The sequence below is a fragment of the Lucilia sericata genome, unplaced genomic scaffold, assembly GCF_015586225.1.
Source record: "Lucilia sericata isolate MDLA Ls3-8-SP2 unplaced genomic scaffold, ASM1558622v1 Contig000771F_arrow, whole genome shotgun sequence".
Lineage (NCBI taxonomy): Eukaryota > Metazoa > Arthropoda > Insecta > Diptera > Calliphoridae > Lucilia > Lucilia sericata.
This window is the reverse complement of record NW_023994767.1, coordinates 1-144,179: the sequence shown is the minus strand read 5'-3', so window position 1 is coordinate 144,179 and position 144,179 is coordinate 1. Positions and strand designations below refer to the sequence as shown.

Below are 144,179 nucleotides of genomic sequence, written 5' to 3'. Positions count from 1 at the left end.
TTGACCTGAGTTTTCTGCTTAAGGCTTATTAACTGTTTTATTAGCAAAGTTTTAAAACACTTACACCAACAACCACTTAGTTCAAGTAAAAGTTTTCTTGTACGTATATCTGTTTCTGTGCTGTCTATCTAAATGTCTGCGGAGATTTTTTTTATCTAAATGTAATAAGTATGCAAATGTGTAATTGTTTTTTAAACCATAAAAAATGCATTATTGTTTTATGCCTCTTTAGAGAGGTTAACTAGCCAGAAAAATTTTCTTATTTAAATATATATATAAGTTTTGCTTTTGTTTGTGTGTGTGGTACCATCAGTATCTATACACACACGTATATACTTGTGTTTATTTATTTGTTTGTTTAAAACTTTTATTGTTTATACAACATTGATTTTGAACTTTGGTTTAAACAGTTTTAGTTTTTTTCTTTTTTTCAAAACAATTATTTGTTTGTATACCTATTTATGTTAAGTTTTTTTGCATTATGTCGTTATATTATAATGTTATTAATGTTTGTTTTACATACTAGAGGATGGAAAAGTTTTCGTACAAAAATATTTCAAATTTATAATAAAAGGTACATTCTCTTATGAATAATTTAGTAAATTAGCAGTAAACCGCCTAAATTTTTTGTTCACATTATTACTTTTGACTCTGTTTAATTATGTTTACTTTTTTTTCCTCACCACTTTACTGCTGTTAACACCTGTATAACACATAATATTGAAGATCGTTTTTTTTTTTTTTTCCTTTCAAAAAACTTAAGACAAATATGTACTCGTCGATCATTTCACATATTTTCTTTTAGTATTTTATTAACATAAGTGTTAATTTACATAAGTCAACATATTACTGTCAATATTTACCGTTATTAAATATCAACATAATTTATTGACTTCGTTTTAATTGAGCGTAAGAAAAAATATTTGTGTAATATAGCCAGCGGACTTCCGAAAATATTTAAAAAGTAATTTATAAAAAAGAGGCCTTAAAATGGATTTACTTTTAAAAATTTATTGCAAAATAAACAAAACCGAGTTTGTTAAGAAATGTGTTTTGAATTTTTGTTGCAAAATAAAATAGGTTTTATTGAATATCAACGCAATACTAATGGTTATCAGTCAATTATGCACGTTTAAGGTATTTTCTGAAGAGGGGATTGCATGGGGACTATGAAAAATTGGCAGTGTTATTTATGGTTAAATAAATCTTAGTTATACCGCGAGATACTGCTAGTAGTAGTTATGAGCTAAAATGCCCAAATAGGATTTTAACTATTTTCAATAGGCTTCGTTCTTGGACCGAAAAGTTGTATTGTCCAATTTCATCGAAATATCGTCAAAATTGCGCCCTGAGCATAAGATTACATGGACAGCCGGACAGACTGATTAATGGACGGACTGGGTGAGCTTTTTTAACGACTCACGAGCGCCCCATTGTGCTTCTACACGTAGGTGGCAATTTACTTATGTGGAATTTCCGGTCCAGTATACGTGCACTTTGCTCAAGTACTTGAGCTATCTTGTCTCTTTCTATAGTAGTCCCATTGGGGAATAACAGGTGTCATAAGTCAAGCTCAATCTAACCCCGACAAGGAAAAGACAATCGCCAGTTTAGAGTCAATAGACAACACAACATCAAACCCGATTGATGTTGTGACAATTACTCATATCCCTAGAGTATTCTCATCATCTATGACTCACCCCAGTGCACTCCTGGAAAGAGATACAAGCCGATGCGAAATGATCGGCGGCGGCGGCGCAACCATTTTGGGTCGGCGGCGGCGGCTTATTACAGAAAATATCGGCGGCGGCTAAATTGTCGGCTCAATTTAACTTTTTCTTTAGAAATTAACCTTATAAGGTTTATTATATTGAAAAAACTTTGTATAATAGTCTGTTACATAGAAACCTGTCTCTATATAAGTTTTTTTCTGCAGAAAATGGACACTTATAGTAGTTTTCACTATTTTAATATTAGCACAATATTGTGTGGCAACTCTTTTCAATTTGCCATAAGAATTTAAAATAGTGGCAACTCCGTTCAAATTGGTGAAATTATGTTCTGAAATACATGTGCGATTCTAATCTTTATCAGCGGCTACGTTTAAGCCGGCTTAGCTTTTGAGCCGAAAGATGTCGGCGGCGGCGCGGCTTGCAAAAATTACCGGCGGCCAGCCGCCGCCGATTTGAGCCGTCTCGGCTTGTATCTCTGCTCCTGGACCTCTTAAAGTCGCCCAACCACACAACTGAGATGGCTTCTGTTGATTCGGCAACAGCACCTTGGGGATGAAATTTGTAGTAAATTGGATCCAATTTAATTGACAAGACTTATTTCAGTGTGCACAAAGACCAACTGTGATAAGTGGAGCAAGTTTTAGAGTAAATTCCAACAGACTCAACCATGAAGTAAAATCACTGATAAATTTAAGATTAAGCTATTAACAACTCCGACACCATCACACTACATTTCGTTTCAAATCTTAGTTCCGCCACTCCAAACATCACTCCATCCGACTAGTCTCGGATACAACTCAGAATTTCTCCAATCCATTAGATACAAGTATCTGATGGTACAGCGAACACCAACGCATACCCAATCTTTGCATTATCAGCGCAAATCCAACATTTTATTAATCCACAGCCTTGTTCTGTGCTTTGTACCGCTTCTAGAAAGTAAGAGCCGCTACAGAAACTTATCCCGAAAATTACATTTCACCGTGTATCAATCTTTTAACCAAGCACCCCCTTCCCGCGAATTTGGGTTTAAACCACAGTCACTACGATTTGGATCCCGAAGGAACCTCAACCAAGTGACCAACCAGGTGTAACTTCCAGGCGGATGTAAGACCAATATTTTTATAAAAAAATAACTTACCTTATCGTCTCCGCTACCCATAAGGATCCAGAATATATACATATATATTCTTTGTAATGCCAGAAACATTCTCATAAGCATCTTCTTAATCATTTTGTGAAAGTGCTCGATAACCTAACTTTTAGTGTGGATAAAAAAGCCAACAATGGATACATCTAATTTTTGGAATTTTAAAAAAAGTTATTTCTGGATCCTTATGATTCTTCTGAAAGTGTTACGATTATGCGAACAGATATGCCATAAATCGGAAAATTTAATTTTTAATTTTTTTTTTTACGGAAGGATTTTTACAAAATTTTAAACTTTTTTCTTACAAACAAATTGCAGACACTGAGTACGTATCTGGGTCTCTGGGTCTTTTAAAAGAAAGTCATTATTTATGTACTTACAAATAATAGGTATGTAGTAGTTAATGAAAAGTGTTATGTATGTACAGGTCATTATCAAGATTTTTCTGGGAAATTCTATAAATAACGGTGACGATGTTATAGATGCCCTAATATGGAGAAAAGCGCTATTTACCCTAAGTTATGGATAAATTCTAAGATCAGATTCATACCCAGCGTATCTAAATTATTCAGACATCTATACTCTGGTCTCTGGGTTTAAGATTTCTTTGTCTGTGTTGATGTTCGAAGCTCACATTCGAGTCTTTTATAACTCCATGATTCAAATGAAATAGTCTTTTATACTTTTGTCAATAGAAAATTCTACTCTACACACGACATTTTCAAAAACTCCTTTTTTAATCAATTTTGACTTATTCTCCTGAAGAATTTATAAGGAGTTGTAATTGTTTCTAAGTAAAATACTTCATCATTTGTATGTAAATCATTCAATCACTCTTTTTTTAAGCGCTTAACTGATAAACCAGTTTTAAGACATCTAAAGTATTCTGAAAATTCTCAATTTTGTGATCAGTCTTAATACAATCTTCCAAATAATATTTGCATTACTTCAAATTGAATCAATACTAACAGCAAATGTATGCACCTGCTATAAAAATAAAGATAACACATACATTGACACACTTTAATTGGAGCTCGCTTCATTAAAATTATGATTTCTATAATGGAGGGAATAAGCTCTAAAACAAACGTAGAGTAAACATTTCGCTTACTCTCTCAATAATACATATGTTGACATTCCACTTATACAAATTTGTAAGACCTCCATTGAGGGTTTCTTGCTTAAGTCTTTTGATTTTTCACACGAAAAATCCATTTCTAGCAAAAACATATATTTATTTTTTTAAAACAAAATTTAAATATTATTAAATTTAAACTGTAATGAGTTTTTCTTTACTAAAATTTCACTTTAAACTATTTAAAAAATAATTTGCATTTTAGCCACTATCTACACATACATATAAGAAAATTCAATACAAAGCTTAAACAAGCAGCTTCTTGTAATCTTTTTCATACATAGCATGTATAGTATGTTTGGCAAAAAAAAATTTACATTTTCTGTCTCTAGAGGCGCTTGTTACGTAGAATTTCAACAATATTACACTATTTGTAAGATCATATATGTACATATATAGAGAAATACACATTGAAAACTAAAAATCCTTGTGGCTCTTGACAGGCATGAATGAAATAAAATCAGAGCAGAGTTGTTTTAAATGCCGCTTTAGAGGAGAGTAAAGTTATGGCCAGTATTTTTATATTCATGATAACTTGCTCCAAAATAATGCCATAAAACGAAAAAAAAAGAGTGTAAGTGCAAGAAGTGAATGTCCGCTGTAAATAAAATCACTGGAATAAAAAAACGGAGCGAGAAAAAAAGAAGTGGGCCATGGGATTACATAATCAGTCTTTTTTTATTTTCTACATACATTCGTATACATTCGAATGTTAATAGATTTTGAACAATTTAAGCTTAGGCTACTAAGAAATGAAAAGAAAGACAGTCTTTACTGCTATTAACTATTGATTTAGTTCTTTTTTTTTTTTGTAAGACTTTTCTTTTTTAAATAAAATCCACCACTTTAAAATGTTTTTTAACTGATCTCAAGCCATAAACAACACTACAACCACCACCGGTAGCTTTAGTCTTAGCAGCAGTTTTAAAAAGGCTCAAAACTGCCAAGAAAAAACCCCGCCCAACTTGCTGACAGTGTTAGCAATATTATATTGTTGTTATAGTTAGAGTATTTTTCAAATAAAAATCCATTACTTTCATTTGTTATACAAGGACAGACAAAAAAGTCAGTTTTTTTTAAATCAATGAAAACTGCTTAATAATAAATACTTTACATTCAAAAGTTTCAAAGAAAAACTTGCAATTGAGGTTAAGAATTAATGAAATACTAAAACATGTTTGACAAACTAGAAAATAAAAGCAAAATTGCACAAATAACTTAAAAAAGACCAAACCTTATTTTAAGATTAGGAGGTACAGGAGAAAAAATATAAAAGTTTTTCATTTTAATTTTGGTAATTGTTCCATAATTAAATTTTTTTTTTTTTTTTGAAATGCCCTCAACTGTTTTATAACTATTTAAAAAACACCTTTTAGCCATCACGAAGTGTTAGGTTTAATGATTTTTTTTTTTTTTTTTTGAAATATTTAATAAGCCTTTTACACACATTTTAACGATTACTGTGTTTAAATCGGTTTAATAAATAATTTTGAAATTTTAAATTAGGAAAATTTGTGTCAAATGTTTAGTGAGACAGTAAATTAAAAGCTTGTATTAAAAATGGGCCAATTTTTATTTTGCTTATAATGAGTTTTTACCGTTAAATGGGTTATTAATGTATTCCTCTACATCTAATGTAAAATTAAATATATAAAAGTAGTTTTTTAGATTTTTGGAGCATTTTTTTAATATTTTTGTTTTTGGAAAAATTTAAATAAATTTTACATTAGGTTCAATTTGATATCCAGAATAAGAGTCTGCAAAATGCCTGTCTGTCTTTATCTGTGTCTGAATCTGTGTATGTATCTGTGTCTGTATCTTTGTCTGTGTCTGTCTGTCTGCCTGTCTGTCTGTCTGTATCTGTGTCTGTATCTATATCTGTGTCTGTCTGTCTGTCTGTATGTCTGTCTGTCTGTCTGTCTGTCTGTCTGTCTGTCTGTCTGTCTGTCTGTCTGTCTGTCTGTCTGTCTGTCTGTCTGTCTGTCTGTCTGTCTGTCTGTCTGTCTGTCTGTCTGTCTGTCTGTCTGTCTGTCTGTCTGCCTGTCTGTCTGTCTGTCTGTCTGTCTGTCTGTCTGTCTGTATGTCTGTCTGTCTGTCTGTCTGTCTGTCTGTCTATCTGTCTATCTGCCTGTCTGCCTGTTTGTCTGTCTATCTGCCATATGTCTATCTGTCTCGCTGTATATACATATGTCTATAAGTTTGTTTGTATGTTTATTGAAATCAATTTTCTAAATTCTATAAGATCAATAAATAAAGGAAATTCCGATGTTAGCCATGAAAATTTTGCAAAATACAGTGGAAACAATTACATCAAAAAATATTTTTTTAATTAAAAAAATTATAAAAATAAAATTTTTTGAAATGCCCTAAGTAAAGGGTATATGGGCATTTCCACAGAAAAGTCTACTTATGTCACATCACGTCACGCACCATTAACTGCCTATATCTAGGATAAATATTTAAATATATTTAAATTATTTATATCAAAAGGAATGGTCCTAAAATATTGTCAATTAAACTGCGTGACGTGATGTGACAAAAAATATACTTTTCGGTGGATATGCCCATATACTATTGTTAAAATTCGTGACATATTTATTTTATATTAAATTGTTTCATTTCATACACTACAACATTCTAACACCTTTTTCTTTACGAAATAACACACAATTAACGATTATTTTTTTAAAAACACCATACTTGTCAATTACAAGAAAATTAGTTTTAACTATTTTTGTTAAAATCAAGGTGTTTATTAGCACAAAAATACGGGCATACGATACAAACGATTTTTTCAACCAAAAGCTTTTTATGTGCCTGTCGCCAAAAATGTTGTAGATAACAGTCAGTTTTAAAGTTGAGTGAAACTCTATTTAAGTGAAGGAAAAATAGAAAAAAAGTCCTGGTGTATAAACAAATTTGAAGTAAGAAAATATTTGAAATATTTTTAAAGAAATTTAGCACAGGTTAACAAGTATAATTGTGATAAAAACACGTATCTTAGAAATACTTCCAATATTAAACAATTTCAGTTCTTCACTCTAAAATCAACATTATTATTCGAAAGCTAAAATGTTACAATTTTTGTTTCTTTTAAAAGATTTTTATTTAATCAGCTGTTTTATTCCCCCAAAATTATACTAATTGATTGTCTTTTTCTTCTAATTTCAGGTAATAAAATGTTCACTTAATTTTGGAAACACATTTCTTAACTTTTGATATGTAAGTGAAAAAATTTCAGTATTGTTTGGCTATCGATAAAATTGAAAGAAGAAAAATCACTCACTTCTTTCCTATTTATTCTGATCCCTGCATATTCGACATTCTTCCAGTATCAAGGGTGTTCTTTTCAATATAATCAATATCCTTTGACATGAAGTCCAATACATTTGGATATTCTACAAATAGTAATAAAGGATCATCTGAGGATTCGATTTTTCCGTTGCCCATTTTTCAATCGTGTAATGGTAAGGCTTCTTATATGCATACTTACTGGCAACAGTTATTGCAGAAAATGTTCAGACAAAGCAGTGACTTTAATGTTACTCTCCTGCTCTACAAGTGTGCAGGATATGTGACTAATGTATCTCATTAAATTTATTATAAGTTGCTTTTCATGTAAACCCTCCTTCAGAAAATTACTTTAATTTGATAATTATCTTAATTATATTACTATCACGATGAAATCGAAAATAAAAAATCATTCAGAATATCAGTTTCTGAACTATTTGACATTAAGAAAAAGATCAATTACATCGTCAATTGCTAATGGATCCATGTCTATTCATGAATAAAACGCAGGAGTTTATTTTGTCTCACTGTAGGAAATTAAGAATTATTGGTTCAATTGCTGTTCGATATTTAATTGCAAAGAGGAATCACTTCATGTTCCTTTATTTCATTTTAGCGAAACTTTGTCCTAGTACCCATGCTAAATCAACAAAATTTGGATTCTGACCTGAATGTCTTTCCTTCTGTATGTCAAAGATGTCAGAGAATAGTATGTAATGAAATTTTTCCAAAATATTGTCCTCCTACGACTGCAAATGTTTTGCAGAAAAAATTGGTGAAATATGTGTATTTATAAAAAAGTATGAACTCATCGAAATGTCCATCAAACAAAAGTAATATTGCTATGAAGTGAATACAGAGTATGTTAAAGTGAATGTAAAGTATTTGAATGTGGTATTAGATCGAGACTATGACAGTGAGATAACTCAATAGGACTCAGCTAATTCATTAAGATGAGATATAATGTGTTTTGCCCAGGTATCTATTCTTCTTAACAGCTAGGACAGGATATTCACAGAGAAGATAAAAAAATCGTTCCCTGGGGATCCCAAGCCGACATGCATGTTTTTCAGTTATTACAACAACATCTCATTTCTCATTTAAAAAGATCACATTGACTTGACCCTTCTACATGTGTCCAGTTTTCCAACCTTTTTAAAAAAAGAACTTGAAAGTACTACTTTGAATAAATGCCAACAGAGATATCGAAAAGAGATCCAGTTCTGGCTAGCTCTTATGCCTGTTAATATCCTTAGTGACCAAGCCTTTACATATCATTCTTGCATTTTCTAACCAGTAGGAAAGTGCTTATATTGCCACAAATATTGAGGTAATATAGTGCCATACAGATCGAAATGCAAATATTTCAGTTTTAAAAACACTACAATAGTTCACGAAACTTTGAGAGATTGTTATACCACAAAACAATAGTAATAGTATATGTAAAAATCCTGGTGTTATATTTATTCAGTGAAAGGAACTTTAACTCTAACTATCCGTGAGACTTTGATAGAGAATAATAGTTTCTAATTCTCCACTTTAAGCTTCTTAGGTCTAAAAACCTTCTCTTTACCCTGTGGAAAGCAAACATTTACCAAGTTTAATTTTTTCTTACAGCTTCTTATCTAAACCTTCTTTTAAATCACTTCTTTCAATCACTTTTAAGCACTTTTATTTCTAAACAAAAGACTTAAGCAACAAACTTTTTTTTGCAATTTTTTTGAATTAAAAGTAAGAAATCAGTTTTTATTTTAAAACTCTCACTAACTGCTATCACAACATAAGATTTTACTTTTTAATGGTTTTAACAGATTTTTAAACGAAATTTAACATAAATTAGTTTTTTTTTTCTCTACTAACAGAAACTGTAGAAAATAAAAGAATAAGGTGTAAATAATTTATAATATTATAGTAAGATTATATCAAAAGTTATTTTCCCGATATATGTAATATCGATACATTGCATGTGTAATCAACGATTTTTATACCCTACACCACTATAGTGGATGAAAAACTTCATCTTGGTGTATTTCAATCCCGGGGTATAGAGGTGCTACCAATACCTCTAGTCTGACGGGTCTATAAACTGGTGATGATCGTTCTTTATGGTCTGAGAATGGAACTGATGTAATTGGTGAACGATCGGGAAATACTCCTCTGCCCGACAGGAGATTAGTACTGATTTAGTAGACCTTTTACTTCAGGGAAGTTCTCGGTGCTGTTGCCATATCAACAGGATTCATATTGTTTCATGAGGTCCGTTCCCTCGACTCGTCTGGGCAATTATTGGTTTCGAATTGACTTTGGAAATTTCTATATCCTTTGTCACATTATCTGACATACAGAGGGATCCTGATTTATTGGCTAGATATTTCGGGCTACCAAATACATACGTCTCTAGGTGCTGTTGCCGAATCAACAGAGCCATCTCAGTAGTGTGGTTGCGCGGGCTTCAAGAGGTTAAGGAATGCACTGGAATGGGTCATTAGTTGATGGGGATTGCATTTTAAATAATGCAATCGTTCATGACATCATAAGGGTGGTCATCTTCCGGTATACTGGAAGATATCGGAAATAATTCTGCAACGTAGCTACTATGGCAAGATATTAGGTAGCTCGAGGTCTTCAGCAAAGTGCTTGTACATGGACCGGCTCAGCCATGTACAAAAATTACTACCTGTGTTCTTCACAGAAGGATTCAGGGCGCGTGGTAGACAGTCTCTAGTCTACCCAGTGGATGAAAAAGACCACCGTGAAATAAGGCCGTCAAAGCACGTGTTCACCTTAAGCACTCGACATTCGTGTCCGTCCGTCTGAGTGTCCATGTAAACCTTGTGCACACTCTACAGGTCGCAATTTTCAAGATAATTTCATGAAATTTCTTTTGACCCAAGGAAGAAGCCTATTGAAAATGGTTAAAATCGGTCCATTATTTCGTATAGCCCCCATACAACCGTACCCCCCGAATAGAGCTTTTGAACTCATAAATATATTAAATGTTCTTGTATGACTTCAGAAGTCGGCAAAAATTAGTTTTATATAAGTCTTTATAATACTGCTGATTTTCATAATGATCGGGCCTCATTTGACCCTATCCCCCATACAAAGTCTCCTTCGGAAAATGGCTTGATGATCAAAATTCACTTATAAACACTAATATCATGATGATATTCTGCATAAATAACTGATCTGACCTAAATCCCTCTACCAAAATGTATAAGGATAGGACTATATTAACCCCCTGTCCCCATATAACCCCTTATTTAGAAAATCCCTTTGTTGTCAACAAAAATATTTCTGAATTAAGATAAAAATTAAATTAAAAACTTTACTATGAAAATAAAATTATCAACATTTTTAACATAATCACTGGTGTAGGGTATCATATGGTCGGGCATGTATGACTATTCTTAGTTGTTTTGCATCCCTTTAAATTTAAACTAAAACTAACACTTTTTATTACAAACCCCTATTTTTTTTGCTATTAATGTTTAAAGTATTTGCCACAAATAAATAAATAATATAAGACAACAAATAACACACAACATTAAACTAATTTCAACATAATTTCTTTGACATAATAAAATAAATAACACGAATAAAAATATTATAATAATTTCAAAGAAACTGTTAGGCAAAAAAAAACACAAAACAACTAACGTCAAAAAACATTAAATATGCAAATGTTATAAAGTCTACAATAACAAATAATAACTAATATTTAAAATAGCACAATAAACTAAAAAAACAAGAAAATAAAATCAACATATAAACCACAAAACAGGAAAACTTTGAAACTTTGTTGGAAAATAGCTAAAAAACGTAAGTGTAAGTAGAGTTAACAAAGTATAACAGATTTTTTTGTTAATACAAACTAACAAAAAACGTATTGATTTATATTTTTTTACTTTTTGTTTTTATTAGAGAAAAAAGTAATGTGATTTTTAGTTTAGCATTCAAACAACTGCAAGTTATAAAAATTGCATAATAAAAGCTTAAAGGCCTTAGCTTAGTCTTTCTTCATAACTTTTGTTCGTGTTGTTGTAAGTTTGGCTTTCCAGGCTTTTTAAAGAATTTGCTCCAATTTCAATTGCTAAGTATTGTTTGCACCAGACAGGATCGTGTGTGAGTTTTGTCTTGCATGTGATCTAAATTGTTGTTTATAGTCCAAAAAAAGCTGGTTAGCAAACAGCCTTCCTTGGCTAGTTAGTGAAGTAAAACTCATAGACGTTGCATTATCTGACATCTTAAATATAGTGAGTTTTACTTTCTTCTTCTTTTTAGGTTTTACTTAGACTGCTGCTGTTGCTGCTGCGGCTGTTAGCTGTTGCAAATAGTTAAGAAGCCACCACATGTTTTCAAGTCGTTTAGTTTTTCTTTTAACCTAAATGGTTTATAGGTTTTTGTTACAATTTTGCTTTTGCTATAAAACACTTTTCATTTCATTAAACGTTTAGGTTTTTTTTTTTTTGCAACATATTTTGCTCTTTTTGCAAAAAGTACTAACTGGTCAGTGGTTGATTGGTTTAAACCATAAATTGCTTTATGTTTTCTTTCTTTAAAAGATCTTTAGTACTGTTAGCTATTGTGTTTTTTATTAAAGTTTAGTATAATATTTTAAATATTTTCATTTCTGCTCAAACAAGTTTAGTTAATTAAAGTACTTTAATGTTTATGGTTATTTATAGATGATAATGTAAAGAGAAAAGTTTGTGTCACAAGTCTTTTGTTTAAAAAGAAAAAAAATATCTCAAATTAAATAAAACATTTAGTTAATGTTATTACATCCGTGTGGTTAAACAAATAAAGCGTGATATTGAATTAGAAACGTTAAATTAAAGTGTTATAGACTTAAATAGCAGAGAAATCGGTGAAATCACTTTTAAACTTAAACATACATGTTAAAAGTATTTAAACTATTTAAAGTTAATAAGAACTAATTAAAATTAAAAAAAAAACTGATATCTTTGCTTCAATATTCGTTCCTTTTTCAAAACACTTTTATTTTCATACAAAAGACTTAAGCAACAAACTTATTTTCTAAGATCACTTTCGAAGCTAACAAAAATAGCTTAGAACTAATTAAAATTTCTTTTAAAACTCTCTTTTAACTTCTTTAATTTGTTAATCTTTTAAAACACTTTTATTTTTCATACAAAAGATTTAAGCAACAAACTTTTTTTTTCGCAAACACTTAACTTAAAATCAATTTTTTTATGTTAAAACTCTTACTAACTGCTCTAATTTCATAAGATTTAAATTTTTAACTAGTTTTACTTGATTTTTAAACTAAAATTTAACATAAATTTGTTTTCTTTAGCTCGCTACTAAACAGCAGCTGTTTGCCTGTAATTCTTCTTAAAAACAACACAAATTTATTACTATTAACCTAAATATTCATTTGATTTAGAAAACCAGAAATTATATTGCAATAAAATTTAAGCACAAAATTTGTAAACAAAAAAAAATATAAAAAAAATTAATTGACCCACTAAAAGGCTAAGGAAACATATGGTTAGTGCTTAGAGTTACACAAAATCCTTGGTTTAATATGAAATGCATTTTAGAGCAAATTTTAAAATTAATCTTACACTTGTTAGTTAGTTCAATGAAAATTTTAAAATAATATTTCTATATGGGTGCAGCCGTTTAAAAATTAATAAAAACTACAGTTTTATTGTTAAATAAAATGTCAGCTTAAACAAACTAATGTCAACAAATATATTTTTTGTTAATTTTAAACAACTATAGAAATCAAAATGTTGAAGGTGATTTTCTAGTCATATTCAAATTATATAATTTAAATGATTAGAAGACACATTCATCTTTATTAGGTGTGAAATTTTTTTGCATACTTGCATAAATCTTAATAATTTTATAATTAAAATGTTTTAGTTCCAATTGATAGTAAATGTAAAACAAGTCGTTAGTTTAGTGATTTAATTTCCAAATTAAATGAAATATGAAACTATTAAAATAATTTAAGCTATGCCCTTATACAACAACCTCAAAGTATTTGTTGTATGTCGACAATGTCTGCGCTATAATATTTAGAACACAACAAGGACTAATTACTTCTATTCTGTGTCTATTTTTTTACATTTTGATGATGGGTATACAAGATTCGTCTTAACTTTACTCTTAAAACTTTTTTTTTTTTGTTAATTTAGTAGCCGTAATTTTGGCAGAAGCTCCAAAATTTATTAACACTATATACGTATTTATATTATATAGGCACATTAAATTGCTATAAAAAATGTATATGAGTGCAGACGTGAGAACAGGTTGTTTTATCGATTGTACAAAGATAAGAAACTACATTAAAATTTTATAGCTTAGTGCTGTTTTTTTTTATAATGACCAATGAATTTAAAAACAAATAATTTTATGACATAAAACCATAAATTATAAATAATATAAACAAAATAAAGAGTTCAAAAGATTTGGAAAAATACTGAACTGCGTTTAATTAAAAAGAAGCTGTATCTGTTCTTTGAATATTTTTGAAATAAAAACAATTTTTGTTTCAATTTTCTGTTAAAATTTTTTCATTTGTACACCATGTACAGATAAAGGTAGTATATGAGACTAGAACAGAACTAGAACAGAACTAAAACAGAACTAGAACAGAACTAGAACAGAACTAGAACAGAACTAGAACAAAACTAGAACAGAACTAGAACAGAACTAGAACAGAACTAGAACAGAACTAGAACAGAACTAGAACAGACAGAACTAGAACAGAACAGAACTAGAACAGAACAGAACTAGAACACTAGAACAGAACTAGAACAGAACTAGAACAGAACTAGAACAGAACTAGAACAGAACTAGAACAGAACTAGAACAGAACTAGAACAGAACTAGAACAGAACTAGAACAGAACTAGAACAGAACTAGAACAGAACTAGAACAGAACTAGAACAGAACTAGAACAGAACTAGAACAGAACTAGAACAGAACTAGAACAGAACTAGAACAGAACTAGAACAGAACTAGAACAGAACTAGAACAGAACTAGAACAGAACTAGAACAGAACTAGAACAGAACTAGAACAGAACTAGAACAGAACTAGAACAGAACTAGAACAGAACTAGAACAGAACTAGAACAGAACTAGAACAGAACTAGAACAGAACTAGAACAGAACTAGAACAGAACTAGAACAGAACTAGAACAGAACTAGAACAGAACTAGAACAGAACTAGAACAGAACTAGAACAGAACTAGAACAGAACTAGAACAGAACTAGAACAGAACTAGAACAGAACTAGAACAGAACTAGAACAGAACTAGAACAGAACTAGAACAGAACTAGAACAGAACTAGAACAGAACTAGAACAGAACTAGAACAGAACTAGAACAGAACTAGAACAGAACTAGAACAGAACTAGAACAGAACTAGAACAGAACTAGAACAGAACTAGAACAGAACTAGAACAGAACTAGAACAGAACTAGAACAGAACTAGAACTAGAACAGAACTAGAACAGAACTAGAACAGAACTAGAACAGAACTAGAACAGAACTAGAACAGAACTAGAACAGAACTAGAACAGAACTAGAACAGAACTAGAACAGAACTAGAACAGAACTAGAACAGAACTAGAACAGAACTAGAACAGAACTAGAACAGAACTAGAACAGAACTAGAACAGAACTAGAACAGAACTAGAACAGAACTAGAATAGAACTAGAACAGAACTAGAATAGAACTAGAACAGAACTAGAACAGAACTAGAACAGAACTAGAACAGAACTAGAACAGAACTAGAACAGAACTAGAACAGAACTAGAACAGAACTAGAACAGAACTAGAACAGAACTAGAACAAAACTAGAACAGAACTAGAACAGAACTAGAACAGAACTAGAACAGAACTAGAACAGAACTAAAACAGAACTAAACAGAACTAAAACACAACTAGAACAGAACGAGAACAGAACCAGAACAGAACCAGAACAGAACTAGAACAGAACTAGAACAGAACTAGAACAGAACTAGAACAGAACTAGAACAGAACTAGAACAGAACTAGAAACAAAATTCTTGCAAACAACATCTAATCTCTTGAAAGTCCTTTATAAGTATAAAGGTCAAATTTATTTTTAATAATTTCATATCCCAACTTTCTTTCTCTCCTTCCCTAACAACTTTTAAGCCTGCCTACTGTTTTACACTTATCATAAATTGGAAATAAAACAAAAATAAAATTTTTAAAATTTCAATTCATGTACAACTAACATAAATAGTTGCCAAAAAAAACTAAATATTTCTTAACACAAAAATTGCTACTGTCTCGAGGGGTTTTAAACTATGTAACTAAAACTAAGTCACCCAGTAACAAAACAAAATATGTATAGACAAAACAATAACGGTTAAAAAAGAGTGTCACTTTCAGACCATAAATAACTTCGACACAAAAAATAACTTTATTACATGTTGTCGAAGATATAGTTGAACACAAGAAAAAAATAACCCAATCGCATGTAGTAAATGATATTATTACGAAAAGGTAAAAGCCAGAGCGCTTAAATCCCTTAAGACTTTTTTTAGTTGGTGGGTAAACAAACGTTAAGGAGCACGAAATCTTTTTAACATGACTAAGTCAATACTATGAAAAGGAGACAACAGTATGAAATAATACATAATAAACTTATAACTATATGAATATATATTTTTCTTTATGCCAGATTAATATCTTGTTATAATGACGTTTGTTAAATGAAAAATATTTAAAGGAAAAATATTACCCAAAAATAAATTTGTGTCGGCTGATTGATGTTTAATGATAACCTCAATGTGTCTTTAAGTTTTAACTTAATTATATTTTATTTTACAAATGTTTTTTTTAGGAAATAAAATTAAAACAAATTTTTGTTTACGAAAAAAACCCTTGTTAATATAATTTAATTATTTCAATCAATTATAAAACATACTCACAAATATTTCTTTCTCTTTCAAAAAAACCCACCATACCGCCAAAGAGTATCAACATAAAATATTTGCAATATTGTTAAAAATAATATTGTTGCTTAAAAGATGATTGTGTAAACACGAATTTTTTATATGAATTTATTTTCTGTTCAATTTTTATGTTGCGACCAATTGTTACTAATTAAATTTTGCTTAAAATATTGCGTGACTTTGTTGCTACAAAAAAATATGAAAAGCGTTCATAAATGCAATAAATTTTTAAATATTTTGTAAACTAAAGAAAAAACAAAATTAAATTAATATCTTGATTAGTTTTATGTTTAATAATGTAATATTTTGTTATGTACAATATGAAAACAATTGAGAAAAGTGTAGACAGTCGACAGCACTAAATGAAATTGTTTATTTATGTGGAAAATTTGAAAGACTGATAATATCGAAAGGTATGTCAGGTTTGTTGTTTAAGTCTTTTGTTTGGTAGGTATGAACAGTATGTTGCTAAGATATTATATAAGGGTTTTTTCAAAGGTGCAGTAACAAAAATTTAAAAATATGTATAGAATTATATTAGCACCTTTTCATCTTCAAATTAAGGCAAAAATATATTGGCTTTTAATCGTAATTAAGGTACAACACTACTTAGAAACTTATGTAAACCAAAGGATTCCAAAAATGTAGTTTTTTAGAAGAAATAAACAATATTTGTTATTTGCATTATAATGGAGAAATCGGTTAAGAAAAAAGTTAGAAACACAATGTGCATCGAACTAGAACTGAACTAGAACTGAACTAGAACTGAACTAGAACTGAACTAGAACTGAACTAGAACTGAACTAGAACTGAACTAGAACTGAACTAGAAGTGAACTAGAACTGAACTAGAACTGAACTAGAACTGAACTAGAACTGAACTAGAACTGAACTAGAACTGAACTAGAACTGAACTAGAACTGAACTAGAACTGAACTAGAACTGAACTAGAACTGAACTAGAACTGAACTAGAACTGAACTAGAACTAGAACTGAACTAGAACTGAACTAGAACTGAACTAGAACTGAACTAGAACTGAACTAGAACTGAACTAGAACTGAACTAGAACTGAACTAGAACTGAACTAGAACTGAAACTAGAACTGAACTAGAACTGAACTAGAACTGAACTAGAACTGAACTAGAAACTGAAACTAGAACTGAACTAGAACTGAACTAGAACTGAACTAGAACTGAACTAGAACTGAACTAGAACTGAAACTAGAACTGAACTAGAACTGAACTAGAACTGAACTAGAACTGAACTAGAACTGAACTAGAACTGAACTAGAACTGAACTAGAACTGAACTAGAACTGAACTAGAACTGAAACTAGAACTGAACTAGAACTGAACTAGAACTGAACTAGAACTGAACTAGAACTGAACTAGAACTGAACTAGAACTGAACTAGAACTGAACTAGAACTGAACTAGAACTGAACTAGAACTGAACTAGAACTGAACTAGAACTGAACTAGAACTGAACTAGAACTGAACTTAGAACTGAACTAGAACTGAACTAGAACTGAACTAGAACTGAACTAGAACTGAACTAAAACTGAATTAGAACTGAACTAGAACTGAATTAGAACAGAACTAGAACTGAACTAGAAGAAATGGAACTTATACATATATTTAATTCATATTGAAAACTATCTGCCAATAAGCGATCACTTTTAATATAATATATTCGTATAAATATCAGTTTTTTGACACAACCAAATCCTAACTATATTGACTAGCAATTTTTACCGCAAAAAGTTTATAAGTTGAAATTAAATCTTCCAAAAAATATACACAAAGTTCAGCATTATCTAAATCTCTTATAACTTTTAGGCCACCGCTATTAATAATTGATAAAGCACGACTCAAAGTATAATATTTTGTAATTTATACCTAAATAATATTAGTTTAAACAACAGATAGTAGTGACCGTAGCTTAAACACCATTAAAACATTTTAAGAGTGAGAGGAACTTTTAATAAACCTACAACAAAAAGTTATTATGAAATCATTAAACAACATACATACTTACATATGAGTAATAAAATATTACTGAAAAAAAAACAACTGAAACAGAAACAATAGCCACACAACAAATCGCTTTAATTTAGTAGGAAAAGTTTAACTAATTTTCCTTTCTAAAAGTCATAAAAAGGTAGCAAATTTCAAACTATTATACAAGTAACAAAAAGTGAAATTCCAATTAGTTGCTAAATTTAAAATAAACTCACCATACATCATTTAAAAAGGGAAATAAAGACAAAATTTTCACCATCATAAAAAAATTATTAATAGTTTTATTATCTGTTTAAATATATTCTAATGTTAATTTTTGTTTATTTATTTCTTTGCAGGTATGTTGTGTGTTGTTTTGGCTTTTTATTGCAATTAATGTCAAAGTACTTTAATTTAATTATTTACTGCGTTTTAAAGTAAACAGAAGGTAAACTAAATTTCCTTATGTGGCTGCTGTTATTTAAGCTTCTTGTTTTCTAAAAACTATTTATAGTAAGTTTTTTAGCAAAATACTATGTATGTATGTAAAATATTTAACAATAAAACATATTTGTTAAAGTAACTATCCACCAAAAGAGGAAGTAATTAATGTGTTTTTTTGTTTTTAAAGTTTAATACTAAATTTAATACATTTATAACATTTTGTTGCTTTTTGCTAATCTGTATCTTTTTTACCAAAATATACATGAATTAATGCTGTTGGTTTTCTAAAGCAACATCTACACTAACAACAACAAAAAATTGCCCCAAAATACAAAAAAAAAACATCATAATAACAAACAAACTTTTTGTATGTTGCACAACAAATGTTTATGGAAAAAATTGCATTAAATGCACTTTTCAACTACAACCACCAAGTTTGCTACAGCAACAAAATCTGTTTTTGGCCAAAAAAAAAAGTAATGAAAAAAAGTGTAACAAATATAAAAAACCGTAATAAAACTAGCAGGTGCCTTTATGGTTGTAACATTGATAAAGTGGTGTAAATCGTCTCATAAAGGAAATATTGCCAATATACCAGATGATCATGACGCTGCTGCTCTATACTGCTGCTAATGATGATTGAAAGCCAAAATAATTAGAAACGTTATAAAACATAACTGTAAAAACTGCATTTTTAACGAATAAAGTTTAGTGTTGTATTTATTTTGGTCTTTAACGTATAAGGTATAGAGGTTGTTTGGTGGATATATATTGATTTTATTAACCCCCCGGTTTTTTTATTTTGAACGTCTTGCTTGACACATTGCAATTGGTCAACATGATGTGAGGCTTTTGTTTTAGGAAACACAATGTAATTAAGTTTGGGCAAATTATTTTAATTAAATGATAGTCAAAAATTGTGGTTTTAATATTCAAAATATGTACAGTTAGAAGAAATTAATATGCATACGAATTAATATTAATATGTGCAAGTGACTAGATACCTTATAGTCTTATATATAGTTTAGTCTGTAGTGTATTCTATATTATAAAGTCTATAGTCTAGTCTATAGTCTAGTCTATAGTCTAGTCTATAATCTAGTCTATAGTCTAGTCTATAGTCTAGTCTATAGTCTAGTCTATAGTCTAGTCTATAGTCTAGTCTATAGTCTAGTCTATAGTCTAGTCTATAGTCTAGTCTATAGTCTAGTCTATAGTCTAGTCTATAGTCTAGTCTATAGTCTAGTCTATAGTCTAGTCTATAGTCTAGTCTATAGTCTAGTCTATAGTCTAGTCTATAGTCTAGTCTATAGTCTAGTCTATAGTCTAGTCTATAGTCTAGTCTATAGTCTAGTCCATAGTCTAGTCTATAGTCTAGTCTATAGTCTAGTCTATAGTCTAGTCTATAGTCTAGTCTATAGTCTAGTCTATAGTCTAGTCTATAGTCTAGTCTATAGTCTAGTCTATAGTCTAGTCTATAGTCTAGTCTATAGTCTAGTCTATAGTCTAGTCTATAGTCTAGTCTATAGTCTAGTCTATAGTCTAGTCTATAGTCTAGTCTATAGTCCATAGTCTAGTCTATAGTCTAGTCTATAGTCTAGTCTCTAGTCTAGTCTATAGTCTAGTCTATAGTCTAGTCTATAGTCTAGTCTATAGTCTAGTCTATAGTCTAGTCTATAGTCTAGTCTATAGTCTAGTCTATAGTCTAGTCTATAGTCTAGTCTATAGTCTAGTCTATAGTCTAGTCTATAGTCTAGTCTATAGTCTAGTCTATAGTCTAGTCTATAGTCTAGTCTATAGTCTAGTCTATAGTCTAGTCTATAGTCTAGTCTATAGTCTAGTCTATAGTCTAGTCTATAGTCTAGTCTATAGTCTAGTCTATAGTCTAGTCTATGGTGTAAACTATAGTCAAGTCTATATTCTGGTTTATAGTCTGGTTTTAAAGTCTGGTTTATAGTTAAGTTTATTGTCTACGTATAGTCCAGTGTATAGTCTAGTATATAGTCCAGTCTATTGTCTAGTCTATGTTATATTTTAGACTATAGTCTATTGTACATTCTACAATCTAGCATATAACAAAAGACTTAAGAAACAAACTTGCCTTAAAAGTAAAACCAAAATATGCTCTTAATTTTTTTATCGCAAATTCTTACAAAATAGACACTTACATTACAATTCATATAATCTTAATTACTGCAAGTAAATTTTATAAATTAAATATTTAATTGTCTGCATATTTATTAGCACATTTAGTCATTGATTTATCTCTAATAATTTAAACACTTAAAAAACAACCATGTTAACATGTAAGTATAACACTCTGTTAACTATTTCATATTACCAATAACAATTTCTAACAACAAATTCAACAGAAAACCTGGATGTGTTGTATATTTCCTTGTTACTGGGGTTTAAATTGAAAACAATTAATTATAGCCCCCAGTATTCATATCAGTATTTCACAATTTTTTTTTTTTTTTGTAAATTTCTACACAGAGAGAAAAAATTGTTTTAATTATGGCTACCAAATTTGATGGTAATTGAATTGATGAATTGAATGTATATTGCTGCAGCCAAGAAGTTTTATTAAAGCAAGGCATAAATTCAAATTCAGTTGTTACAACTAAAACTTTTCTCTCGTTGTGTATGGCCATGCTATGTGGTGATAAACAAACTAACAAGGAATAGAAAAGTATAAAACATTATTTATATACTAGCAATTTGTATGTCATTGTTTTATTTCTGAAAACTTAAAACTCTTTGGCCAGTATATTTTTACTAAAAATTCATACACATTGTCGGCATTTAATGTAAAATTAAAAGTTACTAGTTTTACAATCACCTTTAAGCTTTAATGATAGAAATATCTTTCAAAACATATTTAAACTAATTTTAAAATTATGTTTAATGAGAGTGAATGAATAAACTTATAGGAAAAAATTGGTTGGTGTTAATCATACATATATAATAATAATATAATTCTTTTTGTATTAAACGGAAAAATTAGAAACAACTTTCATTTTCTTTTTGCAGACTTTAGTATATTTTTAAAGATTTATTGTATTTTAAGAGTTATATATATTCAGTAATACTTTTTAGGAAGTACTTTTACACAAATTATCTCTTTAGTGGTGTAAACTTTTATATGAATTTTTTATAATAATACTAAATGAGTGAGTGTTTTATTAGTGTTAAAATGTTAGGATTAAGAGATTATAAGTTAATCTTTTAATAAAAGCATTTTACAAAAATTTTAGATACACAAAATTAGCGGCTAAAATTGAATAGTATGATAAAATCTTAAAAAACATATTTTTCACTTACATTATTTTTACAAATAGTACAAATAATAATATAATTATTGTGAATTAAAAGAAAAAATTTTCATATTTCCAAACTTCGATTTATATGTATGTTTATGTATGATTGCTTTAAATATAATAATTAAGCATAAAATATTTAAATTTTTAATTCATTTCAAAACATATGTATCTATGTATATCTCAATCCCGAACAAAAGACTTAAGATACATGCATCATAAATTGCTTATGAACGTTTACGGCAATAAATCATTTTTTAGCGGTTTAACATTAATTTTCTATACATTTTTAATTATTGTATTAAAGCAATAAATAATAAAAAATTAAAAAAAAAGTTAAATAAATTTACGAAATAGTTTAATAAAATAATTTGAAACATTCATTCACAGGTGGTGGCGCTAGGAGAATAAATTATTTTGCTAACTTTTAATTATTGCCAAACAAAACTCAAAGATTACTGTGACAAAGACTAGACTATAAGACTAGACTATAGAATAGACTAAGAATAGATTATAGACTAGACTATGACTAGACTATAGACTAGACTATATACTAGACTATAGACTAGACTATAGACTAGACTATAGACTATACTATCGACTAGACTATAGACTAGCTATAGACTAAGACTATAGACTAGCTATAGACTAGCTAGACTAGACTATAGACTAGACTATAGACTAGACTATAGACTAGACTATATAGACTAGACTATAGACTAGACTATAGACTAGACTATAGACTAGACTATAGACTAGACTATAGACTAGACTATAGACTAGACTATAGACTAGACTATAGACTAGACTATAGACTAGACTATAGACTAGACTATAGACTAGACTATAGACTAGACTAGACTAGACTATAGACTAGACTATAGACTAGACTATAGACTAGACTAAGACTAGACTATAGACTAGACTATAGACTAGACTATAGACTAGACTATAGACTAGACTATAGACTAGACTATAGACTAGACTAGACTATAGACTAGACTATAGACTAGACTATAGACTAGACTATAGACTAGACTATAGACTATACTATAGACTAGACTATAGACTAGACTATGGACTAGACTACAGACTAGACTATAGACTAGACTATAGACTAGACTATAGACTAGACTATAGACTAGACTATAGACTAGACTATAGACTAGACTATAGACTAGACTATAGACTAGACTATAGACTAGACTATAGACTAGACTATAGACTAGACTATAGACTAGACTATAGACTAGACTATAGACTAGACTATAGACTAGACTATAGACTAGACTATAGACTAGACTATAGACTAGACTATAGACTAGACTATAGACTAGACTAAGACTACTACACTATAGACTAGACTATAGACTAGACTATGGACTAGACTACAGACTAGACTATAGACTAGACTATAGACTAGACTATAGACTAGACTATAGACTAGACTATAGACCAGACTATAGACTAGACTATAGACTAGACTATAGACTAGACTATAGACTAGACTATAGACTAGACTATAGACCAGACTATAGACTAGACTATAGACTAGACTATAGACTAGACTATAGACTAGACTATAGACTAGACTATAGACTAGACTATAGACTGGACTATAGACTAGACTAGACTATAGACTAGACTAGACTATAGACTATAGACTAGACTATAGACTAGACCTATAGACTAGACTATAGACTAGACCTATAGACTAGACTATGAACTAGACTATAGACTAGACTATAGACTAGACTATAGACTAGACTATAGACTAGACTATAGACTAGAATAGACTATAGAACTAGACTATAGACTAGACTAGACTAGACTAGACGACTATAGACAGACTATAGACCTAGACTATAGACTAGACTATAGACTAGACATAGACTAGACTATAGACTAGACTATGACTAGACTATAGACTAGACTAGACTAGACTATAGACTAGACTATAGACTAGACTATAGACTAGACTATAGACTAGACTATAGACTAGACTATAGACTAGACTATAGACTAGACTATAGACTAGACTAGACTAGACTATAGACTAGACTATAGACTAGACTATAGACTAGACTATAGACTAGACTATAGACTAGACTATAGACTAGACTATAGACTAGACTATAGACTAGACTATAGACTAGACTAGACTAGACTATAGACTAGACTATAGACTAGACTATAGACTAGACTATAGACTAGACTATAGACTAGACTATAGACTAGACTATAGACTAGACTATAGACTAGACTATAGACTAGACTATAGACTAGACTATAGACTAGACTATAGACTAGACTATAGACTAGACTATAGACTAGACTATAGACTAGACTATAGACTAGACTATAGACTAGACTATAGACTAGACTATAGACTAGACTATAGACTAGACTATAGACTAGACTATAGACTAGACTATAGACTAGACTATAGACTAGACTATAGACTAGACTATAGACTAGACTATAGACTAGACTATAGACTAGACTATAGACTAGACTATAGACTAGACTATAGACTAGACTATAGACTAGACTATAGACTAGACTATAGACTAGACTATAGACTAGACTATAGACTAGGACTATAGACTAGACTATAGACTAGACTATAGACTAGACTATAGACTAGACTATAGACTAGACTAAGACTAGACTATAGACTAGACTATAGACTAGACTATAGACTAGACTATAGACTAGACTATAGACTAGACTATAGACTAGACTAGACTAGACTAGACTAGACTATAGACTAGACTATAGACTAGACTATAGACTAGACTATAGACTAGACTATAGACTAGACTATAGACTAGACTATAGACTAGACTATAGACTAGACTATAGACTAGACTATAGACTAGACTATAGACTAGACTATAGACTAGACTATAGACTAGACTATAGACTAGACTATAGACTAGACTATAGACTAGACTATAGACTAGACCTATAGACTAGACTATAGACTAGACTATAGACTAGACTATAGGACTAGACTATAGACTAGACTATAGACTAGACTCTAGACTAGACTATAGACTAGACTATAGACTAGACTATAGACTAGACTATAGACTAGACTATAGACTAGACTATAGACTAGACTATAGACTAGACGATAGACTAATAGACTATAGACTAGACTATAGACTAGACTATAGACTAGACTAATAGACTAGACTATAGACTAGACTATAGACTAGACTATAGACTAAGACTATAGACTAGACTATAACTAGACTATAGACTAGACTATAGACTAGACGATAGACTAGACTATAGACTAGACTATAGACTAGACTATAGACTAGACTATAGACTAGACTATAGACTAGACATAGACTAGACTATAGACTAGACTATAGACTAGACTATAGACTAGACTATAGACTAGACTATAGACTAGACTATAGACTAGACTATAGACTAGACTATAGACTAGACTATAGACTAGACTATAGACTAGACTATAGACTAGACTATAGACTAGACTATAGACTAGACTATAGACTAGACTATAGACTAGACTATAGACTAGACTATAGACTAGACTATAGACTAGACTATAGACGATGCTATATGCGAATGGGGCGAACTTAGAATACAAACGGGATTACTTATTGGACACAATACTACCAATCATTTATTACATATAGTGTTTATGAAAAACCGACTTTGGAAAAAACCGGTCTTTCGGTTAACCGAAAATTTAACATTTTTAGAAAACCTTTTTGTCGGTTTACCGAATATAAAAAACCGGTTAACCAAAATATTTGGAAATCTTTAAAATATTATAATCAAGTCATTCTGACTTCCTGTCAATCAACCTTAGAGCCATTACAGTTTGTGAAAAACCCCAGCAGCATAAATTCTCGGACAGCGACAACAACCCTTATGTTTCGATAAATAAAGTCCGTTTTGAGAACGTTTGAGAAACTTTTCGATTTTTATTATAAATTTTTAAAAATCACAATAAAAAATCAAAGAAAACAAACAACTTTGTACTAAAAATTCGATTTTTTTGAAACCGGTTAACCGAGACGTAAAAAAAGGTTAACCCGGTTAACCGAAAACCAATGTTTTAAAAAAACGGTTTGCAAAAAACCGAAATATGCAATAAAAACCGGTTTTTTGGTTAACCGGTTTATAAACACTAATTACATAACATTCAGAATGTAGAAATTTGAAACACATAGAAACATTTAAATAAGCTGCAAACAATTTAAGATACATTGTTTAATTTCTATAATATTTCCATTACGTTTAATGAATTTTAATTTAGCAACTTAAGTTTTGTTTATTATTTTTGGCAATATTATTTAATTCTTGTAGTTAAGCAACAACAAAAAAAAAATAAGTAAGAAATTAAGTCGGGCGAGGCCGACCACATAATACCCTACACCTGTTACAAAATTAAAATGTGATTTAGTTTTCATAATAAAGCATTTAAGTTGAATTGTAGCTTGTCTCAGATTTACTTAAGCCATTTATTGTTGAATAAAATTGTGGATATTTAAGTCAAATTTTGAAGGAGGCTTTGTATAGGGACTATGGTCAAATGCGACCCTATAATTATAAAATTTATGAGAATCATTAAGGCCTTAAGAGCCTTATTCGACGGGTTCAGTTGTATGGGGACCGATGTTAACCATTTTCAATAGGCTTCGTCTCCGGTAACATTGAAGATCATGTGCCACATTTCATTGAATTATCTTCAAAATTGCGACATGTAGTTTGATTACGAGTTTTACAAGCCCTATTCGGGGGTTCAGTTGTATGGGGGCTAGGTGAAATAATGGACCGATCTTAACCATTTTCAATTGGCTTCGTCCCTGTGACAATAGAAGGTCATGTACCAAATTTCATTTAATTATCTCCAAAATTGCGACTTGTAGTTTGATTACAAGGTTTACATGGACGGACAGACAGACAGACAGACAGACAGACAGACAGACAGACAGACAGACAGACAGACAGACAGACAGACAGACGGACAGACAGACAGACAGACAGACAGACAGACAGACAGACAGACAGACAGATAGACAGACAGACGGACGGACATAGCTAAATCGACTCAGAAAATTATTCTAAGCCGATTAGTATACTTTAAGGTGGGTATTGGGCCAATATTATTGTGCGTTACAAACATCAGCACAAACCCAATATACCCTCCCCACTAAAGTGGTGTAGGGTATAAAAATAACAAGTGTTAATGTTTTGCAAAAAAAAAAAAAACTAAATAAATGTTAAAATAAAAATGTTTATATTATTGTTCAGATAAAGTTTTTGTTGCTGTTCATTTATTCCTGTCGAAAAAAAAAGATTATATTATTTTTTTTTTATTTCTTGTACCTGTCATCCAGTCAGATGAAGATGATTACTTGTGCAGAGTTTCGTTTTTTTATGTTTAACGAAACTTTGTTGTTTTCAAGAGATGTTTAACATTTTTAATTAGTACTTAAAATTGTTTAAAATTTAATTGAAATGTTTAAACGTATGTACTTAATGTATTTAAAATGAAAGGAATGCAACTATTTTTACAGTACAATTTAGTTAGGGTTTTATAGTAGACAAATAAATGTTTAATTAAACCTTAATAAAAATGTTGGTTATATTATAACATAATATAATAGTTTAACTATGGGAAAATCATAAAAAAAAACATATTTAAGTTAATTATGTGTCAAGAATTAGTTCAAGCTTAAAAAGTGGGTTTTAAATAGCTATAATATCAGGGACACTGTGAGAAACTTAGTTCTTTTTATATTTAAACTATTTTGAAATTTGTTTGTTTTCTTTATTGCATCATTATTTTCTTTAAAAAAAAAACATTAAGATTTATTATTAAAAATTATGGCAAATAAAAACCATGACATTTGAGAATTTACTATAATAATATTTAAATTTTTATGCTACCATTTCGTTGTATAACTTTTTAACACTTTGCTTAGTAGTTTTTAGTGTAAAAAAATATTTTAATTTATTTATGGGCCTCTTAAAAACGCTGCAGGAGTTTTATTTCTTTGATTGATATAAAAAAACAAATAATAATCAAAAATTTAAATTAACCTAAAATCTAAAAAAAAACTTTATAATAATGCATTTCGTAGTTTCGACGAAATAATAATATTCTTCGGTTTTTAATCAATTTGTCACAGTTTATAAAACTGTCATACACCGGCAGATTCATCCGCTATTGAAAATAGACAGAGCGCAAAAACACTTTAAAAATAAACTTTGATAAATGCATAATGAACTTAAATTATTTATTTATGGAAATTATATATAAAATGAAATAAAAAATAAAATGTTGTTTTTTGGCAATAAAAAATCATGTTAATTGTTTAATCAAAATATAAATGTCAATATTTATGAGTGTCTTAAAGTTTAGTTTAAGTGTTAGTTAAGTAAGTTAAAAATTTATTAAGTATAAAAAATATAACTAAATGAGGTTTAAAACTAAATTAAATTTGAATACCAATTGCTTTTAAGTAGAGAAGGACGAAGAAAATCTGTCATATGCCTCAGCAGGTTTACTGTTTCAGAAACATTATTAAACTTTTAAAAGTGGACATTATAACATGACATCAACAAATGAAGGGACTAATTTTTAAAATAATTTTCACTTAAAAAAGGGTGAACTTTGAACACTCAATAAATCATTTACTGGACACTGAAATCTTAAAAATAAGCTTTAACTTTTTTACGTTTATGAACCACTCTATCTATGAGAGCCACTCAAGCAACAATTTCAAAACGTTTTCGGGCTACAAGATTCGTCCAAAAGCAATTAAATTTGGTACATTGCGAATTGAAGCGGAGAAACCTGCAAAACAAACTTACATGATCCAAATTCTGATTTAAGGCTATAAAACAACACAAACACCAAATATCCAACGCGATAAGGAAATGCTCTATATGAGCTCCAGAAATCTGGGGTTCAGAAGTGTATATTTTAACACGGAAGACTATTAAGAAGATTATTGTCAAACGAAAAGAAGAAATGAAACCGAAAGACCACGAAAATGGCAAATCATTCTTGTTTCGAAACGACCCGAGTCATATACGGCCAAAGGTTGTCAACTATCGGCCACATTCGAGCACTTCAACGAACTCAAAGCCTAATACCCATGAATCTTTCTATTTTGTGGGATCAAATCTCATCCATTACGAGCTGCTGAAATCTGACCAGACCAACTCTCAGATTGTGACCATGACTATGAGAAATTTGTTAAAAATTTTATATCAAAAGAAAATTTTTTGAAAATTTTCTATAAAAGGAGAATCTATCACAAAATTTCTGTAAAAAGAGAATTTATCACAAAACTTCTATAAAAAGAGAATTTATCACAAAACTTTTATAAAAAGAGAATTTATCACAAAACTTCTATAAAAAGAGAATTTATCGAAAATTCTCTATAAAAAGAGAATTTATCGAAAATTCTCTATAAAAAGAGAATTTATCGAAAATTCTCTATAAAAAGAGAATTTATCGAAAATTCTCTATAAAAAGAGAATTTATCGAAAATTCTCTATAAAAAGAGAATTTATCGAATTTATCGAAAATTCTCTATAAAAAGAGAATTTATCGAAAATTCTCTATAAAAAGAGAATTTATCGAAAATTCTCTATAAAGAAAATTCATTGAAAATTTTCTATAATATAAGAATTTATCGAAAAATTTTTATAAAAAGATAATTTATCGAAAATTTTATATAAAAAGAGAATTTATCGAAAATATTCTATAAAGAGAGAATTTATCGAAAATTCTCTATAAAAAGAGAATTTATCGAAAATTCTCTATAAAAAGAGAATTTATCGAAAATATTCTATAAAAAGAGAATTTATCAAAAATTCTCTATAAAAAGAGAATTTATCGAAAATTCTCTATAAAAAGAGAATTTATCGAAAATTTTCTATATAAAGGAAACTTATTGAAAATGATCTATAAAAAGAGAATTTATCGAAAATTCTCTATAAAAAGACAATTTATCGAAAATTCTCTATAAAAAGAGAATTTATCGAAAATTCTCTATAAAAAGAGAATTTATCGAAAATTCTCTATAAAAAGAGAATTTATCGAAAATTCTCTATAAAAAGAGAATTTATCGAAAATTATCTATAAAAAGAGAATTTATCGAAAATTCTCTATAAAAAGAGAATTTATCGAAAATTCTCTATAAAAAGAGAATTTATCGAAAATTCTCTATAAAAAGAGAATTTATCGAAAATTCTCTATAAAAAGAGAAATTATCGAAAATTCTCTATAAAAAGAGAATTTATCGAAAATTCTCTATAAAAAGAAAATTTATCGAAAATTCTCTATAATAAGAGAATTTATCGAAAATTCTCTATAATAAGAGAATTTATCGAAAATTCTCTATAAAAAGAGAATTTATCGAATATTTTCTATAAAAAGAAAATTTATCAAAAATTCAGTTAAAAAGGGAATTTATCAAAAATTCTGTAAAAAAAGGGAATTTATCGAAAATTCTCTATAAAAAGAAATTTTATCGAAAATTCTCTATTAAAAGAGATTATAACGAAAATTCTCTATAAAAATGGAATTTATAAATAGAGAATTTATCGAAAATTCTCTATAAATAGAGAATTTATCGAAAATTCTCTATAAATAGAGAATTTATCGAAAATTCTCTATAAATAGAGAATTTATCGAAAATTCTCTATAAATAGAGAATTTATCGAAAATTCTCTATAAATAGAGAATTTATCGAAAATTCTCTATAAATAGAGAATTTATCGAAAATTCTCTATAAAAAGAGAATTTATCAAAATTCTCTATAAAAAGAGAATTTATCGAAAATTTTCTACATAAAGGAAACTTATTGAAAATGATCTATAAAAAGAGAATTTATCGAAAATTCTCTATAAAAAGACAATTTATCGAAAATTCTCTATAAAAAGAGAATTTATCGAAAATTCTCTATAAAAAGAGAATTTATCGAAAATTATCTATAAAAAAAGAATTTATCGAAAATTCTCTATAAAAAGAGAATTTATCGAAAATTCTCTATAAAAAGAGAATTTATCGAAAATTCTCTATAAAAAGAGAATTTTTGAAAAATTTTCTATAAAAAGAAAACTTATTGAAAATGTTCTATAAAAAGAAAACTTATTGAAAATGTTCTATACAAAGAAAAGTTTGTTGAAAATTTTCTATAAACAAAGAATTTATAGAAAATTTTCTACAGAAAGAGAATTTGTAAAAAAATTTTCTATAAAAATAGAATTTATGCTGAATTTTCTCTAAATAGACAATAAATAGAATATTTTTTCCATATAGAGAATGAATTGAAAGTACTTTACTCCTGTGGGACAGAAATGAACAGAAGTAGACTGTGGATATTGTAGTTCCTATAATCAACTGTCTTAAGTTTTAAGTATGTCTCTTAAGTCATTTGTTTTTCCTATTCAACTTCAACAATTTATGTATGTATTTATAAGTAAGATGTTACATTCCTAAAATTTTATTTATACATCCTTTAGAGAAATATGTCCAAAATTTAAACAAACATTTTATGCAATAAAAATGCCATTAAAATATTTTTCTTTTTCTTTAAATTTTCCAAAACCACCGGATATTGACACTAAATATGGTTAAATACTAAAAAAGTTATAAATCATTAAACATTACCACAAATATTTTTTTTTATACAAACTAATAAAATAAAAAATACTTTTTGCAAAAAAATAAAACAAAAATTGCATATATAACGCAAAAAAAAAATCTTACATAATATTTTATTAGCAACAATTGTTTGTTTTATTGGAAAAAACTATATGTATGTATGTGTATTTATAGTTTAGTGGAGCAGAAACCTAAAACCTATTTAATAGTTGCTAACAATAATGCTTTGCAATAAATAAAAAAATCAGCAACAACAATAAAGAAAAGGCCTTGTTGACAATAAAATCGAATATAAATAAACTAAAAAACAATTGTTGAACAAGACGTTGCCAAAAAGTCAATATCATAAGACAAGTACTTTTATTTAAAGGTACCAAAACAATTGTTATTTTAGGTGTTGTTGTTTATCTACAAAAAGCCAGTGTTGCGGAGAAGGCCTAACTAAGGCACTTGGGAGAAATATTAATTGGGAACACTTTCGTTTTTGTTACATGTATAGTTTGGAATCGAAATAAGCTTATTTGAGTCTCTGTTAGGAATTGAACCTTTAACCTCTAGCCCTATAGTCATTATTATAGAAACTTTTTTGAGAGTTTTTTTATTTACATTTTTCCCTTCCCTGTTAAATAAGATTCAAATGTGAACTAGAAACTAATGTTAGCACGTAACAAATTAGCAATTTTAACTAAAGAAAAAAATTGTCGCAATACTATTATAGTATTTGAGACGTGATTAGGTTTTAAGACAAATTTGTACTTGTACGAACATTAGAAACCAACAAAAAAACAAATAAATGTAAGTGGACAAGTGCAATTGTTGCTTAATCGTTAGGATGGTATTGATTTTGTGTTAAATGACAATAATGACACATTTGGAATTTTAAATAAGAAAAGATTTATGCAAACAAAATCAAACAATATCAACTGGGAAGTCGATCAATTATATACAGCCTTGACTTAATAAGTAAAATTCCCTAGAAAAACGTAACAAAAATATCTAAATTAAAAGCTCAAAAAAATGACTCATTTACAAAAAAATTTTAAGAAAATTTAAACATGATTTATATAACAAATGATTGATCATTTAATAAACCTTAAACATTTTCTTTTGTTGTTTTTTATTTATTGTTTTAATGCAATTACTTTTTATTAAAAAGCTCATGTAATGAACACCTTTTTTTTTGGAATAATTTTATTAATGTCTAAATTAGTTACACTTTTATTTTTATTACATATTTTCTTCAGGTATTTCCTCTTCAAAATGTTTTCATAAATATTTAGTTATGCTCAATTATTTACAATAACTCTTATAAAATTTAATTTATATTTCTATCGGCTTTATTTTTGTTATTTTTATTACAATTTTTGTTATTTTATATAAAAAAAAAATTCATCTCAAGTGTTTGTGTTTTACAGCCGAAATATTTAAAGGGAAAGTATTTTGTTCAATTTTAAATGTAAAAATCTATCAATCTATCTATCTATTGGTCTCATTTTATATTGACGGGATGCTGTTTAAAAAAAGTGAATGTATTTTGTGTAGAAAAATAAAAGTATTTTTTTTTTTATTTGTTTAAAGTATTTTGTTGTTTTTGTCATTAATATGTATTTAACATAAATTATACTTCCCAGCTTAGTACTCTATAATTGTGGGCTATAACATATTTTATAACATTTTTTTTGTCACTTATTATTTCATAAATTTGGTATAATTTTTTACAAAAATATTGGTATGTAATTGAAAATAATGAAACTACTCATAGATCGGTCACATGCTTAGTCATTAGACTGGTAAATATACAAGTAATTTAACTGTTCATAGTCAGCTCAATAGAATAGTTCGTATACTAATACATAGACGGGTAAATAGACTAACAGTCCCCGGATCCACAGACTATGGGTTAGTCTATAGAATAGTCCATAAACTGGTCTATAGATTAGTCCATACACTAGTATATAGACTGGTAAATATACTTACAAGTACATTGACTGATCAATAGACTAGTTCATAATCAGATCAATAGACTAGTCCGTACACTAATGCATAGACGGGTCAATAGTCTAAAACTCCCCAGACTAGTCCATATACGGATCCATAGACTATGGGTTAGTCTATAGAATAGTCCATAATCTGGCCTATAGATTAGTCCATATATAGACTGGTCTATAGTCTAATAGTCTATAGACTGGTCAATAGACTAGTCTATAAACTGTTCAATAAACTGGTCAATAGACTAGTTTATAGACTTGTCAATAGACTAGTTTATAGACTGGTCAATAGACTAGTTTATAGACTGGTCAATAGACTAGTTTATAGACTGGTCAATAGACTAGTCTATAGACTGGTCAATAGACTAGTCTATAGACTGGTCAATAGACTAGTCTATAGACTGGTCAATAGACTAGTCTATACTCTGGTCAATAGAATAGTCTATAGACTGGTCAATAGAATAGTCTATAGACTGGTCAATAGACTAGTCTATAGATTGGTCAATAGACTAGTCTATAGACTGGTCTATAGACTAGTCTATAAACTGGTCAATAGACTAGTCTATAGTCCCTGAAGTTGTCAATATATTAGTCCAAAGTCTTGCATAGACTAGTCTATATACTAGTCAAGAGATTAGCCCATATACTGCTCAATAGAGTAGTCCCTGGACTAGCCAATAGATTAGTCCATATACTTGCAATAGACTAATGAAGTTCTATAAATCGGTCAATAGATTAATCCATAGACTACTATACAGACTGGTCAATGGACTAGTTCATAGACTAGTCCATAGACTACTATATAGACTGGTCAATAGATGTGTCCATAGATTAGTTCATTAACTAGTCCATGAACTTGTCAATAGAGTAGTCCATAGACTAGTCTAAAGACTGGTGGATAAACTATTCTATAGACAAGCAATCGTCTTATAATATTCTATAGATTGGTTTATAGACTCGTCCATAGACTACTATATAGACTGGTCATTGAACTAGTCCATAAACTGGTCAATAGATTAGTACATAGCGTAGTCTAGTCAACAGACTACTATATGTACTGGTCAATGAGTAGTCCATAGTCTAGTCTATAGACTAATTTAAAGAATAGTCTATAAACTAGTCCAAAGACTGGTGTATAGATATGTAATAGACTAATAAAATTCTATAGATTATATACATACATACATAGACAGATCAATAGAGTAGTCCCATAGTCAATGACTAGTCACTTTAGTGTCCCCTTTGTAAGCGAGAAAGTGGATACTTAAAAAACATACTTATCCTTTTTGTCCGTCTCTTCGTAATCTGTGGGGTGGTGATTGACTTCGTCGTAGGACAAGTCAAGTTAAAGTCACCTGGGCAGTCTTTGTCTAGGGTTAACTCTAAGTGGTAGGTTAAATTGGTAGTTCAGGACTGTTCGACCAATCTGGGGTATGTGTACTACATGTTGATGTGGATTATGTTTCTTGTGTTCAAGTATGTATATTCTGAATGTATTCTATCGATTGCCATAATAAAAAATGTCTTTGCTAACAATATTTCCTAGCCATTACAAACATTTGTTACATATCCGTTCTTTACTAAGACATTTCATTTCACAAACTTGTCAAAACAACTAACCAATGACAGAAATTTCCTTTAAGCTTAAGCAATGTCATGCGTTAAGAATTTAAAATTTTGAAATTTATATGAAAACAAACTAGAAAATCTAACATAGTTTATGTGGTGTCAAATAATTTTTAGTTAAATGCCAATTAAAAAAAAACAAAGTATTGTTTTCTTGTCTTGCCAAGAAAGAACAAAAACTGTGTCATTTAAACGCATATAAATCATCAAATAAACAACATACCAAATAAAAATAGCAAAAATTCAACAGCAACAGTAGATATAAATGAATTCCATTACAGACACATAATAATTCATAATTTTGTTTAGAATTTTATTTTTTGTTTTTTCAGATTTGCACAGTTTTGCTGTGTTATTTTACGCCTGCGCCAAAATGTTTTCTCATAATTATCCCCATAGTGAGGGGAGAAACACAGTTTTTTGTTTAGCTAAACTGCACCCATTGTTGTTTTGATAAACAAATTTAGAGCAATTGTGTAACAGACACAAATATTCAAACTGAATTATTTGTTTTTTTTTTTAGAAAAAATTTATTTAAACTCAATTTACAAAAAAATATATATATTTGTAAAATGATTCAAACAATTCAACATTAACGTGCATTCAATAATCTCCTTAACAATTTATATGCAATCAACATTTTCTATGCAATTCCTTTTTATGTATATCTTGTATTATTTCAACATAAGTGCTTTATTTTGCAATGACCACTTTACAAAATTTGTTTAAGCAAATTTAATTTTATATAGAAATTTAAGTCAAAAAATATATAAATCAAAAAAATCCATACGCATTGTATAGTAAACTACATTCATATAGTTTTTTGCTATTAAAAGCCTCTTATTAATTTGATTAATTATATAAACGTAAACTAGAGTATTATTAATGCCTTGTAATAGTATTAACATGTTTAAGCTTGTTTGAAATAGGCCGCCATGTAATACATTTAAATTAGCTACAAACCAGGTTTGTTGCTTAAATCTTTTGTTTAATTAATTGCCCATAAGTCTGTGTGTGCTAACTTTTGAACTCTTACAAGAGCTTTAATGTAACTTCATGTAAAATTTAATTTGTTTGATAATCAGTTCTTTTAATTGGTATAAGATAATACTGTTAATTAAAGTTTTTTTTCTCATATTTTGTTGTAATTAATTTTAAACGTTTAAAAAATGACGTTGCATAGATTTTTTGGTACATAAAACTAAACACACCTTTTAGTGTAAAATTTATGCTGAGACAACCTTATTTGGCTGATTTAGAGCATACAACAATTTGATTTTTATCCTCAATGTATAAATATTTAATTTCTGACGTAAAAATGTTTAATGAAAAAGTTTAACCAATATTTTTAGTAAATGCTTGTTGATTGTACCTGATTTTTGTTATTCCAAATTATGTTGAACCCACCGTTTCATTATTTCAAGATAGCTTATGGGATTCTCTCATCTCCATTATTTATTCAGCTTTTGTTGCGTCTAATGGTTTTGCGTTTGTCAGGTTAACTGTCTCGAGCTCCCTCACCCTTAAAAGCTATTACATTCGCCCTTTCGTTGCCGACTACTCTCGAGTGGCCTGGTACCCATATGATGTTAACCTTACCTCTGGGAGAGTATTCAGTTAAAGCTTTCTTACAATCCAATAGGGACTTAGACTTAATTCTATCTATTGATATCTCCCTAATTGCCTTCTGGCTGTCGGTAAATATATTAAGGGCTGTGGGCGCCATATTTATTCTAATCCAATTTACGCATTCCGTTATTGCTCGGACTTCTGCCTGGAAGCTTGTGTTATGATTAGGTAAACGGTGGTATATTTCTATTTCGGGGTCTTCAAAATAAAACCCCAGCCCCAATTTAGAGCCATCCGTGCAACAACGGATTTCTACTGGTATTTGCTCCAATATTCCGCTTGACCAAAATTTTCTATCTGTGATCAGCGTTTCAAAGTTGCCGACATATTCTGTGTCTGGTATGCGATGAGGAACGTCCGATGATTGTGTGTAACCTTTCAGTATACATTGATGACGTGTCCTATAACCGCTTTTGGCCAGTTCGCCTAAAGTAAAGAGCCGTTCGGCTGAAGGTGCCGTCTCATATCTTAAATATGTTTCAATGGGTGGAATATCTAGCAACGTTTCCAGAGCCTTGGTTGAACTACTTCTTTATGCTTCTTTGGAAGTTATTTTTTTTCTGGGTAAAGTCGAAAGGATTCTTACCAAGGATAGTTATAAAGTAATTGACAAGACTTTCGTTTATCTTGATTCGCTGAGAAGATACTTTCTTCCTTTTCCCTATCTTTTCAACTGCCGACTTGTATGTCTACTTAGCATTCAGTGTCCTTTTATTTGTTTTTTTTTTACTGCCAACAACCTTGATATAAAACTCATATTTCGGGTTATAAGTCGAGTTGTGCGTTTTTCATTGAAAGACAGGGGCCAACTTAATATGGCATCTTCTACATATGTCTAGAACCATCTATTTTCAGCCTTTTGGAGAAAAGAATACAATTTTAATAAAACCTGACGAAATTGGTACTAAGATGGCGTTGGAGATATGCAGAGAAAATCTCTTTCTGCCTAGATAATTTTGGCCCAACAAAATCAACAACTCAGATCTCTAGAACCCTGCCAACAGGGAATCCATACAAATACTAATAAAGCTCATGAATTGGTGGTGGATTGGCCATGGGACCATCATAAAGAATCCTGATAGTATCACAAGGCTGCCTCTAGAATGTAATCCTCAGGGCTCAAGAAGCGGAGAAGACTAAGGAACGCTCGTTACTCCAAAAACTAGGATAGTGTAAACTTTCAATTGAAGTCGCAAAAATAACGGCATCGAAGATGCTTTAGAGTTGGAGATAATGGAAAATTATCTCATTAAAAAATAATTCTGCCATTTCTGTTTGATTGCAGTTGATGTAGCAACGAAGCTGCAATTCCCTGTTGTATATGTTAGAAATAGTATGGGTATGTAAATGTGTCGAAAAGCTAATTGAGGTCGTTGTACATGTGTGAAACAAATTTATTTTTCGGCAAAAGATAAGCCCTCCTGTGGTATTTTTAGTACCAAGATAAATTTCATTTCCCTATATAGAGTTGAACTCAGGAATTTCAAATATTTCTTAAATTTTAACCCCATGCACCATTACAGCAATAAATCTATTGATACTATATCGTCAATAAACAATAAATTTAAAAAAAATCTTAATCAAATCACCTAAAAATTCCTCTATAAATAGTGCCCTATTTTTTTCAAGCCACCAAACCCTAAAAGGCCATAAATTACTGACAATTGTCAATAGTAAAACACGTGTATGTTGTTGAGTGTTTTTTGAAGTTATAACGCCACAAAAACCTCTATTAAACACATTCCAATAATGCAAGTTAGATATTTGAAAAAAAAACACAATTATTTAACAATTTATTTTTTATTATTGTAATATATTTGCCCTCAAGCAACTTGAGACAAGTGGGTATATTTTTGCCTTAACAAAAAAAGTGGGTGTAGCGTGTAAAATTTGCTATTTTTATACCCTACACCACTTTGGTGGGGAGTTTGTGCTGATGTTTGTAACGCATAATAATATTGGCCCTATACCCACCTTTAAGTTACCAATCGGCTTAGAACCATTTTCTGAGTCTATTTAGCTATGTCCGTCCATCTGTCCGTCCGTCTGTCTGTCTGTCGGTCTGTCTGTCTGTCTGTCTGTCTGTCTGTCTGTCTGTCTGTCTGTCTGTCTGTCTGTCTGTCTGTCTGTCTGTCTGTCTGTCTGTCCGTTTGTCCGTCTATGTAAACCTTGTATCAAACTACAGGTCGCAATTTCAAAGATAATTCAATGAAATTTGGTACATGACCTTCTATTGTCACAGGGACGAAGCCTATTGAAAATGGTTTACATCGGTCCATTATTTCACCTAGCCCCCGTACAATTGAACCCCCGAATAAGGCTCTTAAGTTCATAATTATGTTTAATATACTCGTATCTCAACAAAAAGCTGCAAAATCAAGTTCTATACTAGCCTTTATGATTCTCATGAATTTTATATTTATAGGATCTCATTTGACCATAGCCCCTATACAAAGCCCCCTTCAAAATTTGACTTAAATATCCACAGCTTAAGTATATCTGAGACAAGGTACAATTCAACTTAAATGCTTTATTATGAAAACTAAATCACATTTTAATTTTGTAACAGGTGTAGGGTCGGCCTCACCCGACTATAATTTTTTACTTGTTGCTAAATGTAACTTTTCTGTTAAAATGCTCTAAATGTGCCTTTCTTATTCTTGTTGTTATTAAATGTGGTGACATAAGTTGACATTATCGTGTCTGTTTAATTCATTTTTTTATCTTTCAGTTTATATTTATAATAAAAAAAATCCCAGTAAAAAATAGTAAAAAAATACTTTAGAAAAAGAAATGTGTAAAATGTTGTTAGTGTTACATGTTTTTTTTCCCTACAACTACTGTGAATGTATGCGGGGGTTTGCTGCTGTTGTTGTTATTATTTAATTATGTTAAACACGTTCTTTGCTTAAGTCTTTTGTTTTTTGTTGGTTTTAAGCAGATTTTTTGTTTGATGTTTTAGTATTAATCTGTTAAAATGATCTGAATTTGTTTTTTTTATTATTTATTAATAAGTCAATGAACTTTTGTGGATTTAAATTTTTATGAATCAAAGTATTAATAACATCATGTTCATGTTTGTTCAAAATTTAAATTGCTTATTATGAAATTTTGTGTGGTTAAATAAATATAAATTTCTTTTCGCTTTAAGTATTAAAAAGTTTGTTTTTATTGAAGTTTATGTCTAGAATTTTTCTATAAAATTAAAAAAAAAAATTTTATTAATTTTTTTTCCATATAACTTATTAACTTTGTTTTTTCTTTCTTTTTCTCTCTTTCTAGGTATGCATCTGTTATATGAAGCCATTTTTTTACAAAATCTATTAGTATGTAAGTCAGCTTTTGTTTAAAAATTTTCAATTTCAAGCAGCAAAAAGCAAACATTAACATGGCTGTAAGAGACGTGAGTTTGTTACTTAAATCTAAAAGTAATGTTATATCAAAAACTTGAGAAGTTTCATGGGATATTAAGGGTCTAAAACGTGTTGTTAAAAGCAAAGTGACAAAATTTTGTTCTAAAGCCAACAGATTGAAAATTTTAAACTAAAATTTAAATAAAAGAATTTCTTAATTTTCTTTAACAAATGCTTAAACTAATAAAAATTTATAAAATTAAAACATCTCCATCTAATTCAACCATTACAAACAAAATTTTTATTTATTACCTTTTTTACTATCCCACTACTAAAAATCATATTAAGACCCCAAATAAACATTAATTGAAAACATATAGTTCCATATATGTACAAAAACAACAATACATTCCATCAAATCCCTTGACAAATCATGATTTAACACTTACAAGAGCCCAACATCGCGCAGAAGTAAACAAATATTGGTCTGTAATACATTATTTAACATCAAATATTATTCGTGGCTATCAAAGACGTCACAAATTAATGTTACACGCGTGTTAACAACTGCATATTTTAAGTGACTCTTCACAGACAACTTTAACATTTGGTGCTGTAAACAAGATGTTTGAAAAGCCCGAACAATAAAAAAAAAACTTTATAATAAGCAATTAATTTTTGTGATGATGAAGATAATAATGGTCAGTCATCGCTGACATCGTCAAACATGGTCATGGTTCCTAAAAACATTTGGAAATAAATTTCAATTTTCAATAATTTTTTTTTTTTTGCACATCAAATGTTTGAAAACGAAACAATAAAAGAAACCTGTTAAGAAGACTTTAGCCAAGCAGCATAGAAAATTGAGCCATAAAAACCTTAAGGCTAAATAAGCATGTTTGTAGGTCTAAACTGCAGACAAATGTTAAACTAAAAAGACATAATATTTGGGGAATAATTTTATTAGGTGAAGAAAGCCAACTCCTGGAAGGTTGCTAGTAACTTATATTTTGAAAATTTTAAGCAATAAAAAAACTCAGTATTTGATCTTTCAAAACCACATCATGGTTGGTTGGTTTACGTGGTAGTTCACAGCGCGCGAACTGTCAAGTAGAATCTAAGAGACTCCGTTTTTACCGGACCACTCCACTCGTCAGATGTTGTATTTTTTTAGTATTAGATCCAGCCCGTAGCTGTGAGAAATCTGAGGATATCATTAAGCCTAAACTCAGATATCTCACCAAGGTTAGATATGAAGTGATTGCCAAGAAAACGGTTTCTCTTTACGGTCAGAGCAGGGCATTCGCAGAGGAGATGGAAGATCGTTTCTTCCTTTTCCTTGTCAAGCCGACTTGCGTGTCTGCCTACTTCCCAGTGTCCTGTTATTACTGCTATCAGCCTTGATATGTCCCGCCCACTTCGGTTTACAAGGTGTCTTGTGCGTTTCTCATTGAAGGAGGGCCACAATAACTTGACCCCTTTGCATGTGTCTAGGTTATTCCACCTGTTTTCTGCTTTTTGAAGAAAGTATCTGAGGATATTGCTCTTGATAAAACTTAACGAAGTTGCTACTGAAACGGCGTTGGAGATATCAAGAGTAGATCCCATTCTGGCAAGTTCATCTGCCTGTTCATTACCGTAGTAGTCCCTATGCGCAGGGACCCAAACAAGGGTAATGTCAGACAGACGACCCAGCATTGTCTAACCAATAGGGAAGTAGTAGTATAAGAGTTTAGTGAGAGAAGTGCCGCTTGACAGTCGACAAAGATTCCTTATGTTGCCACATCATAACTTCTCTTTTTTCTTAAATAAAGGTGGTAAACCATTCCCTAGACAAAGTTTTATGTCAAATGTCTCTAAACATTCAAAGAAAACTTTCAATAAAATCGATAAATTCAAAAACTAAACTTTCAATAAATTTTCTTTTTGTAGAGAATTTTCAATAAATTTCCCTTTTATAGAAAATTTTCTATAAATCCTCTTTTCATAGAGAAATTTCGCTCTTTTTTTCGCTCTCTTTTTATGAAAATTTTCGAATCTCTATGTTCGTTAATTCTCTTTTTATAGATACATTTCAAAAAATTTTCTTTTTATACAAAAATGTCGATAAAATCTTTTTCTATAGAGAATTTTCGATAAATTTTCCTTTTATAGAGAATTTTCTATGAATTTTCTTTTTATAGAGAATTTTCGATCAATTCTCTTTTTATAGAGAATTTTCGATGAATTCTCTTTCTGTATAAATTTTCCTATAAATTCTCTTTTTATAGCAAATTTTCGAAAAAGTCTCTTTTTATAGAAAATTTTTGATAAATTCTCTTTTTATAGAGACTCACCTACAAATTCTCTTTCTATAGAGAATTTTCGATAAATTATCCTTTTATAGAGAATTTTCGATAAATTCTCCTTTTATAGAGAATTTTCGATAAATTCTCCTTTTATAGAGAATTTTCGATAAATTCTCCTTTTATAGAGAATTTTCGATAAATTCTCCTTTTATAAAGAATTTTCGATAAATTCTTCTATTATAAAGAATTTTCGATAAATTCTTCTATTATAAAGAATTTTCGATAAATTCTCCTTGTATAGAAAATTTTCGATGAATTCTCCTTTTATGGAGAATATTCAATGAATTCTCTTTTTATAGAGAATTTTCGATGAATTCCCTTTTTATAGAGAATTTTCAATGAATTCTCTTTATAGCAAATTTTCGAAAAAGTCTCTTTTTATAGAAAATTTTTGATACATTCTCTTTTTATAGAGAATTTCAGATAAATTCTCTTTCTATAGAGAATTTTCAATAAATTCTCTTTCTATAGAGAATTTTCAATAAATTCTCTTTCTATAGAGAATTTTCAATAAATTCTCTTTCTATAGAGAATTTTCAATAAATTCTCTTTCTATAGAGAATTTTTGATAAATTCTCTTTCTATAGAGAATTTTTGATAAATTCTCTTTCTATAGAGAATTTTTGATAAATTCTCTTTCTATAGAGAATTTTTGATAAAATTCTCGTATTTCCGATAAATTCTCTTTTTGTTGAGAATTTTCGATAAAATCTAATTTTGTAGAGAATTTCCGATAAATTCTATTTTTTTAGAGAATTTCCGATAAATTCTCTTTTTATACAAAATTTTCGTTAAATTCCTTTTGATAGATTTTTTTTAAATTCCCTTAAATTATTTTGTTAAAGAGAATATTCGATAAATTGTCTTTTAATACAGAATTTTCTATTAATTCCATTTTTATAAAAAAATTTCAATAAATTGAGAATCAATGTTTAGTTCAATTTATTTAAAAATCGTTCAATTTTATATTTTTAACTTAAATGTTGTATTTGTAATAATAACTTGTTTGGCTAAAGATTCGCTTAATAATTTTATAACATAAAAATGCTTTTAATCTCTCTTAATTTATATAAGTATGTCGTCACCTGCTGCTGCTATAGGCACACAATCCCTTCTTTACTTTTTTTTTGCGACAAAACAACATAACCTGTGTGTAGAGCATTTCGAATTCCCCCACCACCATATACAAATAACTTGTAGTTGTTTGTCATCAACATACATGTATTCTAAAGCAAATCCATGGATGGCAACTTGTATACATATTTAGATGCTACATGGGTGCATCTGATACAAACGAACATACATGTTCATACATTTAGTAGATCTTATGTGGAAACTACAGCATTAAATACCGTAAAAGAAAAAAGGCACACAAAATTAAATAAAAATTTGTAGACACACAGAGACTCGTAAAAATGTGGAAAGAAAGAGAAGATATTACACGATTTTTTAATCGTTTTTGGTGTGGCAAAGACCTTGACTCAAGTTCAGTTTTATATATAAAAATACAAAATAAAAACAAACAATATATATGAGGAACTGGTACAGGTATGGAAGTAAGGTGTTTTAAATGGTACAAGTTTACCGCTACTGCTTATGGAGAAAATATTATATGTATCTTTATTTTGTTTTTAGAAAATAAGTTAAACAAATAAAAAATGCCAATGAAATGGTAAGAAAACAAACAAAATATGTTATAAGTTTAAGTAATACAGTCAATTATATACAAATTTATCAAAAAACATATTAATAAAAAGACATCAAGCTTTAATTTCAAAATGTTTGATACCTTAAACTCTTTGCTAAATTGTAATTTGGTGGAAATTGTTTAGAAATATTATTTCAAATTAGTCATTAAATTGTCTATTTTTAGAAAATGTTCAATTAATTTGTATACTAAGTATGTATAGTGCTGTTTTTGATAAATAATCTTTTATGGAGAATTTTCGATAGATTCTCTTTTCGATTTATTATCGTTTACAGAAAAATTTTTGTTAAACTCTCTTTTTCGATAAATTTTTTAGTTATAGAGAATTTTTGTTAAATTCTCTTCTTATAGAAAATTTTCTATAAATTCTGTTCTTATACAGAATTTTCTTTTCATGGAGAATTTTTGATAATATTTCTTTTTTTAAAGAATTTTTGTTAAATTCTAATTTTATACAAAATTTTCGATAAATTCCCTTTTTACAGAAAATTTTTGATAAATTCTCTTTTTATAGATAATTTTTAATAAATTCTCTTTTTATAGAGAATTTTCGATAAATTCTCTTTTGTATAGAAATTCTCTTTTTATAGAGAATTTTCGATAAATTCTCTTTTTTTATAGAAAATTTTCGATAAATTCTCTTTTTTATATGAGATTTTCGATAAATTCTCTTTTGTACAGAGAATTTTCGATAAATTCTCTTTTGTATAGACAATTTTTGATAAATCCTCTTTTGTATAGAAATACTCTTTATATAGAGAATTTTCGAAATACCCTTTTTAAAGAAAATTTTCGGTAAATTATTTTTATAGAGAATTTTCCATAAATCCCTATTTTTATAGAGAATTTTCGATAAATTCTCTTTTTATTAAAAATTTTCGATAAAATCCCTTTTTATAGAAAATTTTCGATAAATTCTCTTTTTATAGAAAGTTTTCGATAAATTCTCTTTTTATAGAGAGTTTTTGATAAATTCTCTTTTTATAGAAAATTTTAGATAAGTTCCTTTTTTATAGAAAATTTTCGATAAATTCTCTTTTTTATAGAACAGTTTCGATAAATTCTCTTTTTTATAGAACAGTTTCGATTAATTCTCTTTTTTATAGAGAATTTTCGATAAATTTTCTTTTTATAGAGAATTTTCGATAAATTTTCTTTTTATAGAGAATTTTCGATAAATTCTCTATTTTACAGAGAATTTCCGGTAATTTCTCTTTTTTATAGAGAATTTTCGATAAATTCTCTTTTTTATAGAAAATCTTCGATAAATTCTCTTTTTTATGGAAAATTTTCGATAAATTCTCTTTTTTATAGAAAATTTTCGATAAATTCTCTTTTGTATAGAAAATTTTCGATAAATTCTCTTTTTATAGAGAATTTTCGATAAATTCTCCTTTTATAGAGAATTTTCGATAAATTCTCTTTTTATATCTCCTTTCATAGAGAATTTTCGATAAATTCTCTTTTTATAGAGAATTTTCAATGAATTCTCTTTTTATAAAGAATTTTCAATGAATTCTCTTTTTATAGAGAATTTTCAATGAATTCTCTTTTTATAGAGAATTTTCGATGAATTCTCTTTTTATAGAGAATTTTCGATAAATTCTCTTTTTATAGAGAATTTTCGATAAATTCTCTTTTTATAGAGAATTTTCAATAAATTCTCTTTTTATAGAGAATTTTCGATAAATTCTCTTTTTATAGAGAATTTTCGATAAATTCTCTTTTTATAGAGAATTTTTGATAAATTCTCTTTTTTATAGAGAATTTTTGATAAATTCTCTTTTTTATAGAGATAAATTCTCTTTTTTATAAAAGAATTTTAGATAATTTCTCTGTTTTATAGAGAATTTTCGATAACTTATCTTTTTTGTAGAAAAATTTCGAAAAATTCTTTTTTTATACAGAATTTTTGATAAATTCTTTTTTTTATTGAAAAATTTTGAAGCATTCTCTTTTTATAGAGAATTTTCGATAAATTATTTTTTTTTATAAAAAATTTTCGATAAATTATTTTTTTTTATAAAAAATTTTCGATAAATTCTCCTTTTTATAGAGAATTTCGATAAATTCTCTTTTTGTATAGAATTTTCGTTAAATTCTCTTTTTATATAGAATTTTCTTTAAATATTGTTTTTACATAGATTTTTCGTTAAATTCTCTTTTTATGGAAAATTCTCTTTTTGTAGACAATTTTCGTTAAATTCTTTTTTTTATAGAGAATTTTCGTTATTTTTCTATTTTTATGGAAAACTTTCGTTAAAGTCTCTTTTCTAAAGAATTTTTGTTAAATACTCTTATTATAGAAAATTTTCGACAAATTATCTTTTTATAGAGAATTTTCTATAAATTCTCTTTTTATAAAGAAATTTCGTTAAAATTTTGAAAAAAAAATATTTCTGATTAAACTTTTTATTTTTTATATAAATTCTCAACTTATAGAAAATGTTCGAAAATCGTTTGCTAAATTTTCAAACTAAAACAAAATTTTTAATTAAAATTTTCTATTTTCACACAATTCTTCTCAAATTTTATAATTTTAGAAAATTGCAGATAAATTTAACTCGAAGAGTATGAGTAATAAATAAAGTTGTTTTGAATTAAAAATTACTCATACGCTTTGAAGCCTTTTGCGATAAATTTTTTATCCTTAAAATTCTGTTTGATTTAGGAACCAAATCGTTTCAACTAATAGGTTATTATTAGAAAATTATGTCCAAAAACTCCGAATTAAAAATTGATTTTAATAAAAGTATTTGAAAATACATATTGAAAAATTGCCGCACCTTTAAATATGCTGAAAGGTATAATTAACAAACCAAAAAATTAATAAAAATTTCTGATACATTCCACCATTCATGCCTACATTGCGTTATAAATTTTATGTATAAAAATGAATTAATTTCATTTTAATTATTTGCACGTATTTTTATGAGTTATTAATTATTAATTTTTCTTTATACTGTTATTATAAGTCTAGCAGAAGACTAGACTTTAATTTGCATTTTTAGCAATTGAAAAGTGTTTATTTTGTCTACATAATGTCTAAACAATGATGATAATATAATGTTTTTTTAATTGTAAACGATACTATTCTTAAATAATAAATGTTTTGTTGAAAGTTATTATTATGCAAGGTGTGTTTAAGAGTAAAATTAAAGAAAAAATAATAATAATTTATTGTAATAAAGAATAAATGTTTATGAGAGATAGAATTTCAAAATAGAAACCGTTACTAGTTTAAAGATTCGAAAAAGGTATTTGGTAATGAAGAGTTTTACGAGGTAGTCGCTAAAAGTGTTTGAATTAAAGGTTCTTTAAAAATATTAGATCTGTTTCTACTTTGAAGTATGACAATCGGTTTATAAATCCTATTGCAGACAACTTAATGATGTCCGTCTATCCGCCTATGTGTTTGTCTTAAATTTCTCTTTTTATTCCCAATAAAAACCAAAATTCTTAGATTCAATCATAAATTGGGCATTTAAACACTAAAAGGTTTTCATATTCTTAAATGCCTTTTTGAAAAAATCTTAGATTATATTTAAATTTAAACAGCAAAGATGCACGAAGAAGTAAATAAAATAATAATAAAATTAAATTCCAATGCATGACATTTACGATAAGGTCAACTGGGTAAAATGTTGCCTATGAAAACTAGAAAATAAAAAATTTTTTATAAAATACAATAAACTAACACAACAGCAATCTAGCATTTGAAGTAAAAAAAAATATAAAGAAAATAAAAAATTTGTGTAAAAAATGTTAAGCTTACAACAGTAAGACAAAACATATCTATTAAAAGTTCAAATAACAAGAGACAAGCCTCTAAAATGAAAAAAAAAAACTCGAAATAAATTTTGGAAAATTTGGCCAAAAAAAACACAACAAACTCTTGCAACAGCAGCAGCAACATCATCAAGTTAAGCTAGAAATATAAATGACCTGTTCCAACAAAATCTAAACGAAAAAAAAATCCAAAATTTATTTTTACAAAGTGTTGGAAAAATATTGAAGTTTAAGCAAAAACTAAAGAAAACAAGTAAGATGTTATAGTTGGGCGAGGCCGACCATATAATACCTTACACCAGTTATAAAAAAATGAATTTCATTGAATTATCTTCAAAATTGCGACTTGTCGTTTGATTACAAGGTTTACAAACCCTTTTCGAGGATTCTGTTGTATAGGGGCTAGGTGAAATAATGGACCGATCATAACCATTTTCAATAGGCTTCGTCACTGAGACAATAGATGTAACAAATTTCATTGAATTGTCTTCAGAAATGCGAGCTGTAGTTTGATTATAAGGTTTACATGGACGGACGGACGGACGGACAGACGGACAGACAGACAGATAGACAGATAGACAGGCAGACAGACAGACAGACAGACGGACAGACGGACAGACAGACAGACAGACGGACAGAAAGCTATATCGACTCAGAAAATGATTGGTATACTTTAAGGTGGGTATAGGACCAATATTGCTGTGTGTCGCAAACATCAGCACAAACCCAATATACCCTCCCGACTAAAGTGGTGTAGGGTCTAAAAACATTGAAAACAATGTTTTGCTCATCTAGCTACAATTTGGAGGTTTTTCAAACAATTTACTACGGAGATGGTGGTAGCAGGCTGGTAGCTTCTTCTGCCAGTACCCAGTTAATACCAGGTTAGCTGTTAGATACGTTTTTTGTGGCAGCTAGATTTCATTTTTTTCTTTGTTCAACATTATTCAAAGTAGTTTACTAAGATAATGACCGTAGGTGACTAGCAGCAGTAGTTGTAGATTTTGGTTTGGTTTTTTGTGTGTCTTAAACTACTATTTTTGGTAAATTTTTAGCACAAGTTCATCATCATTATTTGTAGAGGCTATAACACAAAAAAAAGTTACTTCTTTTTTTATTATTACTTGCTGTTGTTTTATTTATTGGTGTTGTATGTGGCAGCCAAATAGTTTTTTCGTGCCACACTTGTTTATTAACAAAGACAGCGTAAATATGGAGTTGAGGTTTCATATATTTAAATACTAGTTTTTTTTTGCAGTGAATGAAAAGTTAATTGATGAGTTTGCTATTTAAATAATTAATGATGTTGACTGATGCCTAAACATCAGTTATATATAGAATAAAATTTATGTTAAAAATAAATTTTTAAATTACTTGTTATGCAATAATAAATAAAATATAATTATTCTTTTCCAATTTGATGCTTAGCAAAAACAACAAAAAAAGAACTTTTATGAAAACTAAATGATTTATGACACAAACTTGATTTTAATTTATGTATTTAGTTTAACATTTAATACAAAAGTCGTAATTAAATAACATGTACTTAACCACTTTAGCGCTTTATTCAATCAAATTTTTCTCCAGTTAAATAAAAATATTATAGAAATTTTCTTTAAATGATAAAATTTTGTTTTAAATTATATTTTCATCTTCTCTAAAGAGAAACTTCACTGAAAATCTTTTCTAAATAGAGAATTTCATGAAAATAGCATATTTATCGAAAATTTTCTCTAAATTAAAAAATTAACAAATATGTTCCATAAATAGAAAATGTATCGAATATTTTCCTTAAATAGAAACTATATCGATCTATAACAGACATCGACAGAGAGTGAAAATTGAGCTTTCTTTCATGGGTTTGTTTATGCTTTTACCTAATCGTGATATTTTACTAATGTATAGAAACAAGAGAGCAAGGAAAGCTTATGAAAGCTCTTTTTGTCGATACGTGCTTTATAGTAGATAAAACCAGCTGTCTTCATTTCTCACTTTCTGCCGATGCCTGTTTTGATAGTTAGTTTTAGATCAGGTTCTTTTAAAAGCATCTTTATTTTTTGTTTCAAAAGGCAATCATTAATATGACTGATATCTCGAAAACTTGATGTGATAGATGAGATTATAGAACAATCTATAGTTAAGACTATTGAACAGTATATAGTCGAGACTATAGAACAGTCTATTAATCGTGACTATAAAACAGTCTAAAGACAAATTAATATGACTGATATTTCGAAAACATGATGTGATAGATGAGACTTATAGAACAATCTATAGTTGAGACTATTGAACAGTCTATAGACGAGATTATAGAAAAGTATGAAGTCGAGACTGTAGAACAATCTATTAATCGAGAATATAGAACAGTCTATAGTCAATACTGTAAAATAGCCGAGAACAGTATATCTTCGAGACTACAGAACAGTCTTTTAGTTAGTTAGTTAGTTTGTTAGTTAGTTAGTTAGTTAGTTAGTTAGTTAGTTCGTTAGTTAGTAGTTAGTTAGTTAGTTAGTTAGTTAGTTAGTTAGTTAGTTAGTTAGTTAGTTAGTTAGTTAGTTAGTTAGTTAGTTAGTTAGTTAGTTAGTTAGTTAGTTAGTTAGTTAGTTAGTTAGTTAGTTAGTTAGTTAGTTAGTTAGTTAGTTAGTTAGTTAGTTAGTTAGTTAGTTAGTTAGTTAGTTAGTTAGTTAGTTAGTTAGTTAGTTAGTTAGTTAGTTAGTTAGTTTAGTTAGTTAGTTAGTTAGTTAGTTAGTTAGTTAGTTAGTTAGTTAGTTAGTTAGTTAGTTAGTTAGTTAGTTAGTTAGTTAGTTAGTTAGTTAGTTAGTTAGTTAGTTAGTTAGTTAGTTAGTAGTTAGTTAGTTAGTTAGTTAGTTAGTTAGTTAGTTAGTTAGTTAGTTAGTTAGTTAGTTAGTTAGTTAGTTAGTTAGTTAGTTAGTTAGTTAGTTAGTTAGTTAGTTAGTTAGTAGTTAGTTAGTTAGTTAGTTAGTTAGTTAGTTAGTTAGTTAGTTAGTAGTTAGTTAGTTAGTTAGTTAGTTAGTAGTTAGTTAGTTAGTTAGTTAGTTAGTTAGTTAGTAGTTAGTTAGTTAGTTAGTTAGTTAGTTAGTAGTTAGTTAGTTAGTTAGTTAGTTAGTTAGTTAGTTAGTTAGTTAGTTAGTTAGTTAGTTAGTTAGTAGTTAGTTAGTTAGTTAGTTAGTTAGTTAGTTAGTTAGTTAGTAGTAGTTAGTTAGTTAGTTAGTTAGTTAGTTAGTTAGTTAGTTAGTTAGTTAGTTAGTTAGTTAGTTAGTTAGTTAGTTAGTTAGTTAGTTAGTTAGTTAGTTAGTAGTTAGTTAGTTAGTTAGTTAGTTAGTTAGTTAGTTAGTAGTTAGTTAGTTAGTTAGTTAGTTAGTTAGTAGTTAGTTAGTTAGTTAGTTAGTTAGTTAGTTTTAGTTAGTTAGTTAGTAGTTAGTTAGTTAGTTAGTTTAGTTAGTTAGTTAGTTAGTAGTTAGTTAGTTAGTTAGTTAGTTTAGTTAGTTAGTTAGTTAGTAGTTAGTTAGTTAGTAGTTAGTTAGTTAGTTAGTTAGTTAGTTAGTAGTTAGTTAGTTAGTTAGTTAGTTAGTTAGTTTAGTTAGTTAGTTAGTTAGTTAGTTAGTTAGTTAGTTAGTTAGTTAGTTAGTTAGTTAGTTAGTTAGTTAGTTAGTTAGTTAGTTAGTTAGTTAGTTAGTTAGTTAGTTAGTTAGTTAGTTAGTTAGTTAGTTAGTTAGTTAGTTAGTTAGTTAGTTAGTTAGTTAGTTAGTTAGTTAGTTAGTTAGTTAGTTAGTAGTTAGTTAGTTAGTTAGTTAGTTAGTTAGTTAGTTAGTAGTTAGTTAGTTAGTTAGTTAGTTAGTTAGTTAGTTAGTTAGTTAGTTAGTTAGTTAGTTAGTTAGTTAGTTAGTTAGTTAGTTAGTTAGTTAGTTAGTTAGTTAGTTAGTTAGTTAGTTAGTTAGTTAGTTAGTAGTTAGTTAGTTAGTTAGTTAGTTAGTTAGTTAGTTAGTTAGTTAGTTAGTTAGTTAGTTAGTTAGTTAGTTAGTTAGTTAGTTAGTTAGTTAGTAGTTAGTTAGTTAGTTAGTTAGTTAGTTAGTTAGTAGTTAGTTAGTTAGTTAGTTAGTTAGTTAGTTAGTTAGTTAGTTAGTTAGTTAGTTAGTTAGTTAGTTAGTTAGTAGTTAGTTAGTAGTTAGTTAGTTGTTAGTTAGTTAGTTAGTAGTTAGTTAGTAGTTAGTAGTTAGTTGTTAGTTGTGTTAGTCTAGTTAGTTAGTAGTTAGAGTTAGTTAGTTAGTAGTTAGTTAGTTAGTTAGTTAGTTAGTTAGTTAGTTAGTTAGTAGTTAGTTAGTTAGTTAGTAGTTAGTTTTAGTAGTTTAGTAGTTATTAGTTAGTTAGTTAGTTGTTAGTTGTTAGTTAGTTAGCTTAGTTAGTTAGTAGTTAGTTAGTTAGTTAGTTAGTTAGTTAGTTAGTTAGTTAGTTAGTAGTTAGTTAGTTAGGTTAGTTAGGTTAGTTAGTTAGTTAGTTAGTTAGTTAGTTAGTTAGTTAGTGGTAACACAGCCTCTCCAACTATCAGCCTGCAACTCTACCAACTAAACTACACCAATCACTTGTAGGTATTTCCTTTCAAATCTTGCACAACTTCCACACACAAGAACAGGATATTACAAATTATTTAATTGATCACTTAAATCACAATTTTCTACCATTTGCAAAATTATTATACATAAAATTGTTAATAACCTTAGCTAAATTTAATAATTTCATATCAACCCAAAATCATATAAATCAAAAAATTATTAAAAACCTGTAACTAAGTAAATAAACAACTAGCAAAGAAAAATTAGAACCCATAATTACAGGTTGTAAAATACAAAAAATAAAAAAACACATAAAAATTACAATTAATTAACAGTAGCTAAGCAATTAAGTTATCAAAACAAAAGACTTAAGCAACAAACCAGTTTCACCGAACACATTTCGTAAACTAAACTAATAACAACTTTGCATAGAAAATTTTGTTGTTTAAAACCCCAAGGCTTTTTCACAGCCTTTATTAAGAAGAAAAAAATAACAAAAACAAACTTACCATTTCTATAGAATTCTACAACTTCCTTTAATATTAATTTACGCGAAAAACCAAAAAATTTTCTTAACCGAAACAAACTAAACAAAGCCACACTTAACATTTAAAATTCTTTAACAACAACTTCCCTTCTCACAAAACAATGAAAATTATTTTTAAATCTTGCAGTAGTTTATTGTATGATTCTGAAATAATTTCAAATTTCCATAAAATTCTAAAGTTTAGCAGAAATTCTTAGAACCAGTACCAATACTGCGAGTTGATTGTGTCTAATTTTCTTGCACGTAATTTTTAGTTTTGCACTTGTCACGCTCTAATTTTTGTTCCCATGACTTGTGTTGTTTGTTTGTAACAAAAAAGAAAAAACAAACACATTCTTAAAAAAAATTTTAAATGTTAAATTGTCGTTTCTATTTAAAAAAAATCATATTTTTTTAATTTTGTTGTTGTTGTTTTTGTTTATGAATTGTTTTTATAACATTTTACTTTGGTGTTACTTTAATGTTTAATTTTATGCTTTTTTCCTACAATGTTTGCATATTTTATTGTTATTTTGTTGGAAATGTTTCTATTTATGGTTAGTTATTTTATATCTGTTTTTTTTTTTATAATATATTTGTAATTCCCCACGGTATTAGGACAGACATTTATTGATGTCAATTCAAATTTTGTATTAATTCAAATTGTCTTTATGATGATTTTAATGAATTACTTTGAGAAAATGTTATATGTATTTACCACGAGAAATATTGGAGTTGAAATAAGTTATGAATACCTAGACAAAAGAAGAATTAGTACAGTGGGCTTGAATGTATAATAAAAATCTAAAAATTATCGAGAATTTATCGTAATTAAATTTTACGAAAATTTTCCATCAAACGAAAAATTTAACGAAAACTTTCTATAGACAATAAATTAAACAGAAAAATTTATAAAAGGCAAATTTTAAGAAAACTTTTTTATAAAAAGCAACTAAATATTTCGATAAAAACAAAACTTCACATAAATGTTCAATGAAAAGAAAACTTAACGAAGTTTTTCTATGAAAAAAAGAACTTAACGGAAGTTCTTTATTAAAGGTAAATTTAACGAAGATTTTCTATAAAGTGTGTTTATCGATAATTTTCGATTTATATATAGGGTTCTATAAAAAGTGAATTTATCGAAAGTGTTCTATAAAAAGAGAATTTATCGAAAGTGTTCTATAAAAACAGAATTTATCGAAAGTGTTCTACAAAAAGAGAATTTATCGAAAGTGTTCTATAAAAAGAGAATTTATCGAAAATTTTCTATATATAAAAAAAAGAGTTTATCGAAAATTCTCTACAAAAATTTATCGAGAAGATCAGAGAATTTATCGAAGATGTTCTATAAAAAGAGAATTTATCGAAGATGTTCTATAAAAAGAGAATTTATCGAAGATGATCTATAAAAAGAGAATTTATCGAAGATGTTCTTTAAAAAGAGAATTTATCGAAGATGTTCTATAAAAAGAGAATTTATCGAAGATATTCTATAAAAAGAGAATTTAACGAAGATGTTCTATAAAAAGAGAATAGAATTTATCAAAAATTTTCTATAAAAAGAGAATTTATCGACAATTTTCTATAAAAAGAGAATTTATCGAAAATTTTCTATAAAAAGAGAGTTTTAAAAAAAGAGTTTATCGAAAATTCTCTACAAAAAGAAAATTTATCGAAGATGTTCTACAAAAAGAGAATTTATCGAAGATGTTCTATAAAAAGAGAATTTATCGAAGATGTTCTATAAAAAGAGAATTTATCGAAGATGTTCTATAAAAAGAGAATTTACCGAAGATGTTCTATAAAAAGAGAATTTAACGAAGATGTTCTATAAAAAGAGAATTTATCGAAGATGTCCTATAAAAAGAGAATTTATCGAAGATGTTCTATAAAAAGAGAATTTATCGAAGATGTTCTATAAAAAGAGAATTTATCGAAGATGTTCTTTAAAAAGAGAATTTATCGAAGATGTTCTATAAAAAGAGAATTTAACGAAGATGTTTTATAAAAAGAGAATTTAACGAAGATGTTCTATAAAAAGAGAATTTATCGAAGATGTCCTATAAAAAGAGAATTTATCGAAGATGTTCTATAAAAAGAGAATTTATCGAAAATTTTCTATAAAAAGAGAATTTATCGAAAATTTTCTATAAAAAGAGAATTTATCGAAAATGTTCTATAAAAAGAGAATTTATCGACAATTTTCTATAAAAAGAGAATTTATCGAAAATTTTCTATAAAAAGAGAATTTATCGACAATTTTCTATAAAAAGAGAATTTATCGAAAATCTCCTATAAAAAGAGAATTTATCGAAAATCTGCTATAAAAAGAGAATTTATCCAAAATTTTCTATAAAAAGATAATTTATCGAAAATTTCCTATAAAATGAAAATTTATCGAAAATTTCCTATCAAAAGAGAATTTGTCGAAAATTTTCTATCAAAAGAGAATTTATCGAAAATTTCCTATAAAAAGAGAATTTATCGAAAATTTTCTATAAAAGAGATTTTATCGAAAATTTCTATAAAAAGAGAATTTATGGAAAATTCCCTATAAAAAAAGAATTTATCGAAAATTTCCTATAAAAGAGAATTATCGAAAATTTCCTATAAAAAGAGAATTTATCGAAAATATTATATAAAAAGAGAATTTATCGAAATTTCCTATAAAAAGAGAATTTATCAAACATTTTCTATAAAAAGATAATTTATCGAAAGTGTTCTATAATAAAATTCTAAAATAAAAAGAGAATTTATCGAAAATTTCCTAAAAAGGAGAATTTATCGAAAGTGTTCTATAAAAAGAGATTTTATCGGAAGTGTTCTATGAAAAGAGAATTTATCAATAATTTTCTACAAAAATAAAAGAAAAGAATTTATGAAAAATTTTCTATATAAAAAGAGAATTTATCGAAAATTTCCAAAAAAAAAAAAAAAGAGAATTTATCGAAAATTTTCTATAAATAGAGAATTTATCAAACATTTTCTTTAAAAAATTATCGAAAATTTTCTGCAAATATAAAATTTATCGGAAAATGTTATCTAAAATGAAAATTTATTGAAAATTTTCTCCAAAATAAAAATTTTATTCAAAATGTATCTTAAAGTTTTCTTAAAAAGAAAAATTTATCGAAAATAATAAATACCAAATTCACTCAATAAAATAGAAAATCTTTTTTTGTCACTAATAATCTACATTAAACATCATTAAATAAAAATCAAACTATATATCATCATCTGTATAAATAACAATAAAAGATTTTTATCAATTTCTCGCTAAGACAATAAGACGACAATACAATTTAATATCACAAAAAAATAATATGAAATTCCTTTTTCGTCCATAAATCAATTCAATTAAAAATTGATCATGTCTATTTAAACCTCATTAATAAAAATGATGACTGGAAAAAAACATTCATATCGATAACATTTCATCATTTAAATCATAAATGTCATGGTAACAAGATCGTAAAAATACAACAGAAATAAATAAACTAAAATACTTAAAACAAAACCAGTCTAAAACAATGGGAATAGCACAAGATTAAAGATTTAAATCAAACTTGTAAAGTGTTGCAATAGAACAATAGAGCATTAGACACAACAACAACAACAACAAAAAGTGACTAGAAGCTTAACAAGTGTCATCAATTCGACATGATCAATTGATTGGCTGGCTGGTTGCTGGTTTGATCTTCTTCGAAAACAAAATCAAACAACATGTACATCTAGATAAAAAACACATGTAGAGATGTGTTGTTTTAAACACAAGTAGATACAACAAGTAGATACAACAAGTAGCATCTACATTTAATGAACTTGAAGTAGTCATTTGTACATAACCACAACAAGTGACCTTTTGCAAACTAAAGTGATTTGGTTTAGAATTTTTAAAACGTGTAAATGAAATTTTGAAATGTAAATAATTAATTAGTTAAACTTAAAAATGATTTTTTTTCATTTATTTTCAGCTGCTCAATCACAACAAAACAAAAGATCCTCACGTATTACCAGTTCACGCACTAGCTTTGGTACTAATGTTAAACCCTCTTCATCAGGAGGCTCTTCCTCCTCTTCATCGAGTGGTGTCAATTTCGATTGTCCCGAAGAGTTTGGCTACTATCCCCATCCCACCGATTGTACTCAGTATTATGTGTGCGTTTTCGGTGGTGCCTTATTGGAAAGTTGTACTGGTGGTCTTATGTACTCTCATGAGTTACAGACATGTGATTGGCCCCGTAATGTAGGCTGCGAAGTGGTCGATACTCATGAACGTCGTCCACAACAACAACAGCAGCAGCAACAGCACAGCCAGCAACATCAACAACAAACTAATGCTAATCAACATGTACCAAGTAGAGTACGTTTTGGTTCGGCCTTTACCAGTCCCCAAGAGGTGAGAACTCAGCAACCTCAACAGGTTTTGAAAGCTACTGTACCACCTCAATATCATCGACAACCACCACAGGTTATTCAGGCTCAAGTGCAGACAATATCGCAACAGTCGGAAAATTCGAATCCCATAATTACATCTAGAGGGCAACCTAAACATTTGCTAGAGGCTCAAGAAGAAATTGCTAAGGTAGGTGGTTATATGTATATTAATAATTATGGGTCCTTATGGACTCGAACTAACAATGTTGGTATTTCTGTATCGATAATCCAGAGGCTCAAGACATCTTACGGATATCCCAGATATCTCGCGAACCCAAATCTTATATATTTCAGACATAGTTTCAAAACTTTTAAACAAACTCTAAAACCTTAGATTAAAATCAATATTTCAAGGGCCCTAGATATTTTTGTGCCCCAAATTTTCTAAAATATATTAGATATTCTTTCAAAATAAGCAATACGTCCTATAAATAACTGAGATATAATTACTTCCAAAACATTTCCGATATTTCGCAAACTTTGTTTTTATCCTTTTTAGTTCAGACAATTTGACATTCCAAATGCTTCCGATATCTTACGGATTCAGAGACATTGATATAAATCAATGTTCAATAGGTCCAAGATATCAAGGATCCGATATGTTTGGGATCCAAATCTTCTTAAATATATCAGATATTCATTCAAAAATGACCTACAAACAACAGAATTTCGGTAGAAATCGATAGTAAAAGGACCTCTAGATATACAAATGTATTTGGGTAATTATTTCAGACATTGGATCGAAGGCTGTGACAAATGATACGGCAAATCTGAGGCAAATCCGATTGAAATATACATTACAAGGGTCCCCGATACTATGTTGACCCAAATTTTCTTAAATATATCAAATATTCGTTCATTTTACCTATAAACGACAAAATTTCGGTAGAATTCGATATTCTAGGGTCTTCAGATATATTTGGTTAAATATTTTAGACATTGAATCGAAAATTTTGACAAATAGCCCTGCAAATCTGAGAAATCATTGTTTATGAGCTGCTTGATATCAAACGGATCCCAGTCTTTAATATTTCAGAAATCGTTTAAAATGTTTCCCTATAAACAACAGAATTTCGCTTGAAATCGATATTAGAAGGGGCTTCATATGTATTTAGCTAATTATTTCAAACTTTACGATCTCTATAAATATCGGTAGAAATCGATATTCGAGGGGCTTCAGATGTACATATGTATTTGGGTAATTGTTTGAGACATTGGTCAGAAAACTTTGACAAATAGTACGGCAAATCTGAGGACATTGATAGAAATCATTGTTTATGAGCTCCCACTTATTATACGGAACCAAATCTTTCAGACATTGTTTAAACATTTTTGACAAAATCCGTAGCCCATGTCTGAAATCAACACTCACTTTGGAACCTTATAAGTAGTAAATTAGACTTTACTTTGTCATTTTTAAGAATGTCGGTAGAAATCAACATTATACGGTCCTCAGATATCATATATACATATGTCTATATGTACATTAACTTCCACAACCTTCCATCTCCATAAATGCCGGTAGAAATCGGCATTATAGGGGGATCAGATATCACATAAAATTGGATCGAACATTTTGTTATTGAAAATCGATGTCTGGGAACCTTAAGAGAAATCTATGTATACTGAAATCTTTCGACCCAAATTTTGTATAAATATAACATTTATATATAACATATAACACATTTCATTTTTACTATTTTCTAGCTCTATGCTGATGCCCATGAATCCTTGTTACCCGTCGAGGAAGAAGAAAGTGATCGTCAGCAACGTGTTTATCGTGGTCAACCCAGTACTGTGAGTCAAGTGCAAAAGGATCGTGATGGTATCATACATCAAGCCAGTATCAATGCCATACCCAATAATGACAAATTCAGTTCATACAATTTCGGTACACAATACCGGTAAGTTAAAATTGTGAAAATATACAACAAAAAAAATCTATATCAAAACTTATCAATGAAAAGTTAAACTACAATTTTCACTATTCACTATTTATTTTCTCACTATGGCTTTTTTAATTTATAATCAAATATGCTTTAATTTATTTTATATTTCATATTTAATGCTCTTTTTCTATTTTTTTATATTTCGACATAAAAACAAACTATTAAACTTTTTTTTTCTCAAAATTCTATCTCATCGCTCAAAAATTACTACAACCATAATTTCTAAAAACAATCAAATGCATTTGCAACTGCACTTTTTGACGTATATTTTTAACCTAACAATTGCCTACGACCAAAAAAACCAAATCGCACACACATTAGAACTGACATGTTACTAGACCTTGACTTGCTCAACAATGGACTAGAAAATGTTTTTGTTATAGACTCCAAAGATCTTGACCTCAATGTTCACAAACGTGTTAAACGTGATTTAGGGTTGGCCGCTACAGACAAATTGGTTTCGCTAACTACCACTGAGAACGAAAATGTTGCTTTAGAAAAAGAACAAACGGAACAGCAACAAGAAAATATACAAATTAGTAGCACTCAGCCCAGTAAAGCGGAAGACTCCAAAGTGGTGAAATACTCTTCGAAATTCTCTTCAAATGCTGATGAGACTATGCTTGAAATAGAAAGTTTGGTTAAGGAGCTATATGGTCCCGATATAAAAGCTACCACCACCGATGATTTAATGGATTTGATGGAGACAAAGGTTACACAAGAATTGAAACTTTCAAAATTGGTATTGGAACAACAGAACAGGGAAACCACTGAGGCAGTTCAAAGTGAAGTAAAACAATTTCTTAAATCAGAAGATAATGACTCTAATTCTTCTAATGAGCTTTCCGAAACTTCTACCAAAAATCTGATTAAAACTCTAGAAACTTCAGATCAAACTAGTACTGCACATGAAACCTCTACAATTTTAGATTTAGATAAGGAAACGTCTCAGAATTTGGTAACAAAAGAACCCGCAAAAACCTCTAACAAACTTGAAACTCAAACAGAAGTTGTATTATTTCCACGAGAACCCGAAGATATGGAATATTTGGATACTGGGGATAATGTAGCAGCAGAATCTGCTAGAATTATAAGACAATTAAGACCCTTTAGTGGACGCTCCAGATCTCAATGGTTTGGCAACGGGGCAGGAGCAGCAGCACCGGGTACAAACTATCGTTCTATAGATGCTCATTCTTATCAGCAACAACAACCTCAAACTTCATATTCCTTTGGAGCCTTTAATCCCTATCTTTCACCTCCTGCCACGCCCACATATGCTGCCCTAAACTCGCTTAATGTCCAGTACAAACCCAATAACTATCAACAAGGTTTCCCACAAAACGGCAACTATAAACAGCAAAAACCCAAAGTGGTCTATACAGGCTATAATTTATCACTACCCCCACCAAAAGCCACTACTAGTGAGGATGATTTTCGACCAGTAGTGGGTAAATATTATAGTACCAGTACCACTACCAGGCCTACATACCTCAAGAACACCGATTTACTGCCTTATATTCTCAAATCTCTACAAGAACTTAAGGAACAACGTAAAAAGCTGCAGGCTGAAAATTTCAGCTATTTTCACTTAGACAATCAACCCACCACTCTTAGACCCTTTAATGAATACAAATCAACTACTCCGAAAGTTACGCCTAATTCTCATTTCTCGCAAATCTCTACAGTGGGAGGATTTTACAATAACAAAAACTTGCAACAGCAGCCGAACAAACACTATCAGAATAATAATCCTTATATCAGCAATATTATACCCACCACCACGGAAAGCAATTATTTCAAATATAACTTAATAGCCAATCAACATATGAAGAATTTCTATAGCACTTTAAAGCCCCCGACTAACAATTATGATTTTACCACACCCTCGCCTTTTAATACGAATTTCAATATTATCAAACCTCCTAAGTTAGTGTTGCAACAGGGCAACTATGTGGACTTTGGTAAATTTTCGAATGGCATTAGTTATAGCAATACTTCCTCGACTATACCAGAATCATATCAAACCTTTGGTACCTCTCTAACCACAACGGCAGGCTTAAAACCAAGTCAAGAAACTTCCTCCTCTAAACCCTTGAAATTGCAATTTAATCTGCCAGATTTTCTCACAAATCTGCAAACTAAAGATATGGCCCATCTTAATCCCGCTGTGGTCGATATGTTGAAATATTTTAAGGCCGTTAATAAGCCGGATTCCCCCAAGGCTCAAAATAACAAAATTAAAACTTCTCAACCAGTTTTTGTTCGCAATGAATTACAACCGCAACCGATCAGTACCACCAAAAGACCCATTAAGGGTTATGAAAGTTTCTTGAATAGTTTAAACAAACCCGGTAACATGAAACCAAGCACCAACAAGCCTCTCTCCTCCACCGTACAACAACAAGAAGAATACTATGATGAATATGAAGAAGAAGAAAATGAATCGGTGGGCATTGATGTTGATGAAGATGTACAGCCACCCTCTGAAATGCCACCTTATATGCCTATGACCGAGACCATGGCTCCACCTAGATCACAAATGATGCCTGCTGCCAAACCCACAGAAAATCCCAATAAAAATCATCATGATTACAGTACCGGCTATATCCAAGCTACCACATCTAGACCTTTATTCTCGCCCAATTTTGAGCAGTTCTATCAACCACAAACGAATACCCAAGCCAATCCTAATCAAATACCTTCATTCATTAATTTCCCCACAGACTATTTCCAGGAAATCAAACAAAAACTGCCCAATCGACCACAAAACGCACAGATACCTCAACTTAGTGTTAAGCCCACGATCTCAACGACAATACGACTGAACTCTAGCACCACCAAAAAAACGACCACTACAACTACTAGCTCTACGACTACTACCACCACCACTCCTAGACCCATGACTACTACAGCTACAACGCCACGCATGCGTTATACCATAAGACCAAATCGTTTTCGCGGACAAAATAGATGGCAATCGTCGGCGAATAATAACAGCAACAACAACAATAGTAATAATACGAACAGCAATAATAACAACAACAACAATAATAATACAGCCATGAAAACTTTGACTTTAGACTTAAAGGAAAGACCTTTAAGCATAAGAAAACGTCCCACCTCATTGGCTTCTAGTACTAGTATGGGCACCGGCAGCAATATGAACTCTAACGGACAAAATCATAGCAACAGGTACAGTGTGTTTCAAAACAAAATCAAATAATACTATATGTCTCTAAAACAACTACAATCCAATAAAACAAAATAAAGAAAAAAAAACTAATTTTGTTTTTAACCCTGTTCCCTATTTATTTATATAAATGTATATGTATGTGTGAGGGGAATCATTTCCTTCCTGTTTATCCTAAAAAAACAGTGATTTTTGTACCCCCTCTCCAAAAACAAAACCTACAACAACAACAAAACGACACTTTAAACAATAACTGTAAATACTTTTTTTGTAAACTTTTGTGAATACTGTTACTGTGTGAATTTGTAAACAAAAAAAAACCTAAAACCCCCCAACAAACCCTGTACAGTTTTAACTGAACTAAAACCTAAACCAAAAAAAAATTATGAAAAGATTGACTAAAATTAAGGGACGCCTTCACCTCATGTTAGAGATTGAAAGACAAAAAATTAAATTCTGTATATATTCTAAAGTTATACGATTGAAAAGATGCAATTTTTTTAATTTTGTTAATAAAGCTGGAATAATTTTTAATAAATTCGATTGCTTTTGTTAAATAATTTTAAAAATTACAATCTTTTTGAGCATAGATTGCCATAATAATAAGTATTATAAAAAAAAACCTGGTATGAGTATTTTAAAGATCACTTGTAGTCTAGTCTATAGTCTAGTCTATAGTATAATATGTAGTATAATTTATAGTCTAGTCTACAGTCTAGTCAATAGTATAATCTAGCCCGTTGTCTAGTCTATACAATACTCTATAGTCTAATATATAGTCCAGTCTATAGTCCAGTCTAGTCTAGTCATAGTAGTCCTATAGTATATCGTATAGTCTTCTATAGTCTAGTCCTATAGTCTAGTCTATAGTCTAGTCTAGCTATCTATAGTCCTAGTCTATAGTCCTAGTCCTATATAGTCTAGTCTATAGTCTAGTCTATAGTCTAGTCTATAGTCTAGTCTATAGTCTAGTTATAGTCTAGTCTATAGTCTAGTCTATAGTCTAGTCTATAGTCTAGTCATAGTCTAGTTATAGTCTAGTCTATAGTCTAGTCTATAGTCTAGTCTATAGTCTAGTCTATAGTCTAGTCTATAGTCTAGTCTATCGTCTAGTCTATAGTCTAGTCTATAGTCTAGTCTATAGTCTAGTCTATAGTCTAGTCTATAGTCTAGTCTATAGTCTAGTCTATAGTCTAGTCTATAGTCTAGTCTATAGTCTAGTCTATAGTCTAGGTCTATAGTCTAGTCTATAGTCTAGTCTATAGTCTAGTCTTATAGTCTAGTCTATAGCTGCTAGGTCTATAGTCTAGTTCTATAGTCTAGTCTATAGTCTAGTCTATAGTCTAGTACTATAGTTCTAGTCTATAGTCTAGTCTATAGTCTAGTCTATAGTCTAGTCTATAGTCTAGTCTATTAGTCTAGATCTATAGTCTAGTCTGATAGTCTAGTTCTATAGTCTAGTCTATAGTCTAGTCTATAGTCTAGTCTATAGTCTAGTCTATAGTCTAGTCTATAGTCTAGTCTATAGTCTAGTCTATAGTCTAGTCTATAGTCTAGTCTATAGTCTAGTCTATAGTCTAGTCTATAGTCTAGTCTATAGTCTAGTCTATAGTCTAGTCTATAGTCTAGTCTATAGTCTAGTCTATAGTCTAGTCTATAGTCTAGTCTATAGTCTAGTCTATAGTCTAGTCTATAGTCTAGTCTATAGTCTAGTCTATAGTCTAGTCTATAGTCTAGTCTATAGTCTAGTCTATAGTCTAGTCTATAGTCTAGTCTATAGTCTAGTCTATAGTCTAGTCTATAGTCTAGTCTATAGTCTAGTCTATAGTCTAGTCTATAGTCTAGTCTATAGTCTAGTCTATAGTCTAGTCTATAGTCTAGTCTATAGTCTAGTCTATAGTCTAGTCTATAGTCTAGTCTATAGTCTAGTCTATAGTCTAGTCTATAGTCTAGTCTATAGTCTAGTCTATAGTCTAGTCTATAGTCTAGTCTATAGTCTAGTCTAGTCTAGTCTAGTCTAGTCTAGTCTAGTCTAGTCTATAGTCTAATCTATAGTCTAGTCTATAGTCTAGTCTATAGCCAACGAAAGACTCGTTTGAGTTTCTCGATCTCTATAGCATGGGGAATAGGGCATTTTAAGATTTTTAACTTTTTTTCATTTGTCATGATTAGGCCTGAAAAGCCTAAGAAGATATTTCTAAAAGCAATCCTATCATATTATTTTATAATTCAAAATGAAGGACACGATTATTTGCTCTCCTACTAAAGATCAAAATTAACCTTAACATTTCTATGCTTTCTAATAGTCCAATTTTTCGTCAATAAACTACTTAAAGTGCTGACGATATACACTATTATCCAAACTATAATGTTACCACTTTAATCATTAATATTAAAAATCTTAACTTCAATATTGTTTAAACAGTTTCTCTCAAGCGATAATTAACTAAGCTTTCATATCTCAAAGCAGTACCTTCGTGTTTGTCGTGAGATCGTTTAAAGCAGTGGTCGCATCACGCTGAAAGTAAAATTATCACATCTATATTTTCTCACCATATGTATGAAATACCTGAGATCTTCCTTTCCTGGAAAATGTTTATGCTGATCACTAGCTTAAACTTAGCAGCGAATTTTCTACAAAAATCTTTGGAAATCATGAGTTGATATTGAATTTATAATGAATTGAAATATAACGACAAATCTATCTTGATCTATCTATACAGGATCTATTTTTGAGCAGCATTCATAAAATTTTCAAACTTTTTAAATTAAAGTTATTCTAGTTTTTCAATTAAAATAATTAACTAAAAATATTTATATTATGGCAAATCTATTTTCAATCAATAATCGATAACAAAATCTTTTTGGCTCTCTATCTCTCTCTCTCTTTTAACTCTCTTTAACTTTATAACTCTCTCATTTAGTAATATTAACTAACAAATTCATCTTTTAACTAGTTTAATCTTTATAACTATCAATTCTCTTTTACTCTTTAAACTGCTTTTACTAAACTCCATCATTACTAATAAATAGTAATTCTAAAAACCAAAAAAAAAAAAAAATGTTGTACAAAAAAACTAATTAAACATTTTTTACTATTTTTTTCATTTTTTCTTTTGTATATATCAAAAAAAATGGCAAAATTGTTTGTATCAAATGTAAAAATAAATTAAATAATATATCATTGTTATAAACCATTTAAAATTAATAATGCATCATTATAATTATATTTTGTTCTGCATAAAAATTAAATACAAAATATATTTTTGTAAATAATTATTGGGGTGTTATAAAAAAAAAAATAAAAAAACAAAAACATACACAATCATCATTTTAAACAAAACATTCCCCTAAATCAACCAAGTAGTATTGAAACCTCATCTCCATCATCATCATCCATACAATTGGCTACACCGCCAACCATTTTTATACAAACGGCTAGACCACCAACCATACAACAACAACAACACCAACATCAACCCCCACAACAACAGCAACAACAAGTTATTGTTGAAACTATACCATCAACACAAACTCAAAATCGTAATCAACAACAACATCAATATCAACAACAACAACAATTATCACCACCATTACCAACATTAGCTCAACCCCAACCATTTAGTCAGAATCGTAATTATTATAATACATCAGCGTCTTATAATCATAATAACAATAACAATAATAATTATCCAAATCATAATGTTGTGTCTTATATACCACAACAACAACAACCACAACAAATACCTTTACAACATTCATTACAAAATCAGCAACAACAACAACAAACCCAACAACAACAATCATTAATAACACAAAACGATAATGTTCAACAATCTGAACAAAGTCCTTATGATACTTATTATTCTGTTTATGACGATGATATTGATTTGTATAGGGATATAGAATATCAACAACAACAGCAGCAGCAACAACAACAACAACGTCAGCAGCAGCAACAACATCGTCCACAACCTCAACAACAACAATATCAACAGCCTATAAGATCCCAACCCCAACAATCGACTTATCGCCCATTGGAAATATTTACAACACCAGCACCGCAATCACAGCTCCCTGCGCTACGAGAAACTTATAAACCCCAACAACCTAAACCCCAGGAAAGACCCACCTATCAAACAAATCAACAAGCCTTGGTATATAACGCGGACTATGACGATGATTTGATAGCACAAGTAAGTCATTATAAGTACTTAGGAATAAATAGTTCTTAGTTTATTAAACAGGTTACAGACTAGACTAAAGGCTAGACTATAGACTAGACTATAGACTAGACTATAGACTAGACTATAGACTAGACTATAGACTAGACTATAGACTAGACTATAGACTAGACTATAGACTAGACTATAGACTAGACTACAGACTAGTCTAGACTATAGACTTGACTATAGACTAGACTAGACTAGACTATAGACTAGACTATAGACTAGACTATAGACTAGACTATAGACTAGACTATAGACTAGACTATAGACTAGACTATAGACTAGACTATAGACTAGACTATAGACTAGACTATAGACTAGACTATAGACTAGACTATAGACTAGACTATAGACTAGACTATAGACTAGACTATAGACTAGACTATAGACTAGACTATAGACTAGACTATAGACTAGACTATAGACTAGACTATAGACTAGACTATAGACTAGACTATAGACTAGACTATAGACTAGACTATAGACTAGACTATAGACTAGACTATAGACTAGACTATAGACTAGACTATAGACTAGACTATAGACTAGACTATAGACTAGACTATAGACTAGACTATAGACTAGACTATAGACTAGACTATAGACTAGACTATAGACTAGACTATAGACTAGACTATAGACTAGACTATAGACTAGACTATAGACTAGACTATAGACTAGACTATAGACTAGACTATAGACTAGACTATAGACTAGACTATAGACTAGACTATAGACTAGACTATAGACTAGACTAGACTAGACTATAGACTAGACTATAGACTAGACTATAGACTAGACTATAGACTAGACTATAGACTAGACTATAGACTAGACTATAGACTAGACTATAGACTAGACTATAGACTAGACTATAGACTAGACTATAGACTAGACATAGACTAGACTATAGACTAGACTATAGACTAGACTATAGACTAGACTATAGACTAGACTATAGACTAGACTATAGACTAGACTATAGACTAGACTATAGACTAGACTATAGACTAGACTATAGACTAGACTAACTAGACTAGACTATAGACTAGACTATAGACTAGACTATAGACTAGACTATAGACTAGACTATAGACTAGACTATAGACTAGACTATAGACTAGACTATAGACTAGACTATAGACTAGACTATAGACTAGACTATAGACTAGACTATAGACTAGACTATAGACTAGACTATAGACTAGACTATAGACTAGACTATAGACTAGACTATAGACTAGACTATAGACTAGACTATAGACTAGACTATAGACTAGACTATAGACTAGACTATAGACTAGACTATAGACTAGACTATAGACTAGACTATAGACTAGACTATAGACTAGACTATAGACTAGACTATAGACTAGACTATAGACTAGACTATAGACTAGACTATAGACTAGACTATAGACTAGACTATAGACTAGACTATAGACTAGACTATAGACTAGACTATAGACTAGACTATAGACTACTATAGACTATATTAGACTATACTCTAGACTATAGACTATGACATTTTTGGGTACTTGGCTTCCAGTTGAACTTGTAACTGTAACAATAACATTTCTTTAGTCTTAGTCCTAAACATTTCAATTTCAATGACATATTTACTTTTCAGATCGAACAAGATAACGCCTACGATCAACCCACTAGATCACCACCATCAAGGTAAGTTTAAATTTTCCATATTTTCATAGAATTAGCTAATCAACAAAATTAAATACACACATAAACATTTTAAAACAATATTAATTAATATAATAATTGTTCTACTCAAACAATAAACAAAATTGTTAAAAAAAGAAAATGAAACATGCTAACAAAAATCTAACCAAAATAATGATAAAAAACAAAAATGTTTAAACCCAAAAAAATGATTAAAAATATAAATCATAACTTAGGATCATGAGTAAATAAAAGGCATGCTTCTGTTTTATAAATAATAAAAATAAAACAAATAAAGTTAAGTACCTTTAAGGACCAAAAATAGGCCCGAAATATAAACCATCTCCACCAGTTTCATAACTCCAGAAAGTTAAAAAAAAACTTTTACACATACAAACATACAAAATACCATAACAAATACTAAAGAGAAACATCAAAATTTTTATTTCTATTTCTCTCCCCCGTCCCTCTGAAACAAAACAACTTTAATCCCTCAAAACCAAAAAAACTAAAATCCCACAAAAACCAAAAAAAAAAACAATTTCTACAAATCAACACTTTACAGGAAAGAACAAGTATCTATACAAACTTTAGGTAGTGGTCCCTCTTCGACCGTGCGCAGCCTGATTAATGGAAATGATGAGCGCAATTATTATAGTACTTTAACCACACCATTGCCCCCCTTAAATCTTAATGATCCCGATGAATATATTTACGAAACGGAATATGTAGATGATCCCGATTATTATTATAATGATAAATTACATACACCGGCGCCTACTTTAACGACCTATAAACCTAAAGTTAGGACCCAAATAAATGACAATCACAATGATGATCAGGACTACAATATAATTGGTACAAAATTACAAAGTACACAGAATACGAAACCAAAGAATAGAATAAATACCAGGCCGGAAATTATTCTATCAACTCCAGTGTCCACGATTAGAACTACCAGACCTACAACGACGGCTTCAACATCAACCAGTACTAGTTCCACCACCACTACTACCACAACTACTACAACAACCACCACTACAACAACACCCAAACCTTCAACCACAAAAATAAGTAAAACTACCAGTCCTTCAGTCACCACAACTAAATCAAGGTATTTTTCTTTTGTCTCAATCTCTTTCTCTTACTCTTACTATCTTTACCTTTAAACCTTTTGCAACCAAAAATGATCAGCTGATTCATTATATTGTTGGAAAATATTCAAAATCATATTAAAGCTTTAAAACTAAAATTAAATTATTTGGCTTTAAATGTTTTTTTATATAAAATATTTTATTAAAAAAAATCCATCCAAGTCATTAGGTCCACTTTAGTATTCTATATTCTATCTATCCATCTATATCTGTAGTTTTGATTGGCTTAAATCATAGTAAAACTTACATTTACCTACACAGTTACACATTCCAAACACCTCATATTCACACACTTATTTAACACACGTTCACATTCCAAAGAATGTCGCCCCGAAAACATGGAGGAGATCTATTTGAAAATAGTCCTGTTTTATGATATACATATTTTGTACTTTTTTTGTGTAAAAATTTTAATACTGAATACTGAGGCATGTTTTAATTAAAAAAATAACTATAGTTGCATGTTTTACTCATTCCCGTTAAAAAATCTATATGTTTTTATATCATTTGTGTTTCTATATCTTATTGAAAAGCATTTAGGAGGTGTCTATAGGCGAGATTTTAGTGTGAAACTATAATTGAAACTGTCCAAAATAATATAGCTTGAGAAATATTGGAATAATTAGTTTAAAGTTGAGTCACTTAGATCGTGCTGATAATGGTTCAACACTAACCATGTGCTTGTAAGTCCGTCCGTTTGTCTGTTCATAAAAAAATCATATTGAATTTTACGATTCTTTGAGATTTGATCATAAACCTTTCCTTATTTTAAGAGCAATGATATATTTTCATGAAATCGGTCCGTTCTCAAAAAATTACATATCAACAGATATTATACTCTTAAATTCTTTAAGAATCGGCCAACAGGGTCCCTCTGTCTGTTCTTTAAAAAATCAAGTTGAATTTTATGACTCTTTAAAATTTGATCATAAATGTTTATTTATGTTAAGAGGTATGATCCATTTTCATGAAATCAGATCATTTTCAAAAGATCATATATCAATAGAAATCATATTCGTAAATTCTTTAAGAATGCTTTTGTATAGTTTTTGTTATGGTTTCATTACTAAAACAGATCAGAAACCTTGAGACTTTTAAATTGCATGAACAGGGTCTATAGCGAAACCTTATCGAGTCCCTTTGGACATAATTAGATTTATGAAACGAGACTAAAATTCTTTCATTTATGTGTGAATATATAATAAAATATTGCATGTTTTATGTGTTAAGCATGAGCATGCTAAATATTTCTAGCATATTTATATCCCTGTCACCATCTAACCCACCAAATGCATGCCTTTTTTGGGGTTCAAAAATACACCAGCAGCGAAAGAAAGAAAATCTAACTTTTTTACAGCAAAAGCGTTCAACAGTCTGTGAAAAACCAAGGAAATCTTAGCTAAAGAAAACTATTTAGTTTATATTATTTTTTTTTAAATACCATAAGAATTAATCAATTTAACATGAAATCAAACTTCTTTTTTTTTCTTTTTTTTTTTAATAAAATGAATAAAAAATCATGACCACTGTGCCCTTTCCTTAACATATGAACTGATCTTTCTATATGTTCTATCTTTACCATTTAACCTTTGTGTTTCCACCACTTATACTCTTGCTGTCACTCTATATCACTGTCTTTCTCTCTCTCTCTCTCTCTGTGTGTGCATTAAGTAGTTTCTATCATAAAAACCCACTCTCTTACAATAACAATGACCATCAGCATCAAGTAGAGTCTTTAGATTATCATTACAACTCTCAGGAGAATGATGATAATGAGCAAATCATATTTAATATTGGCAAATTAAAAAATCATAGCAACAACAACAACAACAACAGCAATAATAATTATAATAATAAAAATAATAACAACAATAGAAATGCACAACAAGTACAAAATAAACCACCACTGCAATTGATTAATTCTAAATCATCAATATTATTACAATTACCAAAAACAACAACAACTACAATCACTTCACTTGTACAAGAACAACAACAGCAACAAGAATTTCTACCTTTAATTAAGGCCAATAAAACTGAAAAGTTTTTACTAACTCTATTAACGGATAATGTGGATTTCTCCAACAGATCCAAACAAACGCATGCAAATAAAAAATTACAACAACAACAACCAGAACTACAACAACAACAAAAGTCACAAAAACATTTTAGACCAGAACCCAACACACAATTCCAGACAACAACAACATCAACAACTCCCTCCACTACTACTACCACCACCACTCCATATCCCACTTCAGCCCAATCCCCCAACTTATATAACCCAATTACCTCTAAACCTAAACTTCCTCAACATATCCCTCAAACGGTTGTTAACGAACCGGAAATTTCCACGGCAAGAGTAATTGCACAAACATATCCACACTCTAGACAGGTGCTAGCATCCAAAAGTTCAAGAACTCACAAGGATGCCAATTTACAGAGTCTAGAAGATGTTGAGACTGTGTTCGATGAGAGTCAAAATGTTCAAGTACAAAGTGCTGAGCCACCAAAAAGTCGCAATTCCGGTACTCATTATAAAACAAACACACAACATGATCGAGGTGCTTATGCCTCCGAAAACTATGCTACCAGTCCGCGCGGTAATCATGTGCGTTCGCAAACCGATAAGTCGGCTAACGAATTCAAAGCAAAAAGTTACGATATATATGGTGGACTTAAAAGCAATGAATTTACCGAGGATAAGAAATCTAAAACAAATTTCAAAGATGTTAAAACGCAAATCAAAAACTATGTTATATCAGATGTGGCACCACAAAGTTTCAAACCACCCTCAACGGAAATAAATGCCAGAGGCAAATTGGAATCAGAAGAAGAGGTGGAGGTATTAAATGGTGCCAGTTCTTCCACTACACTAAGATATCCGGGAACGTTTAAAACTTCAACGGAAGCCAAACCATTTGAGTATAGTTTGCAAACGGGTAAAAATGGTTTTACCTTAAGAGCCCAGCATTTGCCTCACATAGAAGAAAGCTCAAAGCCTTTATATGAAAGAAGACCAGCCATACAATACTTTAGTATACCCTCAACAAGTTCAACCACACTCAAGACCACAACGCCAACCACAACTACAAGTTCTACAACAACAACTACCACCACTACAGAAGCTCCTACAACTAAACCTACCACAACCACTACCACCACCACCACAGAAAAGCCAATATTTAAGCCTCATACGGAAATAGTTTATGTAGAAACCTACTATGATGATGATATACAGCCCACTACATATGCACCTCCTTTAAGAACATGGCGCAATGGTAGACCAACCATACAAACTATACCACCAACTTCAACTAGCACTTTTAGTTCCAGAGCACAAACTTTCTATGATTATAGCTATAGAATACCAACGGAATCTAGTAAATTACAATCGTTGGCTAAGGAATACTTACCCAGAACAACAAGCACCAGTTCCAGCACAACTATAACAACAATTACTACAACCACCACGCCCAAACCTACAACAACTACTACTACAACCACAACGCCCAAGCCGACAACAACAACCTCTACCACAACGCCTAGAACTACAACTACTTCCACTACTACTAGCACTACTGAAAGACCCATACAAACATTTACCGCTAGATCGGCTAATTTCAAAGATAATTTACAAAAAACTACCACATTAGCCAGTCAACGATTTGTATCGCCATTTAAGAGTTTAGAAACTTTGTTACAAAAAGATGAAAGATCATCATTTTCGAATGTGAGACCCACAATTAAACCGAAATATTTCACCCAACCCAGTACACAACATCCATTTTTGCAGACCACTAGTAAACCCTTAAGAAGCTACTTTATAATAACTTCCCCACCGAAAAATATCAATGAGACCTTAATTGCCACAATGGCCACAAATACAAGAAATATCAGTATAAGTGATGTAGTAATTGGAAGTCTAAGAAATAGCAATAATAAGGCTAGTCTAAGTACAACAACTACGACCACAAGCAGCACTACAACGACCACTAAAGCGCCAACAACCACCACCACCACTGAAAGTACCACACCCACCACTATATCGACCATATTGAATACCTCCTCTTTAAGAGTCTACAGCCATAATCGTAATGATGTTTCCGAAAGACCTAGACCAAGGGGTAGATCAAGGTATACAGCTGCCACTGCTACTAATCTATTGGAAAGGGATGAACCTACAACCTATGCACCAAAACAACGTTTCAAACCTGTTGCCGAAGAAATTACTACTACCACAGCCCCAGGTGCTCAACTACAGGGCAGACGTAAGATACAAAGAGCACGTATAGCGGCTCTACAAAATCAAAGAATTCCTACGGTAAATACCATAAAACCCAGAGAAAATTATCAAAGCTTTAAGCAAGAGCTTAAAAAGCATTATGAAAATGAAGCTTTAGATCAACATCCAAGAGCCGAAGCTTTAATAGCCGGTCCGGGATTGAATAATCAAGATAACAGTATTGAAAGCACTAAATCAACTGAGACCACAGAAAAAGAAACCGCCATAACAGAGAGGCCATTGAAATATTACTACTCCAATAAGTATAGACAACAAACCGGAGAACATACATTGGCCGAAAGTTTACAAAATGCTGGCTATATAACATCCTCCACAAAACCGGGAAATACTAAATTTAAAACCTCTTCGGTACTCGAACAATTGCAGTTATTCTTGGCCGGTGTGGATAGTGATGAAAATGAATCATCCTCACCGCAATTTGTGAATGAATTTTCCGAACCTGAAATTAAAGCAGCAGTACAAGAAATTAAAAATCTCTATGCTTCCACCGGACAAAGACCTTCATGGACTACGACTACCACTACGACCTTAAGACCTACCACTACCGCCAAACCCCCTACCACTGCCTATAGCACTAGCACGGCATTACAAACAACTAATTTGAATACTTTACAACACTCAAGCACACACCACACGACCACACCCACTACAACAACAGCTACAACAAAAACATCTGCTACAGCTAAAGCCACCACACAAAAATCAAATCAAATTAGTTTCACTTCACCGACAACCACAACCACGCCTAAATACTTTCCCAAATTTCCATCCTCAACCTATAGTTATTTAACTTCCTCGTCTTCCTCCTCAACTACAACAACTACAACATCAACTACTACTACTACAACAACAACACCGCAACCATCACCATCACAACCTCCTGCTTATGCCTACTCCAGTCAAACAAACAAACATTCAACAGCGGGAGCAGCATCTTCATCCTCGGGTAACATACCACCAGCTCGTGTCTCTAGAGTCAATAACGCTCTTAAATCATCAATAGCAGCAGCTGCTACTGCCTCCCCCTCCTCTTCCTCCTCGCTCAATGGTAACAATAATGCTGGGCCTAATTCCTCCTCAGCGGCAGCGGGAAGATCAAATAATAAATTCTCTTTGGGTTCTACGGTTAAATGTTCTGATACTACGTCCAATGCTAAATGCAATGAAATCCCTACGAGGTATTAATATATATTCAAGCAATTTAAACCAAAAAAAAATAATAATTTTCATTTCAACAAACAAAACTTCTTTTGTTCTACCACTTTAAGAAATTTAAACAAAAAATATTTTCACTGGCTTTTTAAAAAACAAAATTTATATAGTTATAAAAACTGAATAATAAGGGTTGTAGAGATCTTATAGAGATATAGTGATGGAGAGTTTTAAATTAGAATTATTTATTATAATATTTATAATACGATATCGATCGAAATCTCTATTGAGATTCTATGGAGATTTCGATCGATATCGTACGCCATAATTTGGGCCCTGGTCCACACAGATCTAAAGTCAAGAATGTAGTTCCGGTATTATTTCTGCCGAAAGTATGCCAAATATAAGTTTTCTGTATCATCAGAGGACTTCAGAGGATGGGGATAAAAAGGATATACACTACACATTAGTAAACTAGTTAGTGGTTTATTAGTACTATCAGTCTGGCGGACGTGGATTCGATTCCCTCCATATAATCTGATCTGTTTCACTACCAATCTTGTGACCTTTTCTGCAAGACATATTTGGCAAGAATTTAAATGGAATATATTGCAATTCCTTATAGTTTTCAAAATAAAATAAATAAAATTTATTAGAATGATTTTTAAGCCGGAAATCTGTACTGAATTCTAAATATATAACTTCTATATGTATATCCCCCATTTCTAATATATTTGGACGATTTATTCTCTAGACATTCTGCAGATTTTAATTATAAAGTCATAATATAATTCTATATTTTTAACTCTCTATCTAATATCCATAGTTTTGATCTAGACCCTAAATGCACTTTTTTTCTATTTGGGACTTTCAATATGAAATCAAAAATCTTTACTACTAAAACTCAAACTTTAGATACCTATAAAAAAAATTAAAGCAAATTCACAAATTTGTCTCTTTTATTAACTCTAAATTTAAAAATCTACATTTAAATAAAAGTTTGCAAAGCAAATCTTTAGCATATAATATTTTAGTATTTCTTTATATTTCACGTTGTACGCTGAGTAATATTTTAGAGATTTGTTTTTTTTTCACCAAAAATTTATTAAACTTTAAAAATCAATAAAATTTGAAAGAAAAATATCAGGTGGTGGTCAAATTCGGTTGTTTTTAATAATCCTACATAAATATAATTTTTAGTATTGGATTATTTGCTAATTTTGTTTAACTGGTTTGAAATTTCGCACCCAAAATTTCTTAATAAAATGTGAGAACCGAAAAAGGTCCTTGTTTTTAGAAATGCACCCCCCAATTAATTAGCTTTTGTTTTTTTTATATTAATTGTTATTTGCACATTTGATAAATTATGATTTTCTTTTTAAATAATACACTTAATTTATTTATATAATCATCGCGTTTTTTTATAACGTTTCTATTGATTGATTAACATTTTAGGGAAAAGTAGTTAAATACCTTTAGTCTGATGTACGACCATTATAAATGGCTACAGTACAGACTGTAGTATTGGCTATAATCTTAACATTAGTCTCGGCTACAATCTTGATTATAGTCTTATACATAGTCCAGACTAGTTTATAGAACAGGCTATAGTCCGGACTATAGTATTGGCTATAAATCAGCCTATAGTCTTGGCCATAGTTCAGGTTATAGTTCGGATTTTAATCTTCACTATATTCATTGCAATAGTTCAAACTATAGTATTGCCTATAATACAAGTATTGTCTATAGTCCAGACTATAGTTTTGGCAGAGTCTAGACTATAGTCCTGGCTATACTCCAGACTACATTTTTGGCTATAGTCCCGACTCTAGTCTTGGCTGCAGTCCAGACTGTAGTCTTGGCTACAGTCCAGACTATAGTCTTGGCTACAGTCCAGACTATAGTCTTGGCTACAGTCCAGACCATAGTCTTGGCTATAGTCCAGACTATAGTCTTGGATATAGTCCAGACTATAGTTTTGGGTATAGTCCAGACTATAGTCTTGGGTATAGTCCAGACTATAGTCTTGGGTATAGTCTTGGATATTGTTCAGACTATAGTCTAGACTATAGTATTGGGTATAGTCCAGACTATAGTCTTGGCTGTAGTCCATACTATAGTCTTAGCTCCAGTCCAGACAATACTCTTGGCTTTAGTTCCTAAAATAGACTTGCCTATAGTCCGGACTATAGTCTTGTCTATAGTCCAGATTGTAGTCTTGGATATAGTTCAGATTATAGTCTTGGCTATAGTTCAGACAATAGACTTGGTTATAGTCCAGACTAAAGACTTGGCTATATTCCAGACTATAGTCTTGACTATAGTCCAGACTATAGACTTGGCCATTTTCCAGACTAAAGACTAGGCTATAGTCCAAACTATAGACTTGGCTATAGTCCAGACAATAGCCTTGGCTATAGTTCCTACAATAGTCCGGACTATAGTCTTAGGTATAGTCCAGACTAAAGACTTGGCTATAGTCCAGACTGTAGACTTGGCTATAGTCCAGACTATAGACTTGGCTATAGCCCAGACTATAGACTTGGCTATAGTCCAGACTATAGACTTGGTTGTAGTCCAGACTATAGACTTGGCTATAGTTCAGACTATAGGCTTGGCTATAGTTCAGACTATAGACTTGGCAATAGTCCAGACTATAGACTTGCCTATAGTTCAGACTATAGACTTAGCTATAGTCCAGAGTATAGACTTGGCTATAATCCAGACTATAGACTTGGCTATAGTGCAGACTATAGACCTGGCTATAGTCCAGACTATAGTCTTGTCTATTGTTCAGATTATAGTCTTGGCTATAGTGCAGATTATAGTCTTGGTTATAGTCTAGGTTGTTGTCTTGGCTATAGTCCAGGTTGTTGTCTTGGCTATATCCCAGACTTGTCATTAACCTTAATAAAGTCTTGGCTATAGTTCAGACTATAGTCTTGGGTATAGTCCAGAGTATAATCTTGGCTATAGGCGAAAGTATGTCCTTGGATATAATCCACAGTCCATTTTGGGCAATAGTCTGAATTCTTATCAAATCATATAAAATCTCTTTGCTTTGAATTTGCTGTCCAGCACATTGAGGACATTTATAAATGTATTGCAGCGATCAATCCATACTTTTTTGGATCCATTGTAATTTAATTAGAATAACGCAGTAGAAATTTTACTAAATCATTTCAATTTTATAATATTATGAAATATCCATGTTTAGAAAATTTCATCAGAATCATTTGGTTTTCATTAAAAAAAAAAAATAAACTGACTAAACTAGTAGATCTGTCATCTGACAAAACTAAAAGTAGATCTGTCATCATTACAAATATTAAATATTTCTAAGCCATGTTTCATACAACATATAACATTTATAGATAGGTTATGAATTTTATTAAGTTATTTTTAATAATAAATCAGTTTAGAAATAAATTTTAATCTATTATTATGAAATATCATATCTAAATAATAACCAAATTACCATCGGCGTTATATCGAATTTTGTATTAGTTTTTTTTTCAGTTTTAAAGAATTTTATAAATAATACAACAGATGCTTAAAACTATATTAATTTGAAACCCTAAAATCAGCAGGAACTTCTCGAATGTTACAGAAAGTAAACAAAGTCCGCTCTAAAAATTTACTTAGCGTACAGCTGGAACTTTAATTTAAAAAAAAAAAAAAATTGATAAATCTTTTTAGCTAGGAGAGTCTTTGAAAAATAACAATAAGAGGAAAAAATCAGCGCACTTAAACTCAACTAACTACAACGAATATAATTTTCCAATGAACTCTAGTACCTGAACCTACTACCTCTTATTTGGAATATTAAACGTCGTACTCCCATAAAAATAAAAACAAACCTATTTTAAAACACAAAACTCTAGAAAAACCCTCATCAACTATCCAAATTATCCATCCATACCCCTAAAACCTCTATTAGAAGTAAAGTTTCCGAATATTCCACAGAAAAAACTATATACACTATACACCAAATTCAAAAAAAAAAACCTATTGTAAAAATTGTACAAAAGAAACCATCCATCCATCCATCACCAACCAACCTTTCTCACTTTTTTTGGTTCTCACTGTATTTAAAACATGCATTATTAAAAAAAAAAAAACTCACTGTTGGGGAACTCATCACTATTAATTCGTTATTTTTTTTTATTAATTGTTCATATATTTATTTATAAAGGTGTTCTGTGCTTTGGTATTAATATTTTATTTTTTGTATTTTGTAAATTTTATTTTTAATTATTTTTATTACTTGTTACTAACCTGTTTTGTTAAATATATTTATTAAAGTGTCGTTTTGTCTAAGTTTTTGTTTCTTTATAATCGAAAAGTGTTATGCTGCCTTGTTTCTAAAATCTTGTCTTTTTTCTTTTTTTTTCTCTAACTTCTATTATTCCTGTTTGTTTTTTTTTTACTAAATTATGAAAACAAAATTATTTGTATGAAATTTGAAAATAATTAGAATCAATTCGAATAGCAACAGGAATCGCGGTAATTCAGCTTATCAAGGGGATCGTGATGCGGCACCAGTAACTAGCAATCGTGGAACACATCCACCGTAAGTATATTTTGTCTAAATATTTATAAATAATTTTAATGTGACTCTAGTTAAGAAAATAGTACAGACTATTATAGTCTTGTCTATAGTCCCGACAACAGTTTTGTCTATAGGCCACACAATAACCTTGTCAATAGTCCAGACTATGGTCTCGAACACAGTCCTGACTATAGTCTTGATATAGTCCAGCCTATATTTATTGTTCAATCTATAGTCCACAGCCTTGTCTATAGTCCAGACAATATTATTGATATAGTCCACACTACAGTTCTGCCTATAGTCCGCAATATAGTCTTGTCTATAATCCAGACAATAGTACAGACTATGGTCTTGTATGTAGACTTGTCTACAGTCCAGACTGTAGACTTGTCTACTATAGACTATAGATTTGTCTAGACTATAGTCTTGTCTGCAGTCCAGACTATACTCTTGTCTATAGTCCAGCCTGTAGTCTTGTCTATAATCCAGAATAAAGTCTTGTCAATAGTCCATACTATAGTCTTGTCTATGGTCCAGACTATAGTCTTTTCTATGGTCCAGACTTGTCTATATTCCAGACTATAGTCATGTCTATATTCCAGATTATAGTCATGTCTATATTCCAGACTATAGTCATGTCTGTAGTCCAAACTATAGTCTTGTCAATAGTCCAGACTATAGTCTTGTCTATAGTCCAGACTATAGTCTTCTCAATAGTCCAGACTATAGTCTTCTCAATAGTCCAGACTATAGTCTTGTCTATAGTCCAGACTATAGTCTTGTCTATAGTCCAGACTATAGTCTTGTCTATAGTCCAGACTATAGTCTTGTCTATAGTCCAGACTATAGTCTTCTCAATAGTCCAGACTATAGTCTTCTCTATAGTCCAGACTATAGTCTTGTCTATAATCCAGACTATAGTCATGACTATAGTCTGGAATATAGACAAGCCTGGACTATAGAAAAGACTAAACCATAGACAAGACTATAGTATGGACTATTGACAAGACTTTATTCTGGATTATAGACAAGACTACAGGCTGGACTATAGACAAGACTATAGTCTGGACTGCAGACAAGACTATAGTCTAGACAAATCTATAGTCTGGGCTATAGACAAGACTATAGCCTGGAATATAGACAAAACTATAGTCTGGACTATAGACAAGACTATAGTCTGGACTATAGACAAGACTATAGTCTGGATTATAGACAAGTCTATAGTCCAGACTATAGTCTTGTCTATAATCCAGACTATAGTCTTGTCTATAGTCCAGACTATAGTCTTGTCTATAGTCCAGACTATAGTTTTGTCTATATTCCAGGCTATAGTCTTGTCTATAGCCCAGACTATAGATTTGTCTAGACTATAGTCTTGTCTGCAGTCCAGACTATAGTCTTGTCTATAGTCCAGCCTGTAGTCTTGTCTATAATCCAGAATAAAGTCTTGTCAATAGTCCATACTATAGTCTTGTCTATGGTTTAGTCTTTTCTATAGTCCAGGCTTGTCTATATTCCAGACTATAGTCATGTCTATATTCCAGATTATAGTCATGTCTATATTCCAGACTATAGTCATGTCTATAGTCCAAACTATAGTCTTGTCTATAGTCCAGACTATAGTCTTCTCAATAGTCCAGACTACAGTCTTGTCTATATAGTCCAGACTATAGTCTTGTCTATAGTCCAGACTATAGTATTGTCTATAGTCCAGACTATAGTCTTATCTATAGTCCAGACTATAGTCTTATCTATAGTCCAGACTATAGTCTTGTCTATAGTCTTGTCTATAGTCCAGACTATACTCTTGTCTATAGTCCAGACTATAGTCTTGTCTATAGTCCAGACTATACTCTTGTCTATAGTCCAGACTATACTCTTGTCTATAGTCCAGACTATAGTCTTGTCTATAGTCCAGATTATATTCTATAGACAGTCCTGACTATCGTCTTGTCTATAGTCCAGACTATAGTCTTGTCTATAGTCCAGACTATAGACTAGTGTATAGTCCAGACCATAGACTAGTGTATAGTCGAGACTATAGTCTTGTCTACAGGCCAGACTATAGTCTTGTCTATAGTCTAGACTATAGTCTTGTCTATAGTCCGGACTTGTCTATAGTCTTGTCTGTAGCCTTGTCTATAGTCTTGTCTATAGTCTTGTCTTTACTCTTGTCTATAGTCCAGACTATAGTCTTGTCTATAGTCCAGACTATAGTCTTGTCTATAGTCCAGAATATAGTTTTGTCCAGAATATAGTCTTGTCTTTAGTCCAGACTATAATTTTCTATAGTCCATCTTATAGTATTGTCTATAGTCCAGTCTATAATACTAATTATACTCCAAATACAACTAATTTTTTTTTAATTATTTTACTTCTCTAGACGTACTCGTCCCACATTGAAACCTTCCGGTACAATTGTGAGCAAAGCTCAAGAATTTGTTGATATCTATAAAAATCCTCCCTCCAGACCCGAGCCCCTCTATCCACAACCTCAACCTGATAAAACCGCAGCCAAATGTCGTAAAGATGTGTGTCTATTACCCGATTGTTATTGTGGTGGCAGAGATATACCCGGTAAGTTTCGAGAAGAAACCCCTTTAACAAAAAATCATTTGAAATTTTTTTTTAATTGTTCCCATATAAAAATTTCTATAAATTTATAACTTTACAACAAAATTCTATTACAATAACTATTTAGGAGATTTAAAATTGGAAGAAGTTCCTCAAATAGTATTGATAACATTTGATGATGCTGTTAGTACTCTAAATATTGATTACTATGATGAAATATTTAATAATGAAACACGTAAAAATCCAAATGGTTGTCCCATCAGGGGCACATTTTATGTATCACACGAATGGACCGATTATGGTATGGTCCAAGATTTATATGCGGATGGCCATGAAATGGCTTCACATACCGTATCGTAAGTTCGTATAATAATTGTTTAAAAACAAATTATAAAAGCCATCAAGCATCATAACATCAAATCAAAAAAACCGGTTAAAAACAAAAAGAAAACAAAATGTTTAAAATATTTCTTAAAATTATTAAATCATTTTTTTGGTATATTTTTATTTATGATTTGTTTTCTTGTTTTTTTATTTTCATGTGCTTTTTCATCATTTACCATCCCCCTTTCAACCCACAAAAAAAAACCTATTTCTGTGTGCTTACTGTCATAATAAAACATCTATGAAAAAAATCATTAAATCATTTTGCCCCCAAAAAACCCTGCGCCTAAACCTGTATTGATTGGTCGGTCTTATATGTATTGTGTTGCCCCCTTTGTTGTGTTGTGTTTTGGCCCTTTTCCGAAAACAAAAAAAAACTAAAGGTGATCTACCGGTGGAACAAGTTCCTCAAATTGTTTTGATTACCTTTGATGATTCGGTCAATGATTTGAATAAACAATTGTATATTGATTTATTCGAAAAGGGTCGTGTTAATCCCAATGGTTGTCCCATCACGGCCACCTTTTATGTCTCTCACGAATGGACCGATTATAGTCAAGTACAGAATTTATATTCGGATGGTCATGAAATGGCTTCTCATACTGTATCGTAAGTATTATTTAATATTCATTAAATGATGTGACGTTTGTTTGTAGATTTTGGACTTTGAAGCACTTTTACACTTTTATTGAAAATTTTGCACAAGTAGTTCGTTTTATTCAAAATAACTGTATTAATAACAATTAAAACACAAATTCATAAATTTGGAATGATATTACAAAATTTAGACTAATTGAAAGATTACTTGGGAAACCTGTGATCTCGTTGTTTATAGTTATGTCTATAATCTAGTCTATAGTTTTGTCTATAAGCTAAACTATAGTCCAGACTATAGTCCATACTATAGTCCAGACTATAGTCCATATTATAGTCCAGACTATAGTCCATACTATAGTCCAGACTATAGTCCATACTATAGTCCAGACTATAGTCCATACTATAGTCCAGACTATAGTCCATACTATAGTCCAGACTATAGTTCATACTATAGTCCAGACTATAGTCCATACTATAGTCCAGACTATAGTCCAGACTATAGTCCAGACTATAGTCAATACTATAGTCCAGACTATAGTTCATACTTTAGTCCAGACTGTAGTCCATACTATAGTCCAGACTATAGTCCATACTATAGTCCAGACTATAGTCCATACTATAGTACAGACTATAGTCCATACTATAGTCCAGTATGGACTATAGTCCAGACTATAGCCTAGTCTATAGTCCAGACTATAGCCTAGTCTATAGTCCAGACTATAGCCTAGTCTATAGTCCAGATTAAAGTCTAGTCTATAGTCCAGATTAAAGTCTAGTCTATAGTCCAGACTAAAGTCTAGTCTTTTGTCCAGACTAAAGTCTAGTCTATAGTCCACACTATAGTATAATCTATAGTCCAGACTATCGTCTAGTCGATAGTCCAGATTAGAGTCTAGTCTATAGTCCAGACTATAGTCTAGTATATAGTCCAGAAAATCGTCTAGACTATAGGCTAATCTATAGTCCAAGCTATATTCTTTTGTCTAGTCTATAGTCCAGACTATAGCCTAGTCTATAGTCTTGTTCATCTATAGTCAAGACTATAGTCTAGTATGTATTCCAGACTATAATCTAGTTTAGTCTAATATTGTTAGGAGTTCTATACTTCAGTCTTATCTAGTCTTTTCTATAGTCCAGACTACAATCTTGCTGATAGGCTAGACTTCAGTCTTGTCTATAGTCTAGACTTCAATCTTGTCTATAGTCCAGACTTCATGCATTGTCTATAGTCTTGACTATAGTTCAAACTATATGCCTACAGTCCAGACTATAGTCTTGCAGTCCAGATTATAGTTTAAAATATAATCTTGTCTATAGTCGAAACTATAGATACACAATTATATTTTAAAAATGATGTTATATATTAATTTTCACTTAAAACTATGGACTTACACTAAATAGAAGAGGTAATTGAGAATCGGAAAAAAAGTAGAAAACGATCTGACACCATTCTGCCTTTTCACCTGTTTTAAGACAAAATTACTTAACTTTAGATATAGAGTTTTTATACAAATATTTGAACGAAAATTGTACCAATCTAATCTGTATATAAAACATACACAATAATTATCCTAAAACACAAGGTAAGTTCAACATCCAGATCACTTACATTTTGAGCAAAAAGGTTTGTAAAAGATCCACAAAAAGATCCTCCAAAATAAACCGAAAACTCCACAGAAACTTTTCTATTCTTTACTAAAAATCTCTCTGCACCAAATGCACTACAAAACAACATGCACCACAAAATATCACAAAATATTATTAACAATCAATAAAAAATACATATTAAATAAAACTAACTAATACCCTTTTCCCTATTCCCTAAAATTAAAAAAACTGTACAACTATAGGCACAGTTTCGGTGAACAATTCTCGCAAAAGAAATGGACTCGTGAAGTAGCTGGACAACGTGAAATCTTAGCAGCCTATGGTGGTGTTAAACTATCCGATGTCAGAGGCATGCGTGCTCCTTTCTTATCAGTGGGTGGCAATAAAATGTACAAAATGTTATACGATTCCAATTTCACTTATGATTCCTCAATGCCTGTCTATGAAAATCGTCCACCATCTTGGCCCTATACTTTGGATTATAAAATTTTCCACGATTGTATGATTCCACCCTGTCCTACCAAGAGTTATCCCGGTGTTTGGCAAGTACCAATGGTTATGTGGCAAGATTTGAATGGTGGTCGTTGTTCTATGGGTGATGCTTGTTCGAATCCTTCAGATGCTGAGGGTGTAACGAAAATGATCATGAAGAATTTCGAAAGACATTATACAACAAACAGGTGAGTAGAAAAAAGCAATCGGGCAATTTTGAAGAGTTGTTTTTTTAAATTTTTGTTTAACTTTTTGTGATTTTAGAGCTCCATTTGGTTTGTTCTATCATGCTGCTTGGTTTACTCAACCTCATCATAAAGAAGGTTTCATTAAATTCTTGGATGCTATCAATGCCATGCAAGATGTTTGGATTGTTACCAATTGGCAGGCTCTACAGTGGGTCAGAGATCCTACGCCCATTTCTAGAATCAATTCATTCCAACCCTTCCAGTGTGATTATTCGGTGAGTAGATCATGATTTGAATATGTATGATCAATATTGACTTAGTTATACCCTAATATATAAATGCTCCGATTAGCATCGTTAATGGAAAGAAATTCGTTATAATCCGAAATAATACGAATAATACGTTCACATATAATTATTTGTTTGTGGTTGTTTCAAAAAATTTCAAGAAAATCGGTTCTAGACATCAAGAACCGATTTTCTTGAAATTTTTACATGGTCTTCCTATATGTCTGGAAAAAATTATAGGCTACTGTTTCTTTTGTAATTTTAAGTAGGCGAGGTATCACGACCACATACTAAATAAGAATTAAAAGTCGCATATCTTAGAAACTGCAATAAGTAGAGTCTTGGGGAACAAAATGGGCGGCCTAGCATTAGTGCGCGTCACACCTTCCATATAAATAAAAACTTAAATTTGTATATCTGAGAAAATTTAACAGCTAGAGTCCCCAAATATTCTTCGGAGCTACTTTAGTAACAACATGAATGTTTAGGACAGCAAATAGGCGGACTAGCAACAGGGGGCGTGGCACTTCCCATATGAATTAAATACAAAAATTCAATTATCTGGGAAACAATTAGAGCTAGAGCCTTTAAATTTTGCAGGAACAATTTTGATATCGATGTGAACATTTTGGGTCCAAATGGGCGGACTAGCATTAGAAGGCGTGGTAAAATATAAAATTCGTTTATCTGGGTAACTATTGGAGCTAGAATCTTCAAATTTTGCATGAACATCTTTGACATCCTTGTGAACAATTGGGCAATAAACTGGCATGACTAGCAATAGAGGGCGTGGCACCTCCCATATGAATTAAATAGAAAGATTTGTTTATATCGGATAATATTGAAGCTAGAATCTTTAAATTTTGCACATACAATTTTGACATCTCTGTGGACATTTGGGGGGAAATGGGTGACTTTCATTAGGGGTAGGGAGGTGCAAGGAACCTCTCATATGAATTAAATAGAAATATTGGTATAACTGGGAATCTATTAGAGCAAAAATGCTCATATTTTGCTCGAGCAACTCTGACATTCAACTGAACATTTGGGTAATAAAAATGGGGGTCTAGCAATAGGGGTTATGGTACCCCCCGGAAATCTATTTAAGCTAGAATCTTCAGAAATTGTAAAGAGGGTTTTTTATTGGTGGGGTTGTAGCTAGTTTAATATAAGTAAAGTCGGGGCCTTGATTAAGTTCAGCGATTTTCTACTATTATTAAAACAATTTTTTCCAACTTCTTTACAGGATCGTCCCAAACGCTGCAACAATCCTAAAGTATGTAATCTTTGGCATAAATCTGGTGTTCGTTACATGAAGACCTGTCAACCCTGTCCAGACATATATCCATGGACCGGCAAGACTGGCATACGATCATCACGTATCGATAACGACATTGAAGATTCAGCGTAAATAACAACTAATTCAAAATATCCATACAAAAAGTAATAATTTTTTATTTAAAAATAAATTTTGAAAAAATTTTATTTATGGCACAAAATATTTAGATATTCAAAATTATATTCATAAAGACATTCACTCGTTTTTCTTTTTTCAAATAAAATTAAAATCATTAAAAAAAATTAAGCACAAATTATAAAGTTTCTAAGTAAAAAAAAGCAAAAATTTAACATATAAAATAATAATTTAGTTAAGGAATTTTTTTTTTTTTTTTTTTTGTATAGGAAAATTTTCAATTTAAACTAAAAGTTATGGAAATTTAGTAACAACCCAATAATTGTTAAAAGAATTTATATATTTATTACATTTTTGCATTTCGGTGTGTTTTTATTTAGAACTATTTTTTTTTTTTATTTTTGTTAAACCAAATTATTTATTCAAAATTTTGTTTATTATTTTTTTTTTATTAATTTTATAAATAAGTTTTAGTTTTTAATTTAAATATTAGAAAATTTAAAACAAAACAAAAAACAACTTATTTCATAATTAATTCATTTGTTTTCTTTGTAAAAACATTAATATGGCCACATTTAAGCGCAATATTAGTTTTTAATTAATAACTTTTTTGTTTAAACTTTTACAACATTTATAACATCAAATTAGTTTTATTAAACAAAATTTTTAAATGTTTCTCTTGTAAAATATTGTAAAAAAAAATTATTTCATATTTTTGTCATTTCTTATTTTTTTTAACTATAACGAGTGTATTATAATTATAATATAAATAAATTTTAATTATAAGTCGTCATAAAACATAGTATAGAATATGTGATAATGAAAACTTTTTTAAGATATTAAACGAAAAAAAAAACACATTAAACTAAAATCCTAAAAGTGAAAATGTCCCTAAACATTATTTTTTTCACATTTCATAGACCACAAAAAAATCAAAATACTCATCCATTAATGCAAATGTGTATGTACCCCCTTTTCTTATGTTTTTATCCTTATCTTATTCATTTGATTATTGTTTTTTTTTTATTTTACAATTATTATTGTATTATTTATCATTTTATGTAATTTTAAAGTTGCTTTTTTTCTTAAATAAATTTTTCATATTTTAACATAATATTATTGATCTGCTGTAGACTTTTTTCTTTTTCTAATTTTCAACGAATTTCTGTCATAATTTTTTCTAAAAACATAAAATTCATTTATCTGGCAAACTATTGGAGTTAAAATCTTGAAATTTTCCACAAACAACTTTGACATCCATGTGGACATTTGGGAAATTAATTTGGCAGACTAGCAATAAAGGGCGTGGCACTTCCCATATCAATTAATTCTGAGAAAATTTAACAACATGAATATTTAGGCCAGAAAATAGGCGGACTAGCAACAGGGGGTGTGACACTTCCCATATGAATTAAATACAAAAATGTTATTTATTTAGGAAACTATTGAAGCTAGAGTCTTCAAGTTTTGCAACAACATCGAAGTGAACATTTTGGGACTAAATGGGCCTAACTAGCATTAGGAGGCGTGGTAAAATATGAAATTTGTTTATTTGGGTAGCTATTGAAGCTAGAATCTTAAAATTTTGCATGAACAACTTTGACATCCAACATTTGGGTAATAAATTGACATGACTATCAATAGAAGGCGTGGCACCTCCCATATGAATTAAATACAAAAATGGTAATAATAACATTGCAATGAATTTGCCCATTGGCGTACTAGCAATAGTAGGTGTGGTAAAATATAAAATTTATTTATCTGGTAAACTATTTTAGTTAGGATCTTTAAATTTTGCACCAACAACTTTGACATCCATGTGGACATTTGGGTAATTAATTTGGTGGACTAGCAATAGAGGGCGTGGCACCTCCCATATGTATTAAATACAAAAATTCGTTAACCTGGGAAACTAATAAAGCTAGAATTTTAAAATTTTTCACGAACAACTTTGACATATATGTGGACATTTGAGTAATTACTTTGGCGGGCTAGCAATAGAGGGCGTGGCACTTCCCATAAGAATTAAATACAAAAATTCGTAAATCTGAGAAACTATTGAAGCTAGAATAATTCAATTTTGCACGAACAACTTTGACATCTATGTGGACATTTGGGGGAAAACTTTCATTAGAAGGGGTGCTAGAAACCTCTCATATGAGAATATTTTCCATAATTACAAATATCAAAGCTAAATTTAATATAGGTTTGTCCTTTTTTTAAGGACCTATCATATTTTTTGCAAACAGTAGATCCTTCTGAACCCGATCGCGGCAACAATAATTTGAAAAACGATTTTCATATGTATCTTGATTACAAAATGTTTATCAATTTCAAAACACGGTGCAAAACGAAAAGGCCCGTGTATCCCACTTTTGTCCAAAGTCAAACACTTTTTTATGGGCCTCCAAAGATTTAGGGCCTTGATGTAATTTTTGCAAAAATAGTGATAATTTTCTCAGGCTCATATCTTGCAAATCGTTCGGAATTTTCGTCATGATCAAAATCTCAAAACAAATTTTCAAAAATTCGATTTTTTATTTCTGTTATTCCTCTAATTATTGTTAAATTAATTTCTGTTCAATTATTCCCAAGTGCCTTAAAGGGTTAATCTACCTTTTATTCACTCTATTTTAAATATCGGACTATATACGATAAATTCCTGTCATTTTTGGTAAATATGGCCGACAAATAAATATTATTTCGATATGGTACACTAAAAAATCCCAAATATTGCAAAATTTGACCTTTGAACTCCACAGTTTATGGGTTAAGAATGTCCGATTTTAATAAAACTTCATATATATATTTTATATTATCTGGACTATAATACTCTGAAAATACTTTATGTAAAATGTGCAACTAAAATATTACAAAAAAATGCGATTTTTCCGAAATCCGCCGAGTTCAAATCGCAGGTACAGCTAAACTGTAAGAAATATTGATCTAATATTTTTACCGTTTAATAGCCTTACCTATTGAAAATAAATCCCCATGAGATCTCCTAAAAATTGTGAAATTTGTTTAACAAAGTTTAAAAAAAAACTGAAATTGGAGATTTAAACGGCCGTTGAAAAAATCAAACTTTTTTGACTATAGCTGAGAACGAGTTAGCGTTATCTTATAAGGGCAAAAACTAATATTAGAGTAATTATAGATATATTTTAAGTAACAAAATGATTTTTTGTAATATATCCCATGTGCTGTGAGACACGTTAATGGCCTGGGGAATTTGCAATAACTTTTAAAGTTTTCAAGCAATTTTTGTGTTTTATATCTTTCCGAAATGCTTACTCTGTGCACACGATTCCTTTATAATAAAGTTCAAAATTTATTACTAAACGGCCAAATTTGAGCAAAAACTGAAAAAAAAAACGATATTTTCCCCTTGTAAATACACTTGAAACCTTCAGAGCCGTTGCGGCACCTGTTAACGTTATCCAATCAGCCTAAATTTTTGTATGACATTGTTTTACATCCCATAGAACAATTCTAGAGCGGGGGACGGCCTGTCAGACAAATTTGTTTTCCTTCATATAAGCTTGAATCACTCTAATAAACATATATTAATTGATTCTCTAAATTACACGTATACTTAATATTTCTAATATCACTAAATCATTAACACGTATACGTACAGGTGTCGTTCCTTGGGAAAACTTTGTAAAAAACCTTTGAACTCAATTAAGATCAATAAAAATATCGTCTTCGACAAAGAGTCAGTGCATCCGAAAATTACAGAGATTTCCACTAACGTCTAACCACCTGGTTGGATCTAATCCGTCTTTCGTCAAGGATGTACTCTTTGTAAACGAGAGTGTAGATAATCGTCACTTTAGTGTCTCCTTTGTAAGCTAGAGAGCGAACACTTAAAAAACAGACTTAAGCTTTTTGTCTGTCTCTTCGTAATCTATGGGGTGACGATTGACTTCCTCATAGGACAAGCACATATAAAAATAGCTAGTCACCTGTACTGTCGGTGGCTAGGGATAACCCTAAGTGCTAAGTTAAATTGGTAGTTCGGGACTGTCCGACCAAACTTTTGGGTCGTGATCTTAAAAATGAAATTGAGATCAATTTGGTTTCAAACTCTAATTTGTTAATCTTCGAAACTCAACTTAATAGACCTAAATCAATGTTTAAGAGCAAAAAAGAGTAGAACATAATATTTCTTTCAAATTTAAAACTAGTCACGAATGAGGGCCCAAATTCTGGCATTCGAAAACGAACAAAATTTCTAAAAATTCTATTGAAGTTTCGATAGATATCGAATGTCAGAATTTGCCCTAGTCCTAATAGTGAACATGTTGTTATTTGTTTGCTTTCAGACTTGAAACAATATAATTTTATAATTTGAAAAATTTTATTAGTTATTTACGAATATTTAAAATATTATTATAGATGTCAGTTTTTGGTGATCAGTTCGAAACCAAATTTCAAATGCTCAAACAACACATTAAAGTGGAACTTAATGGACTTTTATAGTCAAACCCAGACATCAGGTTTGTTTCGATTTGGCTGTAGTTTGATTCAATTTGGCTGTCGCACGAACTAGAGATAGAAGTTGATATTTTAGATTGTTTGTAATATTTTGACATATTCGTCCATCCAGTAAATACAATTGACTTTTCGCTTTGCATTACTTTAACGGTATCTTTTAAATGGGGAACTTTTTACCATTTTTTATAATTTCCTTTTAAAACTATTAACAGTTTATAAAAATTTAAAGAAAATAAATTTTAACTATTTGTTTTTTATTTTAATTTAAATTTAAAAAACACATATTGGCAGTTAAATTTAACAATAAATCATTAAAAGAACTTTATGATTTTGTGTTAAATACAACTGTGTCTATGTAATGTATAGAATGTTATATCCTAGTAAAAAATTAACTAGATCTTAGAATATTAATATAGTATTAAGCAATTATAAACATAAGATATCCGCTTATAACTAAACTATTCTTCAATATATACATATATACATATTTTTCGCATTGACATAATTAAAACTTGTTTAAGTCAATCACCATCATATTCCTATCAATTAATTGGTGTTGCTCTTTTTTAAAATTACCCATCATATCAAAGAAACTATTTTAAAGCTGTAATTTATTTGAAAAACAAAAAAACCTAAAATCTATTGCTAAAATATAAGTTGACATAAACGAAAGTATTATCATTAATTCGTATAGAAAATCGCTATTTAATTGAATATTAAAATAAAATCCAAAATAAATATTAATATAATAAGTTAGTTTCAAATTGGTAAAATATATATAAATAGTTTCATTATAAAATTTCAATATGAAACGAGTGAATATTTTATAATTTTATTATTTTGTGCTTAATGAAAAAACCATAAACATCAAAATGAATTTAAATATTAAATTAGAAAATACACTTGATTTACCAAGAAAATAAAAAAAAAAAAAACTTTAAAAATACAAATATCTTAAAGGTTTTATTTAAAGGGGAAATATAATTAAGGTAAGAAAATTATAACTTAAGGGAATTTATATCAAAGGAAAGCTTTACATAATTTAAAACAATATTAGGAAAAAAAACGTTCAGGACTTCCAACTGGTATAACAAATAATTATTAGGGAAGACCATCTTATTCTTATATAGACAATTATGAAAGTATAGTCGACTTTAATTCTGACTTATTTAATGAACAACTAACTTCCTGAAAGAGGCTTTACATGAGGGCTAAGGTTAAATAAGGACCTTATCGAATTTTGTTTAGAGATTTGTGTATAAAAGTTATATATGCCGAACTTTACCGTTATACTAGTGTGTATCAATGTATTATGGATGTTTAAGACATTTTCTGAAGGAGTCTTTGTATGGGAGCAAAAGCTGAATGATCAAGGATTTTAGTATAACGATTTCGAATTTATTATCTGTCTATAGTCCAGACTATAGTCGAGTCTATAGTCCTGACTATAGTCAAATCTACAGTCCAAACTAAAGCCGAGCCTATAGTCCCGGCTATAGGCCAGACTATAGTCGAGTCTATAGTCCAGACTATAGTCGAGACTATAGTCCAGCCTATAGTCCCGGCTATAGGCCAGACTATAGTCGAGTCTATAGTCCAGACTATAGTCGAGACTATAGTCCAGACTATAGTCGAGTCTATAGTCCTGACTATAGTCGAGTCTATAGTCCTGACTATAGTCGAGTCTATAGTCTGGACTATAGTCAAGTCTATAGTCTGGACTATAGTCAAGTCTATAGTCTGGACTATAGTCGAGTCTATAGTCTGGACTATAGTCGAGTCTATAGTCTGCACTATAGTCGAGTCTATAGTCCAGACTATAGTCGAGTCTATAGTCCAGACTATAGTCGAGTCTATAGTCCAAACTATAGTTGAGTCTATAGTCTAGACTATAGTTGAGTCTATAGTCCTGACTATAGTTGAGTCTATATTCCAGACTATAGTTGAGTCTATAGTTGAGTCTATAGTCCAGACTATAGTTGAGTCTATAGTCCAGACTATGGTCGAGCCTATAGTCCAGACTATAGTTGAGTCTATAGTTGAGTCTATAGTCTAGACTATAGTTGAGTCTATAGTCCTGATTATAGTTGAGTCTATAGTCGAGTCTATAATCTGGACTATAGTCGAGTCTATAGTCTGTACTATAGTCGAGTCTATAGTCTGGACTATAGTCGAGTCTATAGTCTGCACTGTAGTCGAGTCTTTAGTCTGCACTATAGTCTGCACTATAGTTGAGTCTATAGTTGAGTCTATAGTCCTGACTATAGTTGAGTCTATAGTCCAGACTATAGTTGAGTCTATAGTCCAGACTATAGTTGAGTCTATAGTCCAGACTATAGTTGAGTCTATAGTTGAGTCTATAGTCCAGACTATAGTAGAGTCTATAGTTGAGTCTATAGTCCAGACTATAGTTGTCTCTATAGTTGAGTCTATAGTCCAGACTATAGTTGAGTCTATAGTCCAGACAATGGTCGAGTCTATAGTCCAGACTATAGTTGAGTCTATAGTTGAGTCTATAGTCTAGACTATAGTTGAGTCTATAGTCTAGACTATAGTTGAGTCTATAGTCTAGACTATAGTTGAGTCTATAGTCTAGACTATAGTTGAGTCTATAGTCCTGACTATAGTTGAGTCTATAGTCCAGACTATAGTTGAGTCTATAGTTGAGTCTATAGTTGAGTCTATAGTCCAGACTATAGTTGAGTCTATAGTCCAGACTATTGTCGAGTCTATAGACGAGTCTACAGTCCAGAATATTGTCGAGTCTATAGCAAGTCTATAGTCCAGACTATTGTCGAGTCTATAGTCCAGAATATAGTTGGGTCTATTGTCTGACCTATAGTTGAGTCTATAGTTTAGACTGTAGTCGAGTATAGAATATAGACCAGACTACAGACCAGAGTACAGACTATAGTTGAGTCAATAGTCCAGACTATAGTTGAGTCTATAGTCCAGAATATAGTTGAGTCTATAGTCCAGACTATAGTTAAGACTATAGTCCAGACTGTAGTTGAATCTATTGCCCAGACTATAGTTGAGTCTATAGTCCAGAATATAGTGAGTCTATAGTCCAGTCTATAGTTGAGTCTATAGTCCAGTCTATAGTTGAGTCTATAGTCCAGACTATAGCCAAGTCTATAGTCCAGGCTATAGCCAAGCCTATAGTCCAGACTATAGCCAATCCTATAGTCCAGACTATAGCCAATCCTATAGTCGAGTCAATAGTCCAGCCTATACTTCAGAGACTACAGTAGAGTCTATAGGTCTATAATCAGTCTACAATCAAGTCTGAAGTCCATACTATAGTCGAGTCTATACTCCAAACTATAATCGAGTCTATAGTTCAGACTATGGTCAGGTGCAGGCTATCATCGAGTCTACAGTCCAGACTTTTCTCAATTCTCTAGTTTAAATTTAAATACCGAATCAGGGATTTCACTTTCAAAAATCTTTATCTTACTTCTTTTATGTATCTTTTACCGACAATTTTTGTATGAGAAGTGTTTATATACATTAAAGTTAAAAAATAACTAGATATTGTGAAAATTGGGATTAATCTATTAATATATACAGATGTAAATACATATTTCTGAATTTCCAATACACATTTAAATTCTATGAAATCTTTGGAAATAACCAGAAAAACATTGCAACCGACAACTTCATTTTTATATACATACACATATCTTATTAGGGTTAAATACATGAAGGAATTCTTTTTTTCTTAAGTCGTGATCAATAACTTTTTGTGCTCAAATAATCAATAGCATTTTTTTTTTTTTTTTTTGTAATTCAAAATCTCAAATAAAAAAGTATCACTTTGCATGTGAATAACATTATTGGTGTAACTTGTTTAATGACAATTTATGTGTAATTTTATGGAAAATCAAAAAAGTGTATATGAAAAAACATACAGATATTTTTTGTTACTTTGAAATCTTAAAACAACAATGAACTTTAAAAATTGTCAAGTAAAATTCAGCACAAAAAAACTACTTGCTATTATACATAAAATGTAGGTTAGAAAAAAATCAACCAGTGTTGCAATATCTCTATGAGTGTATAGTTAAATATAAGAAAATTTTACTTAATAAGTGACTTTAGAGAATGTCAGTAAAATCTATATTGAAAAGAAACTGATCATAAGTGACAAACAAAAAAGTGTGCAACTAATGACGCCAACTACTCGTAAAATATAGTACAATAGAGTGTTTTGTTTCTTGAAAAAGTTAAAATGTGGAACGACTATAAATATATTTAGCATTAATTAGAGAACTAGTTCCCGAATTGTTTAAATAAGTTTATACTTAAGAACTAGTTCTGAAAGTGACAAGTTCATGCAAAACTCATTGATCCCAATGAGCACAAATTAAACTCATGTGTTCTAGAACCAATTATAAAACTAACACCTAAAAGTATTCTTTTTATAGTATTTAAAAGATTCCGCTATTACGTTTTTAAATCGTACTTTTTAAGGAAATTTAATAAATTCTTAATTTACCGAGAATAGGGTACTTACAAAATTCATATGAATCAGCATAATACAACTCATAGACAATGTCGCTTGAGGTCAACTAATAAATATTGTTACAAAGACTAAAGTCAATATTATACTATTTTGTGTCAAAGAAAAAATGAAGTTGACTACGTTGCCGCCAAAAAATCGTTAAAATGGGGGTGATATTCAATATAAAAGCGCAACCGCAAATGATGCATAACATTTTTTAAACAATAACACTAACGTTTTTGTTTAATATTTAAAAAAAAAGTACAACAATTTTCATTGTTAAATTAGTGAAAATATTTAGGTTAAACTATTGCAATTTTATGTTTTTAAAAGTACTTTATGACAAGTTTTGCTAAAATTTTTTAAACATAAAAAAATATCTCAAAAAATGCAATCAATTATATTTAGCTAGTAAAAGATTGGTCAAGGCTTAAAACAATTCATCAATTAACAAGTAACATTCTTAAAATAAATGTTAATCGATTTAGTTCAAAGTTTAACACCATCACCTCAAATCATTTGAAATTTTGTATTCAATGTCAATTTTTTTTTATGACCACAAACTTAAAATAATTGATTAATTGTTTTTGTAAACATAAATATGAGTAATTAATGCAACAGTGATTTAAGAACTGTTCTGAATAAAACTGGTTAGAATGTTATATACGGCTAAGGCGAATTTTATATTCATAGGTATATAAGTAAACAATACATAGCCTTAGTAAGTATTTATTTCCAAGCCTGGAAAGCCATGTTGCACGACCAAAGTCTTATAGACCCATAAGCTTATAAGGTCTTTTCTAATTAAAACCTTAGAAAATGAAGTCTTAGACGATGCCGTAAAACTTCTTACGCGCAAACATTCAAATTACTTATGTAGAAGGACCGAGGAGCCTCTAACCAAGTCGTTAAAGAGGGCTCGACCGAGACAAGAATGTCTATGTGCTTAACGTGAACACCTGCTTTGACGGGCTTAATTCACGGTGATCTTTTCATCCACCAGATAGAGTTGAGTACCACGCGCCCCCCGAGTGACTTCGATGAACAACACTTAGTTGACAATTTTTGCAAATGGCTGTGCCGACCCATGTACAAGCACTTTTCTGAAGAACTCTGCCCCAAAAGGCGGTGAAGTGCAGGTCGGATCAGAAAAGAGGAGTGCCAAACCCCAACAGACGCACCCGATAAATTGGTAGCACCACTTTTACCCGGGATATTGCAATAAAACCAAGATGGTGATTTCACCCAGGTAACATGACCCCCGCGAGACTCGACCAAGACAGTCGGTTATACATTAAAAATTATAAATAGTTAGAAATGGTGAGACATTGAACCCAAACAATTCTTATACTCTAGCTTTCAGGCAGAAGACCAAACAATAAAATGTGCCCACAAAGCTTAAAATTTTTACCGACAGCCAGAAGGCAATTATGGCGATATCAGATTATAAAGTTAAATCTAAGACCTTATTGGATTGTAAAAAAACCTAACCCAATACTCTACCAGAGATAAGGTTTACATCATTTAGGTAGCAGGCCACTCGGGAATAGTCGGCAACGAAAGAGCAAATGTAATAACTTTAAAGCAAAAGTAGCTCGAGAAAAACCATTTGACGCAACAAGGGCAGACATTAAAATATGAGTGAGAGAAACCCATAAAGCCTTAGGAATGATGAAAGTGTGGGTAGAACCACAAAGATCCTATGGGGACCTCTGGTTTAGTCCAATTTCTGGCTAAACCAGAGGCGCTAGGGCAAAAAGAAAGAAAATCTGTGATCACTTTAATTTTCCACCAAAAACCGAATTTTTGAGTGAAAACATAAAAGTCCATTTTCTGGTTAAACTAGAGGCGAAAATAAAGAAAATCTGTGATCACTTTAATTTCCAAACAAAAATCGATTGTTTTGAGTGAGAAGATAAAAGTCCATTTTCTGACTAAACCAGAGGCGCTAATTTCTCTTTAATTTCACTTTAATTTCCCAACAAAAATCGATTTTTTAGTGAAAACATAAAAGTCCAATTTCTGGCTAAACCAGAGGCGCTAGGGCAAAAAGAAAGAAAATCTGTGATCACTTTAATTTCCCAACAAAAATCGGTTTTTAGAGTGAGAACATAAAATTCAAAACTTCTGGCTAAACTAGAGGCGCTAGGACAAAAAAAAAAGAAAATCTGTGATCACTTTAATTTCTCGCCAAAAACTGAATTTTTGAGTGAAATCATAAAAGTCCATTTTCTGGCTAAACTAGAGGCGCTAGGGCAAAAAAAAGAAAATCTATCACTTTAATTTCCCAACAAAAATTGATTTTTTTCAGTGAAAACATAAAAGTCCATTTTCTGCCTAAACTAGAGGCGCTAGGACAAAAGGAAAGAAAATCTGTGATCACTTTAATTTTCCACCAAAAACCGAATTTTTGAGTGAAAACATAAAAGTCCAATTTCTGGCTAAACTAGAGACATTAATTTCACCAAAAACTGAATTTTTGAGTGAAAACATAAAAGTCCAATTTTTGGCTAAACCAGAGGCGCTAGTACAAAAAGAAAGAAAATCTGTGATCACTTTAATTTTCCACCAAAAACCGAATTTTTGAGTGAAAACATAAAAGTCCATTATCTGGCTAAACTAGAGGAGATAGGACAAAAAGAAAAAAATCTGTGATCACTTTAATTTCGCATGTGCGAAAGCGAGCATTTGTTACATCCCTAGTTTTTACAAACATATATTTTCCATGAAAAAGAGGGCACAACATTCCCGATAATGGCCTATGTTTATTTCTTCGGATTTGATGTAGATACATCCTCATAGTTCTCTAAAGAGCGATCCATAATTGGCATTCCGAAAATTGTTCTAATACTATATTATAAAAAAATCGGTATTGTGATAAAATTCTTCAGAGATAAGTTTCATAATAAGGTTAATAACTATACCTAAGAAGGATCGATCTTTAAATAGGTGTCAAGTCGACCTTAAAGAAAATTTTTTCATTAACTTTAGTTGACCGATTTTGGTAATTTTTAATACTAAAATATAAATAAAATACACTTTTCCAAAAGCAATGACTACATATTCCGCATATAAAACCTAATCACGAAAATTACTTTAATGTTAAGCAAATATAGAGCAAATCATCGTTAAGACCATAAATGACCTTTACAGAATTTAACTGCAACAATGAGTTTTAAACAAAATTTCCACAAAACATTTCAAAAACACAGAAATCAATCTTAAAAGCAATAGCAACAGAATACATATAATGAAAATATATTGTAAAGAGGTTAAAGCTCAAATAATTTGTAATATTTTGCAAACAATTCTTTCAACAAAATTAGTTTGTTGCTTTTGAAAAACTACTCGTTAAATCGTAGACAAACGTTAACTTCCCACAAACTGAAAAACAGGTGCAATCTAAGAGTATTAATCTATTATGAACAACTCACTATAGTAAATCTAAAGCCTTAATACAAAACCACAACAAAATATATTAGGAAATTATTGAAAAGGCATTAAAATGAAATAGAATTTAATTTTCATAGAGTTGCTGACCTATAGCGTGTTTCCTTTATTATTTTGGGCTAAGGAAAGTAAGTCTAAAGCACAAATCATATCGTAAATAATAATTTTTATTTTTAATATGCAGTTCAACGTTAAACTCATAAATATAAGTGATGATTAAATCAAAATTTCAAACGGTACAAAACAATTGTCAAGTTAACACCTTAAAGGATAAATTGGAAATTTTACGCTTAAAAAATGAGGACAACAAATTTAATATTTTTACTATTAAGTTTAATTTTATTTGATCTAGTGTTAACTTTTGAAAATTTTAAAACTACTAACAAGTGTTTAAGTGAAAATGTTCTACAACGTTTTCAATTAAATCGCGAACTTTATGCATCATGTGAAAGTCTTAAAACATCGAATAGAAAACGACGTCGTATTGAACCTATTCTAAAGGGAAAACCTAAACCACGTTCGGAATTATTAGCTGCAAAATTCAATTTAAATTTAAAAAGAGATCAAGCCAATTCATTGGTTAAGTTGATTTTTAAAATAGCCCAGGAATATTTGTACAAATGTCCACCGATTATATACTACGACAAATATGTTGAGGACTCTGATAGTTTACTTTTGGAAAAACTCTTTAAGTCTTTTCCCATTAGTTATTCTCATGGTGAAATTAATGTTAATTATAAGGCAAAAAATCAAAATTTAAAAAATTCTCTGGATAATAATTGTAAAAGTTATATACTATTTTTATCGGATCCCTTGATGACGCGTAGTATTATTGGACCACAGATAGAGAGTAAAGTTGTTGTGATATCAAAATCTACGCAATGGAAGTTGAAAGATTTTTTAGCTTCCGATTTATCATCGAATATTGTAAATCTATTGGTGATCGGTGAATCCTTGACGGCCGATGCGAATAAGGTTAGTTAAGGGGAGAAAAAAACTTATTTTGTGGACTCGCTTATACATATAATATAATTTTAAGAAAAAGGTGATTATTAAAATTAAATTTTTTGGATGAAAATTTAAATAGTAACTTCGTTAAAATGTCCTCAAATTGAAAGAAGAGTAGTTTGAAAAAGCGCTTATTTTGTGATCAGTGATCACGTGTATCTACTTCCATTAATCTACCATTTTGTTAAAAAATCCAAGGAATCTAGAACCTAAAATTATTCACATCTGGGCATTTAGAACAAGTTTTCTTGGCGCAGTCTTAGTATGTTGGATAGAGGAGTTAAGAGATCAGAAAAAGGAGTATAAATTTGATCGTATTTTAAATCAGACTAGTTTTTTACATTTACCAGATCCATAAGATACCTCAATATATAGGAATAAATATAACAATAAATTTTGTGAGTATAAGAAAAAAGTCATTCGAAAAGTCAAATAAGACTCCTGAAAATAACGGGTTGAGTATAAAAAACTTCCTATCCAAAACCCATGTAAAACCAGAATCAGTGGTAGCTAACACAGGCAGGAGACTAAAAGATATGTGAACCTATTAAACTCCCGATTGACTCTCAGGTATAACGGGGGAACCATATGCAAGTAAGTGAGGCTATAAGAGGGATTATCTTTACAACTAGCATGATCATATAAAGCTATAGAATCGGATGGTACTTTCCGGAAATTAGTTTCTACTCATCCGCTTATAAAGCGATACAACGATTGTATATCTGCAAAGCCGAGTTACGCGACACCAAAGTCTTGGTGTCCTATAAGCCTAACTTCTTTTCCTCTTAAAACTTTGGAATGGATAATCGATTACAAAGCAGAATAAGGGAATATAGAAAAATGCTTTAGTTGCAAACTGCATACACTTGAAGTCTTCATTGATATGGACCAACAATATGTAGAAGTGTTGAGGATGTTAAGTACGGCTTTCGGCCGGGATCAACCATGGGGGTTAAATGTCATCCGGAAATTTGTCTTTTCACAAGAAAAATGAAAATTTCTGCCTATACAGAACTTCTTGGAAAGGATTATATCAGCCAGCGATAGGGTTTAATACCTAGACGTTATCTTTGATCGGAATCTAAAGTGAACGATATCGAGGTTTTCCCCCGGGGCATGTTATTACCTTGATGAACTCCCCCATCTTGGTGTGATTGCCAACCGGGGGAAAAAAGGACAGAACTTCTTGGAAAGGATTATATCAGCCAGCGATAGGGTTTAATACCTAGACGTTATCTTTGATCGGAATATAAAGCGAACGATATCGAGGTTTTCCCCCGGGGCATGTTATTACCTTGATGAACTCCCCCATTTTGGTGTGATTGCCAACCGGGGGAAAAAAGGACCGACGGGAATATAAACTGGTGGCGTCAAATGTATCTTCGAAATGATTTGACCCGGGGTCGAACCAGAGAGCCATATAATCTGGTACTACGGGATAGCGGCACGTAGTAGCCAAACTCTAGGAAAGATAATGTTGGATCAAAGACACGGTAAAATCTATATTTCTGAGAAAGTTCGGTGCTGTTACCAAAAACGACAACAGATACCTCACAGAGGAGTGACTGTAGGATTAAAGCTGGGAATGTATTGGTATTAAAGAATAAGATAGATACTGAATCAGCGGTATATGGAACTATCTATACCAATATAAACGTATGGATGTGTCGAAAGTTTTCCTTTTGTTGTGTCTTATGAATGAAAATGGAGATGGAAGTTTAGTATTTTGTCCAGATGATACCATATAAATTCCCCTTTTTGGACAGGTATGTTCAGACTTGGCTCTGTTCATAACGCAGCACAGTGGTATAGGAAAAAAAAAAAGAGGGAAATAATTCGGTAACTTCTAAACGGTTAATCCGATTTTAATGAAATTTGGTGTGCACAAAGAGGAGGTGTTGTCGAGTTTAGGTTTTGAATTTGGACCTTATAGGCCAACCAGGGGCCCGGCGGGGGGTCATCAAATTAGGACACCTCGGCTATGTTAAATTTTTAAAACGATCCTATTTCTTCATTTGAGTTCCTCTTAAATTTGTTACATATATGGATGAAAATAATAGTGCTAGGTAAATTTTCTAAAAGATGTTGAGTTTTCCCTAATTAATTTGTCACTTAAAAAACATTAGGTAGGCATGTTATATATCAATGGAAAGGTAATTTTGTCTATTTTTCAAAACTGTATATAATTTTTGAAAATTAAAAAATTCGCGGAATACTTTTTTTAAAAAAAATTAAAAAATGTTTTTTATTCAGTTTTTGCGAAGATACAAATTTTTCAAATTGCAATAAAAATTTTATTTTTGAATATTTTTTGATGAAATTTTACAGTTAGGTAGATTTTTTTACTCAAAATCCAAAATTAAATCAAAATTTCGAATTTTCTTATTAGAAATCCCGGAATTCCCAAAAAAGTTTTAAAAAATCCCAAAAATGGGATTTTTTGGTTTTTTGCCTATTATATCCATACCAGGGGCGGGGTTATCGAAACCCGTTACAAAATGATTAAGAACTTATTGGGTCATATAAAACAGGTCACTATAATTTGATATCGACTATGCGATTTGAGAATTTTTGCTCAAAATTTAATTTTCCATAAAAAATAGGGTTTTTTTGGATGGACCTGGTCCCCTCGGTATCAAAAATTTTTAGGTTTTGTTTCATTTATCGTATTTTATGTAAAGTCAGCTTTCCAAAAAGTATAAATTCTATATACATCTTCTTAGAAACTTTTTAGATAACTTAAAAAGAAAAAGATACTTTTTTCCCAAAAAAATGACAAAAAATCGCCTTTTTTTAATTTTTTAAATTTAAATGCCTATAACTTTGGACTCAGTCATGATTTTTACATAATTCTTTCACTGCTTGGTATATAAACTTGTTGTTAAGCAAATAAAAAAAATGGCGAAAATCGGAAATATTTGGACCTGCTATTATCAAAAAAAACTAAAGTAAGGACGGTAAAAATTTTAAAATTTTAATATTCAAATGCGAATATCTCCTAAACTGGTTGGCCTATAAGGTTCAAATTCAAAACCTAAACTCGACAACACCTCCTCTTTGTGCATACCAAATTTCATTAAAATCGGATTAACCGTTTAGAAGTTACCGAATTATTTCCCTCTTTTTTTTTTCCTATACCACTGTGCGCAGTGTGTTTTCTCTGAGTAAGAACATGTCTTTGTTCTGGATGACGAGAGGACATTTGCATACCAGAGAACTGTTAGATATTGGCAAATGGGTTTAACCCGTAAAACAAAAAGGGCATTTGGATCTAAATGGAAAACGTCTTCATAATCACAACTCTAGCTTCCAGGCGAAAAATCTTGCTATCACATAATGTGAAAAATGGATTAGATTGAATGTGGCTCCAACAGATGTTATTTTCCGACAGAAAGATATTAAGACGATATCAGCTGATAAGGTTAAATCTAATACCGTATTAAAATATATGAGAACAATAACGAATTACTCTTCCAGTGATAAACTCTGCAACATAGGAGTAGCAGGCCTCTTGAATTGAATGTACTTATTATAAAGGGTAGGGAGCTTGAGGGTATATAGTTACCCAAACGAGAAGAAGGTGAGAGAATAAATAAGAACGATGATAGTATGATGGTGTGAAACACGGGAACACTTTATTCCCTCAGGAATTCTTATTGGAAAATTTTAAAAAACTAAGTCCAGAAAACTTGAACAATAAATCCTTTCATAGATCTCTATATAACGTTTTTCCACTAAAATTTTCCAAGATAAGAGATACCTAATACGACCGTTAGTGGCCTCGGTATTCTTTTGCATCTGATGTAATACACATTTTCCTAAACTACTATAAATGGTGGAATATGAAATTTTGCTCAATTAGATAATTAAAATTTCACTTTGAATATTTCAGATGATATATTGTTATCAGGTCTATCACAGAATTCCATTCCGATCGAAAGTGGAAAGTTTTTCTAAACAATAGATTTTCTTCTTTTTAGGAACGTCCTTATGTTTTATATACCCACAAACTATATGCCGATGGTTTGGGATCCAACTCCCCTGTAGTACTTACAAGCTGGATAAGAGGTGCCTTATCACGACCGCACATTGATCTCTTTCCAAGAAAATTTGCTAATGGTTTTGCTGGTCATCGTTTTAAGGTAATGTCTGGTAATCAACCGCCCTATATGTTTCGTATAAAAAGTTTAGACTTTGGAGGTGGTGCACAATTGAGATGGGATGGTATAGAATATCGTCTATTAAATATGATTGGCAAACAATTGAATTTTTCCATAGACATAATAGATATACCGCAAAAATTGGGTATAAAAAGGTAAATTTAAAATAGTATACTAATTTGAAGATATAATCGGTGTAATACCTTATATCTATTTTTTAGTACTTCAGAAAATTTGGACTTTAGCTTGACGCAACGTTTGGCCGATGTAGGCATGCTGGGAGCTTATGTAACAAATGAAAGGTTAAGTAACACAGATATGTCGGTGGGTCATTCAAAAGATTGTGCTGCCTTTATAACATTGGCTTCGAAAGCTTTACCCAAGTATTAATGATAATAGTATTTTAAGTTTATTTTCTAATTAAGGTATTATTCCAGATATCGTGCCATTATGGGTCCTTTCCAGTGGCCCGTTTGGGTAGCTTTGATTTGTATTTACTTGGGTGCTATATTTCCTATTGTCTTTACGGATCGTTTAACTTTGAGACATTTAATGGGTAATTGGGGTGAAATTGAGAATATGTTTTGGTATGTATTCGGTATGTTTACCAATTCTTTAACCTTTTCGGGCAAGTATTCTTGGAGTAATACGAAAAAGGTTTCGACGAGATTACTTATTGGATCCTATTGGATTTTTACTATTATTATAACGGCTTGTTACACTGGCTCTATTATAGCGTTTGTTACATTACCAGCATTTCCGGAAACTGTGGATTCTGTAATGGATTTATTGGGCCTATTTTTTCGTGTTGGTACTTTGGGTAAGTTTTGTAGGAATGTTTTAGGAACTTGATATGAATAGAATAAGATAACACAGGGCAACAAAATTTAAAAAAGTCGAATACCCTAAGAACTTCTTATACTTTTTCTAATTTGTTGAACAATTCCAAAGCCAAGTTTAATCTAATATAAAATTTAAAAAAATTTAACTTACCCTTAAACTTGTTTAATTGTTTTCATATTCCAATTCCCCAGAAAGTGGTGGTTGGGAAACCTGGTTCCAGAATTCTTCGCACGAACCAACTTTACGTTTGTTTAACAAAATGGAATACGTTGCTACACTGGAAGAGGGTATTGGTAATGTAACGCAAAGTTTCTTTTGGAATTATGCTTTTCTAGGATCCAGATCACAATTGGAATACTTGGTACAAGCTAATTTTACAAATGAGTAGGTGTTGTAATATATTTTTCTTTTTAAGTCTTTTTACATGATTTTTTTTTTGTGTTATTGTTGTTTTGCAGAAATATATCACGTCGTTCCGCTTTACACTTAAGTGAGGAATGTTTTGCCTTATTTCAGATTGGTTATATATTTCCGAAAGATTCTGTTTATAAAACCAAGTTGAATTCACTTATATTATTGGCCCAACAGGCTGGTCTAATGAGTAAAATCGAAAATGAAGTAAAATGGTCAATGCAAAGATCAAATAAAGGTAAATTATTGCAAGCCAGCTCTTCCTCACCTTTAAGAGAGACCATACAAGAGGAAAGACAATTAACTACGGCCGATATTGAAGGCATGTTTTTGCTAATGGGTATAGGCTATACCATAGGCGCTATTGCCTTGATCTCCGAAATAGTGGGAGGCATAACTAATAAATGCCGCCAGATTATACGGCGTTCTCGTCAGTCTTTCTCCAGCAATTGGTCTTCGAAATGCAATAGTGGTGATTTATCTAAACCGCCACAAAAGCCTCTCGACAAACAAGAAGAATATGCTCATGCGGCCTGGCAAGTGGCACGTAAAGCTGCTCAGAAGGAGACACAAAAAACGCACCAGGATTTGCTAGGTTTCGGTAGAAAACAATTCAATTTAACTAAAACTACTTTAAGGGAATTGTATGGCGACTATAATAAGTCACAGCCGGATTATGTTCTTAGAGATGGTCAAATTATAGTAGAAGATCCAGTTGATTCTGATGTATCTTTGGAAACATCAACTAGACAGTCTAGTGCAGAAACCAAAACTTCTTTAGTTAATGAAAAATGTAAAGAAGTCCAAGAAGAATTCACCAAAGATAATATCGAAAAGATGGTAGAAAGTTTTCTTAATGATGAAATTGAAAAAGCTTTAAAATCATTTGATCAAACTTTAAAGCCTTATCACAAGGACAACTCTCAAGATTGTGATGAAATTGAAGAGGAGGTATTTGGTAGTTTTGTACAAACCAAAGAAGAACAATTTAAAACGTTAGATAATCTACAATTATTTAAAGAACAAAATGATTTGTTAAGACAAGATATTAATGAGAAAGTTAGTGCAAATGATGAAGATTTAGATACTGAAAATGAAAATGAAAAGAAAGATAAAAAGAAAAATTAGCTGGTGTTAAACTTAAAGATTTATTTGGAAAAAAAAATATTGTTAGAAAAAATTGAACTTAATAAATAAATACCTTGTGTTACACATATAAATATTTGGCTTTCTTCATAAATCGCTGTTAATTGCTTTATAACTTAATAGTTAACATTTGATGCGCTTAAATTAACTTAGTGGCAATTTTTGTCTTTTATTTGTGGAGGGAAGAATTTTGTGCTTTGTTACTACTTATAAATAAATAATTCACAATTCATCTCTAACATAGGGAGGTTCTATTTGTGTATATTCTTCTTCCTCTTGCTTAATGTTAGTATTATCATCCTCTTGTGCGGGAGTTAAAACTAAAAATAATAATAAATAAAAAAACGAAACAAAAAATTACTTAAAATATTGTTCAAACTTGTGTTTTTGTTTAAGGTTAGTTTTACACTTATTATGCATTTGTTCTACTTTTCTTCTAATATATTTTATTCTTATTTTTTTTTATTCACAGAATAAATACTTTTATGTTTTATTTTGTTTATAAATTTGCTTACATTTTCCTAAAACATAAAATCATTATCATTATGCGTTGCTTTAATTACAATGATTTCATTAACATTTCCTCTAATTGTTTAGTATCAATTTGTGGTTTATTGGCACCAGCTGGTGTTGAGCTAAGCCAATATTCGGAAGCTGCTATGTATATGGCAACAGCGGCACCAACTATATAAGCAATATGTGTTGAACTTTGGAAGATAACACAAGTGGCTACACACAAGCCAAAATATGTTAGGAAACGTGTGATATTTACATATTGATCACGTTTTTCATTAGAATCATCTGATACAAAGAAACACATATAAAATACATAGAAAGAATATAAACATGAGTTTAAATTTAATACCAGCTTGCTTTAAACTTACCTTGACATTTTCCATCCTTGAGGCTATAACCGGCAGCACATTTTTTACACATATCAGGACCATCACCATCACAGCCCTCACAAGAACGATCACACTCTAAGCAACTGTGTGATCCCTCATTATTGACACAAAATTGATTGGGTCGACAGGCTCGTGTTTTGGCTAAACATTCGTTGATGTCCAAGCAACCGTTTGTATCATCCCAACGCCAACCTTCATTACATTTTACACAAGCTGTAAGAAATTTCATGGAATTTATTAAAAGTTTTGCTCAAATGATATTTCGAAATTTCTCTTTTTCTGGAGAATTTTCCACAAATTTTCTTTTTCTAGAGAATTTTCGAGAAATCTTTTTTATCTGTTTCTATAGAGAATTTTCGATAAATTCTCGTTCTATAGAAAATTTTCGATATAATCTCCTTGTATAGAGAATTTTCGATAAATTCTCTTTTTATAGAGAATTTTCGATAAATTCCCTTTTTATAGAGAATTTTCGATAAATTCCCTTTTTATAGAGAATTTTCGATAAATTCCCTTTTTATAGAGAATTTTCGATAAATTCCTTTTTTATAGAGTATTTTCGATAAATTCCCTTTTTATAGAGAATTTTCGATAAATTCTCTTTTTATAGAAAATTTTCGATAAATTCTCTTTTTATAGAAAATTTTCGATAAATTCTCTTTTTATAGAAAATTTTCGATAAATTCTCTTTTTATAGAAAATTTTCGATAAATTCTCTTTTTGTAGAAAATTTTCGATAAATTCTCTTTTTATAGAAAATTTTCGATAAATTCTCTTTTTATAGAAAATTTTCGATAAATTCTCTTTTTATAGAAAATTTTCGATAAATTCTCTTTTTATAGAAAATTTTCGATAAATTCTCTTTTTATAGAAAATTTTCGATAAATTCTCTTTTTATAGAAAATTTTCGATAAATTCTCTTTTTTTAGAGAATTTTCAATAAATTCTCTTTTTATAGAGAATTTTCAATAAAATCTCTTTTTATAGGGAATATTGGATAAATTCTCTATTTATAGGGAATATTCGATAAATTTTTTTCTATAGAGAAATCTTAATAAATACCCTCTTAATAGGGAGCTTTGATAACTTCTCTTTTAAAGATTTTTCTATTTTTATAGAGAGTTTTCGATAAATTCTATTTTGATAGAGTTTTCGATAAATTATCTTTTAATAGAACATTATAGATAAATCCTCATTATATAAAAAAATTTTCGAAAAATTCTCGTTTTATAGAAAATTTTCAATAAATTCTCTTTTTATAGAGAATTTTTGAGAAATTCCTTTTTTATAGAAAATTTGTGATAACTTCTGTTTATATTAACAATTTTCGATAACTTTTCACCTTATATAGTGTTCGATAACTTAGCTTTTTAATAGAAAATTTTCGATAACTTCTGTTCCTATAGAAATCTTTCTATCAATACTCTTTTTATATAGAATTATCGTCAAATTCTTAACTTATAACCTTACCTTTAGGTCCCGCTCCCTTACAACCATCATCCTTAGTGCAAGCTTTATGGCACTCCGAACACAGCAGTTTCTTATCATCCCTAAAGGCTTCATAGAAGCCTTTGGAACATTCATTACATTCCTCACCCGCATAACCTTCATCACAATTACACTTGCCATTACCTTTGCGAGTACCATCGCCCTTACACTTGCCATTGCCACGACAATCGGTACAGGGCTTGCAGTCGGCACCATAATGACCACTAGGACAGCAGGCCTTCAACTGTTCAATACACAGCCACTTATGCAAATCTTCCTCTTCCGTCTGTTTGTGTGTAAACCATTCTTCGAGCAAATGTTCATTATCATTGGCCATATTGTGACACTGGTCCTGACCACGTCTTACATCTTGACACAATTGCTCTTGAATTTCCACTAAACGCACTTCACTGGTTTTGTATGAACGCAGTTTTTCCTCTTCCCAAGCAGCATCACCGCCAGCATGCTTACCGCGACTAGTCTTTTCTAGGCCCAATTTAAAAGATGCCACCAAAGTGGAGCAAGCTTTACATGGCGGCAGTTTAGTAGATTTTTCTTTTTGTTCCTTAGGATTTAATGGGTCATCGGCGGAAATGGCAGACACAGCACATAATACAAAAATTGCAAAAAATTTTAAACATTTTTGGAAATTAAGCCTCATTTTTTATTACAATTCTAATAAATCTTTTAATCTTCAATTATTTTAAATTGGTAAACAACAGCCAATAAAGGTTTACGTGTAACTTTTTATTTATTTTATCTTCTTTTTTTCTACCCTCTTCAATACAATTCTATCAACCACCAACAAAAAGTTTTTCCAGAACTTATTCGTTTTTTTTCTATTGCTTTTGTTGTAATTTCTACTTATCTGCCACTTCTTCAATATGTAGCGAAATGTCAAGTTTTTTTGTTTATTTCTTTTGTTGTTTTCTTCTTATTATGCCGGTTATCTGAGAACTGCTGTTTGTTGACACATAAAAACAGAGTTGTTTAACAAAATTTAACGTTATAAGGAAATTTACCTCAAATTAGTTTTTTAAAGAAGTTTTTTTTATAAAAAAATAATAAAAATTGAGCCAAATTCTCTATTTAAATGAACAAAAAATTAAAATATCCTCTGCATTTAATATTTATTTCGATTTATTGGCAAATTTTCTATAAATCCTCTTTCCAGAATTTTCGATTAATTAATTTCAATAAATCCTATTTTTGCAGAGAATTTTTGATAAATTCTCTTTTATATAGAGAATTTTTGATAAATTCTCTTTTTATAGAGAGTTTTCGATAAATTCTCTTTTTATAGAGAATTTTCGATATATAGAGAGAATTTCGATAAATTTATAGAGAATTTTCGATAAATTCTCTTTTTATTAAGAATTTTCAATAAATTCCCTTTTTATAGTGAGTTTTCGATAAATTCTCTTTTAATAGAGAATTTTTGATAAATTCTCTTTTAATAGAGAATTTTTGATAAATTCTCTTTATGTAGACAGTTTCTGATACATTCTCTTTTTATAGAGAATTTTTGATAAATTCTCTTTTTATAGGAATTTTCGATAAATTCTCTTTTTATAGGGAATTTTCGATAAATTCTCTTTTTATAGGGAATTTTCGATAAATTATCTTTTTATAGGGAATTTTCGATAAATTATCTTTTTATAGGGAATTTTCGATAAATTCTCTTTTTATAGGGAATTTTCGATAAATTCTCTTTTTATAGAGAATTTTCGATAAATTCTCTTTTTATAGGAATTTTCGATAAATTCTCTTTTTATAGGGAATTTTCGATAAATTATCTTTTTATAGGGAATTTTCGATAAATTATCTTTTTATAGGGAATTTTCGATAAATTCTCTTTTTATAGGAAATTTTCGATAAACTCTGTTTATATAGGGAATTTTCGATAAATTCTCTTTTTATAGGGAATTTTCGATAAATTCACTTTTTATAGGGAATTTTCGATAAATTCACTTTTTATAGGGAATTTTCGATAAATTCACTTTTTATAGGGAATTTTCGATAAATTCACTTTTTATAGGGAATTTTCGATAAATTCACTTTTGATAGGGAATTTTCGATAAATTCTCTTTTTATAGGGAATTTTCGATAAATTCTCTTTTTATAGAGAATTTTCGATAAATTCTCTTTTTATAGAGAATTTTCGATAAATTCTCTTTTTATAGAGAACTTTCGATAAATTCTCTTTTTATAGAGAACTTTCGATAAATTCTCTTTTTATAGAGAACTTTCGATAAATTCTCTTTTTATAAGGAATTTTCGATAAATTCTCTTTTTAAAGGGAATTTTCGATAAACTCTTTTTTATAGAGAATTTTTGATAAATTCTTTTTTATAGAGAATTTTCGATTAATTCTCTTTTTAACTTTATTTACTTTCCCTTTTTCTTGTAATAAAACATTTTTATTTTGTTTTCTGTATTATCACATTAATAATTTATTTTATTTTAAATTAGTTAATATATTACAATATTTCATATATTATTTAATGTTAAAAATTATTTTTTATTATTTTTAATAAATTAGTTTAAATTTTTTGGTTTACAATTACATACAAATAACTTTTTTTCCTTGCAAATTTTGAATTTAAAAAAAAATGTTACACAAAAATATATTTTAAAAAATTAGATAAATTAATTAGATTACTATAATTATATAAAATATTGGTGTTTATAGCAAAAAGCTTTAATATATTTTTTTTAAATAAATAAATTAATAAAAATATACTTTGTTTTATAAGTTAACATTATTTCAGCTTAAATTTTTAAATGGCTGTTTTAAAAATTTAAGTTTTAAAATGATGGAAACTCTTCATGAAATTAAATTAAATACTGATATTTGTGTATAAAAATATAATGCGAGTTTATGAATGAAGTGTTTTTGCAGAGCTGGACAAAGGTACTTAAGTTATTTTCTTTTTTATAAAATATTTAAAAAAATATGCCGTAAGTTTGTGATTATAGGTGTTTTTCAAAGTTTTTTTCAAAATACTTAAGGCTTTTTTGTTAAACGAAATTTTTGTTTGAGAATCTTTATGGGATTCTTTTAAAAAGACTCTAAAGATGACATATTTCGATAAAAAATTTATTAAACAAGGCATTTTTCTATATAATGAGAGAAGAAATTTTTCTATAGAAAATAAATTTATTTTAAAATAATAAATCATGAGAATATGCTTATATAGACAAATCTAAAGATCACAATTTTCTATAGAAAAAACCTTTCCGTTATTCAGAAGATAGTTTTCTTTAGAAGTGAGTCTTAATAAGACACGACTCAGTAGGAAAGAGTCTAAAGAAAATACATTTCAATAGAAATCTTATTAAGCATGAGTCTTTTCTATAGGAAAAGTCTGCTAAGAAAAACTTTTCTATAGAAGAGTATTTCTTAAAGGAAAAGAGTTCTGAGAAGACACTTTTCTATAGAAAAGATTATTAGGAAGATATTTTTCTTTCAAAAGAGTCGAAAGAACACAATTTTTCTATTGGAAAATCTATTTAGAAGACAGTTTTCTATAGAATACCATCTTCAGAAGTCACTTCAGACATGGAGACCTTTCTATAAAAAAAATTCTTAAGAATATATTTCTATTAAAAGAGTCTAAAGAACGCAACAAGTCTTAAGAAGAAACTTTTCCATAGAAAGTAGACTTAAGAATGCTTTATTCTATTGAAAAGACTCATAAAAACATAGTTTCTTATAAAAGAGTCCAAATAACACAATTTTGTATAGAAAACAATCTAACCAATAACATATTCATTATTTAGAAGGCAGTTTTCTATAGAAAATTGTCTATAGAAGATACTTTTCTATAGAAATGAATCTTAAAAAGGACATTTCGTTATAGGAAAGACACATTTATTATAGAAAAAACACAACTTTATATAGAAAAATGATCTAAAGAAGAATCTTCTCTTTTGAAAACTACTTCAAGGAAGACACTTTTTATAGAAAATAAGATAAAGAAAACAATTATCTATAGAAAGGAGTCAAAAAAAGAAGAAAGTCTTTTATAAAAAATAATCTAAAGAAGACAATTTAAAGAAAAGTTTGAAGACAATTTCATATTGAAATAGAGTTCAATGTATAAACTTTTTAATAGAGAAGAATCTAAGAAAAAGGTCTAAAGAAGACATTTTTATTAAAAATATTATAAATAAGACACTTTTCCTATAGAAAGAGGTCTAAATAGAAAACTTATCTCTAGAAGAATCTAAAGCAGCGATAGGCAGATTTGCTCTCTGATTAGTTTTGAATGTTACAAGAAGATTTCAACAGATATTTTGTAGATTCTTCTTAGACTTCTTTAGATTTTAGAAAAGAAACATACATTTCTGAATGTATTGACCTTAAATCAAATCTATGCGATCTTTAGGATCTAATGTGCACAATATATAAGATTTTCATTACTTTACTTTTATTTCGTTTATTAATTTTTCGCTTAAAATACAACTCGAAAACTTTAAGTATATAGGAATACAAAATTTTAATACTCACTTGCGTTTAATACAACTTCTTAATACATGTTTTTAAAACTAAGTCGAATGTTTTTTGTTTCGTTTAAATTACTAGGTAATATGTTTGGTTTGAATGTTATCATAAATATTCTATGAATTTAACGTTGTCGTTTTTGAAAATAGTAGTAAAATGTTTTTTATATTAAATTTTAAACATCCATCATGAAATTTGTTCATAAATAATAGTCACAAGTAAGGGCAACACTTAAATTTCAATAAAATTTAATGGTGAATTGTTTTTGAAATAGATTTTAAATTAGGCAAATTTTTGTTTATTTTATAGTAATATTTATTAATTTAAACGTTATTTACCAAAAAAAGACCTTTGACCCATAGAAAATGAAGTTCAAAATGTATGCTTAAAAGAAGTACAATACAAAACTTTATTGCAGAGCTTTAAGTATATATATTTGTGAAGGCGCCTATAACTAAAACCCAAAACCATAACGAAATATAAATTTAAAGTCTATTTATGTTCGGTTTATATTTAAATTTTAATAACTAAAGAAAAAATAAGTAAATTTGTGTTTATTTAAATATAAATACTATTAGTATACTAAAATAACCATTTATATTTTTGATATCAATGACACTTTCACAGCACTAAAATACATTAAATATTTGGAAAAAGTATTTTATATAAAAAAAATACAATTTGCTAACTACACAAAAAACAAACTTTCACTAAACTTTTGGCAATAACCGGTCGGTTTTCGTTTACAAAAGCAAAAACTTACTACATTTTTCTAAACGAAAAACTTCGTTTAAACAGTTTCAAGAGGGAATCAATTTTTCTTCCTCATATCTACTATATTACAAACTTATTTAATATTAATTTATGCTTGATTTAGGTACGTGCATTTAAGGTACTTTGACTAGTACTTGCCGACAAACCCATTTCTTCATCAGATTCATCTGAATCTAAAGGACTTACACGTATAGCCTGATACCATTTATTAGTCAAATCAGCCATTTGTGATTTACACTCATGCAACTCTTGACTGTTAAAGCGACGCGTAAAAAAGGGTATAAAATATTTACGATCTAAACGACCAAATCCAGCAATACGTGTTTGGGCAAAGGACACATCTTCCTCTTCGGTAAGTTCCGATAAATGTTCGGAATCTATAGCTTGACCCCATTCTCTAGTTTTTGACAAAGAAATCGATTTGGAACGTTTGCGTGAATTACTTCTTTGCCTATTGGCTGTTGCTGAGGCAGAACTGCCATTGCGTGAATTACGTGATCTACGCTTTTTGCCTGGTTTTAAATATTTCAACAAAGGCATAGTAGAACCACCAAAGAAGAGTGTAGTAAATAACACAATAATCAAAGTGGTGGTTATAATAACATGTCTAGTTTCATCACTAGACAAATCTAAATGCAATGACAAGGCATAGGAAATGGCACCCCGTAGACCAGAAAACCACATAATGAATTGCATTTTATTGGTAATTTTATGTTCACGAAATTTATTCACCAAATAAGCCAAAGGAAAGATATTACAAGCTCTGCCAATAAGACACAATACAATGGACCATATCACAAAAGATAATTCTACTTGATGTTTAAAAGAGAATATGGCCAAACCCAAATAGGCAAAGACGCAAGTTTCTGCTATAAAAGCTAAAGTACGCATTGTTTGTTGCATGGTTATTTGTGTAACCGTGGACAGATTGAAATGTGTATAGTGTGACATAACAATGCCACAAAATAATATGGCCATTATACCGCTCAAATGTATGCCCTCAGCTAATACATACGGTGCATAGGTAAACATTAACATTATGGCAAATTCCAATGATGGATGTTTTCTTAAATCTACATGTTTCAATAATAAAGCCGAGATCAAAGCAAATACTACACCTATACCGGCCGAAGCAAAAAACATTTCACAAAATGTTTTCAACGCCGAGAAAATAGCCTCACCTGTAGACATTTTTGCATAGGCCGGACTATTGGCCGATTGGGTGACGGTGGTGGTTAAAACAATAGATATGGCATCGTTTAATATACTCTCACCAAATACCAACATATTAAGTATGGGATCCACATCGAGAGCATGAAAAATCGCTACCGTTGCCACGGGATCGACAGCGGAAATTAGAGAGCCAAAAGCAAAAGATTCCGAAAAGTTGAGGCTGTAAAGAAATAAAAAATATCACATTTTATACAACATTTTCAATAAATTCTCTTTTTATAGAGAATTTTTGAGAAATTCTCTTTTTATGGAGAATTTTTGATAAATTCTCTTTTTACGCAGAATTTTCGATAAATTCTCATTTTACGGATAATTTTTGATAAATTCTCCTTTTATAGAGAATTTTCGATAAATTCTCTTTTTATAGAGAATTTTCGATAAATTCTCTTTTTATAGAGAATTTTCGATAAATTCTCTTTTTATAGAGAATTTTCGATAAATTCTCTTTTTATAGAGAATTTTCGATAAATTCTCTTTTTATAGAGAATTTTCGATAAATTCTCTTTTTATAGAGAATTTTCGATAAATCCTCTTTTTATAGAGAATTTTCGATAAATTCTCTTTTTATAGAGCATTTTCGATAAATTCTCTTTTTATAGAGAATTTTCGATAAATTCTCTTTTTATAGAGCATTTTCGATAAATTCTCTTTTTATAGAGAATTTTCGATAAATTCTCTCTTTTTATAGAGAATTTCGATAAATTCTCTCTTTTTATAGAGAAATAAATTCTCTCTTTTTATAGAGAATTTTCGATAAATTCTCTCTTTTTATAGAGAATTTTCGATAAATTCTCTCTTTTTATAGAGAATTTTCGATAAATTCTCTCTTTTTATAGATAATTTTCGATAAATTCTCTCTTTTTATAAAGAATTTTCGATAAATTCTCTCTTTTTATAGAGAATTTCGATAAATTCTCTCTTTTTATAGAGAATTTTCGATAAATTCTTTCTTTTTATAGAGAATTTTCGATAAATTCTCTCTTTTTATAGAGAATTTTCGATAAATTCTTTTTTTATAGAGAATTTTCGATAAATTCTCTTTATATAGAGAATTTTCGATAAATTCTCTTTATATAGAGGATTTTCTATAAATTCTCTTTATATAGAGGATTTTCTATAAATTCTCTTTTTATAGAGGATTTTCGATAAATTCTCTTTTTATAGAGGATTTTCGATAAATTCTCCTTTTATAGAGAATTTTCGATAAATTCTCTTGTTATAGAGAATTTTCGATTAATTGTCTTTTTATAGAGAATTTTCTATAAATTCTCTTGTTATAGAAAATTTTCGATAAATTCTCTTGTTATAGAAAATTTTCGAAGCTCATTTTTAAAAAAAAAATCTCAAAATTTCCATAAAAAATAATTCAACCACTTCAACTTCAATAATCAAACCGCTTTCAACTTACCGATATGCCACCTCAGCCAAACCCAACAAATATATACCCGCTCCAATGACTAAAGCCGAAATCGTTGTACCCACAATGGCAAATACCAATATGGAGCCAATATTTTGGAAAAAGTTACCCTTGTGTAAATTATAACCAGATTCAAAGATAATGGGCGGAAGTAAAACCAAAAAGAAGCCTGTGGGAGAAAATACTTCCTCTCTCTTCCAGCTGGCATTCTCCCCGGACATAACCTTCAATAATAGACCAATTAAAGCGCCCAAAAACACAACCACAATACTTTCGGGTAAATATTGGAAACCCGTCTGTAACATAGAATGTATCAATAGAATGCCCAGCATTATCACGCAAATAACAAAGAATAATGACAAGGAGGAGTTGTGTTCCTGTTCGACGGCATGATGATCTGGTAAAGGTGGCTCTGTAACGACTTTCGTATCGTTTTCTGCTGGTGACGTTGAGTTAGTGATTGGTGCTGCTTGTGTGGAAGTTGTTGTGGTATTTGTTCCACTTGTTACATTTGCACTCGAGGTCACATTTGAATTTTTTACATTGTTAATACTAGTATTGGTTACATTTATATTGGTAACATTTATTGTTGACGTTACGTCTGGTCCCGTATTAGTAGACTTTCCATTTGATTCTTTGTTTTCTGACACATTCTGTTCGGACTTGATAAATTCCACTGCACCATTAGAGGAATTTTCATTATTTGCTGCTGCAGCAGCAGTTTCCGACTGAGCATCTTCTGCCCTTATGGTAACCGTGAAAATACTTAAGGTGCTTATCAGCAATAGTATAACTAACCAGCATAATGATTGTTTATTTCTCGACATATTTTCTTTAAATTTCATTTTCATACACTTTGAATTTATGGTTAAACTTAAAATTTTGATTTTTTTCACAATTTACTTTTTAATTAAATTAAAAATTGTAAATTTTCACGAACATTCTATTGAATTATTAATCATTTTATTTTTGGCTTAAGTGCGTTATGGAATGTCAATTGTTGGTTGTTTTTCCAATTACAATTTTTTTTAATTTTTCTTTACGTCGTTTTTTACAACAACACGTCAAGAGTAAGATAAATTGTCAAACAGCTGTTTAGATAATGTTCCGTTCGTTTTGTTTTGACATTTTACAGTAAACAAAAATGTAACCCAACGAACATAATTGCAAAAATGCGAAACAAATGTGGTGCCAGATAATTTTGATTTTATTTATAAAATAAAATGAATAATTTAAAATATTTCAATAAAATGTTAATGGGCTGGACTAAAAAAATTAACATAAATTTCAAATCCTCCTTAAATTGCATTATATGTAGAAATAATGTTATGTTTTCTAAACAAATATTTTATTTTGTCATTTTATTTCATAACCTTATAATTATACTTCAAAATTAAATTTGAAATTTCTAAAATATGATTAGAAATTCTTATAATATAATTAGAAAATTCTGATATCAATTGGAAATGTTGTAGAATGTTTTCCATAAAAAGTCAATTTATCAACAAATTAAAGAAAAACTAATTATTAACAAAAATTTTTCGGTAAATTTTTTCGAAAAATTCTCTATTTTTAGAAATATTTCCATACTTTACTATATTTAGAAACTTCTTCAATAAATTTTAAATTTTCTTTAATTCTGTAGTAATAAAACATAAAACAAAATACAAATTATATATATATATATATATATATATATATATATATATATATATATATATATATATATATATATATATATATATATATATATTTATATTTTTTTTATTTATTGATAAAATAAATTTTGTTTTTTTTTTTAGAAAAATTTCCAGAAGCGGTTATAAATTTCTACTTAGTAATAATTTATACATATGTTTGTAAAAACTTGTAGAAAAATACTCTCACTATTTAAAGAAAAATTTCAAATTAAATTTTTCCATTATTTACTTAGTTATAGAAAAATTTCCACAAATTATTTAAAGAAAATGTTGAAATTGTCTTATATAGAATATATCCGATAAATTACATTTTTATAGAACATTTTCAATAACTTACTTATTTATACATTTTTTATAAATTTACTTTTAACAGAAAATTTAAAAAAAATTTAAATTAAATTTTTTTTTCTTAGAAAATGTTTATATATATAGAAAATTTTCGATAAAATATCTTTTTTATAGCAAATTTTATTGAAATGCTTTTTTAAATTTGGATAATATTTTTTTTTAAATTTGGATAATAGAGAAAATTTTTGTTTTTTATAGAAAATTTTCGATATTTTTTTATAGAAATTTTTCATAAAATTTCTCTTATTATAGAAAATTTTCTATGAAGTTTCTTTAATAATAGTGAAATTTAGATAAAAAAGATATTTTATATAAAAAGTAAAATGTTTTTATAAATTTTCTATAAAAAATTTCGAAATTTTCAAAAATTCTAATTTTTAACAATAATTAAAATAGAAGTTTATAGTATTTAAAAAACTCTGAAATTTACAATTGGCTGTTTTTTTGAAATTTTTAAGTTAGTTAAAATTAAAATACTTTTTACAAATCCATTATTTTTTATATTAATAATTTTAACAAATAAAGGTTTTAATTACACCGGACATTATATGATAACTTAAAGCTGCAGCATATTTATTTATATGTGCTTCATTAAACTAAATTAAAAAAAAAATATTATTAACTTTTTATTAGTGTAAATTAATACCTTAATTAAATAGTTAACAGTCCGTTAAACTTTGTGGCAAATATTTTAAAACCTTCAATGCAACATAATGCAATATCAGCAAAAATATTAGTTATTAACAACATGTTAAATTTATAATGGTAGTGTAAAATTTCCGTTATTATAAATAAAGAAAATAGAAGTATAAAATTTGAAATTAAATTTTGTCGAATCATTTTATGACACTTCTATAAACCGTGAATCTTGCAAACAGACATAAATTATGCATGTAATATAAACTAATTGATTATTCATGTTATCAATTTCACAATTGAACATATACGAGTACTTAGATTTCAGTTGAAGACCCCAAGATGACATACTATAAGAAAAATCAGATTATTGTTGTTTGTGAGAATATGCATTAAAGGAAAGTATTGAATTTTTAATCGATACATTCTCGTGTTGATTAATAATAATATTTTTTCTTATCAACAATTTAAACGATTTCATAGGGATTTAGGTACGAAAACAAAAAATATATAATATTAATTTTTTTTCAGTATGAGAGCAAGCATCATGCTCAAAAAGATTGATAGTGTTAGGATTACCAAATATTAAAATAAAATTAAAATTCATAGTGTAGTATTTATGACTTTAAGATTATATTTTTGGAATATATAAGAATATTTTCAATGCCAACATTTATTTAATTTCTTAGATCTTTCGCTTAATCTAAGTTTTGATTTTAAAAAGAATGTACCAGAATAAATTTAATGGAGTCTATGACGAATATTTTGATGAGTCGCATATTTGCGAACGAACAGACATTTTATTTATTTTTGTAACTGTTTGTAAAGAAATATTTTTTAATAAATTTTATGATAATTGTAAGTTTCGTTGTCAAGTCTGCGATTATATTTCCGCAATTTTGGCAGCTCTATATGTTGAAGAAGTCAATGGGTCAAAAACGTGCCTCTTTAAGCGTAAATAATAATGAGATATTTTGCGTTTTAATATTGAGTCAACGAACTAAAAAGACTAATGAATATTTTAAAAAATATATATGAAACTTTAAAGCATTTTAACATTGAATTTTAAAATATAATCTTCTGCTATCGTTTCAAATACGTAGATTTAATTAATATTTTAAGAAAGTCGTTATAATTTTAGAACAAATATCATAATCAAACTATTAAAAAAATTTAAGATGAAATTAAAGGCTTAGAACAAAATTGCAATAACTTCTCTATTTATAAAAAATTCTTGCTGAAGTTATTTGAGAAAAGTAATATAAATATTTTTTATATAAATATAATGTTCAAAAAATATTTAAAACATTAAAGTGAAATAATAACTAAAGTGCAACTAAATAATTTGTATCCAAACTGAAATCACTTTTTTTAATTGTACATTTTTTATTAAAAAAATTTATTTAAATTTCAATTCCTTCAAACGAAGGTCTTTATATTAATAAATAATATTTCATTTTAAGACCCCCCTATGAATAAAATACATATTTATTTTTTATAGAAAATTTTTCTTTTTAAAATCGGAATTTAATGAACTTTCTTATCATTTAAAATGTCAAAAGAATAAAGAAATGTTCAAAATAGTCAAACCTAATAAATGCGAAAATAATAAGTAAACAACCTATTATGTTAAAGTTTGAACAAAAAAAATTAGTATTTATGTATGTTGCAATATTTTTGTACTTAAAAACTGTTTATTTTTTTTGTTCTAAATAAAATGATAAGCTTTTTATTAGAGCATATAATGCAAAATAGTATGATCCTATATACTTAAGTACAAATTTATATACCTTGCTTCCAAAATTTGGACCATTAACTGGTGTATACTAGTTTTTGTACTTGCCCACGTCATAGCATAACTATAACATCTGGTAGTTTATACCAAAATATATTGCAGTGATATTTATTTGGATTCAGAAATTTAAAGTAGTTTATTCATAAATTACTTTTCTTAATTTAAAAGATTAACCCTCAATATTCACAAGAGCTGATTAAAAATTGCATTGCTTAGAATAAAAATTATATTGTACAATTTTTAAAATCGGGAGAGGTTATATAGTAACAAAAATAACGTTAAATATGCATATATATTTTGTGGAAAAAATTAATTGTTTTATTATTATTATTTTGTAGAAATAACAAAAAATAGCTGATACTGTAATTTAAAATTATAAATTCGCAATGACCTAATTTAGAATAACGTTTTATTTTTGATTTGATATTTTAAAATCATAAATAGTATTGACGAAATATTAATACATTCAAGTATACATAACTTTGTTTTCGTAAATTTTTCCAGGGAGGGTCTATTATTTTTAAAGCAGCAGAAGAATAAATAATAATTTGTTTATTTTTTATTAAATTAATAAACAAAAATGCGAATGAATAATCATTAAAATAAAATCTAGCAGTATTAGAATATAACGCAAAATATCTCCTGATTTGAGATGTCATTTTGTATTTATGAAACCAAAGATTGTAAATTATACTTAAATAAGTGTAAGTGGTAGAATTTATAATGATTTTTTTTCGGAAAATTAACTTTAATAAATTTACAATTAAAAAACGTTATTTTTTCAGAGAATAATAAAAAATGTTTTGTTATCTAGAGTATATTTTCATTGTTTACGTGAATTGCTTTACTTAATTTTCTTAAAATTTTGACATAAAAACAATTTTAATAATAACTTTTTACATCGGAAAATTTAAATTAAAAAATATATATTTTTTTCAAAGAATAATAAAAAATGTTTTGATAGCAATAGTTTATTTATTTGCATTATTTCCGTGAATTTCTTTACTTAATTTTCTTAAACATGTTGACATAAATACAATTATAACTTTTCACATTAGAATATGGAAAAATAAAATAAGGCATAATTTAACATAACAAAAGTGTATCCAATTATAATATCGAAACAAAAATCATCTTACTCATGTTGTAAGTTGTAGTTTGCATCAACATTAGACTCAATAGAATAAAAAATATTTTCGGAAAAAAACGTTATATTGTTCCTTGAACTTGAAAGACCTTAATATTATCAGAAATCTTTTGTATATTATTGTTCCTTCTTAAAACCTTTTTTTTAAATTTTAATAAAAAATAATGTACAAATTTTTAAACTGATCAATTGACGACGAAACAAAAAAAAAAAAGAGAGAAAGTGTTGTCAATTCGCAAAAGTTTAAAAATCATTATCAAAAATATTAAAGAGCAGTTAAATTTAAAGAATATATTAATTTAATTACTAATTTATTCATACACATAGACATATATAGAATAGTCTTTTATTTTTTGAAGATTCAATTTAAGAAAAATAACAACAAGTCAAAGAAATAAAAACAATTCTAAAACTAAATCTACATACATACAGTTTAGAAGAAAGCTAATTATTTATTTGCTGATAATAAGTTGTTTTTTTTTAAGTGATTAATATAAAATTGTTGATTGAAAGAAAATGTTATAAATGAAACAGAAATTTGTCAATCGAAAACATTTCATTCTAAACTGTCGTGTTGTGAAGAGTAAGTTGGATGGAAAAAACAATTTTGTGAATATTTTTTTTAATAAAAAATAATTGTTTTAGTTTTCAAAGTTAAGCAAGAAATTGTGGTGTTAAATTTAAAAATATTTCTATGCTAAAGGACTTTAAATTAAATGTGAAAAATGTGTGTGTGTGTGCTTTTTAATAGTGGAATATTTTAAAATGATTTAATATTGTGAAAGTTAAATATCAAAAATTATAAAAATATATAAAAAATTAATTGTAGCACTAAAAGCAAATTAAAAAAAATTATAATGCTTTATGGCAAAAGTTTTAAAGTATTTTAATTTATTAAATGTAAAATATTTCAATATTTATTAACAAAATCTGTTTGTTATCTTTATTAGATTTTAATTTAAATCACAGGTCACTGTAATATAGAGATAGTGAGCCATTAAAAGTGCTAGGAAATGAAATAATATTGTATTACTAAATTTAAAATTGATTTAATTTGACAAACCGTAATTAGATTCTTAGTTTTTTTTAGTCTAGACATATTGTGGCATGTGCGGCTTTGAAGCATTTTATTATTGTTTTTATTACATTAATAATATTTTAAAGTATTTTCCGCTAATTTTTAAAGTATTTAAATTTCCGAATAGTTTTCCCCACTTTATTGAGCTTTGTTTGTCAGTATATCAGTTCATGGAAATCATTTAAACATAACTGATCTGGGCTGTCATTAAAAAACTCCTTAATGCTCATAAATGCTCTCTCTGGCATAGAGTGAAATGTTAATTAAAATTTCTAATTTGTTTCACTTTAGAATCAAACGAAATCAAGCTAAAATGTGTATTTAAATGATAACAAAATATTTATTTCATTACAAATCAAAAATAAATGTTTATCGCGCAATAATTAACCTAATAAATAATTGTTTAACCCACTGTTTGTGTTTATTAAGAAAACGTCGTTAATCTGGCAGCCACTTTTAAATCAGATAAACCCTATATATATGGCAACCTTTGCAACCATAATAAACGAAGATAATACGAAAGAAAAAATGTCAAATAAAAACAAACAGCTGATTTCCACATTGTTTTTGGAGTAACCCTCGTCGTCAGAAAACAAATTACAAAAATTGCAACAGCACATGGAAAGCAGAAGCCAAGTTCTTTGAGGGAAATCTTTTCAAATAAAAATTATAGCCAAAGTTTAGCAAATATTAGAGAAAATAAAAAGTACAAAATTTATTCAACAGGTAAATTTTAAAGTAAAATATTTAAATTTTGAAAAAAAATAAAGGGAAATTAGGAAAAATAAAGAATTGTAGTGTAAGCTTTATAATAGAAGCGGTAACAGCAAATAAGAAAAGAAAATAAAAAATGAGCGGAGACGGCGCGTTGGACCACCACATGAAAGAACCGAGTATAAATTGAAAACAATGTGAATAACTTGCGCTCTTTTACGATTCAAACCTCGAGGTGTGAGGACGTCAACGTCTAGTTAGAGTGTTGTGCCAGCCGATCGACCAACCAACCGTTTTATTAAAGAACAACTAAAAAATTTTTATATACATATAACAAATCATAAACTTAATTTAACATTTTACTTGTGGCTGCAGCGGATAAAACTTAGATTTTTTTAAAAAAAGAATTACAAACCAAGAAATGTTAGTGTTTTCTCTTATATTTTTTAAAAATTTTTGATTTTTTTTCAAAACAATTTTTCCTTAAAGTGTTAGTGCAAACAATTTATTAAAAGAAAAACCAGAAAAATTCTTCATTTAACCAAAAGCGTTACATAAAATGTTCTATTGAAAAAGAAACTAAAAGAAACTTTTAGTGTAAAAAAAAGTTGTGGTCTGAAAAAAAAGTGTGAAAAATACCGAAAAACTAAAATAAAACAACAACAATTTGTGTATTTAACGCATGTTTGAGAAAAATCAATTCTTTTTTTATATTATTCTTTTGTTTTCTTTTTTATTTTTGTTGCTTTTTATTATCATAATGTGTAATATCTAATTGCTTTAATATATTTTGACGAGATATGTTGGGCATTTTTATTTAACAACAATACCTTCCATTTCATTCCTTTAGCCACTCGCTCTACATCAACCAAACACAAATCTTCTGGCAAAACTACTACCACAACAACAGCAACGATTTCAAATTCAACAAGGAATTAGAAGCAACAAAAGAACAAAAAATACTTTTTTTCTTTAGAACCGGAATTTATCAACAAAAAACTTTAACAAAATGCCACAAACAGTTACCAATGGACACTCAAACGGTTGCAACGGCAACGGCACTCAATATGACATGGAAGATGGACAATCATTTCTATTCACTTCCGAATCTGTAGGTGAAGGACATCCCGGTAAGTTGTTTGTTTTAATTTAATGTTTGGATCTATATAAACAAGGAGAAATTGCTAGCTTTTTAAAAATGAAATTTTAGATTTATTAAAATCAAGTTAGATTTTTTGTAAAATTTTATAAAATTGTTAGGAGTTTTTTAAATATTCTTCTTTCTTTAACTTTTTGTAGCTTTTTTATTAAATTTTAAAGCTCCTATTCATAAACATTTTAAGATTAAGGGCCTTATTTATAACAATTTATCAAAGGATTATAAGACAAATTTTCAAAAAATTTTTTTTGTGAAAATCTGTTTTTGAAAGCCTTTGATAAATGTTTAGTTAGTTTGTTTCTAGAAAATTTAAATTTTGCAAGACTAAAAATTTTGTATTCTTTTAATATTTAAGTTTAGGTTTAGATATAAAGGGTAGCCACTCAATATGATGGGCTCACGAACTTTGTGATGCCCTAGTGGTTGTAGCAGTCCTTTATAGTGTTACCAACTACTTGCGGTGTTAAACCAGCCGATTCGATTTACGAAATTCGGGTCGTTCTTAAGATTGATCCTAGATAGCTCTTCCATACATAGGAGAAATAATGTTCTTGATTCTCAGTGAATGTCGGGCATTAGCAGAGGAGTATCATATAGAGGCCAAGTTGACCTTAAAGTAAGGCAAATGGTTTCGCTAAACCATTTGATTTGAGCCATTTCATGTACTTAGTTTATTTCGAACAAGTGTTCTACAATTAGTCTGGCAAATATCGCACCATTACGGGCAAGTTCGTCAGCTATACAGTTTCCCTGACAGTTGTTATTTCCTGGAACCCATATAAGCGTTATCCTGGAATGGCTCGCTATCTCATTCAGAGACATCCAGTACATATATACCTCAGTTATGAAATATATTTCATTTTTATGTTCAGCATTATAACCTTAGACTTCCAAACATAAACCCTGTGTCGTCATTGGTCGCCTCAGCACAAAATGGCGTCAACGTTTGACTCCTCACTTTACTTGTTGTATCTCAAATTATTTATTTAAACATCATATTTCTTACCTCTTATTATGTACTTTTGTATGTAGTTTGTTTGTTATATTACACATGTCTGGCTATTTCAATGTTCGTTTAATACTTTTTTGTTTGGTAGGTTTTCTGTTTATTTTTGTTTGTTCTGTTTTCAAATTCCTGTAGTGCAAAATAATAAAAAAATACATATTGAGGATGATAGGAGTAAAAGACAAAATAAGGAAAACCTGTGCGCGCGCCTCTTTAAACCTCAATGGATGTTATGTTGTGAGGGGTCTCTTGTGTTCCGGAAAAACATATGTTTTTTTCTTTTATTCACTCGTTATTTATTACTCTCAACAACAAATACGTTTGTGTTTTTTTCACACATTAGAATTTTAGTACGTATAGAAATAAATGTACATGTTTTAAATTGGTATTAATTTCTACTAAGGTGACCAGCTGTAGCAACAAAAGGATTATTTTTATTTTAAATTTAATTAAAAAGGATAGTTAATTAACTTTAAATAATGAAATTTTATGTTTTACCTATTATTTAGGCTGATTACTATCCTCTAGCAAGAAAAATAAAAAGCTTAACTAAAAATGTTAAAAATATTAAAATGTTTCATAAAGATTTAATAAATTAAAGTATTAATAAATAGCTTAAATATTTATATATTTTAAACAATTATCCTTAAAATAATTAGTTTATTTAAAAATTTAAATTTCCTTTATTATGTTTTATACTATGGTCACCTTAATGTATCTTATTCATGCGCACACCATGTGCTTTTTAAATTTGTTATATTTTAACTCTCTGTTTTTTTTTTGTTTTCGTATTGAGATACACGTAATAAAAATATTTACTCATTTTATTTAGAAAAAAAAAACTCTCCCGCACAGCATTGGAACTCTGTGGAAGAAATACAAAACCTTTAAAATAGCTTTACTCTAGACATTTTACTAAAATATATGGTACATATTTAGCGGCTGCTAGAAAATGCAATTCGTTTATGTTATTTTCCTTGAATTCGCTGCAATTTGTATATAAATTGTGTTGACTCACAAAACTCTTTTCTAATTAGATTCTATTAGTTACAATAAAATATATAGAAATCCTCTATGATGGCGCTTAATAATAAATAGAGAATTATTTGATCAAAACAAACAATTAGAGAAGAATACCTAATTGTGTTTTTAAATTTTTGTTTAATTTTATCTTATAAATGTTTAAATCTTTAGGTAAATATTTTTCCAACAACTAGTACAAGTAGCAAATGTTTATAGCTGCCATTACTTCGTTATATTTTTCTTCAAAATAATTAATTTAAAAAATTCTTTATTTTTAAACAATATTGTTTTACCCCTTCTCCTCAACCCTTAAAATTTTCGTCATAATTGCGTATTTTTTGTTTGTTTATTGCGCTTAAGTTTATTTTTATTTATTTGCCATTTAATTATTACGTACTTTCGGCATTTTAGTCATTAGGCTTGAATTTTTAAAGACCACGTGTTTTCTTTTTTGTTTGTTTTTTTATTTTCTAGTTACTTTCATTGATTTTGTTTTAAATTTTGGTTCATTAACGTGTGTTTATGTTTTTGTTTTTAGTATTTTTGTGTTTATAGGTTCTTAATCTTTAGTTATAGCTTTAGCTTTGTGTTTTTTTTATTAAAAACTAATCAATTGTCTTTTACCTACATAGAAGGTTTGTTTCTTTTTAAAAGAGAGAACTTTGTATTTGCTAGTTATTATCTGTAAAACAAATCATCATTATTATTATCGCTTTGATTTGTTTTTGTTGTTTTTACTTTCAAATTATTTGTATACTTTACGGTTTTTTTGTAAATGACAGCGGAAATAAAAAAATTTTATTGGTTTTGATAAGAAATTATAATTAAATTGCAAATTTTGTTTTGTTATTATTATGTTACAATTTTATATTAATCTCTAGAAAACTGTCTATTAAAAACAAAATAAGTTTATTTTATTGTAATTTTTGATGGATTGATTTTTCTTAATTTTAATATTACATTGTTATAGAATATTTATTATTTTATTTGTTTAATGTTGAAGAAAATATTGTAGAAAAAACTACACCATTGCCAACTGTAACTGCAAATTCTTCTGTGTTAGACCATTAATAAAATGTATCAAAAATCGATTTGTTTACCTTTTGAAAAGTATATGACTTATCTTTATGAAATTATAAAACTATTACGTTTTTTTTTTTTTTTTTTTTTAATTTGCTTAGGGGGTGTGCTACTTAATTATGATAACAATTTAAACATTTTATATTAAATTTATTACGATTTCGAATAGATTTAAAATGTTCCAATTATTTTTGTGACAAAATTCTTATCATTCCCATTTGCTTGAAATGACAATGTAATACTATCTTTGAAAATTCGAAATTAATCTATAAATCATGAAGATTCTTATACAATTTTCAGAAATTTCAACTTATGTTCAAAAAATTTTAATCATCGAAAATAATCTCTAGAACAAGCGGATAAATTTTGTTTAAAAATTTAAAATTTTAAAGGACTTTCAAAAGATTTCACTTTAAAAGTTTCGAAGTTGCTCATGTATATTCTTAAGGAATGTTCGACAATTCAAACTTGATATATTCAAAATTACATACGATATATCGAAATTCGAATTTTCATCATCGAAAATTAGAAATTAAGTTAGAAGTTGAAACTGTTTAAGTAATCTCTCGAACAATAAGATTCTTAAACAATTTGTGGAAATTTTGAACTTAGGTTCGAAAGTTTTTATGTTTGAAAATTCGAAATTTATTAATTTTTTTAAACAATTAAGGATTTCAAATCTAAAACAAGAGGATTCTTAAACAATTTTCGAAAATTATAAATTGACTTCGAAAATATCTAGAGAATTCTTAACAAATTTTTGAAAATTTGAACTTGAATCTTTTTATCTTCGAAAATTCGAAGCTTTAGATCAAGTAAGTTAGTTAGTTAGTTAGTTAGTTAGTTAGTTAGTTAGTTAGTTAGTTAGTTAGTTAGTTAGTTAGTTAGTTAGTTAGTTAGTTGTGCGTTTCTTAACCGAAGTTGAGTTCGCTAATGGGAGTTGAATTCATGATATAAGGACTGATAGCCTAGAACATTACCTACTAAGCTACTGGAGGTATCCAAATAGAATATTGAACAGTTTCTTATTCGGGTTTTTTAATAAGCAGTCGATAACGAATTATTTGAACTCAGACGTATTGATGACTTTCGGATTCAAAGAGATATGTGTTCAAGATGTTATATACTTTTTTGTCAATTATTTCCTCAACCACAAATTAGACATAAAATTTATTGCATTATGATAATTAAACGAAAAAACAAAATTATATTTTAAAAATTCCATTCAATGTGATTAACTTTTATAATTGAAAGAAAAAGATTTCAATTTAACCTAATTATATTTTAATCCTACAATCATATTGAACTTTATTTAAATGAAAAACATGTCCGTATATATTCCATTTTTATTATGAAATTCACATGTCTGAAAATAATAAATAACACACATGATGTTTTAAATCAGCACAAAAAGACAGTGCAGTAGACAATAACAAAGGGAAAAAAGGAAAGATTAAAAAGGCGAACTAAAACAAAAGATTAGAAAAATTAAAAATACTTATTTTTAAAAATAAAGTTTAAAAACAAACTTGGTAATAGTTATCCCTACAAAGCTTTAGTTAGATTTTGAAAAAGTTGTTAAAGAAAACTTTTTATTATATTCAATTACATATAATTCCAATTTCCTATCCAATCCGCTTTGCAACAGTCATGAGTCTTTGTGAACACATTTCTACATACATACTTATGACCACACGTTGCATTTATGGTTCTTATCAGTATTTATTTTTTACATAATATAATAAAGCCCGATGCAAGAGTAATCCACTAATTGTTTGTTGAACTTTTCATTTCAGTTTTTTTTTTCATTTTTTTTTTGTAAATTGATCAGTACATATACATATTTAAAAGTGATAATTTGTATAACAGCAAAATAGGAATTATTTTTTTTTGTTTGTAATTTTCTTTGTGTAATTTTCTATTTTGCTGACTTTTATAATGTTATTAGATCATATCACTTCGTTGGGACAATTTAATTTTGTCAGTATCATATTGGCGCTTGTGCCAAATATGTCTGGTCATAATCCTCTATTACACCTCATCATCAATTTTCGTGTCAAAAACTGTAAGCATAAACTGCATACACATGTTTACAAGGTTTTTATACATGTAGTTGCAGCAATTGAAGGGTATTCTTTTAGGTATTAAGAGATTTTTAATATTTACTCAAGTTTTATTTAAAATTTTATATTATACTTTTTGTTTGCCTTAAGTTCTGCACTAGACACATTGGCATTGAATTTCGCTGGCTGTGGCAAAAACATATAAAGAAAGAAACTATAGTGTCTTTGAGTTTTTTTTTTTAATTCATAAATAAATGCGCGTGCGATTTCTCCTATTGCATGATACTTATTTTCTCATTTGTTTATTTTTTTTAATTAAAATACTAATTTTATTTTCTCTCTTTTCTTTTTTTTCTAGATAAAATGTGCGATCAAATCAGTGACGCTATTTTGGATGCACACTTAAAACAAGATCCCGATGCTAAAGTTGCATGTGGTAATTATTATTAGTTTCTTTTTTAATTTTATTATAAATGTTTGACAATATTAAGGCAACTGTTTGCCATAATTGTGCTTGAACTCTGAGTCATTAAATTTTCCATTATTTTTATTATAATTTGCTGTTGCTATACAGTTAAAAAACATTTAAAATTCTTTAAATTAATGTTATCGTCGCCATAGATTTATTAAAAAATGTACTTTAAACATTTAAAAAGTCTTTGGTAATATGATCCCTTATGTCTCCTTAATTCTTCGTAAAAAGATTTTGTTTTGATTTCAGAGCTTTAGAAAAATAATAAACAATGTCTTTAAATAAATTTGGATCTTTTTTTTTTGTGTTGTTACGCTTAAAAAAGCGTGCGATACATTTCAAATGTAAACAAAATTTATATGTACGAGGTTTATTAGGAATATATAACAAGTTTTTTAAATAAAACTTTTAATATCGCACAGTTTTTTGGTAAAAATATAGAAAATATCTTTTTATAACTGTTCAATTTCAAAACCTTCTTATCGAAAATGTAGCGATAATTACTCGATTCGAAGAGAAAACTTTCTAAAGGAAATGATTCGAATATTTTTCCCAAAACTTTCTATCGGAAACTATATTTCTAAAATTTTTTGTTATAACTTCTTCGAACAGTATTTCGAATCTTTTCAAACATTTAATTTAACAATCCTCGTATTTTCACATTAATATTTCTATATCAAGTATACATTTTCAAAACTAAATATTTACTCTTAACATTTTTTATGTTTAAACGCATTAATATAAATATTATGTTTTGTAAACAAAAATTTCAGAAACTGTTGCTAAAACTGGTATGATTCTATTATGCGGTGAAATTACATCAAAGGCTGTAGTTGATTATCAAAAAGTTGTACGTGAAACTGTTAAACACATCGGTTATGACGATTCTTCAAAGGGTAAGTTTTAAAAACACAATAAATATACAATAACACAATTTTCTTCTGAAACGCAAAATACTTCAAAATAAAAGAAAATGTTAAACAATTTTCTTTAAATTGGGGGGTTTTCAACATAAATTTCTTCTCAATATTATTATCAAATTATTAAATTTTCAAAAACCCTTAATAAATCCACAAAAATAAAAAGGTTTCGATTGGAAAACATGTAATTTACTTGTTGCCCTTGAACAACAGTCTCCCGATATTGCCAATGGTGTACATGTCGATCGTAAAGAAGAAGATGTCGGCGCTGGTGATCAGGTATTGTTCGCTCTTTCAAACTCCTACTCAATATCTTTTACTATCTCTACTTTGTTTGAGATGTATTAGTATATATTTGTTAACGTGTTCGTTTTTTTGCTCTATATTTTTTTTTTGTTTATATTTCTACCATTTGGTTGGCCTTTCATTGTTTTCATTAAAAAAAATTATTAAACTCAAAACTAATTCATTTAAAAAACCCATAAAAGACAAAATTGTGAAAAAAGAAATCGTGTTGAAATTGTTTAAAAATATGGAATTACTTAAAGAAGTTTAAAGTTTTTGTCATAAGCTAAGTGGGAGAAACAAAAAAAGCATGTAATGAATGAATAGTAAAACGTTAAAAGTCTGTGTGTCAAATACATATTTCGATCAGGATGGATAATTTTAAATTTCGAAATAAAAATACAATATAAAGAATATAGACTAGACTATAGACTAGACTATATACTAGACTATAGACTAGACTATAGACTAGACTATAGACTAGACTATAGAGTAGACTATAGACTAGACTATAGACTAGACTATAGACTAGACTATAGACTAGACTATAGACTATACTATAGACTAGACTATAGACTAGACTATAGAGTAGACTATAGACTAGACTATAGACTAGACTATAGACTAGACTATAGACCAGACTATAGACTAGACTATAGACTAGACTATAGACTAGACTATAGACTAGACTATAGACTAGACTATAGACTAGCTATAGACTAGGACTATAGACTAGACTATAGACTAGACTATAGACTAGACTATAGACTAGACTATAGACTAGACTATAGACTAGACTATAGACTAGACTATAGACTAGACTATAGACTAGACTATAGACTAGACTATAGACTAGACTATAGACTAGACTATAAACTAGACTATAGACTAGACTATAGACTAGACTATAGACTAGACTATAGACTAGACTATAACTAGACTATAGACTAGACTATAGACTAGACTATAGACTAGACTATAGACTAGACTATAGACTAGACTATAGACTAGACTATAGACTAGACTATAGACTAGACTATAGACTAGACTATAGACTAGACTATAGACTAGACTATAGACTAGACTATAGACTAGACTATAGACTAGACTATAGACTAGACTATAGACTAGACTATAGACTAGACTATAGACTAGACTATAGACTAGACTATAGACTAGACTATAGACTAGACTATAGACTAGACTATAGACTAGACTATAGACTAGACTATAGACTAGACTATAGACTAGACTATAGACTAGACTATAGACTAGACTATAGACTAGACTATAGACTAGACTATAGACTAGACTATAGACTAGACTATAGACTAGACTATAGACTAGACTAACTAGACTATAGACTAGACTATAGACTAGACTATAGACTAGACTATAGACTAGACTATAGACTAGACTATAGACTAGACTATAGACTAGACTATAGACTAGACTATAGACTAGACTATAGACTAGACTATAGACTAGACTATAGACTAGACTGTAGACTAGACTATAGACTAGACTATAGACTAGACTGTAGACTAGACTATAGACTAGACTATAGACTAGACTATAGACTAGACTATAGACTAGACTGTAGACTAGACTATAGACTAGACTATAGACTAGACTATAGACTAGACTATAGACTAGACTATAGACTAGACTATAGACTAGACTATAGACTAGACTATAGACTAGACTATAGACTAGACTATAGACTAGACTATAGACTAGACTATAGACTAGACTATAGACTAGACTATAGACTAGACTATAGACTAGACTATAGACTAGACTATAGACTAGACTATAGACTAGACTATAGACTAGACTATAGACTATAGGCTAGGCTATAGACTAGACTATAGACTAGACTATAGACTAGACTATAGACTAGACTATAGACTAGACTATAGACTAGACTATAGACTAGACTATAGACTAGACTATAGACTAGACTATAGACTAGACTATAGACTAGACTATAGACTAGACTATAGACTAGACTATAGACTAGACTATAGACTAGACTATAGACTAGACTATAGACTAGACTATAGACTAGACTATAGACTAGACTATAGACTAGACTATAGACTAGACTATAGACTAGACTATAGACTAGACTATAGACTAGACTATAGACTAGACTATAGACTAGACTATAGACTAGACTATAGACTAGACTATAGACTAGACTATAGACTAGACTATAGACTAGACTATAGACTAGACTATAGACTAGACTATAGACTAGACTATAGACTAGACTATAGACTAGACTATAGACTAGACTATAGACTAGACTATAGACTAGACTATAGACTAGACTATAGACTAGACTATAGACTAGACTATAGACTAGACTATAGACTAGACTATAGACTAGACTATAGACTAGACTATAGACTAGACTATAGACTAGACTATAGACTAGACTATAGACTAGACTATAGACTAGACTATAGACTAGACTATAGACTAGACTATAGACTAGACTATAGACTAGACTATAGACTAGACTATAGACTAGACTATAGACTAGACTATAGACTAGACTATAGACTAGACTATAGACTAGACTATAGACTAGACTATAGACTAGACTATAGACTAGACTATAGACTAGACTATAGACTAGACTATAGACTAGACTATAGACTAGACTATAGACTAGACTATAGACTAGACTATAGACTAGACTATAGACTAGACTATAGACTAGACTATAGACTAGACTATAGACTAGACTATAGACTAGACTATAGACTAGACTATAGACTAGACTATAGACTAGACTATAGACTAGACTATAGACTAGACTATAGACTAGACTATAGACTAGACTATAGACTAGACTATAGACTAACTATAGACTAGACTATAGACTAGACTATAGACTAGACTATAGACTAGACTATAGACTAGACTATAGACTAGACTATAGACTAGACTATAGACTAGACTATAGACTAGACTATAGACAGACTATAGACTAGACTATAGACTAGACTATAGACTAGACTATAGACTAGACTATAGACTAGCTAGACTAGACTATAACTAGACTATAGACTAGACTATAGACTAGACTATAGACTAGACTATAACTAGACTATAGACTAGACTATAGACTAGACTATAGACTAGACTAATAGACTATAGACTAGACTATAGACTAGACTATAGACTGACTATAGACTAGACTATAGACTAGACTATAGACTAGACTATACTAGACTATAGACTAGACTATAGACTAGACTATAGACTAAGACTATAGACTAGACTATAGACTAGACTATAGACTAGACTATAGACTAGACTATAGACTAGACTATAGACTAGACTATAGACTAGACTATCGACTAGACTATAGACTAGACTATAGACTAGACTATAGACTAGACTATAGACTAGACTATAGACTAGACTATAGACTAGACTATAGACTAGACTATAGACTAGACTATAGACTAGACTATAGACTAGACTATAGACTAGATTATAGACTAGACTATAGACTAGACTATAGACTAGACTATAGACTAGACTATAGACTAGACTATAGACAAGACTATAGACTAGACTATAGACTAGACTATAGACTAGACTATAGACAAGACTATAGACTAGACTATAGACTAGACTATAGACTAGACTATAGACAAGACTATAGACTAGACTATAGACTAGACTATAGACTAGACTATAGACTAGACTATAGACTAGACTATAGACTAGACTACAGACTACACTATAAACTTAGTATAGACTATACTACACTTAGACTTATAGACTTGGCTATAGACTAGACTATAGACTTGACTATAGACTATACTATATTATTAAATTATCATTAAATTGTATTACCATTAAATCACCTGCATGACATACAATGGGATTTTAAATATATAAGTTCTTAAAAATAAACATTTTACAGGTTATTTACAACAAACAACGTTGGCAATAGTGTTTCTTGCTCCACTTTAACAATAATGTTTGTGATGGTCGCAAAATAGAAAAAAAACATAAAAACAAAATCATTTCATGGGATTATTATAAAACAATGATAAACATATTTACTATTTCAATACAAAAACTAGTAAATTTTGTTTCTCATCTAAATATTTAACACAAAAAATATTCTTTCGTTTAAACTTTAACAAATGGTTCATTAATTTATTTTTATGTGTGCAATTTTTCTCTCTTTTTCATTAAAACAAAACAAACAAAAAAAATCATTGAAACAAATTTTGAAACGAACAAACAAACTAGGTTTTGATTATAAAACATGCAATGTATTGTTAGCCTTGGACCAGCAATCGCCAGAAATTGCCGCTGGAGTACATATTAACCGTTGCGAAGAAGAAATCGGTGCCGGAGATCAGGTGTGCAAATAAAATTAAATAAATAATTGTTATTTACAAAGAATTTATTACTTTCCTTTTTTATTTTGTACATATAGGCTAGACTGCCTTAATGCCTTTTTTAACTAATTATTTGTGTTTCAAATAATTGTTTTGTAGTTTATTCTTAATAATTTTATTTAATTTTTCTATTTTTTTTGCTAAAGCACACACACATTGTTCTTAATTAAACTACTTCATTAAATTAAACGCCAAGCTCAACAACAAAAAAACTTGTTATTTCAAAATTTCAATATTTTCTTTTTAAAATTTCTTTAAATCAATACAAAAAAATTCTGTTAGTTTTTCTTAAAAAATAACAAGTTTTTTTCACAAATAATTTTTTTTCTGTCTTCCCACTTACTTTTTAATTGGTGTTAGTCTTTGATTTAGTTTTTCACCACAACTTTTTTTATTACAAAATTTTGTAATTCCACGATTATTGGTTGAATTTTGTAGCGATTTGGTCCTTTATTTAAAATTATTCTTGTTTTTTTATCTGTAGTTATCATCATCATCATGAATATTCTTCACACACACAAAAATATTTGTTTTAAAATAATTTTCTTTTCTCTTTAAACATTAACATTTGTTTCTTTCTAACACTTTATTATAATTTTATAATCATTGCTTGTTTGCTCGCTTATTGCTTGATTAATAAATTCTAACTTACTTGTTGTACTAATATTTGTTTTTTGTTGTATATTTAAATAAAATTTCTTTATAAATAATGTATTGTCTTAATTTCATTTCACCAAAAAAATAGGGTATTATGTTTGGTTATGCCACCGATGAAACTGAAGAATGCATGCCCTTGACTGTCGTTTTGGCGCACAAATTGAATGAAAAAATTGCTGAATTACGTCGTTCCGGTGACTTCTGGTGGGCTCGTCCCGATTCAAAGACACAGGTAAGAATATTTATAACTTTCTTGTTAAATTTTCGTGATTTTTTTTAAAAAAGGGTAATTTTGATGAACAAAACTCTTTTTGAAAATAAAAGCTTTTTCTGGTTTTGAGAATAAAAGCTTTTTTGAAAAAGATCTTTTTGAAAAAGTAAAGCTTTTAAAGTTTGTTTTTAAACGCCTTTTTCTAAAAAGAAATATTTTATAAAATATTTTTTTTATAAAAATCGTTTTTAAAAGCTTTTTTATATAAAAAATATAATTTTTTTTAAAGCTTTTAAAAAGCTCTTTATAATAAAGTTCTTCAATAAGCTTGCTTAAATATTTTTCATTTTGTAAAAATAACTTTTTTCAAAAGCTTTAAACAAAAGTAATTTTTATTTTAGAAACAAGTCTTTTATTAAGTTTTTCATGTAAGCTTTTTTATATAATTTTTTTCTAAAAAATATTTTTCAAAATCTTTCAGTGTAAGACCCAGCACGATTTTAACAAAACACTTTTAGATAAAAAATATTTTTTCAAAATACTTTTTAAAAACAACTTTGTTCTAAAAAAAAATTAAATTTTTTTATACATTTTTCCTAAAGTTCTTTGTAATAAAGTTTTTCAAAAGCTTTTTAAAAAAATATTTTATAATTTTTTAAAAATAACTTTTTTTCAAAAGCTTTTAATAAACAAATTTTTTTCCAAAAGTAGATTTTTTAGAATTTTTTTCTAAAGCTTTGAAAAAGTTTTTTTTCAAAGGCTTTTTTCTAAAAGAAATATTTTATAAAATATTTTTTTTTTATAAAAATCGTTTTCAAACGCTTTTTTATATAAAAAATATATTTTTTCTAAACCTTTAAAAAACTTCTTTATAATAAAGTTCTTCAAAAAGCCTGCTTATTTTTTAATTTTGTATAAATAACTTTTTCAAAAGCTTTTTCCAAAATTAATTTTTATTTTAGAAAAAAGTTTTTTATTAAGTTTTTCTTGAAAGCTTTTTTATAAAGTTTTTTTTTTATAAAAAATATTTTTCAAAATCTTTCAATGTGAGACCCGGCACGATTTTCCCAAAATACTTTTAGATAAAAAATATTTTTCAAAAGCTTTCCTTAGAAAAGATTTTGAAATATTTTTTTTTTAAAACAAGTTTTTTCGAAAAAAAATATAATTTTTTATATTTTTTTCCTAAAGTTCTTTATAATAAAGTTTTTCAAAAGCTTCTTTAAAAAAATATTTCCTAATGCTATTTTTTTAAAATAACTTTTTTTCAAAAGCTTTTTATAAAGAAAACTTTCCAAAAGTAGATTTTTTAGAATATTTTTTTTTTTAATTTTTCTTCAAAAATATTTTCAAATTTATTTTTAAATAACTTTTTTTCAAAAGCTTTTTATAAACAAGGTTTTATTCAAAAGTAGATTTTTTAGAATTTTTTAAATTTTTTTTCTAAAGCTTTAAAAGGTTCTTAAAAGCTTTTTCTGAAATTTTTTTAAACACATATTTTTTAGTTTTCAAAATTAAAGTTTTTTTAAAAAACTTTATAATAAAGATTTTTCAAAAGCTTAAAAGAAAATTTCTAATGCTTTTTCCAAAAGCTTTTATTTATTATTTTTTTTATATTTTTTATAATAACGTTTTTTCAAAAGTTTTTTTTTTTTTTTAACAAAGTGTTTTTAAAAGCTTTTTTATACAAAATATATTTTTAAGCTTTTCTTATAAAAACAAGTTTTAGAGAAAAAATTTTCAAAAGTTTTGTTGAAAGCTTTTTCAAAAGCTTTCCTTACAAAATATATTTTTTAAGCTTTTCTTATAAAAACAAGTTTTAGAGAAAATTTTTTCAAAAGTTTTGTTGAAAGCTTTTATTAAAACGTTTTTTATAATTAAAAAAATATTTAATAAAAAGCTTTTACAAAATTTGCCTAGAAAAACCTTTTTAATTGTTTCATTTCCGTTTCAAATTCCAAATAATTCTATTTGTTTATTTTTTTATCAGATCACTTGCGAATATTTGTTCGATCAAGGTGCAGCTGTTCCCAAACGTGTCCATACCATTGTCGTCTCGTTGCAACACTCTGAAAAGATCGCCCTCGAAGATTTACGCTCTGAAGTTATGAATAAGGTTATTAAAGTAGTCATTCCCGCCAAATATTTAGATGCCAATACCGTTGTACACATAAATCCCTGTGGTTTATTCGTCATTGGTGGTCCAATGGGTGATGCCGGTTTGACTGGTCGCAAAATCATAGTCGATACCTATGGCGGTTGGGGTGCTCATGGTGGTGGTGCCTTTTCGGGTAAAGATTATACTAAGGTCGATAGATCGGCGGCTTATGCTGCACGTTGGGTGGCAAAATCATTAGTTAAGGCTGGTTTATGCAAACGTTGTTTGGTTCAAGTATCATATGCTATTGGCTTGGCTGAACCTCTATCCATAACAGTTTTCGATTATGGCACCTCACACAAGTCCCAAAAGGAATTGTTGCAAATCGTTAAGAACAACTTCGATTTGAGACCCGGCATGATTGTTAAGTAAGTTTGAATATGATAGATATACTTTTAAACATACTAGAATATTAATTGTTTTGTTTGTGTTTTTTTTTTTTAATTAAAGGGACCTCAACTTGAAACATCCCATCTACCAGCGCACAAGTACTTATGGCCATTTCGGTCGTGACGGTTTTGCTTGGGAGCAAGCTAAATCTTTGCAAATCAATTGACTAGAAGCTGATACACAGCTGCTGCCTCAGCCACCGTGTGCTAAAAAATGTAAAACCGCGTAATTTTTAGTTATTAATTTTAATCATATTTCTTTTTCTTATTTTTTATTTTATATATATTATTATTATAATTTTTATTTTGTGCGGAAAGGAAAAAGCTGAAAATTCTTAGCTACAAACAAAAGTAATTAATAATTTACAAGCAAACAACAACAAAAAAAAGATGATTGATTTTAACATCAACAACATGGAAAGAGCCCTTAATTTTTTCATATAAAGTGAAAAAAAGGCATTTCAATTTCTCTACTCTTTTTTTTTTAATATATTTCGCTTTTACCATTTTTAAACATTAACTTAAATTTAGTTTTAGTTGCCAAAACATTAAAAAAAAGTTACAAAAAATATCAAGAATATAATAAAAAACTGCAAAAAAACAAAACATTAAGTAAAACATTACAAACTGTATAACAAAATAGACAAAGAAACAAAAACAAAAAACAAGAATAAACAAAACAACACTGCTATTTACAACAATAGTCAAGAATTCTTCCTTAATTTATCATAATCATTAAACAAACACTATTTTCATTCATTCGATCATTCACTAACTTAACATAAACAAAATACAACGAAGCAGCATATTTTGTTTTAAAAATTAACTAAAAACAATTTTATTTGTTTTAATTTTTTTGTTTAATTATTTAGAAATTTTCAAAATCAACTACTATTTTAATTTTTAAAAAATACATTTGCAAATTCTATTGTAAATGTCCTTTTTCTGTTCTACTCTCATGCTGTTTGTGTCTGTATTATAACATCTCGTATTTATGTCCTTTTTTACTCTCTACTACTACTTACTATACTCTCTATTCTCAATACAGAATATTGAAATTAATGATAAAAAAAAAAACATCTTAAAAATTAAATACAAAACAAAGAATTAAGAAAACGTATAAAATATATTGAAAAACCATGTATTTTGTATTTAACTCTTTCTTCTTTTTAAGTAAAATTCAATATTAAGCAAAGAAAAACATCAAATTTTATTAAGTAAAAAACTATTTAAAAAAAAGCAAAAAAACAAAGTAAAACAACTACTTTATTTGCGTCTGACAAGATAAAGTGTATATTTTAACAAAAAAACAAACGCAATTAAATAATATTATTAAATTAAATAACAAATAAATACATGTATGTAAACAATATTGAAACAGTTTAAAAACATCAAAATTATATTCAAAGAAATGATAAATAAAACAAAAAATAATACAAAACTTAAGTGGAGAATTTTTATTTTTAACAAGTAATATTCAGATGTACCGAATCTTATAAAACCTATGCGCTAGCTCGTCCATTAGCTAACCTTTTCAGCATCATAGCAGATCGCTAAAGTAACGTTAATTCCTAAAAAGAGAGAGGCTAATAACCCCGAAAATTATATCCCAATTTTCTTACGGAATCATAAGAAAAAGAAGAAGCAATTCCATTTTAATTCAATGCTTTACTAAGACTAGACTATAGACTAGACTATAGACTAGACTATAGACTAGACTATAGACTAGACTATAGACTAGACTATAGACTAGACTATAGACTAGACTCTAGACTCGACTATAGACTAGACTATAGACTAGACTATAGACTAGACTATAGACTAGACTATAGACTATACTATAGGACTAGACTATAGACTAGGACTATAGACTAGACTAATAGACTAGACTATAGGACAAGAACCTATAGACTAAGACTATAGACTAGACTATAGACTAGGACTATAGACTAGACTATCGACTAGACTATAGACTAGACTATAGACTAGACTATAGACTGACTTATAACTAGATATAGACTAGACTATAGACTAGACTATAGACTAGACTATAGACTAGACTAGACTAGATATAGACTAGACTATAGAATAGACTATAGACTAGACTATAGACTAGACTATAGACTAGACTATAGACTAGACTATAGACTAGACTATAGACTAGACAATAGACTAGACTATAGACTAGACAATAGACTAGACTATAGACTAGACTATAGACTAGACTATAGACTAGACTATAGACTAGACTATAGACTAGACTATAGACTAGACTATAGACTAGACTATAGACTAGACTATAGACTAGACTATAGACTAGACTATAGACTAGACTATAGACTAGACTATAGACTAGACTATAGACTAGACTATAGACTAGACTATAGACTAGACTATAGACTAGACTATAGACTAGACTATAGACTAGACTATAGACTAGACTATAGACTAGACTATAGACTAGACTATAGACTAGACTATAGACTAGACTATAGACTAGACTATAGACTAGACTATAGACTAGACTATAGACTAGACTATAGACTAGACTATAGACTAGACTAGATTATAGACTAGACTATAGACTAGACTATAGACTAGACTATAGACTAGACTATAGACTAGACTAGATTATAGACTAGACTAGACTAGACTAGACTATAGACTAGACTAGATTATAGACTAGACTAGACTAGACTATAGACTAGACTAGACTATAGACTAGACTATAGACTAGACTATAGACTAGACTATAGACTAGACTATAGACTAGACTATAGACTAGACTATAGACTAGACTATAGACTAGACTATAGACTAGACTATAGACTAGACTATAGACTAGACTATAGACTAGACTATAGACTAGACTATAGACTAGACTAGACTATAGACTAGACTAGACTATAGACTAGACTATAGACTAGACTAGACTATAGACTAGACTATAGACTAGACTATAGACTAGACTATAGACTAGACTAGACTATAGACTAGACTATAGACTAGACTATAGACTAGACTATAGACTAGACTATAGACTAGACTATAGACTAGACTATAGACTAGACTATAGACTAGACTATAGACTAGACTATAGACTAGACT

At 29.3% G+C, this 144,179-nt stretch overlaps 5 protein-coding genes and 1 long non-coding RNA gene across 15 annotated transcripts; 3 read left to right on the top strand and 3 right to left on the bottom strand.

The window, feature by feature from the left end:
• The first annotated feature begins 57,229 nt into the window (after positions 1-57,229).
• On the top strand, positions 57,230-88,559 carry LOC119607990 (putative mediator of RNA polymerase II transcription subunit 26). Of its 4 annotated transcripts, none has more exons than XM_037962179.1 (12): positions 57,230-57,837; positions 59,397-59,593; positions 66,730-67,027; positions 68,691-68,740; positions 69,303-69,851; positions 71,980-75,375; positions 79,827-79,922; positions 82,285-82,478; positions 82,603-82,831; positions 85,307-85,744; positions 85,821-86,019; positions 87,278-88,559. In XM_037962179.1, the coding sequence occupies exons 1-12, from the start codon at positions 57,457-57,459 to the stop codon at positions 87,440-87,442; spliced, it is 6,192 nt and encodes a 2,063-aa protein (XP_037818107.1). In that variant the 5' UTR covers positions 57,230-57,456; the 3' UTR covers positions 87,443-88,559. The 4 variants fall into 4 exon arrangements, with proteins under 4 accessions (XP_037818107.1, XP_037818106.1, XP_037818105.1 ...); XM_037962178.1 differs by lacking the exon at positions 82,603-82,831 and adding an exon at positions 83,243-83,468 and having other exon boundaries at positions 66,199-67,027; XM_037962177.1 differs by having other exon boundaries at positions 66,199-67,027.
• Positions 88,560-89,145: 586 nt separating this feature from the next.
• On the top strand, positions 89,146-107,455 carry LOC119607994 (ionotropic receptor 21a). Its single transcript, XM_037962184.1, has 7 exons — positions 89,146-89,175; positions 100,290-100,877; positions 104,891-105,225; positions 105,292-105,453; positions 105,508-105,890; positions 106,105-106,297; positions 106,372-107,455. Exons 1-7 carry the CDS (start codon positions 89,146-89,148, stop codon positions 107,450-107,452), a joined length of 2,772 nt encoding a protein of 923 aa, XP_037818112.1. The 3' UTR covers positions 107,453-107,455.
• On the bottom strand, positions 107,449-110,721 carry LOC119607993 (cysteine-rich with EGF-like domain protein 2). 2 transcript variants are annotated; one of them, XM_037962182.1, is made up of 4 exons: positions 109,846-110,718; positions 108,355-108,588; positions 107,986-108,271; positions 107,449-107,790 (listed from the first exon to the last, which is right to left on the bottom strand). In XM_037962182.1, exons 1-3 carry the CDS (start codon positions 110,522-110,524, stop codon positions 108,030-108,032), a joined length of 1,155 nt encoding a protein of 384 aa, XP_037818110.1. In that variant the 5' UTR covers positions 110,525-110,718; the 3' UTR covers positions 107,449-107,790; positions 107,986-108,029. The 2 variants fall into 2 exon arrangements, with proteins under 2 accessions (XP_037818110.1, XP_037818111.1); XM_037962183.1 differs by lacking the exon at positions 107,986-108,271 and having other exon boundaries at positions 109,846-110,721.
• Positions 110,722-112,510: 1,789 nt separating this feature from the next.
• LOC119607991 (sodium/hydrogen exchanger 8) lies at positions 112,511-118,859 on the bottom strand. Its single transcript, XM_037962181.1, has 2 exons — positions 117,786-118,859; positions 112,511-116,537 (listed from the first exon to the last, which is right to left on the bottom strand). The coding sequence occupies exons 1-2, from the start codon at positions 118,643-118,645 to the stop codon at positions 115,244-115,246; spliced, it is 2,154 nt and encodes a 717-aa protein (XP_037818109.1). The 5' UTR covers positions 118,646-118,859; the 3' UTR covers positions 112,511-115,243.
• A 4,896-nt stretch (positions 118,860-123,755) lies between these two features.
• Positions 123,756-141,815, top strand: LOC119607988 (S-adenosylmethionine synthase). 6 transcript variants are annotated; one of them, XM_037962170.1, is made up of 8 exons: positions 123,756-124,003; positions 126,063-126,342; positions 131,902-131,979; positions 132,789-132,911; positions 137,505-137,617; positions 138,402-138,545; positions 140,515-141,050; positions 141,133-141,815. In XM_037962170.1, the coding sequence occupies exons 2-8, from the start codon at positions 126,222-126,224 to the stop codon at positions 141,236-141,238; spliced, it is 1,221 nt and encodes a 406-aa protein (XP_037818098.1). In that variant the 5' UTR covers positions 123,756-124,003; positions 126,063-126,221; the 3' UTR covers positions 141,239-141,815. The 6 variants fall into 6 exon arrangements, with proteins under 6 accessions (XP_037818098.1, XP_037818099.1, XP_037818103.1 ...); XM_037962171.1 differs by lacking the exon at positions 137,505-137,617 and adding an exon at positions 133,102-133,214; XM_037962175.1 differs by lacking the exon at positions 123,756-124,003 and adding an exon at positions 124,959-125,224.
• On the bottom strand, positions 126,184-127,486 carry LOC119607989. Its single transcript, XR_005231776.1, has 2 exons — positions 127,378-127,486; positions 126,184-126,374 (listed from the first exon to the last, which is right to left on the bottom strand). It is a non-coding gene; the product is annotated as an uncharacterized LOC119607989 (long non-coding RNA).
• Positions 141,816-144,179: the final 2,364 nt, after the last annotated feature.

Bases quoted from the DNA above. Each gene is read 5' to 3' on its own strand.
- LOC119607990 (XM_037962177.1), top strand. From the start codon at position 57,457: ATGTACTCTCATGAGTTACAGACATGTGATTGGCCCCGTAATGTAGGC. The intron at 59,594-66,198 runs GTAAGTTAAAAT...TCAACCAAGTAG, and splicing joins AATTTCGGTACACAATACCG to TATTGAAACCTCATCTCCAT. The intron at 85,745-85,820 runs GTGAGTAGAAAA...TTGTGATTTTAG, and splicing joins AGACATTATACAACAAACAG to AGCTCCATTTGGTTTGTTCT.
- LOC119607994 (XM_037962184.1), top strand. From the start codon at position 89,146: ATGAATTTGCCCATTGGCGTACTAGCAATA. The intron at 105,226-105,291 runs GTAAATTTAAAA...TCTATTTTTTAG, and splicing joins CAAAAATTGGGTATAAAAAG to TACTTCAGAAAATTTGGACT. The intron at 106,298-106,371 runs GTAGGTGTTGTA...GTTGTTTTGCAG, and splicing joins CAAGCTAATTTTACAAATGA to AAATATATCACGTCGTTCCG.
- LOC119607993 (XM_037962182.1), bottom strand. From the start codon at position 110,524: ATGAGGCTTAATTTCCAAAAATGTTTAAAATTTTTTGCAATTTTTGTA. The intron at 108,589-109,845 runs GTAAGGTTATAA...AATTTCTTACAG, and splicing joins TAAGGGAGCGGGACCTAAAG to CTTGTGTAAAATGTAATGAA. The intron at 108,272-108,354 runs GTAAGTTTAAAG...TCTTTGTATCAG, and splicing joins CAAGGATGGAAAATGTCAAG to ATGATTCTAATGAAAAACGT.
- LOC119607991 (XM_037962181.1), bottom strand. From the start codon at position 118,645: ATGAAAATGAAATTTAAAGAAAATATGTCGAGAAATAAACAATCATTA. The intron at 116,538-117,785 runs GTAAGTTGAAAG...ATTTCTTTACAG, and splicing joins TTGGCTGAGGTGGCATATCG to CCTCAACTTTTCGGAATCTT.
- LOC119607988 (XM_037962170.1), top strand. From the start codon at position 126,222: ATGCCACAAACAGTTACCAATGGACACTCAAACGGTTGCAACGGCAAC. The intron at 132,912-137,504 runs GTAAGTTTTAAA...CAAACAAACTAG, and splicing joins TTATGACGATTCTTCAAAGG to GTTTTGATTATAAAACATGC. The intron at 138,546-140,514 runs GTAAGAATATTT...TTTTTTTATCAG, and splicing joins GTCCCGATTCAAAGACACAG to ATCACTTGCGAATATTTGTT.